At 43.4% G+C, this 136203-nt stretch overlaps 7 protein-coding genes across 10 annotated transcripts in view; 2 read left to right on the forward strand and 5 right to left on the reverse strand.

The window, feature by feature from the left end:
• Positions 1-4283: 4283 nt before the first annotated feature.
• On the reverse strand, positions 4284-33035 carry LOC139392696 (ubiquitin-conjugating enzyme E2H (UBC8 homolog, yeast)). Of its 2 annotated transcripts, none has more exons than XM_071140867.1 (7): positions 32771-33035; positions 16824-16900; positions 14881-14955; positions 14638-14677; positions 11322-11374; positions 7815-7943; positions 4284-7409 (listed from the first exon to the last, which is right to left on the reverse strand). In XM_071140867.1, the coding sequence occupies exons 1-7, from the start codon at positions 32821-32823 to the stop codon at positions 7285-7287; spliced, it is 552 nt and encodes a 183-aa protein (XP_070996968.1). In that variant the 5' UTR covers positions 32824-33035; the 3' UTR covers positions 4284-7284. The 2 variants fall into 2 exon arrangements, with proteins under 2 accessions (XP_070996968.1, XP_070996969.1); XM_071140868.1 differs by having other exon boundaries at positions 14881-14952; positions 32771-32999.
• A 273-nt stretch (positions 33036-33308) lies between these two features.
• LOC139393164 (zinc finger, C3HC-type containing 1) lies at positions 33309-45300 on the reverse strand. The gene is made up of 10 exons (XM_071141562.1): positions 45129-45300; positions 41079-41181; positions 40687-40837; positions 40467-40550; positions 40127-40254; positions 39760-39908; positions 39202-39469; positions 38796-39011; positions 38263-38478; positions 33309-37971 (listed from the first exon to the last, which is right to left on the reverse strand). The coding sequence occupies exons 1-10, from the start codon at positions 45263-45265 to the stop codon at positions 37900-37902; spliced, it is 1524 nt and encodes a 507-aa protein (XP_070997663.1). The 5' UTR covers positions 45266-45300; the 3' UTR covers positions 33309-37899.
• A 9668-nt stretch (positions 45301-54968) lies between these two features.
• Positions 54969-70710, forward strand: LOC139392582 (kelch domain containing 10). Its single transcript, XM_071140650.1, has 9 exons — positions 54969-55379; positions 61374-61595; positions 62905-63059; positions 66227-66375; positions 66573-66657; positions 67182-67248; positions 67349-67396; positions 67834-67973; positions 68511-70710. Exons 1-9 carry the CDS (start codon positions 55295-55297, stop codon positions 68718-68720), a joined length of 1161 nt encoding a protein of 386 aa, XP_070996751.1. The 5' UTR covers positions 54969-55294; the 3' UTR covers positions 68721-70710.
• A 694-nt stretch (positions 70711-71404) lies between these two features.
• On the reverse strand, positions 71405-86412 carry LOC139392581 (cation/H+ exchanger protein 1). The gene is made up of 20 exons (XM_071140649.1): positions 86181-86412; positions 84373-84519; positions 83948-84063; positions 83685-83790; positions 83209-83325; positions 83018-83079; positions 82265-82417; positions 81735-81920; positions 81428-81527; positions 80773-80914; positions 79061-79244; positions 77748-77847; positions 74443-74561; positions 74047-74084; positions 73793-73944; positions 73529-73665; positions 73043-73137; positions 72269-72347; positions 71989-72097; positions 71405-71907 (listed from the first exon to the last, which is right to left on the reverse strand). The coding sequence occupies exons 1-20, from the start codon at positions 86248-86250 to the stop codon at positions 71834-71836; spliced, it is 2286 nt and encodes a 761-aa protein (XP_070996750.1). The 5' UTR covers positions 86251-86412; the 3' UTR covers positions 71405-71833.
• Positions 86413-87127: 715 nt separating this feature from the next.
• Positions 87128-102142, reverse strand: LOC139393021 (smoothened, frizzled class receptor). Its single transcript, XM_071141339.1, has 12 exons — positions 101251-102142; positions 98763-98971; positions 97971-98180; positions 97448-97620; positions 96801-97020; positions 96338-96461; positions 96139-96231; positions 95630-95738; positions 94291-94476; positions 93603-93751; positions 91302-91439; positions 87128-90966 (listed from the first exon to the last, which is right to left on the reverse strand). The coding sequence occupies exons 1-12, from the start codon at positions 101513-101515 to the stop codon at positions 90350-90352; spliced, it is 2493 nt and encodes an 830-aa protein (XP_070997440.1). The 5' UTR covers positions 101516-102142; the 3' UTR covers positions 87128-90349.
• A 976-nt stretch (positions 102143-103118) lies between these two features.
• On the reverse strand, positions 103119-121200 carry LOC139392850 (tetraspanin 33a). Of its 3 annotated transcripts, none has more exons than XR_011629737.1 (9): positions 120783-121176; positions 111372-111429; positions 110657-110784; positions 109970-110044; positions 108799-108894; positions 108287-108415; positions 107930-108091; positions 106505-107547; positions 104625-106321 (listed from the first exon to the last, which is right to left on the reverse strand). XR_011629737.1 is itself a non-coding variant. In XM_071141157.1 (8 exons), the coding sequence occupies exons 1-8, from the start codon at positions 120879-120881 to the stop codon at positions 107446-107448; spliced, it is 849 nt and encodes a 282-aa protein (XP_070997258.1). In that variant the 5' UTR covers positions 120882-121200; the 3' UTR covers positions 103119-107445. The 3 variants fall into 3 exon arrangements, 1 of the variants encoding a protein (XP_070997258.1); XR_011629738.1 differs by having other exon boundaries at positions 104660-106357; positions 106438-107547; XM_071141157.1 differs by having other exon boundaries at positions 103119-107547; positions 120783-121200.
• Positions 121201-124284: 3084 nt separating this feature from the next.
• The window catches only part of LOC139392671 (solute carrier family 26 member 5), a 16677-nt gene continuing 4758 nt past the window's right edge, over positions 124285-136203 (forward strand). The window contains exons 1-14 of the mRNA XM_071140822.1: positions 124285-124446; positions 125681-125962; positions 126511-126650; positions 128784-128894; positions 131385-131572; positions 131923-132087; positions 132387-132622; positions 132945-133092; positions 133577-133690; positions 134197-134274; positions 134543-134638; positions 135466-135572; positions 135787-135856; positions 136115-136203. Coding sequence (XP_070996923.1) covers positions 125805-125962; positions 126511-126650; positions 128784-128894; positions 131385-131572; positions 131923-132087; positions 132387-132622; positions 132945-133092; positions 133577-133690; positions 134197-134274; positions 134543-134638; positions 135466-135572; positions 135787-135856; positions 136115-136203 — 1700 coding nt within the window. The 5' untranslated portion in view covers positions 124285-124446; positions 125681-125804. The remainder of the gene's footprint in view (positions 124447-125680; positions 125963-126510; positions 126651-128783; positions 128895-131384; positions 131573-131922; positions 132088-132386; positions 132623-132944; positions 133093-133576; positions 133691-134196; positions 134275-134542; positions 134639-135465; positions 135573-135786; positions 135857-136114) is intronic.

Below are 136203 nucleotides of genomic sequence, written 5' to 3' on the forward strand. Positions count from 1 at the left end.
GAGGCATGTCATGCTCATTGGTCTGTTTAAAAAGTTCCTCCTCAAGAATATTAGGTTCACGGCTCCCCTGTTTGCAACAATTAAATCAACCGGCAACTGATGTCAACAGTATAACAGTAGTGGTCCTGTATAACTCATGTCTGTGTTGGGGCCTATTGGCAGTAACACATGTCCATCACTGACGTTCCTCCCAGTGTCCATGTCCCTTTAGGGGAGAGCCCTGGACAGGCTGGGGCTTGTCCCTTTAGGGGAGAGCCCTGGACAGGCTGGGGCTTGTCCCTTTAGGGGAGAGCCCTGGACAGGCTGGGGCTTGTCCCTTTAGGGGAGAGCCCTAGACAGACTGGGGCTTGTCCCTTTAGGGGAGAGCCCTGGACAGGCTGGGGCTTGTCCCTTTAGGAGAGAGCCCTGGACAGGCTGGGGCTTGTCCCTTTAGGGGAGAGACCTGGACAGGCTGGGGCTTGTCCCTTTAGGGGAGAGCCCTGGACAGGCTGGGCCTTGTCCCTTTAGGGGAGAGACCTGGACAGGCTGGGGCTTGTCCCTTTAGGGGAGAGCCCTGGACAGGCTGGGGCTTGTCCCTTTAGGGGAGAGCCCTGGACAGACTGGGGCTTGTCCCTTTAGGGGAGAGCCCTGGACAGACTGGGGCTTGTCCCTTTAGGGGAGAGTCCTGGACAGGCTGGGGCTTGTCCCTTTAGGGGAGAGCCCTGGACAGACTGGGGCTTGTCCCTTTAGGGGAGAGCCCTGGACAGACTGGGGCTTGTCCCTTTAGGGGAGAGACCTGGACAGGCTGGGGCTTGTCCCTTTAGGGGAGAGCCCTGGACAGGCTGGGGCTTGTCCCTTTAGGGGAGAGCCCTGGACAGGCTGGGGCTTGTCCCTTTAGGGGAGAGCCCTGGACAGACTGGGGCTTGTCCCTTTAGGGGAGAGCCCTGGACAGGCTGGGGCTTGTCCCTTTAGGGGAGAGCCCTGGACAGGCTGGGGCTTGTCCCTTTAGGGGAGAGCCCTGGACAGACTGGGGCTTGTCCCTTTAGGGGAGAGCCCTGGACAGGCTGGGGCTTGTCCCTTTAGGGGAGAGCCCTGGACAGGCTGGGGCTTGTCCCTTTAGGGGAGAGCCCTGGACAGACTGGGGCTTGTCCCTTTAGGGGAGAGCCCTGGACAGGCTGGGGCTTGTCCCTTTAGAGGAGAGCCCTGGACAGGCTGGGGCTTGTCCCTTTAGAGGAGAGCCCTGGACAGGCTGGGGCTTGTCCCTTTAGGGGAGAGCCCTGGACAGGCTGGTGCTTGTCCCTTTAGGGGAGAGCACTGGACAGACTGGGGCTTGTCCCTTTAGGGGAGAGCCCTGGACAGACTGGGGCTTGTCCCTTTAGGGGAGAGCCCTGGACAGACTGGGGCTTGTCCCTTTAGGGGAGAGCCCTGGACAGGCTGGGGCTTGTCCCTTTAGGGGAGAGCCCTGGACAGGCTGGTGCTTGTGGGCTAGGACAGGCTGGGCCTTGTGGGCTAGGACAGGCTGGGGCTTGTGGGCTAGGACAGGCTGGTGCTTGTGTGGGCTAGGACAGGCTAGGGCTTGTGGGCTAGGACAGGCTAGGGCTTGTGGGCTAGGACAGGCTGGTGCTTATGGGCTAGGACAGGCTGGAGCTTGTGGGCTAGGACAGGCTGGGGATTGTGGGCTAGGACAGGCTGGTGCTTGTGGGCTAGGACAGGCTGGTGCTTGTGGGCTAGGACAGGCTGGAGATTGTGAGCTAGGACAGGCTGGTGCTTGTGGGCTAGGACAGGCTGGTGCTTGTGGGCTAGGACAGGCAGGGGCTTGTGGGCTAAGACAGGGGGCATGTTCACAGAGGGAGAACAATGGCGGGGGGTGAGAGAATTAGAGGTTTAGAGAGGGAGGCAACAAGAGAGAATAGAGAAAAATAGGGGGAAGAGAGTGAGGGAGTGAAACAGTGAGGTAGAGAGAGAGAGGGAGGGAGTGAAACAGTGAGGTAGAGAGAGAGAGGGAGGGAGTGAAACAGTGAGGTAGAGAGAGAGAGGGAGGGAGTGAAACAGTGAGGTAGAGAGAGAGAGGGAGGGAGTGAAACAGTGAGGTAGAGAGAGAGAGGGAGGGAGTGAAACAGTGAGGTATAGAGAGTCAGTGAAATGGAGGTAGCGAGAGAGTTTTGTTTCCCTGTTTTCCCTTTTGTACTTTAACTACTTGCACATCATTACAACACTGTATATAGACATATGAACCTTTGTAAGTGTAATGTTTACTGTTCATTTGTTATTGTTTATTTCACTTTTGTTTATGTTTCACTTGCTTTGGTAATGTAGACATACATTTCCCATGCCAATAAAGCCCTTCAATTGAATTGAGAGAGAGGGACGGAGTGAAGGAGGAAGTGAGGGAGGCACAGAGAGAAAGGTAGGGAGATCTACCTTCAGGTCCCTGTGAGTTCTAGGGGCTCCATCCTCCCTAAAACAACTTCACAGTGAGAAGGAAACGACATATGACACATTTTAATTCTGCTCCTCAGGATTCCAGTGTTCTCATGAAAGCAGACAGAGATAGAAATCTGTAATCTATGTGAGTTTATATTTTTGGGTGGAGGAGATTAATATTGCTTTATAACGTAGAGTTTAGGTACAGCAGTGATAAGGAAAGCAAATTAGTGGAGCAGCGCCATCAACTGGGCTAATGTGGAACTGCAGACGCTTTGGGGATCAAGTGGCATCATGGCAGCTACAAACTACCCATCCCTTCACAGTAACGTGTCAATCTGGTCATCTACACTCCAAGCTGGTACATATTCAATAATGATGTGTGGCTCAAGCTTTCTGCTCTTTTATTCAACTATCAACTTGTGAAATACAAAGATTTTTGGTTGCAGTCATTAACAGGTTTCAGCCACCTAGGCCTGGCATACTAGCCTGAATCTCAGGATTCGCTGCACCCTGGCTGTTCATGTGGAAGTTGGAACAGTTGTCCACATTGTTCGGAGAATTTGACACAAGTATGCTGTTGTGGGAGAGTGAACTGTAGTGAAAGGCTGCCATCTAGCGGTAATAAAAAGTAAGACAACCATTAAAGGTGTAAGGCCGGGCTCTAACTCTGGTTCATTAGTTATCTAAAAACTCTACTTTGAGTCGAGGCAGATCAACTCAATAACCGTTCATAAAAGGACTAATAATTCTCTAAATTGAACTTTAAGCTGAAACCAAATGTTGTAGATAGGGTTCATGTGCACAGTTCACTACACGATGAGGGGGAAAACTACTACTGTACACATCTACTCTGGGAGTGTTATAAATACTGGGCTAGATGGGGAAAATCCCCAAACTGAAACACACTGACAGTTTATATACAGTTAATGTTTTATTAAAAAAAAGAACTTACAGAGTATTTATACACAACTATTTATGAGGTTATAATCCTGTAGATAGAGAGCAGTGGAGGCTGCCGGGAGGAGATATAGGAGGATGGGCTCATTGTAATGGCTGGAATGGTATAAATGGAACACAGTTGTGGTTTCCATATGTTTGATACCGTTCCATTGATTCCCTTCCAGCCATTACAATGAGCCCATCCTCCTTAAGCTCCTCCCAGCAGCCTTCTCTGACAGAGAGCGTCTGTCTTGTGACAAGCATGCCCACTTCACAATGCAGAGTAAACGGAGAGGAGAAAATGTAGAAGAGATGGGATGAGGGAGGGGGGAGGAAGAGGACTGAAATTCACATAAGACCAAGGACAGATAAAAAAATAAAAAACACCCTCGACTTTCAAGTAGTAGACAGGTACCAAATACAGTTCCCAATGTTTTTTTTTAAAGACATTTTCCATGCCGTGTGTCCAATGTCCCCTGTAGTGAAAGCAATAGGACTGTGTCTGGGTGTGGTGCATTCCACTCTGGAGAAGCACAAAGACAGAACGTGAGGTGCACATGATGAATCGAGCCCCTCCACACCAGATGCATGCAAGACAAGTGCATGGGAGAGGTACAGTACAGTCAACACAGGGGTCAGGGGTGACGCCACGAAACAGGACTAGGGGGGGCGCCGATGGTTGATCAGATGGAAGCCAGGCCTCTACTTTCCCCTCTAATGTAATAGTCTGGACAGAAGCCACCAGCTGAGTCCCTCAGTACTGACTTCACTACGCACAAAGTGTGGTTGGGTGTGTGTGTGAGATTGGGTGTGTGTGTGTGGGGCTATGTACCACTATGTGGTTTGGCCCCCTCCCACCTCGATATTACTTGGAAAAGGTTGACTTGGACAGTGTTTATAGTGTGTTGGGGAGGGAATTAGATCTCACATTGGGTCAGTGCTGATAGTGTGTTGGGGGGGAATTAGATCTCACATTGGGTCAGTGCTGATAGTGTGTTGGGGGGGAATTAGATCTCACATTGGGTCAGTGTTGATAGTGTGTTGGGGGGGAATTAGATCTCACATTGGGTCAGTGTTGATATTGTTTTGGGGGAAATTAGATCTCACATTGGTACACCTATGGTCTAATGTATTTAAGAGAGCGAGGGGCTAAAAATCTAATCAAGCAGTAAAACTTTTTCACAATCTTTTCAAAAATAATGTTGAATCAAAGTTGTAACGGAAGCACACTCATGTTTATTGGAGATTTTTGGATTGTAAGTGTCATTGAGTCCTCGACTTGGGAATTAAAAACAAGCAGAAAAACAAAGGTTATAAATAGTCCTCATCACTGAATTAGTTTGGGGGGGAATTTAAAAAAAAGAGTGAAAGAAAACAAAAATGTTTCCCATAGCAACAGACCACAGCTGAGTACATGTGGTCTTTGGATCACCCTGTTTGTGGGAACATCAACACTTCTGCTTGAAAATAAAACAACAACATAGTTATAACAAGGACAACACTCTTTAAAAATACAGAAATATCACATTTTCTCCCCTATGCAAGTGTCCAAACACAAAATGGCCTCCATTGCCTTTCTCCACTTATTCTGATGGGATTTATTTCTCTGTCTTTTTCACTTTAGTACAATACTGCATAAATGTGAAAAAAACTAAATCATTAAATCCAAACTGAATACTTAAAATAGAAAGAAAATTCAAGTTCTAATTCTCTTCAGCATGACACAATTTGGCTGAAGCCTAAGTACATACACCTTTGTTTTAACAGCGGTGCCTGTAAATGATTTGATTAAAAACGAGAAAGGAAAGCGAAGGTTTCAATATAGAGTGAATAAATATAGGCAGCTCAGGAAACGGCAGAAGCCAAATTGCAAGGTACTCTGCTGCGTATCCTTGTGACATCATTCTGTTTTTGCAGGCTCCATTTGGCCTGTGAGGAAACATGGGAACCCCAAACCCACTTTCCTGTCTTACACCAGGCAATGGATTGGAACCCAATCCATATTTGACCATCTTTATCCAGGAGCCTTGAACAGTCAAGCTTTTAGGGAACACTGAAATTAAAAACAAGGAAAAACATGGTCTCCCATCCAAGCTCTATCCCAATGTGGCCTTGATCACACTGCACATTGTCTGATACTTTCATCGGGCCCAATGCTTTTGTTTTGCACAGACTATCATACATTCAGTCTAATTTCTCCACCAGTCAATTAATTGCCATTGTCTGGAATCACTCTCACGTTGATCTGTACATCTCTGAAGGGGACCAGCAGGTATAGATCCATGTTATATCTGATGTAAACCCTACAATGGACATTACCTTCAAACTTAAAATCAGCTATTGTTGTTTTAGTTATCAGACCCATACATGTCTTTAGTTGAAGACACCACCCAGTAAACTAACTATCGCTACATCAAGTCAAAAACACATATCATAGTTTAGGGCGAGCAATAGGCAAAGTTGGTCATTTCAACAATGTTAGCCCAAAAAAGACCTGCAGATACACCACCCCCACCCCCCCCCCTGTATTTTCCCCCATCGAACAGTGAAGGGTAACCCAGATAAATCACTAAGCCTTGTACACAACGCAACTCAATACTTCAGACAGTAGCCACACAAGCAGTACTACTTTAGTTGAGCCCTATACTAGCCTAGCGCAATACAGACCAACACAACATCACTTCTGGATCATGCCCAAACTGTACAGAATGATGCCCCCCCCACCACCCCCCCCCCCCCCTAAAAATCCTGTCTTTGCCACCAAAATAAACCAGGTCCAAATCATCTAGGAGGGAGGAGTTTGTAGGAAATAAAACCTTGTGCTTTTATTTTTTTATACAAAAATGCTTCTTGTGATTTTTTTCTACGTTCCATTAACCTTTTTTTTCTTTTACAAAAACAGATCAGAGGAGAATCTGTTGGGTGTCTGTGCTGTAGCCGGTGAGGTCGGCCACTTCTACCTCACTTTCCAACACACCAGCGTTCAATCCCTCCTTCTGGGCAGTATTCACCCCTAACAAACTTCAGTGGATACATAATACCTATGGCGTTCCAGGAAGTGATGTACTTTTATAAAGGGGTACAGGTATTCCGACAGCCACACCAGCTCGGACAGGCTCAGAGCGATGTCAGCGCTTTGACTGATGCGCTGGCTGGGTTCATAAGGCTCTAATGAGAAAGGTGAAGTATCACTGTACAAGCTAGGTACTGCACACACACACCATAGGCAGCTCCTAACCCCAGCCAAATGAAAAGCACAAATGACAAATGAACACCAGAAAAACAACATTGGTGAAAGAAAATAGATATTGAAGCTGCAATTCCCCTCTTTCATATTACTTTAAAATACCCAATCATCTGTCTAGCAGGACAAGTCGACAGCCAACGCCGGCAGGGTGATGTATCCAATTCAAATCAAATCCAGACGGGTACGAATTCGGCTGAAGACATGGACCATAATTGCCATGACCATGAACATGACCTAACTCTCTAGTTCCTCTTCTTCAACACATTCATGAGATAAAGAGAAGGGAAATCCCCCGGTGCCCACCTCCCACCTCCTATTCAGCCCAGCCCATAGAGCTAGCCTCCATTTTGTCCGGTCGTTGGTGCAGTGAGGGTAAGGCCGAAGGTCACCGGGTCAAAGGGGACATTCCAACTACCGGTGGAATGTGGGGACTGCTAAGTCCAACAGACCTTTACAGGGATTGAAGGAGGAGAACGCGACTGGGACATGGCAAAAACACAAAGCAGGTGGTGTGTGATATACGCCAAGGCTTGATATCCACAAAAATCCTTGTTTTAGCAATAATAATAATAATAATAATAATAATAATAATAATAAAATAAAAAAATCAACTTATATGAATATGATGTCTGCTTTCTCATGGTTAGGAAATCATACAGTCTGTGGTTTTAAAGGGGAGTTGTCTCCCATCACTACAACTCCATATCCTGGGCTTCGTCTTCAGAGAAATCCGACATGGAGCTTTCCGATGAGGAATCGCCCTGGCCCTCCTCCTGCTCCTTGAGAGCCTCCTCTGTTGCATATTTCTGGATGTACTCTGTGGAGAGCAAGGCAGCAGGGTCAGTAAGACTCAACCTCGTTGGCTAAGAGCTCCGAGCCAGGGAGCAGACAGGCACTTTAAAACAGGGAACAAAGCAACAGCCAGGAGTGATAGACAAGACACACACACACTTTACCATATCAAATCTGAACAAAGGGTAGACTATGGCTTAAGGCTGGGATATCTACTTCACATGATCAAATAGTAATAAAACTAAATGCACAAACAAAACAAAAATGTAGCTGCTGTATGTCAAAGTATATTATTGACCAGTATTCATTTCATTACTGAGCCTCCTGATTCTACATGGAGCCATTACAAAACGTTTGAAATGAACTACACTCCTGAATTCCCTTGAGACAGACAACACTGAGAAAGCAAGGCGTAGGGAGAGAAGCGTACCTTTGATTTTCTGTTTGTACTCCTCTGGTCGGTGGAGGTACATGGCGGCCGCGTCTCCGTTCAGCGGGTCGATGGGGTTGGGGTAAGCCAGCAGCTGAGGCAGGAACGACTCAAAGATATTGGTGAGATCTGTGGGAGTGGACGAGAGAGGCAGAGAGAGACAGAACAGAATGTTATCGATAAAACAGGGCACAATGAACATACATATGACTCTTTTACAATTAAAGCATTCTTAAAACAAACATCCTTTCTGACATAACTGGATAGGTGATAGTTATGTAATAGAACCCTTGCTTACACCTATCCAATCATTTTAGGATTGGGCCTCTATGTAAAAATAAAATACAAATCCTGCCGGAGGAAGGACTTTCCACTAGACATACGGTTGCAGGCCTTGCTTTGTCTCTGCAAGAAAATTAGCACTCAACGGAAAATGGGCAATGCTGCAGATATCTACTGGGTGCAATGTTTTATATGCACACTAGATGACCCCTAGGGGGTGCTGTTTTGAAGCCACCACACCTCCATCTTGGAACTCCCCCACCATTGGAAGCTATAGAAATGCATGTATTAATGTCTACATTTGTTTTTACCACGTTTACTCTATTACAGACTTTTAATTATATTATGTGAGCTAAACATAAAAAAAATATATTTTTTCCCTTAAAGTATATATTTTTGGATTATTAATATTATTGTCCCCACGACAACAACAAAATCCTTAAATACATGTCATCTTGTCCTTGAAACATTTAATTGAAATACTGTAGAATTCCAGTCATTCTTATGGAGGACTGCTCCTACTGGGGAGTGCCAATATGGCCGACCGGTGGCTTCAAAACCTCTCGATGGTCAATACACAGCATCAGCAATCCAGGGTTTATATACATTGACTAGGTGTCACTATTGGTTAAGTACAAATATGAGGAGAAAATACATTACTGGGTAAAACTGTAGACTGACTGTAACCCAGTGTATGTTCCCTACCCACAATCAGGACCTAGGCCTAGAGTAGACAATGCTTCACTGATTGGCTTGTTTTTGTCCCAAGCCCTCCACTACAGTTCTGGAAATGTAATTTGTTAGAGCTCTCAAAGTCCATTACACTGCTGGAAGCCCACAATAGCCAAATCAAACATATTAGCTAATCAACTTGAGTGATTCATCTCGAACAACAAAGCCGCAGTCCAAAACACACAGAGCGAACCCTGTGTGGAATGAACCAGGAGGCTTCAGAACTTCAATAATTCAGTAATCTTCTGATAAGAAATCCATATGAAGGGGGGAGACAGAGACAACCAGTGCGGTTTTGTTCTCTCAGCTGAAGAGTTGTTCATTATTAGTGTCAGGAGAAGCAGCTAGGCTGTCTGTTTTCTGACTTTGCTGGCTCAGGCTATTACCTTGTTAGCCTTCTAGCACCAGTAAGAGGATTACAGGAGAACTGACCGTGCTGCCTCCTACATGAAGCCACACCCACCAGTAAGAGGATTACAGGAGAACTGACCGTGCTGCGCTCCTACATGAAGCCACACCCACCAGTAAGAGGATTACAGGAGAACTGACCGTGCTGCGCTCCTACATGAAGCCACACCCACCAGTAAGAGGATTACAGGAGAACTGACCGTGCTGCCTCCTACATGAAGCCACACCCACCAGTAAGAGGATTACAGGAGAACTGACCGCGCTGCCTCCTACATGAAGCCACACCCACCAGTAAGAGGATTACAGGAGAACTGACCGTGCTGCCTCCTACATGGAGCCACACCCACCAGTAAGAGGATTACAGGAGAACTGACCGTGCTGCCTCCTACATGAAGCCACACTCACCAGTAAGAGGATTACAGGAGAACTGACCGTGCTGCCTCCTACATGAAGCCACACCCACCAGTAAGAGGATTACAGGAGAACTGACCGCGCTGCCTCCTACATGAAGCCACACCCACCAGTAAGAGGATTACAGGAGAACTGACCGCGCTGCCTCCTACATGAAGCCACACCCACCAGTAGGAGGATTACAGGAGAACTGACTGTGCTGCCTCCTACATGAAGCCACACCCACCAGTAAGAGGATTACAGGAGAACTGAACGCGCTGCCTCCTACATGAAGCCACACCCACCAGTAAGAGGATTACAGGAGAACTGACCGCGCTGCCTCCTACATGAAGCCACACCCACCAGTAAGAGGATTACACGAGAACTGACCACGCTGCCTCCTACATGAAGCCACACCCACCAGTAAGAGGATTACAGGAGAACTGACCGCGCTGCCTCCTACATGAAGCCACACCCACCAGTAAGAGGATTATATGAGAACTGACCGCGCTGCCTCCTACATGCAGCCACACCCACCAGTAAGAAGCTTACAGAAGAACTGACCACGCTGCCTCCTACATGAAGCCACACCCACCAGTAAGAGGATTACAGGAGAACTGACCGTGCTGCCTCCTACATGAAGCCACACCCACCAGTAAGAGGATTACAGGAGAACTGACCGTGCTGCCTCCTACATGAAGCCACACCCACCAGTAAGAGGGTTACAGGAGAACTGACCGCGATGCCTCCTACATGAAGCCACACCCACCAGTAGGAGGATTACAGGAGAACTGACCGTGCTGCCTCCTACATGAAGCCACACCCACCAGTAAGAGGATTACAGGAGAACTGAACGCGCTGCCTCCTACATGAAGCCACACCCACCAGTAAGAGGATTACAGGAGAACTGACCGCGCTGCCTCCTACATGAAGCCACACCCACCAGTAAGAGGATTACACGAGAACTGACCACGCTGCCTCCTACATGAAGCCACACCCACCAGTAAGAGGATTACAGGAGAACTGACCACGCTGCCTCCTACATGAAGCCACACCCACCAGTAAGAGGATTACAGGAGAACTGACCGCGCTGCCTCCTACATGAAGCCACACCCACCAGTAAGAGGATTACAGGAGAACTGACCGCGCTGCCTCCTACATGAAGCCACACCCACCAGTAAGAGGATTATAGGAGAACTGACCGCGCTGCCTCCTACATGAAGCCACACCCACCAGTAAGAGGATTACAGGAGAACTGCCCGCGCTGCCTCCTACATGAAGCCACACCCACCAGTAAGAGGATTACAGGAGAACTGACCGCGCTGCCTCCTACATGAAGCCACACCCACCAGTAAGAGGATTACAGGAGAACTGACCGCGCTGCCTCCTACATGAAGCCACACCCACCAGTAAGAGGATTACAGGAGAACTGACCGCGCTGCCTCCTACATGAAGCCACACCCACCAGTAAGAGGATTATAGGAGAACTGACCGCGCTGCCTCCTACATGAAGCCACACCCACCACTTTTTACACTTGTTTCTCCAGTGACGCCAGCGGTCGTGTTTGTGTTTTCTTTTACACTGGACAGTGGAGCCGTGGCCCATGTGTCCGTGTCTCACATACGCATAGACAAAAACACAAATTCACCTACACACACCTCCAAAACATCCAAGCTCTGAGCCACCTCACTCACCGTAAAGGGCTGTCCACGTCTGGTTGATGACATCTAAACACACTGTTCCTGACCTGGAGATGAGAGAAGGGGTTAAGGAGGAGGCTCTCAGACACTTCCTCTCTACACAACACGAGGAGCACCCCAAAGTGAGGTTGGTGGATGAGGGGAATTACATTCCTTAAAAATGACCCACTGAAATGCTTGAGGCAGTGTTTTCATCCTGAGTGTTTTGATGATTTGTATTCACACCAGATTATTATGGTCAGTTAATGTAAAGGACCAGCCTGTTGTTCTGTGCTTTAGATCCTCCAGTGCCCCCTCTCACCATTTGATCTGGGAGATGAGCCAAACAAACCATTGATGTCATTCAATGGAAATTCAATGAAATTTAATTAGATTACGTTACAAGACCTTAGAGATGGGTATGCAGGTGGGGTCATCACCAGATGCTTGCGCAAGCTCATTAGCTATTCATTCTTATTTACGGGTTAGGGTCAAAAGGTTAGGGCCAGGGTTAAGGTCAGGGCTGGTGGTTTAACTTCTTTGGGACAGAGGGCAGTATTTTCACATCCGGATGAAAAGCGTGTCCAAAGTAAACGGCCTGCTAATCAGACCCAGAAGCTAAGATATGCATATTATTAGTCGATTTGGATAGAAAACACTTAAGTTCCTAAAACTGTTTGAATCATGTCTGTGTGTATAACATAATTTATTTGGCAGGCAAAACCCAGAGGACAAACCCATTCAGATTTTTTTTTTTTTTTGGAGGTCACTCTTTTCAATGGTTTTCATTGGGAATACAGATTTCTAAATCGACTTTCCTGCAGTTCCTATCACTTCCACTGGATGTCAACAGTCGTTAGAAATTGGTTGAGGTTTTTTCTTTAAGAAATGAAGAAGTAACACTGTTCAGAATGAGGCTCGAGGGAAGTGTAGAGGTGTTAGAGGTGCGTGACCTGAAAGCACGCTCCACTTTGTTTTCCTCCAGTATTGAACACAGATCATCCAGTCTTCAATTTTATCGATTATTTACGTAAAAAAATACCTAAAGTTGTATTACAAAAGTAGTTTGAAATGTTTGGACAATGCTTACAGGTAACTTTTGAGATACAGTGCCTTGCGAAAGTATTCGGCCCCCTTGAACTTTGCGACCTTTTGCCACATTTCAGGCTTCAAACATAAAGATATAAAACTGTATTTTTTGTGAAGAATCAACAACAAGTGGGACACAATCATGAAGTGGAACAACATTTATTGGATATTTCAAACTTTTTTAACAAATCAAAAACTGAAAAATTGGGCGTGTAAAATTATTCAGCCCCTTTACTTTCAGTGCAGCAAACTCTATCCAGAAGTTCAGTGAGGATCTCTGAATGATCCAATGTTGACCTAAATGACTAATGATGATAAATACAATCCACCTGTGTGTAATCAAGTCTCCGTATAAATGCACCTGCACTGTGATAGTCTCAGAGGTCCGTTAAAAGCGCAGAGAGCATCATGAAGAACAAGGAACACACCAGGCAGGTCCGAGATACTGTTGTGAAGAAGTTTAAAGCCGGATTTGGATACAAAAATATTTCCCAAGCTTTAAACATCCCAAGGAGCACTGTGCAAGCGATAATATTGAAATGGAAGGAGTATCAGACCACTGCAAATCTACCAAGACCAGGCCGTCCCTCTAAACTTTCAGCTCATACAAGGAGAAGACTGATCAGAGATGCAGCCAAGAGGCCCATGATCACTCTGGATGAACTGCAGAGATGTACAGCTGAGGTGGGAGACTCTGTCCATAGGACAACAATCAGTCGTATATTGCACAAATCTGGCCTTTATGGAAGAGTGGCAAGAAGAAAGCCATTTCTTAAAGATATCCATAAAAAGTGTTGTTTAAAGTTTGCCACAAGCCACCTGGGAGACACACCAAACATGTGGAAGAAGGTGCTCTTGATGAAACCAAAATTGAACTTTTTGGCAACAATGCAAAACGTTATGTTTGGCGTAAAAGCAACACAGCTGAACACACCATCCCCACTGTCAAACATGGTGGTGGCAGCATCATGGTTTGGGCCTGCTTTACTTCAGCAGGGACAGGGAGATGGTTAAAATTGATGGGAAGATGGATGGAGCCAAATACAGGACCATTCTGGAAGAAAACCTGATGGAGTCTGCAAAAGACCTGAGACTGGGACAGAGATTTGTCTTCCAACAAGACAATGATCCAAAACATAAAGCAAAATCTACACTGGAATGGTTCAAAAATAAACATATCCAGTTGTTAGAATGGCCAAGTCAAAGTCCAGACCTGAATCCAATCGAGAATCTGTGGAAAGAACTGAAAACTGCTGTTCACAAATGCTCTCCATCCAACCTCACTGAGCTCGAGCTGTTTTGCAAGGAGGAATGGGAAAAAATGTCAGTCTCTCGATGTGCAAAACTGATAGAGACATACCCCAAGTGACTTACAGCTGTAATCGCTGCAAAAGGTGGCGCTACAAAGTATTAACTTAAGGGGGCTGAATAATTTTGCACGCCCAATTTTTCAGTTTTTGATTTGTTAAAAAAGTTTGAAATATCCAATAAATGTCGTTCCACTTCATGATTGTGTCCCACTTGTTGTTGATTCTTCACAAAAAAATACAGTTTTATATCTTTATGTTTGAAGCCTGAAATGTGGCAAAAGGTCGCAAAGTTCAAGGGGGCCGAATACTTTCGCAAGGCACTGTATTTTGTAGTCACGTTGCGCAAGTTGGAACCGGTATTTTTCTGGATCAAACGCGCCAAATAAATTAACATTTTGAATATATATCGAAGGAATTAATCAAATAAAAGGACCATTTGTGATGTTTATGGGACATATTGGAGTGCCAACAGAAGAATCTCGTCAAAGGTAAGGCATGAATTATATTTTTATTTCTGCGTTTTGTGTCGTGCCTGCAGGGTTGAAATATGCTTTTCTCTTTGTTTACTGGGGTGCTATCCTCAGATAATAGCATCGTTTGCTTTCGCCGTAAAGCATTTTTTAAATCTGACATGTCGGCTGGATTCACAACAAGTGTAGCTTTAATTTGGTATATTGAATGTGTGATTTCATCAGTTTAATTTTTATAGTAATTTATTTGAATTTGGCACTCTGCATTGTCACTGGATGTTGGCCAGGTGGGACGCTACCGTCCCACATATCCCAGAGAGGTTCAGATAGATGTGATTAGAAAAGCTCCCTGCTGCCATTGGTTCCAGCAACACAAGACAAGGTTAAGGTGATGAGTCTCATGAGAGGGCACCCGCTACTATTTCAGTGTTCCTTTCAAATCAGAAGTCGGGATCAACTTACGCTTCATCGATGTTGGGATGGAAGATTTTATTCATGAATCCTGCAAACGAAAGAGAAAAACAATACGCAAGTCAACTACAGATGTTACGGGTTACTTCTAGTAACAGGGAGCCGTACTACAACGACTGACCCTGTAAAACTGCACCTATCCCGTGTTTGTGACAATAACAATACATATCTATATATTTTTTGTGTGTGTCAACTGAGAAATGAACCCCCACTGGCTCTATGCCATCCCCCTACCTATTGATGGGGATTTGAAAGGGTATTTGTCCGGTAGATCTACTCGCACCTTCCATACGCCCCCCTCGTACGCTGCTGGATGGGAGGAGACAGAGAGAGAAGGGAGATAAGACATGCTACAAGAAAAGATCACATGCACATCCACTGTCATTGAGCAGCCGCTGGACATCAATACAGTAAATGGTAGAATTAGAGACTCTGCAGGTGGCAATCTAGACCTATGAGACTCTGCAGGTGGCAATCTAGACCTATGAGACTCTGCAGGTGGCAATCTAGACCTATGAGACTCTGCAGGTGGCAATCTAGACCTATGAGACTCTGCAGGTGGCAATCTAGACCTATGAGACTCTGCAGGTCGCAATCTAGACCCATGCTGCCATGTGGTTGATTGGTGACCAACATTTTCACCAATAAACCACATTAGGAACATAGAATGCAATCTGCGGTGCCTTTTTCCCACACATGTGCATAGACATCATGTAGGATTCATGGGTTCACAGTATCTGGTATTTAAAAATAAAATAAAAAAACTGTATGAGTATTTTAAAATGCATAGCCCAAAACAAGTACTTTTGAGTATTTCAATGGTTATTTGTCAAAAAAAACTTAAAAAAAATAGTTGACAGCATTTTCAAATAAACGGGAGTGTATTTGAGTATATCAACTACTTTCCAATTGTATTTCCAAATACATTAAAATATTCAACAACTTGTCTTTTCAAATGTAAGATATGAATACTTTGAATGCATGTGAAAGTAATTGAGATCTGAAATAGTAATTCAACCCAGGTCTGGTAGGCTTATGTACTAATGACATTGAGGGAGATACTTAATATGAGTACAGGGATTACAGCAGAGACTTAACCACAGAAACCCTATGGACTTGACACTGCAAGGCTGTAGCCCTTCACAATGGTTAGAGGAACAGTGGTTCTCCACACCACTGGCATCAACAGTCAGAGGAGCAGTCTTCTCCACACCACTGACATCAACAGTCAGATGAGCAGTCTACTCTATACCACTGACATTAACAGTCAGATGAACAGTCTTCTCCATACCACTGACATCAACAGTCAGATGAACAGTCTGCTCCATACCACTGATTTCCATACCACTGGCATTGATTTTCCTTTGATTCTACACAGTAATGTACTTTAGCCATAGGCAGCGAAGAGCTGTTTACTTCCAGATCAATCTCCAGAATATAAAGACATCCCATGACTGGGTCCCAATAGAGAGGGCTTGTGTGGGTCCAGAACTACCAGAATACCAGGTGCAGAACCAGAGGGTCGTGCCCAACTGGAACTGGACAGCACATGCGTGCACACACACACACACACAGAGAAAACAGACACTAGTGTACATACTCCAAAGAGAAATTTCCCAGAATGCGGTTGTATGCATCATAACAACACAAACTTCCTCTCCATTGCTGTGCAATCAGTGGAGGGCTTGGTGGTACAGACGTTGTGAAAAACATGGTGAGAAGAATCTCCACATACACCTTCTGTACAGGCCACGTTCCAATCCATTTCACACCCTGCCCTCGAACTTCACTCAGCATTCAGACCAGGAGGCGGACATTCCTGTGGCAGCTGACCTGAGGGCTTCAGTCCAACAGGACCATCATAACTGAATCTCTGTTGTGGTACTCTTATGAGTAAACTTCAGACATGATAGTGATTCATGACATATGAACAAACACTTGAAACCTGTGATAGTTAGTGTTTTTTTTCATTTCAAAGTCAACGTTTGTCAGACGCTTTCAGACCTCAAAGTGGTTTAGTCCGGGATTCATTTTGTAATGAACTAGGAGATCACTTTAACAATGGAGAATGTCTTTAGTTATTTGATTAGGGGCGAGACTTCAAAATGGCATCTTGAACAGAAGGCAGTTAATAGGTAAATAGGACAGAAACATTTCCATAACATAAATACACTTACTTCCTTGTTGTCCATAAAACTTCACTACAAATTCATTGAGTCCACTGAGGATTGTGACTTCGTGCTTGCTCTCAATGCTGTGTAGAAGGAGGTTAAAGGATAATGGATATTGGACACACTGGATTTGAATTACAAAACAACCTGAACCGCTCTCTGAATGGATATAACAATTAGCTGGATTATTATGTTTCCTTCATATCCACACACGTGCGCGCCATGCCACCCCACACACCTCTGCTGATCCAGACGTGTTGCCCATCCACTCAAACAGATAATAGTCCTCTCTTATTTCTGTTGTTATCTCTAGTTCTCCAGGAAAGGGAGCCCAACCACCAGATCAGACTCCAGTTTTCAAAAACACACACACCCCTCACTAGTCAACATGATACAGTACAGACAGGAAAAGACAGTAAGATCCAGAGATAACTGGTTTTACCACACTGCTACTGTTGTCAACCTGGCCTTTACCACACTGCTACTGTTCTCATCTGGGGGCTGGGAGCAGTTTACAGCACACATACTTTTTTTTTTTTAACCTAAATTTAACTAGGCAAGTCAGTTAAGAACAAATTCTCATTGACAATGACGGCCTAGGAACAGGGGGTCAACTGCCTTGTTCAGGGGCAGAACGACAGCTTTTTAGCTTATCAGCTCGGGGATTCGATCTAGCAACCTTTCGTTTACTGGCCCAACACTCTAACCACTAGGCTTCCTGCCGCCCCATAAGTCAAGCTCTGCAGATCTACAACACGTTTCAATAGAGAGTGAGAATCAAATGCTTCCAACAACTGGTGTTCTGTTGCTTTGTGTGGTGTTGTCTTTAACTGGTTATGTAAAGGGATTATGAGATTTGCCAATCTCTAGCCTGGTCCATAATCTGCATCTTTAGGCAACAGTCCTGGTGCTATCGTTGTCCTGCCATACATGACATGTTGAACAATAGTCAGAGCTGGCGGCTAAATCAAGAGTGGCACATACAGATCTGGGACTAGGCTTGTGTTTCTCATGTGTTTGACTCCCTCATCTGGAGTGTGACATACACATTTAAATTCTATTCCAAAGAGACGTTGGATAATCTGCCAGTCTTCAGGTGGATCTCTCCTCTTCTGGCCATTTAATGCCCACGACTCCAAATACATCACGTTAATTGCAGTAATCACTGTGGATTTCATCCCAAATGGCACCCTATTCCATATATAGTGCACTACTTGGTCAAAAGTAGTGTACTATGTAGGGAATAGGGTGCCCCCTACCCCTCAGTACAGTATGGGGTCATGTTATCCCATCATCCAGGGATTTTAGTCTACATCCCACTCTAGTACATTAAAGCTAGATTCATCACAGAGAGATTACCCACTGCTGGCTGAGGGGGGGGGGAGAGCTAGAGAAGAGAGCTAGAGAAGAGAGCGCGAGGGGGCTAGAGAAGAGAAAAGCAGCAAAAAAGAAAGGAAGAGGGAGAAGAAAAAAATGAGTGATTCAAACAGAGAGCCATCATGTTTTGACACACAGCAGCAGCTGGCTGTGGATCCTGACAGAGTAGGCTGGGATCCCATTAGTGGAGTAGTGGCCCACACCCAAAGGGTTAAATCAAACTGAAGGTTATTTTAAGATCTGCAGAACATGCAAGGGCAGATTGAGTGAGTCCCGAGCATGTCACAAGAGGTGTTGCTCTCAGAAAGGAAGTATTGTAGTGTGTTGGGTAGCAACCGATAGCCATTTTGGATCACACAATATCAAAACAAGGCTTTGACAGAGTCTAATACAACACAGGCATCATTTGATTTGATGAAGTTAAAGGAAACCGCAGACAGCCAGCAATACTGCTAACACGCTGACCACACCGCTCACGTCACAAAATACTTTTACACATACATGTTACTCAATCATTGCAGCCACACTGCTCATGCGCGTCTGCGCAGCCAGGCGCTAAATTAGAACTTGGTTTCGTTTGTGATGCTTGATGCACTGCAAGTCCCGCCTCTCCCATCTCCTCGTTGTTGTTTTTTAGGAGCATATACCCACGAGCCCTCGCATTGGTTTTTAGGAGCATATGGGTGATTGAAAGAATAAAAACATCTAAATATTTTTTTTTTTATCCCTTTATCTCCCCAATATTGTGGTATCCAATTGGTAGTTAGTCTTGTCTCATCGCTGCAACTCCCGTACGGACGACTCGGGAGAGTTGAAGGTGGAGAGCCGTCCGTCCTCCGAAACACAACCAAGCCGCACTGCACTGCTTCTTGACCCAATGCCCACTTAACCAGGAAGCCAGCCGCACCAGTGTGTAGGAGGAAACACCGTACACCTGGCGACCGTGTCAGCATGCACTACACCCAGCCCGCCACAGGAGTTGCTAGTGCGCGATGGGACAAGGACATACCTGCCGGCCAAACCTTCCCCTAAACCGGATGACGCTGTGCCAATTGTGCGCCGCACCATGGGTCTCCCGGTTGCAACAGTGCCTGGACTCGAACCCAGAATCTCTAACGGCACAGCTAGCACTGATGCAGTGCTTTAGACCACTGCACCACTCGAGAGGCTGGGTGATGGAAAGATGAACTGAAGTTCATACTCCAGTCGGTAGTGGTAATACACCTTAAAGTTGGTTGCCAACCGTCATATAAAGTCCAAAGAAGAAGCTTACTAGAAACGGGAAACGAGATGACTAGAAACGGACTCTGTTGACCCTTTTAACTGTGACCTAATTGTTGGAGTAGAGGACCTTGTGCATTTCAGGTAAAATAACAGCCCAATGTTTATATCCCAGGACAAATTAGCTAGCAACAGCAAGCTAGCTAAATTACCATAAATGTTTAATGCTTTTCGACCTGTCCCCAAATGAATATTGTTGATTCAGAGTTTTGATATTTCAACCTGCGTGTCCTGATCGCGTCTGGTGTGGGTGGACAAAATCAACATGCGAGTGATGGTGCGCGTGCAGTCTGATCAGCATGTCAGCCTAGTACTTATCCCTTAACGAGGATACAATGTACACACTTATGAGTAGAGGTCGACCGATTATGATTTTTAACGCCGATACAGATTATTGGAGGACCAAAAAAATCTGATACCGATTAATCATCAGATTTTTAAAATGTATTTGTAATAAATAACAATAACAACAATACTGAATGAACACTTATTTGAACTTAATATAATACATCAATAAAATCCATTTAGCCTCAAATAAATAAACATGTTAAATTTGGTTTAAATAATGCAAAAACAAAGTGTTGAAGAAAGTGAAATGTAATAAAGCTAACGTTTCAGTTCCTTGCTCAGAACATGAGAACATATGAAAGCTGGTGGTTCCTTTTAACAGGAGTCTTCAATATTCCCAGGTAAGAAGATTTAGGTTGTAGTTATTATAGGACTATTTCTCTCTATACGATTTGTATTTCACATACCTTTGGACGTTCTTATAGGCACTTTAGTATTGCCAGTGTAACAGTATAGCTTCCGTCCCTCTCCTCGCTCCTACCTGGGCTCGAACCAGGAACACATCGACAACAGCCACCCTCGAAGCAGCGTTACCCATCGCCCCACAAAAGCCGCGGCCCTTGCAGAGCAAGGGGAACAACTACCCCAAGTCTCAGAGCGAGTGACGTTTGAAACGCTATTAGCGCGCACCCCACTAACTAGCTAGCCATTTCACTAGCTAGCCATTTCACATCGGTTACACCAGCCTAATCTCGGGAGATGATAGGCTTGAAGTCATAAACAGCACAATGCTTGAAGCACAGCGAAGATCTGCTGGCAAAACGCACAAAAGTGCTGTTTGAATGAATGCTTACGAGCCTGCTGCTGCCTACCACCGCTCAGTCAGACTGCTCTATTAAATCATAGGCTTAATTATAACAGACAGAAATACGAGCCTTAGGTCATTAATATGGTCGAATCCGGAAACTATCTTGAAAACAAAATGTTTATTCTTTCAGTGAAATAGGGAACCGTTCCGTATTTTATCTAACGGGTGGCATCCATCAGTCTAAATATTCCTGTTACATCGCACAACCTTCAATGTTATGTCATAATTACATAACATTCTGGCAAATTAGTTCGCAACGAGCCAAGCGGCCCAAACTGTTGCATATACCCTGACTCTGCGTGCAATGAACGCAAGAGAAGTGGCACAATTTCCCCTGGTTAATATTGCCTGCTAACCTGGATTTCTTTTAGCTAAATATGCAGGTTTAAAGATAGGCATTGATGTTTATGGTTAGGTACACGTTGGAGCAACGACAGTCCTTTTTCGCGAATACGCACCGCATCGATTATATGCAACGCAGGACACACTAGATAAACTAGTAATATCATCAACCATGTGTAGTTATAACTAGTGATTATGATTGATTAAGTTTAATGCTAGCTAGCATCTTACCTTGGCTTCTTACTGCATTCGCGTAACAGGCAGGCTCCTCGTGAGGCAGGTGGTTAGAGCGTTGGACTTGTTAACTGTAAGGTTGCAAGATTGAATCCCTGAGCTGACAAGGTAAAAATCTGTCGTTCTGCCCCTGAACAAGGCAGTTAACCCCTGTTCCTAGGCCGTCATTGAAAATAAGAACGTGTTCTTAACCGACTTGCCTAGTTAAATAAAAGGTGTAAAAAATATTTAAAAAAATTAAAATAATAGGCCAAATCGGCATCCCAAAATACTGATTTCCCGTTGTTATGAAAACTTGAAATCGGCCATTCCGATTAACCGGTCGACCTCTACTTAGGAGTACCCACTATTGACAAAACAAACCCTTCATGTGCTGTACATGTCTATAGGAGTCTGTCTGAACACAATTCAAGACCAGGGATCAAAATGGTTGTTTTATCAAAAAGCTTGGGCCTACTCTTTGGCTTTATCTCTATGTTTATCCAGCCTTCATATCAGGGGAATCTACCAGTAGGGAATTACTAGTGTTTACTAGGAGACAAATGTTCCCCTTGAGGATGGGAAAGGGATGTGTTGGAGGGTAGGGGAGGAGGAGAAGGGGGGTTAGGGTTATTAATGGGGTTGAGTCAGCAGTAGTGACCAGCAGTCGCCTCACAGACTAACTGACACTGGGCATATTGAGCATGGCCACTAAACAGGTGATAGAACTACATCTCCTACAGAGCAGAGCCGGCCTGCCAACACTAGCCCTGCCTGGCCCAATGACACGTGGCAGAGGTCCTATTGTCTTGTCACACACACACACAACATGAACACAAAACACACACACGAATCCTGCATGCACAAAAACATACATTCACACAGCAAGAAACACACTCTCTCCCTCCACACCCAGTGGCCTGTGAACGAACCCGTCCACCGATGGATTCATGTCAAGGGTCTCACCCATCCGTCATGATTTAGTGACAGTTTTACGGTCAGATCCCACTGTTTTTTTTATTGAGACAGCCCAGGAAGCTGTGTAGCAGTTTATTCACTCATTCTTCCTGGCCAGAAAATAAAACCATGTCATTGTCAACTCCACACACACAGTGATGTGAGGGCAGCTCAGGTGTTAAGAGGGTGTTGGGCTACTAACCTTCCTAATCTCCAACTGTTACACTGACTGACGGACGATGTGAGAAGATGTAGCAGAAGACAGTTGGCTATCCAGCCTGACAGCTACTAAAACAGAGGGAGATGAGATAAGCAGGTTTACCTTGCCTCTCAAGCCCTACCGCAATTTGCTAACAATATCATACAAACTTACACTAACTCCAGTTTGACATATGTCATTATGATGACACAGTAGAAGCAGTCCCTAAATCACCCTTTCCTTCCTTTCATCCCCCCCACCTGGGATATGTATATATTTAGTCATAATCTGGAGAGGGCCATTAGGTCAATATCCCGTTACGCACACACATAATCTAATACCTCAGGGGCCCAATCAATCGGCTTCCCTGTGAGACAACACATGTTTTTTAATGTATTCTGTTTGGACACTCACCAACACTGGTTTGGTCTGGTCTAGACATCACATCTTGCCTAAGGACCTAGCCCCTCAGGCCATTCTGACCAATACTACCGTCCCTCTCTGACCCACCCGGACTAAAAATATCCCCAGAGCAAAAAGACTGAAAACAAACACGATAATTATCATAAATGGCTATGTGCTGTAATGTGGTGTAACCACTCAAACATTTTCCCACTTTAGAAAGCAAAGGAATGGGAAAGTTATTCAGAGACCTGACACGACATTGGCTGAACACTGAGGTGAAGTGAAGTCAGCTCTCTTCAAGAGGAATGCAGAACAGACAAAAACATCTCCTGATCGAACTCCCACCAACATAAACAGACAAAAGAAAGATGGCTGTCCCATTCTATCTGTGGAGCGTATCAGGCCCACTTCCAAATTCTTGCAGAGCCAAGATTTGAGAGAGAGAGAGCGAGAGCTCAGCCTGGTGAATGCTGACCTAGCCTCACAGCAGATCTGGTGATCATAACAAATCCAAATGACATCACAGCACACTGCAGGGCCGATGGCTACAGTGATGTCACTGTGTGAGTGAGTAGAGGATGAGGATAATGAACCATAAAGATGCTGAGAGAGCAGAGCAGAGGCCAAGGGCTGGCAGGCAGCATTACACCTCCCTCCATTAATGCCAGGGCTCCAGTAGGGCTCTGGTGAAGGGTAGTACACTATGTAGGGAATAGGGTGCCATTTGGAACACTGTACCCTTTTACACCGGCCTTGTATGGCGGGACAAATATTTACGAACTACCCATGCCATGGTCAGCTCATTAATTCCCCCCTGATTACCTGCCTACATGGATTACCTACATTATGTGTGCTTGATTAAGTTTGCCTGGCTTAAAGGACCAAGAGAATAGACCCAAAACAGAAAACCCTTCCCCATCTTGCACTCCGGGCAGGATAGAGCAAATGACTACTTGAAAGGGTGAACTCAGATGCCCTTCTCAGATGTGCACCGCCACCTTCCACCAACATTCAGTGGTGAATAGTGCTTCTGAACACAGGCACGTACACACACCCTCTCTCTCTGGGCCCCATGTGCTATCAAAGGCCTTGCAGATGAAAGGCAGGAAACAAAGTAGTCCTTAAGTGTGAGGAGGAAGACTGAGAAAGAACTAGAGAAAGACGCAAGTTCAAAAAAGCACCGCCAATATTTGGACACAGAGTGCTGAACTCCACAAAAATAAGCCAGCAACAATGCTGTCCTTTCTCACATGACGGGTCCACTCTCTGACATAGGGCATTATAGAGAGCGAAAGAAAGTGTTGCCATGTGCCAATGCCAAGCAGGATTACTGAGAGTGACCTCACTACACTGAGTCTAGGAACACAACACAGACTGCCAGTGTAGCATGGCAACAGTCCTCGACCGAGGCCACGGCAACACGAGGAAAAGTAGGGCCGCTCCGAGCGTGATTAAATCTGCTCGCCACCAAACTAAAACTCCCCATAGTACACCGCCAGGAAACTCCACTGACCTGCTACTCTCTCACCCCGCCCTGATCTATCACTTCATCCCCCCTTATTGCTCATTAACTCCTCATTGATGTGTTAGGTGTTGTCGTCCTCCCTCCTCCACTCCCTGGTCTGCCGTGATAAGTGAATGCAGGTGGGGTGGGACTGCTGCAGCCTTCCACCAGCTGTTCCCACTTCCCTTTCCTGCCCTCGCCTCAGGGAAGGGTTTTGTGTTGACTTTTACTCACTGTCCCAACACTCCTCCAACACTGCTCTGGGGCTTCTCAACTGGAGCCCTGTTGTACAGGACAACTCCAGTCTAAGAGACTAGGGCTGCATCCCATGGGGCTTGTGTTAAAGTAGTGCACTATGTAGGGAATAGAGTGAGATTTGGGACACAGTCTAGGGCTTCCCACCACCCATTCAGTAACCCCAAGCCTAAATTGTAACTTGGATGATCGTATAGCTTTTGGCCTAGAATAAACCAAGTTGCCACTTAGTTGTTCTACATTTCTTCCCAATTCAGTATTGAAAAGGAGCAGCAAAATCTGATCCAAAAGAAACCCGTCTAAAACCAACACCGGAGTCAAATAAAACTGGAACGACTGAGGAGAAACATGTCTATTCATCTGAAGGACAGGGTATGACGGCATCTCTCCACAGATACTATTTTCTACAGTACCGGGGGTTTTACATGACCAGATGGTCAGGCACACGTTGATTTTTCTTGTACAAATCCCAAATATACACTACTGTTCAAAAGTTTGGGGTCACTTAGAAATGTCCTTGATTTTGAAAAGCAAATGTTCTGTCCATTAAAATAACATCAAATTGATCAGAAATACAGTGTAGACATTGTTAATGGTGTAAATGACTATTGTAGCTGGAAACTGCTGACTTTTTATGAAATAGCTATATAGGCGTACAGAGGACCATTATCAGCAACCATCATGCCTGTGTTCCAATGGCAAGTTGTGTTAGCTAATCCAAGTTCATTTTGTAAAGGCTAATTGATCATCAGAAAACCCTTCTGCAATTATGTTAGCACAGCTGAAAACTGTTATTCTGATTAAAGAAGCAATAATACTGGCCATCTTAAGACTAGTTGAGTATCTGGAGCATCAGCATTTGTGGGTTCGATTACAGGCTCAAAATGTCCAGAAACAAAGAACTTTCTTCTGAAACTCGTCAGTCTATTATTCTTGCTCTGGGAAATTAAGTCTATTCCATGAGAGAAATTGCCAAGAAACTGAAGATCTGGTACAACGCTGTGTACTACTCCCTTCACAGAGCAGCGCAAACTGGCTCTAACCAGAATAGAAAGGAGTGGGAGGCCCCGGTGCACAACTGAGAAAGAGGACAAGTACATTTAGTGTCTAGTTTGAGAAAGAGATGCCTCAAGTCCTCAACTGGCAGCTTCATTAAATAGTACCCGCAAAACATCAGCCTCAACATCAACAGTGAAGAGGCGACTCTGGGATGCAATGTTCTGTGAAGGGAGTAGTACACAGCGTTGTACAAGATCTTCAGTTTTAACAACATTAACAATGTCTATACATTGTATTTAGAAATAATTTGATGTTATTTTAAATGGGCAACAAAAAAAATGCTTTTCTTTAAAAAACAAGTACTTTTCTAAGTGACCCAACTTTTGAACAGTAGTGTATACCTGGATACGTTTTCAACCAAGGCTGGCAGTGAACTTCCTTCCTCAGCTTTGATGTGAATTGAATATGGCGACCTACAGTAACATATAGGCCCATTCATCTTTCTCTAGCAATAGTAACCTACAGAGGTCAACAAGTTAAGCTCAACAACATTTAAGGGACTGATTTCCCTACTTCCACTGGTCCTTGCATCTCAAAAGAAGTGGATATCAAAGAGCTCATCTTCAAGACACTGGGACGGAGAAACATAATATGGTCTATTTAATTCTGTGCCCTGAGACTAACTGTACATTACACAGCAATCTTACTAACTTGTCATCTAGCCTCAGGCATTCCAATTCTATTTAAATCTCATCTATAACCAACTGCATTTCCCCACTGAGGCATGGGGAGTGAAGTGGAGTACAAGCAGTAGAACGCTGCCATGCTACGTGCTGAAAATGTACTGGTCACCGACTCTACTATGGTACGTGCTGGAGATGTACTGGTCACAGACTCTACTATGGCACGTGCTGAAAATGTAATGGTCACTGACTCTACTATGATACGTGCTGGAGATGTACTGGTCACAGACTCTACTATGGCACGTGCTGGAGATGTACTGATCACAGACTCTACTATGGTACGTGCTGGAGATGTACTGGTCACAGACTCTACTATGCTAAATGGTCACAGACTGTACTTTGGACAGGTCACACGTCTGGATATGGTTAAAAAAACAACATTGAGTAATTAAGGAGAAGTGGATCCCCCTACTTTTGCTCCAGAGGCCCAATTGGCAACATGTTTACAGCAATATACATATATTGGTAATGAAAAATCTCATGGTTCTCTCTTGAACCTCTGCAGCAGAGATAGCCTACTATGGTAAGCAATGTATTTGGAACATCAAATCACTAAATTGCAGTATTGAATCGTGATATATAATTGTGATACATCAGATTTTATTGGATGAAATTATAGCGTATATGATTTGAGACTGCTAGACCAATTGATCCAGCCTTTCCCAGGCGCTCTCTAGCAGCCAGGCCTAGAGAGACATGCCCAGCCTGGTGATAGAGGCCTTGATAGTACCTCCCTGTCCCTGGTGCTACCATCTACCCCTTGGGTTGGGGCTGCCTGTGACAGAGCTACATTACAAAACCACTAAAGGCTAAACCTGTGTGACCCAGAAACAACACTGACTAACAGAACAGTCCTGGGGCACGGACAGCGTTGTGGAACATTCAGATAGAAATATGTTACGATAGAACAAACATGCCACTTTGACATGTAGAATAAGGAATCATGTCAGCTCATGTCATTTCTATCTGCAACAATCTACTAGCCTTCTTTCTTTGGATTACCTGCCATTTAGGGACCTACCTTCTGCAACAACATAACATGTTTACCACAGCACAGGATCGTGTCTGGGAACAGAGAGAGCTAGCTAGATCAGTGAGCTACACTACGGTACAGACACTTTCCAGGGCCTAGCTCTCTCTCTTTGTCTCCTCTCTCGTGTGAAATCCCCACCACTGCAGGAATAATGACTCCCTCCCTGAGTGAGCACTCCACACCGCTCTCCCCCTCACTAGATCAACTATCTATTTACAGAGCATTGTGCCACGTACGATCAAACAACCAAACCAGGCATCCATCCATAAGCAGGCAGGCTTGTGATTGCATTACTTTGAATGGAGAGGGCTGAGAAAAACAAAACGCCAGGCGATTGCTTAAAGAGTGCTGCTCACTGTAGCTAAGAATAAAGGAGACGTGGACAGAGAGAAGACGTCTTTCGCAGCTTGTTGTGGGGTGGATACGGCTGTAGCTAGCAGCAGCCTACTGTCGGGGGGGCTGGAAAGGGAGTGAAATTAATCATTGCACAAAAACACACACGACAGGGGCTGCTTTTAGTAAGCTGATCCAGGGAGAGCCACAGAGAGAGATCCCCATCACCCGATACAGTCCAGGGAAGTGGAGTGTTGATAGGATTGATTACTGTTCACATTAACTTCACTCTCATTCAACTTCTATTTAACCAGCTGATGGGCTATGGAGCAGGCTGTAATAAGGTAACATTGCTATTCCAGAGAATGATTAACATGTAACCTAGTGTTTCAAACCGTTGGACAGGACAAGCCATGTACACGTAACAGCAACAGCAGCAACAACAGCAGCAGCAACAGCAGCAAATGTTGGGAGACAAAGACAGGAACTTGAGTCCATCTGTTCTTCTGAGACAACTCAGCCATGCGTGCAGGAAGCCTTTACAGTTAGCGCTGTGGGATTACAGAGGGCCTCAAATCTCCCACTGTCACACAGGCCCTGATCCAAGACCCTGGAAAACACAGCCCGTCACTCAAGTCTGGGCCCCTGCTATAGAACCCTGAAACAGATTTACGAATCGTAACGAAGACCGTTACAAACATTGACCAATGCGAAAACAAGACGGTAGGCTGCGTGGGTCTAATGTTTGAAAGTGTGAAACAGCATCACAAATGTAATAATACAGCAGAGTAAATATGACATACTATTATACCCATTAGGCCTTTCTCATTGTCCCCACTGATTCAACAGGAGCCTTTTCTCCTTGTCTGTCACCAAACAAAACCACTGGCTCCTTCCCTACAGTGTGCCAGCAATCTAGTTAGTGCAGGCCTGTAACAAAGGGGCAGTGCAGTGAAGGACCTGTTCAATGTGGCATCACATGGACTGACACAGCAGCAGAGGGAGGGGCGGGGGTCACACGGTTCCTGTAAGGGCAGACAAAGGCGTGCTGATGAGGGCCGGATGTCAGACAAGGGGGCACAACGGGGCCAAACCCGGGACAGCTAAAGCCCAGGATTGGTATTCCACTCAGTGACTGCCTGATTGACTCATTGCTTGGGATGTGTGTTCGGTGGAATGGGACACACACACAGTCTAACAAGAAGGGAAGCGTTCCTGCCAGGCCAACCCTTCTCTCCCTCACTTCTGGGGTGTCACTTCAGCAAAGACACAATGTAACACATGCACACAGACCACCTCACCCAATGGACCCCTTCCCCCACGCACAAAAAGATGCTGAGTTGAGTGACGGACCTTGAGGCAGGCGACTCCAGGAATGATGACGGATAACTCAGGCCAGCGAAGCATGTGAAAACACAGCCCCAGGCTCCCATAGCACAGCCTCCCTGAAGATTCACTGGCTGTCCGACATGCTTCAGAGAACCGCTATCCAATCACTTATTATGGGCTTTCAGTTGGGGATTCAGGCCCTATCCAGCCCAGCCTGAGAGAGGTTTAACATTAAACAACAATGTCTGGTTATGAATATCCATAATAATAAAAAAATCCATGTCCTGATTAACTCTCAAGTGAGGAAAATGTGTCACTGACTCAGTAAAACACAACATGCACAACATCAGAACAAATGACGTAAGGAAGAAGTTCCCTACATGTTTAAGGGCACCTTCAGAAAAGTTCTTCCCTTGTTGGGACTGCGAGTACAACTTCAAATCAAAGTTTATTTGTCACGTGTGCCGAATACAACAGGTGTAGACCTTACAGTGAAATGCTCTAACCAATAGTGCAAAAAAGGAGTTAGGTAAGTAAAGAAATAAAACAGTAAAAAGACAGGCTATATACAGTAGCGAGGCAATAAAAGTAGCGAGGCTACATACAGACACCGGTTAGTCAGGCTGATTGAGATAGTATGTACATGTAGATATGGTTAGTGACTATGCATATATAATGAACAAAGAGTAGCAGTAGCGTAAGAGAGGGGTTGGTGGGTGGCGGGACACAATGCAGATAGCCCGCTTAGCCAATGTAGTATGTACATGAATGTATAGTTAAAGTGACTATGCATAAATGATAAACAGAGTAGCAGCAGTGTAAAAAGTATTTTAAACCAGTTTGTAGTCATTCCGTATAGCGACAGTGATATAGATAATAGCCCATTGTACTCAGTTGGTTGTGAAGTCCTGGGGGCTTCCAGTTCAACAGCCAGGGTAAATTACAGAATAATGAGACTCTCTCAGGTCCTCACGAGCACCACTTCCTACACAAGTGCACCTTCACAGATCAATGCAAAGCCTACATGTTGAAAAGATGCCTATCCAGTGAAGTACTGACCAAGCGGGTGAAAGAGGAGTGAGGACACAGGGTTAGGCTTATTCCCACTACACGAGATGCTGAGAATGAAAAATACCGGTCAACCAGTACAGTATGTCACCAATTAACTGGAAATATTCAAGCAGTCAGTGTAACTTAGCTATAACAGTCCTATATAAAAGTAGATAGTAGTGGATTTATGTAGTAGATTACAGGTATTTCATGTTGCAGGGATTACTGATGCAAGATCCATTGCCACTCAGACAGCAAGCTTTGATGTGGTGTGAGTGATCAAGAGGGAGACTGAAAGAGGGAAAGAGAGAAACAGAAGAGATGGAGACAGAAGAGGGAGTGCACCTACAGCAGCAGGAAGTGTAACAAGACATTCCATAACTGTACTGGGACTATTTCATTCAATCTGAAGGACAGACCTGACCTATTGCATGTTATCGAGGTAGGTGCCAACGACACAGGCAGATCCCTATTTTGTTTTCTGACTTAGGAAGAGTTTCAAACCCTATGCTACACGGCCAGGTCATTCTGACATGAAGTCCCTATTGAGCTTGCTCCAGATTTTTACGCTCTCTTGTGCCACAGCAAATTAAGCGTGTGGTTCGTTCTCGGAGTCAGTCAGCCCCATGAGAAGTCCCTCTCCAAAGCCGGTGTTAGTTTCAGGTTTTGGTTACATGGGGGAGGCTGTGGTGATCTGGAGCACAGAGAGAAGACTGTGCTGTGCTGCCTACTGCAGGGACACACTCCACACAAAACAGCTGCGCAGTGTCCCTGACCCCAACCCTGCTAATACACAAACAAGGACAACTCAAGCGTAGATGGAGGTGCACACAAGCGTGCCATACATGCACACAAATAGCATTTTTTCTTGAACATATGCCCCACACACAAATGCAGTTGCTAGCAAGGAGCACTTATACAAATGCCTTAGGGAGGACGGCACAATAAATAAGCCAGTGAGTAGCAGGCAGGCAGAATTCAGCATGATGGAACTCTGAGGATTTGGTTTGAAAACAGCAAAGTAGGCCTAGCGATAGAAGTGACCACTCTCCACATTTAACTCCGGCAACTACACCCAATGATAAAATAAAAAGGCAAAAGTAGGCTAAAAGCTTAACTGGAGCTACAAAAGGTTCAGCAGCAAGTATTGACAAAGAAGCATTTTTACCCTACTCAAAACAAGAAAAAACTGCCTTTGTTCAACAACTTTTTCCCTGCAGCACTTGCTTTTGTGACTCTCAGCGGAGGAAGGGCTTAGTCTTGTTTGTGGTTTTCTCCAACCCCCTCCTCCTACCCCATATTTGAACAAGAACTGAGGTCACTCAATCAGCTGTTCCTAGTCCCACCCTCTACTGGTTTCCGGGTAGTAACAGACCGACCCAATCATTAAACTCCACTGCAGGGCACACTGGGGACAAAAACAAAACTTGTTCTCCCCCCTCCTGAATCTCGCAGGGAACTTCAATAGGCCTAGAATATTTTTCAATAACTTTGCACTGCATTTAAGCATATACAAAGAAAATTAACTTAAAAAACTGTTTTGTAAATGGGAGTCCTGTTGCCTTTGTTCATTTCTTTGTAGATGTATAGAGGCAGAAAAGGATCTATAACAAAATGGGAACTCTCGAGCTGAGCTATTGTTGAATGCAAAAGTAAAGAATTTGACAGCGCACAGCACAGGTCCATGAAGCCCCACAAACCTAGATGGTTAAGCTGTAGTTCTCTAGCCAATGGTTCTGTAGTGGTTATCGAAATAAGAGAATAACATTTTCTGCAAACTATTCTATTCCGCAATGCAGCCATGTTATGATAGATACAAATCCAATGTCTGCCTACCTAACAGCTAATCAAATAAACAGATTGGTATTTTCGTGATAGATAAAAGTAATTCATAGTTTAATGGAAAAGAACAAAATAGCTAGCTATACTTCGAAGACGACCAAATCTCTACGAGCGAGCCCTCGCGTTAAGTTTGTCGTCGAGAAATAAAGCAGTTTTCGTGTCGTAGCGTTATGTAAACAAACGTGATAAGTCAACCTGAAAATGGGATAAAAAGTACTTTTGCGAATAGCCTTCATGACCGCAGGCGTGGGCTTGAGTCTTAATGTTCGTCATTTCGGTTCATAATATATACAATATATAAAAATCGTGAAGTTGAAATTGCATCTTCCACTAGGTAAGTTAAGGTAGCTAGGTCAACTCGAGCAAAACAACAGGATGTCCTTTTGTGTAACGATAGCTAGCTAGCAGGACAACATTTTTTTAATATGGGTTTATTAGCTACTGTAACCACGTCAAAAATACTGAGCTTTGGCTGGTTTGAAAAACAAATTAACGTTTCAACATTTTAAATGGTTTTAAAACAAGATAGCTAAAGCTAACTAGCAGGTAATTAACAACAAACTTGGCAACACATTCTATCAGTCTCTGTGCCTAGTCTGGTTAATTAGCTAACGTTAGCTAGACATCATAGCTAACTGTGGCATGTAATTCATCAAGGTAACGTTAGCTAGCTACCTAAGCCAAGTTATCTACTGTAACGTTAGCTAGCATTAGAAATACACTTTTTTTTATATATACATAGTTAACGTTATTGCCATTAAACGTGAGCAATAATCAATGCTATTAATGTATTACACAAACTATGCATTTCAAGCAGCTGTCATTACTAGCCATCTGTAGAAAGATGGAAAACCACAGAAAAAATATCGCTAGCTAAATAGTGTAGAACGTTAGCAGCTAGCTTGAATTCTGTTGTTTATGTTCTGAAAGGATACAGTTTCACCACGTCAGTATCCATTCGCCTTTTACCCGGACTTGGAGACGACATTTTTATATTCCACTGTTGAACACCAAGTCGTAAAGTGATGGCAGCTCAAACGTCTAGCTGTATTATCCCAAAGTTTACATTTGCTTTCGTCGCAAATGCGTATAACGAAATATTTCCACGTCCTCTACTCTATCTGCAGCAACGTATACCCCTTCTCTCTCGCTGCTGAGCTCTCACTGTCCTGAAGCTTCTGCTATCCCTCCGCCGACTGCGTCATATACACGAGACAAAAAACGTCAACATAAATGGCAAAATTGTGTTAGTAGTCTTTACAGACTTACCAACGTAAAAATGTTTGATGGACAAGCTGCCACATAGCTAAGCTATTATTTTGACCATAGACTGAGATTTTAATATGAAAATAAAGTGTTTGCTTTAAAAAAAAAAGTGGTAATGGCACTCTTAATTCTCTCTCTCCCCCTGCTAGAACCCCCCCCCCTTCTAATTTCCTTAATTTGGTGGCTAGAGTAAAATACTTTCTGTGGTACAGAGTAAAATACTTTACTTTGAACAACCGAAATTAATAATGAATGTATGTGTGTTATATTAAACATAGAGGAGAGAGTAAAATGTTGGCAAGCAATAAACATTTCAGAACAACTATGGCTGAATTATTATCCTTACACTTTAAAAAATATTAGTCGAATAAGACATGGGAGAGATGAATTCATAGACCTAATGCAAATCAGTAGCGGATTTAGGTACGGGCGACATCTTGCCAGAGGCGGCACGGGGCGCCCCTAGTGCGGGCGCCCCAAGAGCGCTGATGGGGGTTCGCCCAGAGCGCCATACAAGCTAGAACCGCCACATACACTTGAAACAAATAGCCAAAACGAAAACTGCAGACAAAAAATGCTTTTTGCTACTAAGATCAGAGAAATGTAGGCTAGACTGACAACGGAGTGAAGAGCAGAAATCTTGACTAGCAAGCAAGTTGCAGCAATGAAGTACTCGAAGGAGGGGAGGGGTGGGGTGTGTGTGTGGGGGGGGTAGAATTCTGCAGGGAGAGATTTTCGGCACAACACCATTCTCACAAGGAGTATTCCATTACCTACCGTCTTTCCACACAGCCCAGTGCAAACTGCACATCACGTAGTCCACCCGCAACCCAAATCCAGCCACACACACACAGAGAGAGCCTACTCATCAATCGCAAGGTCAAAGGCGCTGCAGAGGCAAAAGAAAATACCAAAATAGAGCAGAGGGCCTCATTAATCACTGTGCTTCTCCAGTTCAGTGTAAGTGTGTGAGGGGGAGCAACCAGAGAGTTGGTATCAAAACCTATCCGTTGTGCCCTTGAGCAAGGCACTTAACCCCCCACAAGAACAGGCCCCTTCTCCAAAATCTGTATATGTACAGTACCAGTCAAAAGTTTGGCCACACCTACTCATTCAAGGGTTTTTCTTAATTTTAACTATTTTCTACATTGTAGAATAATAGTGAATACATCCAAACTAGGACACATATGAAATAATGTAGTAACCAAAAAAGTGTTAAACAAATACAAATATATTTTATATTTCAGATTCTAAAAAAGTAACATGGCAGCTTTGCACACACTTGGCATTCTTTCAACCAGCTTCATGAGGTAGTCACATGGAATGCATTTCAATTAAAAGGTGTGCCTTGATAAAAGTTAATTTGTGGAATTTTGTTTGAGCCAATCAGTTGTGTTGTGACATGGTAGGGGTGGTATACAGAAGGAAGCCCTATTTGGTAAAAGACCAAGTCCATATTATGGCAAGAGCAGCTCAAATAAGCAAAGAGAAATGACAGTCCAACATTACTTTAAGACATGAAGGTCAGTCAATCTGGAAAACGTTGAAACTTTGAAAGTTTCTTCAAGTGCAGTTGCAAAAACCATCAAGCGCTATGATGAAACTGGCTCTCATGAGGACCGCCACAGGAAGACCCAGTTACTTTCGCTGCAGAGGATGAGTTCATTAGAGTTACCAGCCTCAGAAATCAGCAATTAACTGCACCTCCGATTGCAGCCCAAATAAATGCTTCAGAGTTCAAGTAACAGACACATCAACTGTTCAGAGGAGACTGTCAGAATCTGTTCTTCAGGGTCAAATTACTGCAAAGAAACCACTAACAGGACACCATTAAGAAGAAAGACTTGCTTGGGCCAAGAAACATGAGCAATGGACATTAGACCAGTGGAAATTTGAGTCCAAATTTGAGATTTTTGTTTCCAACCACCGTGTCTTTGTGAGACACAGAGTAGGTGAATGGATGATCTCCACGTGTGTGGTTCCCACTATGAAGCATGTAGGTGGTGTGATGGTGCTCTGCTGCTGACACTGTCAGTGATTTATTTAGAATTCAAGGCACACTTAACCAGCATTGATACCATAGAATTCTGCAGCAATACACCATCCCATCTGGTTTGCGCTTAGTGGGACGATCATTTGTTTTTCAACAGGACAATGACCCAAAACACACCCCCAGGCTGTGTAAGGGCTATTTGACCAATAAGGAGAGTAATGGAGTGCTGCATGAGATTACCTGGCCTCCACAATCCCCCAACCTCAACCCAGTTGAGATGGTTTGGGATGAGTTGGACCACAGAGTGAAGGAAAAGCAGCCAACAAGTGCTCAGCATGTGGAAACTGCTTCAAGACCGTTGGAAAAGCATTCCAGATGACTACTTCATGAAGCTGGTTGAGAGAATGCCAAGAGTGTGCAAAGCTGTCAAGGTAAAGGGTGGCTACTTTGAAGAATCTCAAATATAAAATATATTTTGATTTGTTTAACACTTTTTTAGTTACTACATTATTCCATATGTGTTATTTCATAGTTTGATGTCTTCACTATTATTCTACAATGTAGGAATGGTATAAATAAAGAAAAACCCTTGAATGAGTAGGCGTGTCCAAACTTTTGCCTGGTACTGTATGTCTTTCGGAGGGGTTGGGTTAAAAGTGGAAATCCAATTTCAGTAAGTCCTTGTGTGTAATTGAGCAATGAAGTGATCTTAATTAAATGGGTGTTTGAATATAAAAGATTGCATTGATCCGCTTGTCAGATTCCTCATCCATCAAATCGTGAATATCTTAAGTTGCTTCGTGCTTCTACATCTGCATTGCTTGCTGTTTGGGGTTTTAGGCTGTGTTTCTGTACAGCACTTTGAGATTCCAACTGATGTAAGAAGGGCTTTATAAATACATTTGATTTGATTTACATATTTTGGAGTTCAGGAATATATTAGTTTCAGGGACACGTCCTTCTCTGTGGGATTGCTTCCAGTTCAGACAGATTCTCCCCCATCATGTGGTATATTTGTTTGACTCCCCTTCCCTCCCCCAGCGGTGAATGCACAGATGTTGGGTGGCAACTGGCAACAACATAGGATACAGATGGGACCTAACCAAGAGAGTTCTTTCTGAGCAAGACCAAGGCTATAAATGCAATGATGTATCAAGGACAAACTCAGTTAGCTGCTGCTCTCATAACAGCCATGTTTTTCTTCTCTAACTGCTTTCTTTTTCTAATATATTACCATTGGTTGTGTAAGTCAGACTAATAGGCTAGATATTACGCCTCAACCTGAGTAGCATTACTAGTACTAAGCTTGACTGATTCTAAGATGTGAAGGAAAAAACTGCACATGTTGTCTGGTTTTAAATGAGAGCAGACAAAATGGCCACCAGGGAGGACCCTGAAATGAAACTCTTCACTGCCACTGTAATGGATAATGGGCTGACCTTGAGTACCTCAGTGTGGAACCACAGGACAGCCCGGGAAGAGTTAGGGCTATTGTGTAGGTCATAGACGCTGCTGTGAGAAGACTAAGGGCCACTCAAAACCATGGCCTGTATCCTCAAAGCATATCAGAGTAGGAGTGCTGGTCTAGAATCAGTTGTGCTTTTTAGATCATAACTGACAAGATTATACAGGCAGATCCTAGATCAGCACTCAGATGCTATGTGGATACAGGCCCAGATCCAAGCTCCGTTCTCCAAACTACTTATTAAGACCACATTTACTGGAACAGTGCCGGCGACATGTTCTCTTCTGAAGTCACATTTGAATTTGTCATTAGTTTATCCTTCCACAACAAATTGGATATGCTGTGGGAACACATGAAGATAAAAATGCAGAGTAAAAATAAACATGCAGAAAGAGGAACATTTTATTAAATCCTCTTAGGAGAGTAAAAGCACATGCACAGTAGAAGGGACTGCATTGGCTAAGAAAACCACAAAGGCAAATGGAATGAAAGACTAAATCAATGTTCTCCCCAAACATCCTCTGACTTCTACGGCAAATGATTTGTTCTACCTGGGTTAACATCTACAATTAAAACATTTCCCCCTCCCTCCCTTTAGCACTTTAGACTTGCAAACTAACACAACCAAAAAGCTTTTTCAAAGTTTCTAAAAATATTTGTGTAACAAAATTGCAAAAAAATGTAGTACGCCTAAAGTTTAGAAATCCTATATCTACGTCTTTATATTCTCTGGAAAAAAAACAGCACTGAAAAAAAACGACTTCCTCACAGCTTTTAGGGTAAAAAACTTCTACATGACTGAGTATACTCTTTGAAGATAATACATTTGACTTTTTTTCCAGTGTAAGCCAGATGGCTCTTTCTCACGGGGTAGATTTCAGAGTCCTTGTCCCTCATATATGCCATAGACACACGACAGGACAAGAGCACATGTGGTCTTCATAGGAGGTAAAACAAACGAGGCAAGGCGCAGGTCTGAGACCAGGCAGTGTCCGTGTGCCATTGCATTCTGTGGGTTCTAAGTTTAGTGTAAAGTCAACCCACTTTTAAAAAACTGCATTCAGAACAGAATTTCCTTGGTGGGCAATGTCTGTGAAGAACTCATCACTTTCGAACCATGCAGCCGGGCAACATTCCAAAGTTCATTGGCAAAACCATCCTCATCTGTACTTCAATTCATATCACCCCCCCCCATGATTGTAAACCTGACTTAACGGATGGGAGAAACACACGGATATGAAACCACTGTCAGTGCAACTAGTACAGTACAGCATACCACAGGGAAGAATATCAATGGAGAATGTCACGATGATCCTGTCTCTGGGGTGGAGAGGAAGACCTTACTGAGATGGGGAAGATACCTGCCACTGACGGAAGATAGCAAACACTCTTTTAGACTTGTCATGTGGACCCTGGAGGAAAGAGGGAACAGAAGTGTTAGAAATGGAAGCTTGCTCATATAGCAGAGGTATGACCAAATGCTGAAACTGTAACAATGCAATATACATTTCTCCATTGTCATAATAGTACGCCATTTTTGCAGACGCTTTTATCCAGAGTGACTTACATCCTTTTAAGCTTACATTTTCGTAGGGGTGCTCCCAGCAGGAATCAAACCCACAATGCTGGAATTGTTAGAGCCTTGCTCAACCAAGTGAGACACAGGACCACCATTTTACCACATCCAGGTTTTTGATTCTCACCTGTAGGGGACTGGCTGCCTTGTTTGGGCTGAAGTGCTTCTTCATGGGGAGGAGGAGAGTGAGTGCAGCCTTCCAGCCCTGCTGGTGCTCTCCGTCTTGGCCCAGCAGGGGTACACCACCAGTGGGCTGGGTGTTCTCCTTGCCTACATTCACCCAGGGGCACCAGTCTCTGTGCTGGGCTAGTGGGTCAAACACACTCCTATGCAGGGGGCCATCCTGAAAACAAGAGCATGGAGAAAGTCAACAGGCGACTGTTGCATAGCTTGTGGCATGCACCGGAGTAGGGTGAAGTTAGATGCTGCTCATGGGTCAGTTTAGTAGTTTAACTTCACCTTGAAGTGCATTCCCCTCCCCCATGCACCCAGTGGCCAAGATCAGTTAGAACAAGGCAGACATTTTTAGGTAAGGGTGGTGTTAAAATAGATGATAGATTTGTCTGTATTATATCTGCTACAGAGTACACACACACACACACATCCCAGGTCTGGACAATCCAGACACACCTGGTGCAAACACAGAGAGTAAAGACTTACAGGGCTACTGGCTGAGGAGAGGCAAATGCGTTTGGGGTTGCGTTGGGGGCTGGAGCCCCCCGAAGCAGTCCCCTCGCTCCCTGTCCCCTCCCCCTGGCCTCGGCCCCCGGTCATGGGCCTCTTCCCCCTGGGCAGAGGGCCAAGCTGCTCCTCGCTGGGGCTGGGAGAGTCCCTGCTGCGGGTGCGGACCACCATGGGGGACGGATTGCCCACAGGCTGCCAAGACACAATCAACAGAGAACAACTTTAACAAACAGATCCATGACTAGAGGTATGAGAGTCCATGTTACAACATTATGAAAGCTACAAAGAACCGAGAAACTGGAGAAACAGGTTTGCTAGAACTTCCAACTCCCACCTTCACCTATTTGTCCAGTTCAAGTGGCCTGCCTTGCCTGAGACCTACCTGTTCTGAGCCTCTGGTCTTGTCCTGGCTCCGCAGCCCCCTGCGGTAGGGAGTAGGAGAAGGTGAGGGCGAGGTGGGAGTCTTCCTGTCCCCCTGGGCCTCGGGTGCAGGCAGGGGTGTAGATGACGTCGGGGTGGTGGGGGACTTTGGGACGTCTCCCTCTACCTCTTTTCCCGTTCCCTCCATCTGGTGGAAGTTCCACAGACCCACTTTGCGCATGCAGAAGGAGCAGGTGAGGAGGGGTAGGCTCGTGGCGTGCAGAGCTGGGCTGCAAAAACAGCAAGAGGAGAAGGTGGAAACAAACCTATTAATATAACATGAATACAGAGGGGAAGAAAAAAAAGAGTTGAGTTAATATGCTAAGCTGCTTTTTGCTTTCCAAAATGAAAAGTTAAGACAAGAAAATGTTTTTAACTTTCCTACATGGAGATGCCAATTCAATAAAGGCTTTTAAGTGCCACAATCTGGTAAGAGTGATATGTGGTATTTTTCTAATGTTACAATGTTTTGTCTCAACATTTTTTGTCAATAAAAAGGAGATTGTGAGCCTTGTCTAACCTTCCAGTCCAGCCACAGAGGGCCACGATGCAGGCAGCCACCTGGACAGACAGGGCATCAGAGGTGGACTTCAGAGGGGACCTGCCCTGCTTCTTCTGTTCATCCTCAATCAACTGCAGTAGAGTGCTAATCACATCCTCCGTCAAAGACTGCAGGGAAACAAAGTGGTGAGATGGGAGGGATTGTCTTTGTGCAAAGGATAATGGATCTTAATGCAAGAAGCCATGTGGGGAAAAAGCTGAACTGCATTCCCAAACCAAGGGTTCATAGATAGACCTCCACAAGGGGAAGGGGCTAGTATCTGGACAGAGCCCATCTTTCTATAGGTGATTCATTGCTGTGTAGGAACATGGCTCCCCTCCCTCACCATGGTTTTAAGCTGTTCTGGCTTCATGGCAGGTAGCTGCTGCTCCAGGAGACAGGTGGTGTGAAAGCGCACCAGGAAAGCACTGAGCAGCACTGATGGCTCGTTCGCCGGGACAAGCCAGAACCGGTCTAAAATGGCAATACAACATCACGGTCAGGTTCAGTAAGGTACACAACAGAAATTTTAAAAATGACTGTTTCTTATTGGACGTCCATGTAGTCCCTCCCTGTTTCAGTACATCCATACAATTTATTTATTTTGTTGCCTAATGAACACAGACAATGGTACCCACCTCCAATCAACAAGAAGATTAATTAATTAATTAAAAGTTTTGCATTACCTGGGCATGGAAAGTCTGGCCATGGACAAAACTTCTCATGCTGTGTCTGTAGTTGTCTAGTTATCTCTGCTATCCGGGAATCATCTATGGTGAGGAAAGAAGTAGTATTTAGCTACAACTTAATGACAACATTCTGTGTTTTAAACAATAACAAAGGCTTTTGCAATAATGGTTGAATGTTCAGCAGAGGGTGTGAAACCAGTTGCTCTGCTCTGCTCACATTTCTGGAAGTCCAGGGTTGGTTGTAGTGATGCACAGAGGAAAGCCTGGCAACTTGAACATTTCAACATGTCACATCCCACGTTGATCCAGCCATAGCTGGCACACTTCAGGGGGGAGAGAGTCCGGGGCTTTCCTGCCCATCTCAGACAGTGCTCCCGCTAAGGAAACCTTTTTACACAGGAAGTTTACACAGCACACTAGATATTATCATAATGAGCATTATGATTAAATAAATGTGAAAAGTTATTTTCTTGATGAAAAATGTGAAAAGGGGAATGTAGGCAATGTTATTAGTGTGTAAAAGACAACACAGTACTACTCAAAAGGTTATTCACACAACTCTTTGGCAGTATAACATGTAATGTCACAGCGTGGATGCAGAAAGGATATAGAGTAGGACTCCACTCTTGTGAAAAAGGCTTCTTTGTTAGACGCTTCACAAGGAACTTGACTGTTGCCGTTTGGTGCCACCTTATCCAGCTCCCCCTGAACACTGAAATTCACAAGAAGAAAAAAACATGTCACAGAAGGAATTTGCATTAGCTATAGTTATAGGGCTAAACAAACATTAATCAAATACAACAATTCGTATAGGGTACTTAAAAAATGTTATGTATGATATTCTGTGTCGCACACAAGTCAGCAACATCTTATGTACACAGTGTACCAACCATAGAATTAGGAATTAGAATACTAGAATGGTCATGGACCTTCTTATGATGGATAAAGGTCAGCCATTTTGGTCAGGGAGTTGGTCAACCATGGTATGCCAGTGCTGTCATAACATAGTGTAAATTATAAACTGTGGGTGGTTCGAGCCCTGAATGCTGATTGTCACAGATCATCATTGTAAAAGGTTTAAACACTGTTTCCCAGGCTTGTTCAATGAACCATAAACAATTAATGAACATGCACCTGTGGAACGGTCGTTAAGACACAAACAGCTTACAGACGGTAGGCAATTAAGGTGACATCTATGAAAATTTAGGACACTAAAGAGTCCTTTCTATTGACTCTGAAAAACACCAAAAGAAAGATGCCCAGGGTCCCTGCTCATCTGCGTGAACGTGCCTTAGGCATGCTGCAAGGAGGCATGAGGACTGCAGATGTGGCCAGGGCAATAAATTGCAATGTCCGTACTGTGAGACGCCTAAGACAGCGCTACAGAGAGACAGGACGGACAGTAGATCGTCCTCGCAGTGGCAGACCACGTGTAACAACACCTGCACAGGATCGGTACATCCGAACATCACACCTGCGGGACTGGTACAGGATGGCAACAACAACTGCCCGAGTTACACCAGGAATGCAGAATCCCTCCATCAGTGCTCAGACTGTTCCCAATAGGCTGAGAGAGGCTGGACTGAGTGCTTGTAGGGCTGTTGTAAGGCAGGTCCTCACCTGACATCACCGGCAACAACGTTGCTTATGGGCACAAACCCACCATCGCAGGACCGGAAAAAAGTGCTCTTCACTGACGAGTCGCGTTTTGTCTCATCAGGGGTGATGGTCGGATTCGCGTTTATCATCAAAGGAATGAGCGTTTCCAGAGTACAGGCCTCAGTGTGAGGGATCGATTTGAAGGTGGAGGGTCCGTCATGGCCTGGGGCAGTGTGTCACAGCATCATTGGACTGAGCTTGTTGTCATTGCAGGCAGTCTCAATGCTGTGCGTTACAGGGAAGACATCCTCCTCCATCATGTGGTACCCTTCCTACAGACTCATCCTGACATGACCCTCCCGCATGACAATGCCACCAGCCATACTGCTTGTTCTGTGCGTGATTTCCTGCAAGACAGGAATGTCAGTGTTCTGCCATGGCCAGTGAAGAGCCCGGATCTTAATCCCATTGAGCACGTCTGTGACCTGTTGGATCGGAGGGTGAGGGCTAGGGCCATTCCCCCCCAGAAATGTCCGGGCACTTGCAGGTGCCTTGGTGGAAGAGTGGGGTAACATCTCACAGCAAGAACTGGCAAATCTGGTACAGTCCATGAGGAGATGCACTGCAGTACTTAATTCAGCTGGTGGCCAGACCAGATACGGACTATTTATTTTGATTTGGACCCCCCCTTTGTTCAGGGACACATTCCATTTCTGTTAGTCACATGTCTGTGGAACTTGTCTAGTTTGTCTGTTGTTGAATCTTGTTATGTCTATACAAATATTTACACATGTTAAGTTTGCTGAAAATAAACTCAGTTGACAGTGAGAGGACGCTCCTTTTTTTTTGCTGAGTTTACCATACCACCTCAGGACTTATTGCTTAATTATACCATGGCATCATTGAAAACTTGTTTCTAATTGGCTTGAAGGGCATTATTTCCTTATAATGTACAGTATATTTGTATGGTAGAATTCAATGGCCATAGGTCATGTTTACATGTTTTGTTTGAGCTGCTTTTGAACGCAAAAGTCAACTTGAAAACAGTATTGGTATTGTTGAATTTGATTTTCATAATAGCAAGCTAGGACTGATGGTTTGGTTAGCTAAACTAGAAAGTCTGTCTGTTTCGTGTCGTGGAAATTCTAACCAATAAGGAGAGACTGTTATTTCTTCAAACAATTATACCTTAATATCGATTCATTTTTGCAATAATGGAGCTGGTCAACGACCACCAAGAAGTGATCGTTGAGAGTCCGAATAATACATAAATGCAAGGGGTTTATATAAAAACCCCAAAACTGCTTAGTCATGGTTGGTTCCACCCATCCCCAGCAGCCCGGGGGATCATAAGCTACCTTATTATCTTCTTGTGCCTATGTGTATTGGTAGTGTGAGATCATAGAGCACAAACAAGTGATAACAGCAGTTCCGTTTCTCCTTTCAGTTCAAGCTAGCCTCTGTTCTCTTCATATCTCCACACAGCTGTGCCCTTGGAAGATAGTAAAAGAAAAAGGATAGACTCAAGAACTGTGGTCACTCTTGTCTTACGCTGTGTGACCAAGTTACTCAGAAGCAAAGCTAACAGGTTATTCCGTCCCTCAAGTTCTCTCTGTCCCGTAGTCTCCAAGAAAGTCCTTGACTACACACCTAAACCAGCTGAGGGGAATGAATGTGTAAGAGAGGAGCCAACCCTCTACAGAAGCACAGCATTAGTCATGAATATCTCTCACTATTTGTTAAGCATATAGTTGTTAACTGTTAATATTCAACAAATCAGGTAAATAAGTAATTTCTCTCACATTGGTTACCACGGCAACTAGTGTAGCTATCTAGTAACCTTGCTAGCTACTTCAGTGGATGTTTAACACATTTCTAGTGGCAAATGTGTTAATTATAGCCATGGTATATAAGGGATAATCAATTCGGGGCTGTATGCGTTCTCTGGAAAATAATGCCACTCCGCTAGAACATCGTTAAACACACCTTCCACATCCTTTATTATTTTCAATAGAAAATATAGCCCCTTGTTGATCATCCCTATCATAATGCGTTTATCTGCACTGTACGTTTGTTAGCTAGCTAGCCAGATAGTTTTAGAGGTATGATACCATAAATTGTTTTAATTAACTGCCAATATGCCAACATTCCATTCAAACAATGCAGTCAATCCACAGCCAGACACTGGCTGACATTAGTTGATGATAGGACTTAGACAAGTTGTAAATGCAACACGCACTGATATTGTATCATAAAATAGCACTCACATCTTTCCAAGAAAACAAACAATTAGATATTTATGATGGTCTGTTTACATATATTTTAGAGGACATTTATACAGAACATTGGTATAAAACCTGTATAAACTATTAAATGATGTGACAATATTTTACGTTACACAATTTCTGATATAACACATACCTTACTTTTATTTTCCTGCATAAGTAAAATTAGGACTATGCCTCTACTGCAGTTCATTCCAATTACACTGGTTTGGATTTCTCCCTGACCAATATGGATGCCATTTTCACCTCATGCTGGTACTTCGAGGGTTATGACATAGCCACTCCAGTAATTTGATAGTTACAAACCCTAATTTATAAACACACATGTGGACCCATGTGAGCAATCAAATATGGTATAAAAACAACAACATATAACCAAGTTCATACTCGAAGACATTGCATGTTACTACAGTGGCGCATGCAGCAGCTACTATGAAAACAATACTGCAATTAAATGTCTTGATCATTTGTGATTATTATTTACATTGCATATATGATTGACCGTTTACGTAACATAGCCAGCTATAATGGCTAGACAGTATTGTAAAATAACAAAACAAACACAAATTAGCTGTCGAGTAAAAAAAGGCATAAAAAAAACCTGTCTCGATAAAGTGTGCATCTTGCTTGCTAATGTAATGCAACATGTGGAAACTAGATCCGTAACTGGGTATCTAGTTAGCTAGCCAGCCACAGTAAGCTAGCTAGCAAACTAGCTAACTAGTTAACGTTAGGTCCCTAAAAAATAGCATTCGTTAATTCTCCAAAAACTTACCCAGTTGATCTGTTTTCATCCGACAACACACCTGCGTTGAGAAGTTCACGAACTTTCTCTGGAGATGCTAAAACAGATTTTAATTGTCTGTTAGGAGAATTGTCAAGACGATTTCCACGACTGCCAAGGGCCGCCATGATCGGTCGGTGCTAGATGCTAAATCTTCCCCCCTGAAAGAGGAACGCTATCTGTTCCGCTTGGGATAATGCCCTGCTTAGATTTCAACTCACGTGGCCAATGTTTACAAGTCCATATAAAATCTATTATATTCTTCTAAATGTACCTTTGCTGTAGGCTACTGTCAAAGTCCATACACTGTAATCATTATACTGTTACAGTGCTATTTATCAAATACATGTTTTAACTATTTCCTTGTGAAGTCCTTTGCCTTGGTGGTTAAATTATGAAATTCTTAAAGGGAGAATCCGCTCAAAAATGTATCTTTCAGTATTTTTTTTCACTAGTCCACTGTTGATACAGTTCCAAAATGTTTTGCATGTCAGCAGTCAAGTTTTCAAGATATTGGATTTGAGGGAAAATGTTGTTGTCTGAAGAGATAGCAATGAATTGTACACATCCCTCCAGGTGACTGTGATACAGTCCTCTTCAGACCAATTGGCAGTACGCCCAGAACATTGTTTTGGGAACCAAAATCAGTATCTCAGTTTCAAGGTCCCAGCTTTGAGAGAAGAAGCCTCATGAGGTGTCAGTCAGTCACGTGCAGCAAACAACATTAATGATAAATAATGAATAATTTAAATCATGCTTATATGACTTGTTTGTGTAGCAGTATAACAGGACTGAAATGGAACACCCTCTTCAGAGTTTTCATCAAGCCTGAATGGATTTTGTGAACCTCTCTGGCCATTATAATAAAGATTGATTTGTTTACATTGAGTTTGTGTCCTTAGTGGTGAATTTCCATGACAATCCTGGCGTCATGAACAGGATGTTTGATCTCCTCGACGTGATCCTTCGATGAAGGTCTGAGAGGGAACACCGGTGGCACATTCTTGGGAAGACATAAAGGGAAATTCCCGTCTCACTAAAAGAGGGTGAGGACCCACCCGTAACAGAGCTCCATTGTGGGACGCGTCTGGGAGGAAACACAACATCTACGAAACCTAGAAGGACAACTCAACTGATTTCAGTAAGTCAATTTAAATGAATGTGTAGAAGAAAAAAAATACAACAATAAAACCAATAAAACTAAACATAAAAATGAAGAAAGGTAACATCATCTTTTTAGTTTTTAATATTTAACTAGGCAAGTCAGTTAAGAACAAATTCTTATTTACAATGACAGCCTACCCCAGTCAAACCTTAACCCGGACGACACTGTCTTGGAGTAGGAGAAGGCCAAGGAGAGTGGCCGTCACCACCTGTTGTCGTGCAGGTGGACAAACCATTTGGAAGAGGAGGTGGATGAGGGGCTACCAACCGTGGGAAGAGGCGGAAACAGAATGAAGAAAACAATGATGAAGAACCAGAAGAGACCTGTCAACTGCTAAAATTGACCAATTTTGTCCACCCAAAACCCCTTTATTGACATTTGAGCTAATCAAACATATAATTCTGCCCTGTCTGTCCCCCTCAAATAAAGAATGCCTGTACTGAAGAAGGATTGTCATTGGGATTGAGAGAAAATGGAATCCTCCCATGCCTGATGAACTGTTACTATGTTGGGCACTTGAATGATCAACATGTTGAGGGACAGCTGAGATAGCAATCCCTTGCTTCCCGGTTGCATGCTAACCGGGAAGTGTCTGAACACCGACATTCTACTGCTGCTGTTCCCTTATGTGAAGAGGACCCTGAATACCAACAGAGATTGTCAAAACAAAAAGAGAAAGATGAGATAACCATGAATGGGATATACAGAGGAGAAGACTTCGTAGCAGCTGGAGTGTTGCTGACGGATACTATGATGAGTCTGTATGAACTCCCTGGCTCTGTTCCCCACTGTAGCTTATCAAAAGCTCCTGGAACACAATGGAAAGATGTAGCTGTCCAGATGAAGAAAGTGATGGAAACAACTGATTGGGTGGCTTGGGAAGAAGAGAGAAAGTGATCAGCTCCAACAGCAACTTTCTCTTCCCCATACTGTGCTACTGCAACGACAACACCAAGAAAATAACCAATTCCTGTTGATCAATGATTGGCTAAAATATATACCTGAAGATCTGTGGGCTAAATCAAAGACCGACATTGCACGCATGAAAGGAACTGTGCAAGTTGTGCTTGTTCCAAAAAGCACCCACAGACCTTACAAAGCTCAGTACCCTCTCAGCAAAGAAGCCAAAAAGGGTATCAAATCAAATCTAATTTTATTTGTCACATGCACCGAATACAACAGTGAAATGCTTACTTACAAGCACTTAACCAACAATGCAGTTTTAAGAAAAGACCCCCCAAAAAGTTACAAATAACAGTAGCAAATAATTAAAGAGCAGCAGTAAAATAACAATAGCGAGGCTATATACAGGGGGTATCGGTACATAGTCAATGTGCGGGGGCACCGGTTAGTTGAGGTAATTGAGGTAATATGTAGAGTTATCAAAGTGACTATGCATCAATAATAACAGAGAGTAGCAACAGCGCAGAAGGGGTGGGGCTATGCAAATAGTCTGGGTAGTCATTCCCATTCATAGTGCGATTGTTGAAAGAGGCGCTCTGGTTCTCTGCCCGAATTCGCCATGTAACAGAACAATTTTCCCTGTTAGGAAACAATCTGGTGATTATCGTGTTGTGCAAGACCTTAGAATAGTAAATGATGCTGTAGATGCTAGAGCACCCCTGATGCCTAACACTGTTTATCCCAGGTGCCTCCATGTAGTTGTTGTTTTTCAGTAATTGATTTAGCTAATGCTTTCTTTCTTTTCTCTTCTCTTCTTTTGTTGCTCCTGGAGGGAGTATTTTGGTTCAGTATGTTGACCGTTTTTTGGTTTGCTCACAATCAGAAGAATTATGTCACAAGGTCGCTCTGTCATTGTTGATTTTTTTAGCAGAAAATTGTCATACATTTTCCCCCAGTAAGATGCAATTATGTCGAAGCGCCGTTAAATATTTGGGTCATGAGTCATTACATAACCTCTCAAGGTCGCGCCCTCTCCAAAGATAGATATTTGGTCATGAGTCATGACATTACTTTTCAAGGTCGCGCCCTCTCCAAAGATAGATATTTGGTCATGAGGCATGACATTATTTCTGAGGGTCGCGCCCTCTCCAAAGATAGATATTTGGTCATGAGTCATGACATTATTTCTGAGGGTCGCGCCCTCTCCAGAGCCTTAACCTGTTATGCCCTCTCCAAAGATACAGTACCAGGCAAGAGTTTGGACACACCTACTCATTCCAGGTTTTTTTATGTTGATGGATACTGGTGCTACTACCTCCACTTTTGGTAAAGGTACAAGACCCTAACCAATAAAGCTATAATGTCACAACTCCTACCGAAGGTGGCTCCCCTTCCTGTTCGGGTGGCGCTCGGCGCTCGTCATCACCGGCCTACTAGCTGCCACTGATCCCTTTTTTCCCCTTTTCTGTTTATTGGTTTCACCTGTGTTTAGTTTAGACTGATTGGTTGGGCTTTATTTACCAGCCGTCCCACCTGCTGGTTGTGCGGGATTATTTTGATGTACACGGCTGTATGTCACGGTTGTCAGTGTGTTGGGGTTTTTGCTGGACTGTTTAAGTCACCCGTGTTTGGGGCATTTGTTTTGGTTGGCATCTGTTCACCGTTGTGGTGCATTAAAAGTAAGTGCTGCCCTGAACTCTCTGCTTCCTGTGCCTGACTTCTTCCTCACTACACCCCGGTTGTAACGATCTTCTTCCTCCTCTGACGAGGAGCCCTGACCATACTAAAACAAAGGAACTAAGGTCAGAACGTGACACCGGGCGTTACATATAAACGCTTTTGGGATTTCCTCCACCCCAATAATACAGTGCCTTGCGAAAGTATTCGGCCCCCTTGAACTTTGCGACCTTTTGCCACATTTCAGGCTTCAAACATAAAGATATAAAACTGTATTTTTTTGTGAAGAATCAACAACAAGTGGGACACAATCATGAAGTGGAACGACATTTATTGGATATTTCAAACTTTTTTAACAAACAAAAACTGAAAAATTGGGCGTGCAAAATTATTCAGCCCCCTTAAGTTAATACTTTGTAGCGCCACCTTTTGCTGCGATTACAGCTGTAAGTCGCTTGGGGTATGTCTCTATCAGTTTTGCACATCGAGAGACTGACATTTTTTCCCATTCCTCCTTGCAAAACAGCTCGAGCTCAGTGAGGTTGGATGGAGAGCATTTGTGAACAGCAGTTTTCAGTTCTTTCCACAGAGTCTCGATTGGATTCAGGTCTGGACTTTGACTTGGCCATTCTAACACCTGGATATGTTTATTTTTGAACCATTCCATTGTAGATTTTGCTTTATGCTTTGGATCATTGTCTTGTTGGAAGACAAATCTCCGTCCCAGTCTCAGGTCTTTTGCAGACTCCATCAGGTTTTCTTCCAGAATGGTCCTGTATTTGGCTCCATCCATCTTCCCATCAATTTTAACCATCTTCCCTGTCCCTGCTGAAGAAAAGCAGGCCCAAACCATGATGCTGCCACCACCATGTTTGACAGTGGGGATGGTGTGTTCAGGGTGATGAGCTGTGTTGCTTTTACGCGAAACATAACGTTTTGCATTGTTGCCAAAAAGTTCCATTTTGGTTTCATCTGACCAGAGCACCTTCTTCCACATGTTTGGTGTGTCTCCCAGGTGGCTTGTGGCAAACTTTAAATTACACTTTTTATGGATATCTTTAAGAAATGGCTTTCTTCTTGCCACTCTTCCATAAAGGCCAGATTTGTGCAATATACGACTGATTGTTGTCCTATGGACAGAGTCTCCTACCTCAGCTGTAGATCTCTGCAGTTCATCCAGTCAGTCTTCTCCTTGTATGAGCTGAAAGTTTAGAGGGACGGCCTGGTCTTGGTAGATTTGCAGTGGTCTGATACTCCTTCCATTTCAATATTATCGCTTGCACAGTGCTCATTGGGATGTTTAAAGCTTGGGAAATCTTTTTGTATCCAAATCCGGCTTTAAACTTCTTCACAACAGTATCTCGGACCTGCCTGGTGTGTTCCTTGTTCTTCATGATGCTCTCTGCGCTTTTAACGGACCTCTGAGACTATCACAGTGCAGGTGCATTTATACGGAGACTTGATTACACACAGGTGGATTGTATTTATCATCATTAGTCATTTAGGTCAACATTGGATCATTCAGAGATCCTCACTGAACTTCTGGAGAGAGTTTGCTGCACTGAAAGTAAAGGGGCTGAATAATTTTGCACGCCCAATTTTTCAGTTTTTGATTTGTTAAAAAGGTTTGAAATATCCAATAAATGTCGTTCCACTTCATGATTGTGTCCCACTTGTTGTTGATTCTTCACAAAAAAATACAGTTTTATATCTTTATGTTTGAAGCCTGAAATGTGGCAAAAGGTCGCAAAGTTCAAGGGGGCTGAATACTTTCGAAGGCACTGTACATTGTGAAACAACCTATGCCCCATTCCATAGGATCAATGAATGTTGAAAATTATTTTCTGTATTCACCCACCCAACCGTAACTTGTTAGAGACATGTTAACTAAACTTAATGCTACCGTTTATTGTACCCCATATAGAGTTTTCGTTGATGTCCCAAAAGATCAGATATTAAACCAATGAGTAAACAGGCAAATTGAGGAGAGGGCACTCCCAGGAGGAGTGGGGGTCTGACACTGCCTCCCAGTCTATTTAGTCTCTCTCCGAAGTTTATTGCTCCCCTTCTGAATTGGCCAATGTATTTTATAATTTCGGCGCATTACATATGAATCTCAAAATAATAGACATTTAATGAGTGTGAAGCAGAAAGTGAATATCCAACAGAAATTGTTAATAAATATTAAGAGTAGACTTAAATCCAATAAGGAGAAAGTTATCATGTTTGTTTTGTTTGTTTTCAAACCTTACAGTGGCAGTGAAAGCAGAACACAGTTTGATAGTGATCCGTGTGCATTAGCAGTAGTGATTGAGAGGGTCTTTCCTATTGGGAAGAAAGGGAGGCTCCTAGTTGAAGGAAACAGATGTGGAGACTAGTGAAAGTAACAAAGTGAATGGTAATATTAGTGGCTTTCAGATAGCCCTCTGATAAGGCAATATCTTAGTAATTTGAAGGAGTAAATGTTTCAATACAAGGTCACATGATGAACAGAGGGATTGAGCCTTGGGACTAATATAATATTACAGGCTGCCATCTGGTGTTTTGTTTAAAGATAAGCTTCCTGTGGACCAATAGATAAGCCACCAGTGAAAGTGAACGGTACTCACTGAAAACAGGCTGTATTGACACAGTGGGAAAATTTGGGACAGAGGTATGAATAATTGAATAAGATACGTATTTGACAATATTCTATTATTATTACCCAATTCCATAGTTTGAATATACCAGTGATTTAAGTAAGAAGATAATGTCATCTAAAACAATCATCTGTTTCCATGACGTGGAACACTGTCCAGAATTGGAGTAAATCCAAGTAAATATTTTAGTACCGAATACTGAGCTGATAAGTCAGCACCAACTTTTTGAAGGCCCTAGCAAATTTGCTAAAAAACAGGTTTTATATTTTGACTAGTTGATGTCACAGGAAGTAAATACAGAACAGGTCAATGCAAACCAATTGTGGTAAGAGCTTGGAAACTATCTGAGTCTACAGAGCCCTTGTGTATGTGTGTGTTTTTTAGATTGTACAACCCAGAGTGAAGGGTTTGAAAGTATGAAGTGTTTGGTATAATGTGTTGATTTCGCTTGAGTAGCAGTATTAGAGTACTGAAAGGGAATGCCCTCCTCAGAGATTTCATCAAGCTTGGAATGAGTTTGTGAACCTCTCTGGCTGTTATAATGAAGATTGATTAATTTACATTGAGTTTGAGTCCTTAGTGGTGAATATCCATGACAGACTTTCGGGAAGCAAATTGTCATCGGCCACAACAACATGATGCAAAATGCATCATTAGAACGATCAGGTAGGCCCCCGGGCACACTCCCTGAGGAGGGCTTTGCACTCATAGACTAATATTGCTGGCAATGAAATCGTTTCCTGGTTGTTAAAACTCGAATAGTTCGCATAAGTTCAGTGTATGTGAGAAAATAAGCTAGTATAGTGTAGAGAATCATTGTACCATCTAAACCACTGTGACATATATTTTCCATAACCAAAAATAATGTATTTTCAGCTGTTTGAAGCTGGTGTACAAAACCAAAAGTAAAATTATGCAAAAACAAAACTTAAAAACAGGAAGTATAAAAGTATAAAAGCGCACATAGAACAGATCTACAGCTTCTTATACTTGCTTTCAAGTAGAATGATAGATCAATAACTCATATTTATATGTGAACTTTGTCAGGTTACATATTTAAGCAGTAAGGCACGAGGGGGTGTGGTATATGGCCAATATACGACGGTTAAGGTATGTTCTTATGCACGACGCAACGCGGAGTGCCTGGATACAGCCCAAAGCCGTGGTATATTACTGTCACGCCCTGACCGTAGAGATCTTTTTATTCTCTATGTTTGGTTGGTCAGTGTGTGACTCGGGTGGGAAACTCTATGTTCTGTGTTTCTATGTTTTGGTATGGTTCTCAATCAGGGACAGCAGGTCTATCGTTGTCTCTGATTGGGAATCATACTTAGGCAGCCTTTTTTCCTTTTGTATTTTGTGGGTAGTTGTCTTTGTTAGTGGCCTGTATAGCCCTAGTAAGCGTCGTGGTTATTGCTTTGTTGGTGACATTTATAATAAAGTAAAATGTACACTCACCACCACGCTGCACCTTGGTCTGGTCATTTCCACGATTTCGACGACAGCATTCGTGACAATTTAAGCTTATTTCAGGGTCAGCTAGCCAAACCAAGGCTAGTGGAATCAACTGGTTGTGCACAGCACACAGCGTTATGGCACCATCACCACACATCAGATGTTACAACCTGTGACTTGGCTGCACAACTGGCCATTCTCCTTGCAGATTTGATTGTTTATTGACAGAAACAGTGTGAAATGAAGGGGACACCGAGAGAAAGGAGATCAAAGTACAGGCCAGTAGGTGACGGGATTCTTAGCCACACATGGGTACCAGAGGCCAGTGGTTGACATGATCAAGGATATCTCTGGCATCATCCATCCATAGATTTGTGGAGAAACTTTAGCAGAGAATGAACCCATCAATTTCCCTTGCACTAAAGAATTTGAGATCACAGTTTTTTTTTACCATTATTTTACCTGTTAAGCTGACTGAAAACACATTATCATCTATAGCAACAACCTGGGGAATAGTTACAGGGGAGAGGAAGGGGAACGAATGAGCCAATTGGAAGCAGTTCAGTTGTGTAAAGAAAAACAAACTATTTTGGCAAGAGCTGGAGTTCAATTCAAAGTTTGTCTGGTACCATCTGATGGCCATAAGCAGGTTATCTACAACAGTGGCCTCATCGGGGTCCATCTTCCACCTCACCTTCCGAAGACACACACTTTCATCTGACATCATGACAGAGAGAAAGGAGACAGAGAAAATAAGACATAACACCAGCCCCAAGGACCATTGGGATATGTTGCAGAATGCTGGCTGGCGAGTTATATGTACAATATGAGATTTAGGTACAGGCGACATGGGCAGCCGCCCTTGGCGGCATCTTGTTGGGGGCGGCACGGGGTGGCCGCAAAAATTTGGATTGGTGACATTTACGCGATCGGTTTTCTATTGCTGATATCATGTCACCGTGTCACCGTGTGGGACTGTGGGTCAATTAACCTTGTCGGAGTGGGCGCCCTGATTCAAGTTTGTGAGCTAGGCAGGCTACTGCCTGGGAAGGTCTACCACTCAGAAGTACGAGATGGGGAGGGGGCGGGGGTAGGTTGACCTCAGGTCTCCCCACTGGAAGCACAAGTTAGTGCACCTCTAACTTTGTACAGTACTAATTCCATTAGTAAAATCAGTCACACTACAAAATGTTACCAAATAAACCACAATTCATTCATAGTTTCACAGACATATTGTTGAAGGGGGGGTTCTCCTCAAGGAGCCACATAAGCTAGAACCACAACTGGTTGTGGCTGAAACTCTGGCAATAAGCACAGCCATCCAGGACAGGGAGGGTAAGGAAGTCATTGCCATCCAATCAGTTAAATTACCCTGAGAAAGTGAACTGACAGATAGACATTGTCTTCATATAATTTCATATTGTGGAATTTAAATGATCAACAGGCAATTGTTTAAAACATAAATGCTTCTTTCAATAAATAAAATGTATTTCCCTCTTGGTTATTTTCAGCTCAATCTTGTCCGGAAATCCAAGAGGGAATGTCCAACACTTCTTCTAGGATTTTATAACTATTGTCAGTGATGTGCTTTTGCTTCATGAATTGATAGTGTCAATAAAGTGTTTTCGTCCCTGATAAATACCTTCAACCTCCTCAACAATTTCATGTGGCCTAGGTATGAATAAATACATTTTAATTTGACTTTAAGCCTTTTTCTATTAACCAAGTCACTGACACAGTATTAGTAATTGGTAATTCATGCTTAATCCATCATTATGCAACATATGCCACACTTTTTGCATTAAATCCAAGTCATTTATGGACAATTAGAAAAATAGGACGATCTATGAACTATGCAAAGCGCTCAATTATGCACCCTGGCTTAAAAAAAATATATTTTCAACATAGTATGTACCTTGCCCCGCCCATAATTTTGTCGTCATCACAGCCACAAAGTCAAAAACCCCGCCCATTACTTAAATGTATCTTCTCAAAATAGGATTTTAAACCTAACTCTAACCACACTGCCAACCTTATGTCTAACCTTGGCCTTAAATTAAGACCAAAAAGCAAATGTTTGTTTTCATGAATATTTACGATGGCTGTGGTAACTAGTGGAAACCCAATAACTTTCCTACGCGATGCACATCAATAACAGGCTCTCTGATTGGTCAGGGACACCTGAACGGTGCATTTGTAAATGGCTTTCCTTTGGAATAATGTAACGTTTTATTTGTTGTAATGTATTATCAGCACCTTAAAGCATTTTGTCGCAATTTTGAGTAACGTTTTGTTGATCGTCTTGGATCTGGGAAACGATGTCGGCCGCAGAAGGCGATCGCAGTTCGGAACAACTGAATAAATTCGAGAAACTGACAGTGAGGCCTCCAGTCAGAGTAGCAGGTCAGTCAAAAACAACATACTACTGTAGCATATCCAGCTAGCTAACGTTAGCCATATTACTAGAGACCTGTCCGCTGGTAACGTTACTGTTATGAAACCAATTCAATGAATATGATTGACAAAATCCGCTAATCTTGATTGCAGCGGTTAACTTGGTTTTTGTGCTATTGACATTGAAAGGCAAGCTGTTTAACCAAATGTAACAATAGCGGCGACCTAGGTAGCTAACTAGTTAGCCTCTGTCTGAACCACTAACTGGCTAACGTTACCTAGGTAGGTAATTAGCTATCTATGTTTATTTTTGTTTGCTCAGAGAGCACCGTTTAAGAATAAAATATGAAAGTAAACAATCTCATATTAGCCTAATCTACTAACGTTATTAGCTGGATTGCAAATGTTTTAGCTGACTAACGTTAATTCTAGCTAACGTTATTTCACAGATGTCAGTTATTTGCGCTTCATGTTGTTGGCTGAACCAGAATCTGGCTTTACAGGAGACGTTCATTAATAAGGCCAGATTCTGGTTCAGTTGTTGGCTATACAAATGTTTGATGCATAACGTTCGCTAGACTGACATCATTATGATTATGGAAAGATGGTTGGTGGTCGACTCATCTGCAGAAATGTTCAACTCCAGGTGATCCTCCATCCTTGCAAAAAAATCTGTTTAGTAGAACTTGATTCATACATGTAACTTAAGCTATTGACCACGGTATTGATTGATTTACCGTATGCGAATGACCTCGACACTGACTCCAAACCACCAAGATGAGATAGAATTATGGATGAGAAATTGATCATATTTCATTATACACATTATCACATTATTTTGGTCCTCAGGCATTAGGCCTTCTATTGTTGGGAATACACAGGAATATAATCTAATGCTGTTTAATAATCACATATATACTGATGCCGGATGGATTTGTGTTTGTTACATCAAGGACTGCATCCGGAGCCCCAGGTACTGCAACCCTTGTTCATAGTAACATAGAGCTCGCCAGCTTGTAGTCCCAAATACCGGAAATCGGTTGCATCTGGTTCGTTCAGCAATTCCTATGGTGGGAAAGAATGGGGTTTTGGAATAAACACTGAAAATAAGGTCTGAGGTTAACACAGGCTTAGGATATCTTATGTTTTTTCCCCCTGTGAGATAATATCAGTCAATTCACAGGACCTTTACGAATTATGAAGACTGTGCTTGTTTTGATTAAATAAATGCTTAAAGTGACATTAGCTAATGAAGATTATCACAAAACCTATAAGATCTCATATGCCTGTGTTTACCACAGACCTTATTTTCTCTGTTTATCAATATAAATTCCCCATAGGCTTTGGCTAATGAGCCATGGCGGAGTTAGTTCCTACAAAAAGACGCCATTACTATTGTAGGTATAGTTGTCTGTGACCTACTACTTAGCTGCTGTGCAAAATCTAGGCAATGCCTTGCTTCTTCTAAAATTATGTTGTGTGTGGGCACGAAGGACATGTGCTAATGAGAATGCATGCTGTGGAAAGAGGATAGGCTACATGCTGTAGAAAGAGGATAGGCTACATGCTGTAGAAAGAGGATAGGCTACATGCTGTAGAAAGAGGATAGGCTACATGCTGTAGAAAGAGGATAGGCTACATGCTGTAGAAAGAGGATAGGCTACATGCTGTAGAAAGAGGATAGGCTACATGCTGTAGAAAGAGGATAGGCTACATGCTGTAGAAAGAGACTAGGCTACATGCTGTAGAAAGAGACTAGGCTACATGCTGTAAAAAGAGGCTAGGCTACATGCTGTAAAAAGAGGCTAGGCTACATGCTGTAAAAAGAGGCTAGGCTACATGCTGTAAAAAGAGGCTAGGCTACATGCTGTAAAAAGAGGCTAGGCTACATGCTGTAAAAAGAGGCTAGGCTACATGCTGTAAAAAGAGGCTAGGCTACATGCTGTAAAAAGAGGCTAGGCTACATGCTGTAAAAAGAGGCTAGGCTACATGCTGTAAAAAGAGGCTAGGCTACATGCTGTAAAAAGAGGATAGGTTACATGCTGTAGAATGAGGCTAGGCTACACGCTGTAGAATGAGGCTAGGCTACACGCTGTGGAAAGAGGCTAGGCTACACGCTGTGGAAAGAGGCTAGGCTACACGCTGTGGAAAGAGGCTAGGCTACACGCTGTGGAAAGAGGCTAGGCTACACGCTGTGGAAAGAGGCTAGGCTACACGCTGTGGAAAGAGGCTAGGCTACACGCTGTGGAAAGAGGCTAGGCTACATGCTGTGGAAAGAGGCTAGGCTACATGCTGTAGAAAGAGGCTAGACTACATGCAATGCCATTGTACATGCACTCTTCTCTGTAACTCATGATCACTGAGCAGATGTAATCCTAGGCTGGTTTTCAGTGGCTGGTGAAATGTGCTACTGTACAGACACAGGAACACTTATAAATCGTATGTCCAGATAAGCTTATGTATGTTTCTTTCAATGCGTGGACATTGAGTGACATTGTAAAATGCCACCTAGCAACATAGAGAGGACATGAGTGCCTGGGCAATATAAAGCCAGGCTGTCAGACCAGCTCAAAAAGTTAAATGCATCGGGATGTTTAGGTCCTGGTAGAACAGAATGCATGGGAATGTTTAGGGCCTGGGAGAACAGAATGCGTGGGGATGTTTAGGGCCTGGGAGAACAGAATGCGTGGGGATGTTTAGGGCCTGGGAGAACAGAATGCGTGGGGATGTTTAGGGCCTGGGAGAACAGAATGCGTGGGGATGTTTAGGGCCTGGGAGAACAGAATGCGTGGGGATGTTTAGGGCCTGGGAGAACAGAATGCGTGGGGATGTTTAGGGCCTGGGAGAACAGAATGCGTGGGGATGTTTAGGGCCTGGGAGAACAGAATGCGTGGGGATGTTTAGGGTCTGGGAGAACAGAATGCGTGGTGATGTTTAGGGCCTGGGAGAACAGAATGCGTGGGGATGTTTAGGGCCTGGGAGAACAGAATGCGTGGGGATGTTTAGGGCCTGGGAGAACAGAATGCGTGGGGATGTTTAGGGCCTGGGAGAACAGAATGCGTGGGGATGTTTAGGGCCTGGGAGAACAGAATGCGTGGGGATGTTTAGGGCCTGGGAGAACAGAATGCATGGGGATGTTTAGGGCCTGGGAGAACAGAATGCGTGGGGATGTTTAGGGCCTGGGAGAACAGAATGCGTGGGGATGTTTAGGGCCTGGGAGAACAGAATGCGTGGGGATGTTTAGGGCCTGGGAGAACAGAATGCGTGGGGATGTTTAGGGCCTGGGAGAACAACAGTGTGACAGGAACTGGGCCAATGGACAGTGACAGTGTGATTTGGTAGCAGAGCTTGGGTGTGAGCCAGCCTCTTGAGCTTGGCACTGTCTGTCTGCTGATGGACAAAACACATGCCTGGTCCATTATACTGCATTATACAACGGCATCACCATCCCCACTTGGTTCGTGCTATGTGAAAGTGGCATTGAAGGGTGGAATTTTCTCAAACCTAGAATAGATGTTTTGGTTTAAATGCGGAAAGACACATTTCGGTTGAATGCATTCAGTTGTGCAACTGACTAGGTATCCTCTTTCCCCTGACCTAAGGTAGCCTAGGTCCTGTACTTCATTAAAGTATAGCATTTTTGGCTTCTAGTGGATTTGATTATGCCTGCCCTACATTGAGACTGAAGATGAAGAATGACCTGTGCTCAACCCATTTCTTATCTCGTCTTTTAGCTTGTTAGTTGAGTGTCGTGTTGCCGTGGTAAAGCTTTATCTCGGTCTCAAGCCTGGCGCTGAGAGTATCAGCGTTTCACATATGGTGTGAATGAACAGGTGCCTGACAAAATAAACCAAACACTTGAGTCAATGAGGGATATAAAGTATATTGAAAGCAGGTGAATCCACACAGGTGGGGTTCCAGAGTTAATTAAGGAATTAATATCCCATCATGCATAGGGTCATGTATAGAAATTCCCATTATTTTGTCTACCATGCATGGCTAGAAGAAGAGATCTCAGTAACTTTGAAAGAGGGGTCTCAAAGAAGCATAGGGGGTTTAAAGGGTGTGGTGTGTCTGTCAGATCTCAACCCAATTGAACACTTATGGGAGACTCTAGAGCGGTGCTTAAGATGGCATGTTCCACCACCATCAACAAAACACAAAACTATGGAATTTCTTGTGGAAGAATGGTGTCGCATCCCTCCAATAGAGTTCCAGACACTTGTAGGATCTATGCTAAAGCACATTGAAGCTGTTGTGGTGGCCCAACACCCTTTGATAAACAAACCAGTAACATTCTAGGTCTCTGGAATGAGCGTTTCTTTCTCTTGTACACAGTGTGCTGCAGAAACGGGTTCTTCTGTTTAGCACAGACTCTTGTTATGCTGTTGGACATGGGCAACATGTTTTGGATAGCTTGCCCTCTGTTGTTCACACTGCAACCAACGGTCTCTGAAAAATGACTACCCTGTAAACAATGCCCTGGGTTCTGTTAGCCTAACCTAGGATCTGCATCTAATCACAACATCATCATGGTGCTATGTTAGAACAATGCCCTGGGTTCTGTTAGCCTAACCTAGGATCTGCATCTAATCACAACATCATCATGGTGCTATGTTAGAACAATGTCCTGGGTTCTGTTAGCCTAACCTAGGATCTGCATCTAATCACAACATCATCATGGTGCTATGTTAGAACAATGCCCTGGGTTCTGTTAGCCTAACCTAGGATCTGCATCTAATCACAACATCATCATGGTGCTATGTTAGAACAATGTCCTGGGTTCTGTTAGCCTAACCTAGGATCTGCATCTAATCACAACATCATCATGGTGCTATGTTAGAGGCCTTTTTGACCCCCTTCTTGAGTCATTAGGGACCCCTTGCTCTGCTGCTGATGTTTAAGAAACAAGTGGTTGATGTGTGTGTTACTGACCAACTGACAACAACTGATTGTGGTGACAGGCCCTAAGAAAATGAGTATGGCCAATAGGTTGGGTGTGAGTGTGTCTGGGCGAGTTCGTTTTGCATGGTCCGGTGCCCCGGATGGGCAGACCATTCCATTGGTCCTTCCATTTTAGACAATTTAGACCATTTCATTGATCATTAAGTGAACTCTCCACCCACTCGGGTCACCGGGCCATGAAACTCGCCTTATGTTAGTGTCTTTTTGTCACCTTCCAGCACCCACCCATTTAGTTGCTTCTCTCTGACTGTCAGCTCAGTCAGTAGAGCATGGCGCTTGCAACGCCAGGGTTGTGGGTTCAATTCCCACGGGGGACCAGTACTTACAAATATACTATAAATGTCTCTGGATAAGAGCGTCTGATAACTGATTAGAATGTAAGAATCAGCGTGTTCTCTACGTGCCAGCTGCCAGTCTAATAGCTGACTACTCAACCTAATCCTTATGTGGCTGGCTACTTAATTGATGCATCCAAATGAGAATTACATTTTTTCATTATGTTGGCTACTTTAGATTTTTGGGAACACACTGGTATCAGCTGCAGTGTTGCAGGTTATGGACCAAATGCCCAGCCTAGGAATTAGGCTATGGGTGGTGAGCTCTGTGTTTTTACTGCGGAGAGGACAGTCATGCAGCTGAAAGGTGAAGGTGGCAGGGCTCTTGTGATCTCTCTTGGTGGACTGTCACTGTGGAAAAGAGCGCCCCATCGGTGGGACCTTTTGAAAGTTGTGTTCCTAAGTCTGAGACGTTTTGTTTTCAGTGAATCTACACACACACACACAGTTTGTTTTTCTATCCCTGTGGGGACCAAACATTTATTCTCATCAAAAATACGATTTTCCCTAACTCTAATTCTAACCCTTAAGCTAAGCCTAAAATAACCTTTGCCTTATTGGGGACCTGGGAAATGTCCCCACAAGGGAACATTTTCCTTGTTTTTCTATGGTTGTGGGGACATCCGCTACCAGGAGGATAGTAATACACACTCTATTATATTACTCAGTCTGCTCTGCTGTGTGCACCACCCTCACCCCACAGGTCTCCATATGCCCCCAGCTCGGAGCGGGCATCGCTGCGTGGCAGACAACACCAACCTGTACGTGTTCGGGGGGTACAACCCGGACTATGATGAGTCGGGCGGCCAGGAGAACGAGGACTACCCGCTGTTCAGGGAGCTGTGGAGGTATCACTTTGCCACGGGCACCTGGCAGCAGATCCGTACAGAGGGCTACATGCCCACCGAGCTGGCCTCCATGTCAGGTAAGGGAACCAGTAGGATTGTTTATTTCAGGTATGGAATTTAAAGGGACACTACAGTGAAAAGGATATTTTAGCCTATCGTGTCCCTTGATGTATTATCTTCAGGTACCGAAGGGTTTTATGTTCAGGGGTACTGAAGGGTATTGTGTTCAGGGGTACTGAAGGGTATTGTGTTCAGGGGTACCGAAGGGTATTGTGTTCAGGGGTACCGAAGGGTATTGTGTTCAGGGGTACCGAAGGGTATTGTGTTCAGGGGTACCGAAGGGTATTGTGTTCAGGGGTACCGAAGGGTATTGTGTTCAGGGGTACCGAAGGGTATTGTGTTCAGGGGTACCGAAGGGTATTGTGTTCAGGGGTACTGAAGGGGTTTACGTTCATGGGTACCGAAGGGTATTATGTTCAGGAGTCCCGTGTGGCTCAGTTGGTGTTGTGTAGTGGCTTTGCTGGCATGCATCTAAAAAAAAATATCTAGATATTTTTTTTAACATTTGCCCCACCAAGATTTACATGCTAAAATCGCCACTGATCTTCAGTATAAATGTAGCTCATTGAGCAGTCTAAGCACAGATTTGACAGTCATTCAGTACAACTGAAATACCAGGGCCCATCTACTGTAGTAATTTACCCTGGACATTTATGAATGGAAAACTCAGGTTGCAGTAGTTGCTTATTTACTTTTTCATTTCCAATGCATGTAATCCATCAATAACAACTTAATACAGTATGGTCACTTCTTATCAAGAGGGTAAAATAAAATATCTTACAATTTTCCACATCTAAATTTTTTTTATTAAATCAAACCAAGCGTGATTGTATGAAAGAATGCTTGAATGAACAAGCATTGCTGGTGGGGGTCAAACTGATTTAGAACCCAGTCACTTGTGACGAGTTTTGGTTAGTAAAATATGATTTAGCTAACTCATTGATGTATTAAATCACGAAAGAGCATTTCTACACCTCAGTAACATCAAATGGACTGTTTGATATATAATTGGTCTGTGGATGATTGTTCGGTTTTACCTCGTCATCCCATGACATTATGACCTCAGAAGACAATGGATTATCAAGTTTAGTGATTTGGTGAAAAGCCTCCACATGGACAATCCCACCTGCTGTCACACAGCAGGGACTTAAAATCTTATTGGTTGAAAACACATATTTAGCAAATGTAATTTTGGGGGTAGTGAAATGCTTTTAAATAAGTGCAATAAGAAACACTTTGTTTCCGTTGCAAAATGTCTTAAGGCTTTGCTACTGTGTGCCCTAATGAACACGACCCAGCTTAAACCCTCAGTATTGTGTCCCTCAGCTGTTTTACATGGAAACAATCTGCTGGTGTTCGGTGGCACTGGGATTCCCTTTGGGGAAAACAACGGGAATGACGTCCACGTCTGCAACGTCAAGTACAAGCGGTGGTCGCTGCTCAACTGCCGAGGGAAGAAGCCCAACCGAATCTACGGACAGGTAGACAATCAAATCCGGCATTACTGGCTCATCTCTGATTATCTTCTCTACTGGTTCTGTCTGCCACTACCCCCTTGGCTTGCTCTGGACTCTTCTGGGGTTTAGGCCTACACTCCGTTTCCTGTTAAAGGGCACTTCCACCACTTTTCAACATCATTCATTATCTCCAGTACCATATCAGTGTATGCATACAGTGCCTTCAGAAAGTATTCAGACACCTTGACTTTTTCCACATTTTGTTAGGTTACAGCCTTATTCTAAAATGTATTAAACATTTGTTTACCCTCATCAATCTACACACAATACCCCATGATGACATCACAATACCCCATAATGACATCACAATACCCCATGATGACAAAGCAGAAACTTAAAAAAAATGTTTGCTAAAAAAATAAATAATAAATGATGTCACATTTACATAAGTATTCAGACCCTTTACTCAGTACTTTGTTGAAGCACCTTTGGTAGCGATTTCAGCCTCGAGTCTTCTTGGTTATGACGCTACAAGCTTGGCAAACCTGTATTTGGGGAGTTTCTCCTATTCTTCTCTGTAGATCCTCTCAAGCTCTGTCAGGTTAGATGGGGAGTGTCGCTGCCGAGCTCTGGCTGGGCCACGCAAGGATATTCAGAGACTTGTCCCGAAGCCACTCCTGCATTGTGTTGGCTATGTGCTTTGGGTTGTTGTCCTGTTGGAAGGTGAACCTTCGCCCAAGTCTGAGGTCCTGAGCGCTCTGGGGCAGGTTTACATCAAGGATCTCTTTCTACTTTGCTCTGTTAATCTTTGCCTCCATCCTGACTAGTCTCCCAGTCCCTGCCCCTGAAAAACATCTTCACAGCATGATTCTGCCACCACCATGCTTCACAGTAAGGATGGTGCCAGGTTTCCTCTAGACGTGACGCTTGGCATTCAGGCCAAACAGTTCAATCTTGGTTTCATCAGACCAGAGAATCTTGTTTCTCATGGTCTGAGAGTGTTTGGGTGCCTTTTGGCAAACTCCAAGCGGCTGTCATGTGCCTTTTTACTGAGGAGTGGCTTACTTCTGGCCACTCCACCATAAAGGCCTAATTGGTGGAGTGCTGCAGAGATGGTTGTCCTTCTGGAAGTTTCTCCCATCTCCACAGAGGAACTCTAGAGCTCTGTCAGAGTGACCATCAGGTTCTTGGTCACCTCCCTGACCAAGACCCTTCTCCCCAGATTGCTCAGTTTGGCTGGGCAGCCAGCTCTAGGAAGAGTCTTGGTGGTTCCAAACTTCTTCCATTTAAGAATGATGGAGGCCACTGTGTTCTTTGGGACCTTGAATGCTGGAGAAATGTATTGGTACCCTTTCCCAGATCTGTGCCTTAACACAATCCTGTCTCGGAGCTCTACGGACAATTCCTTTGACCTCATGGCTTGGTGTTTGCTCTGACATGCACGGTCAACTGTGGGGCCTTATGTAGACAGGTGCGTGCCTTTCCAAATCATGTCCAATCAATTGAATTGACCCCAGGTGGACTCCAATCAAGTTGTAGAATCTCAAGGATGATCTCAAGGATGATCAATGATGATCAATGGAAACAGGATGCACCTGAGCTCAATTTGGAGTCTCAGAGCAAAGGATCTGAATACTTAATACATTGTATAATAAGGCTGTAACATAACAAAATGTGGACAAGTTCAAGTCACTGTAAGTGAAAACCGCACCTTTCTGTGATCTGTAGTTAAAAACACAAGAAGGGTCCTGAAAAAAATGCTTCTCTGTGACATCACAGGGTAGGATTAAAAGTGGAAAAAGGGATTTTTAAAGTCTACAACGTGTTTCTAGCCAGTAGGAGGGTTTTTAAAGTCTGCAACGCGTTTCTAGCCAGAAGGAGGGGTTTTAAAGTCTACAACGTGTTTCTAGCCAGAAGGAGGGTTTTTAAAGTCTGCAACGTGTTTCTAGCCAGAAGGAGGGTTTTTAAAGTCTGCAACGTGTTTCTAGCCAGAAGGAGGGTTTTTAAAGTCTGCAACGTGTTTCTAGCCAGAAGGAGGGTTTTTAAAGTCTGCAACGTGTTTCTAGCCAGAAGGAGGGGTTTTAAAGTCTGCAACGTGTTTCTAGCCAGAAGGAGGGGTTTTAAAGTCTGCAACGTGTTTCTAGCCAGAAGGAGGGTTTTTAAAGTCTGCAACGCGTTTCTAGCCAGAAGGAGAGTTTTTAAAGTCTGCAACGTGTTTCTAGCCAGAAGGAGGGTTTTTAAAGTCTGCAACGCGTTTCTAGCCAGAAGGAGGGTTTTTAAAGTCTGCAACGTGTTTCTAGCCAGAAGGAGGGTTTTTAAAGTCTGCAACGCGTTTCTAGCCAGAAGGAGGGTTTTTAAAGTCTACAACGTGTTTCTAGCCAGAAGGAGGGTTTTTAAAGTCTGCAACGCGTTTCTAGCCAGAAGGAGGGTTTTTAAAGTCTGCAACGCGTTTCTAGCCAGAAGGAGGGTTTTTAAAGTCTGCAACGCGTTTCTAGCCAGAAGGAGGGTTTTTAAAGTCTGCAACGCGTTTCTAGCCAGAAGGAGGGTTTTTAAAGTCTACAACGTGTTTCTAGCCAGAAGGAGGGTTTTTAAAGTCTGCAATGTGTTTCTAGCCAGAAGGAGGGTTTTTAAAGTCTACAACGTGTTTCTAGCCAGAAGGAGGGTTTTTAAAGTCTACAACGTGTTTCTAGCCAGAAGGAGGGTTTTTAAAGTCTGCAATGTGTTTCTAGCCAGAAGGAGGGTTTTTAAAGTCTGCAACGCGTTTCTAGCCAGAAGGAGGGGTTTTTCTTGCTGCCCACGTCACTGTGAATCTCATAATGTTTGAAAATCAGTTTTTCAAAATGTTTAAACTTTTGATGATGTCATTGGATAGAACTTTTTAACGTCATATTTAGTTCTACAAAATGTATAAATACACTGTTTTCACTTGTAGACACAAGTATTGAGTTGGAGGTAATGACCATTAGATTAGAACGCTCTTAAGCGTTTTGACATGCATTTGTAAAATTTGAATAAAATCTGATTGACTTAACTAGAATTCCCGAGGGATAGGTAGAGGCATTAAAGGATCCCAGGGGAGCATATTATATAGCAAATGTAGATATAGGCAATCCTTGCAAATAAAAATATTTATTGTTGTTGATTTCCATTGAAGTTTGATTTGGTAGCCATTTTGTTTCTCTCTCCCCAAGGCGATGGCCATCATTAACAGCTTCCTGTATGTGTTTGGGGGTACGACGGGTTACATCTACAGCACAGACCTGCACAGACTGGACCTGAACACCAGAGAGTGGATCCACCTCAAACCCAACAACCCACCAGACGACCTGCCTGAGGAACGGTGAGCATTACGCCTTAATCGGTCCCACCGGATCATGTCATTGTCCCTCCCTGTTTCAGTCCAATTTCTTCTGTTTGGTGTCTAGTGAATATACCCCAGTCACTGGGCAGCATGAGTGATGACCTGACATTTTCCTTTCAGCTCCTAGAGGAGCAGAGGACCTCATAAGTAATGAGTCATGTCTGTTTGTGTCACAGGTACAGACATGAAATAGCACACGACCGTCAGAGGATATACATCTTGGGAGGAGGGACTTCCTGGACCTCCTATCCTCTGGACAAGGTAGTACACCAACCTGTCATCAACATAAACCCTGTTCCAATCACTTTCACCTATCCATCCAATTCAGATCTGTGATAAGTTCAAGGAAGGTCAGAAGAATGATCGTATACCTGTGATGGTAGTGAGTCTGACTAGGCAAACAGACAGCTAATCTAGGTAGTTTGGTCACTTGGTGGTTTTCAGGCTATTTTTAGTGCTGTAAAGCCATAAAGATCGAGGAAGCAGCCACTTCTGCCACTGAGTGAGGCTGGGTTATGAGGCTGGGTTATGAGGCTGGGTTATGAGGCTGGGTTATGAGGCTGGGTTATGAGGCTGGGTTATGAGGCTGGGTTATGTGGCTGGGTTACGAGGCTGGGTTACGAGGCTGGGTTACGAGGCTGGGTTACGAGGCTGGGTTACGAGGCTGGGTTACGAGGCTGGGTTACGAGGCTGGGTTACGAGGCTGGGTTACGATGCTGGGTTACGTGGCCAGGTTATGGTTGTGTGTGTTGGAGGTGAACTAATTTCCTTTTTGTTTGTACCAGATACATGCATACAATCTGGAGACAAATTCCTGGGAGGAGATATCAACCAAGCCTCATGATAAAATAGGTTTGTGTTTGATGTTTTAATAGAAAATGAATGTGCTGTCTATGGGTCTTTTCATTCACATATGCACATTCACTCATCCAATTGCTTTGGGTTTTGACAGGGTACCCTGCTCCCAGGAGATGTCACAGCTGTGTGCAGATACGGAACGGTGAGATTCTTATCATTTATTCTATAGCAGTAGTATTACAATGTTTGTACAGGAGGTGTAGTGGTATCGTTGCCCGGACCACTTATCCTTCTAACGGTGGTGGTTTTATCAGAGCCACTTTCAGAAGTCTTCATTAGTCTGCTTCTGTCTGCCTCCGCTTCTCATTCAACAGTTCCAATCAATGTCCCAAATAGGGTTTGAAAAATAAAAAGTTAATTTTCGTCATCCCATCAATATATTCTAACTGGTCTCAGTCTAACCCATGATGTTGTGTCTCAGTCTAACCCATGATGTTGTGTCTCAGTCTGGTCTCAGTCTAACCCATGATGTTGTGTCTCAGTCTGGTCTCAGTCTAACCCATGATGTTGTGTCTCAGTCTAACCCATGATGTTGTGTCTCAGTCTGGTCTCAGTCTAACCCATGATGTTGTGTCTCAGATGTGTTTCTATGCGGAGGTTACAACGGTGAAGTCATTGTGGCTGATCTGTGGAAGATCAACCTGCAGACGTTCCAGTGGACCAAGCTCCCAGCAGTGATGCCTGAGCCAGCCTATTTCCACTGTGCTGCTGTGACCCCGGTCAGTAGGGCTCTACACTAGAGGAAACCTCAGCTGTTTATTATGTAGTAGTTGATGTAGAACTGTTATAGTGTCCCATTCAGGTTATACGCATTTCGCTGGTTTCAAGATCTAGCATAGTAGACTTATTAAAAGGAAACGCCACTCAAAAACTACCAATGTTGATACAGTCCCAAAATGTTTTGCATGTCAGCAGTCAAACTTCAAAGATATTGGACTTTCAAGAAGCAAAGTGTGACTTGATGATGTTCCTTTAATAAGGTGCAATGTCTCCTTCCCCCTCTCTACTACCTCATTTCAGAACTCATTTGTAAGTCCCTTCATCTCTCTGGCCGAAGCCCATTTCTGTTTCCAATCCAACTAGCTTTATTGGCACGATTAGTCAGTATATTCTTACACTGCCAAAACAAGAGCACAGGATCATCCTAAATCAATAACCACAATTCAATATCCTGCTCATATTTCACTCACTCTCTCTGTGCGACTGACTGTTGCATGACGATAAAGGTTTCTGATTGTGATCTTCTCTCCGGTCAGGCTGGCTGCATGTACATCCACGGTGGTGTGGTGAACATCCACGAGAACAAGCGGACTGGCTCCCTGTTTAAGATCTGGCTGGTAGTGCCCAGCCTGCTGGAGCTGTGCTGGGAGCGTCTGCTCAAGGCCCACCCCCAGCTGGCTCAGTTACCCACCATGCAGCTCCTCCACCTGGGCCTCACACAGGAACTCATCGAGCGCTTGAAATAAAGGAGGAAGGATGGAGAACACAGGATTTATTTTTAAGGGGGTCGCCTTGAAGGAGTTGATGGTCCCTCTGCCTACGTAGCCCCGCCTTAAAACCAAAAACAATGGGATGCCTTTTTTCTTTTTGCGTTTGGACGTCAGATTTTAAAGGGAATCCAAGTGGAATGTTTCTTGACCCCGCCCCCATTCCCCGTCTCGCCCCCATTCCCCCGTCTTGTCTTTGTGTTAAGCAAGGTCGCCACGGCTTCTAGCCTCTCAATCCGCCTGCCTACAGACCCAGAAATCATTTGCTCCACGGCTTTCAGATTCACGTCGACCCTCACTACTTTCTCATTTTATATTGGCCTTCATGACTTTAATAAGAATGCCATTTCAGAGGAATGATTATTTATTTGTATGTATTTTCATGAGACATTCTGTTCGCCATTTCTCTCACATTTCTCTTCTCTCTACGTACAATTAGGAAAGTTAGACTTGGAGTCAGATGAAAAGTTACACCAGACAGTTGGCATGTTTTTGTGTTACAAGGGGAAGGTAGTATTGGTACCACCCTCATGCCAGACTTAGACGCAGGTTGTCGTCACCACTTTTCCCTATTCAAGGCTTATTAACAGTCTGATTTGAATAGTTTATTTGTGTGAAGAACAGACTGATGCTACTGTAGTTGGGTCTCTAATAGACCACTTCTCTTTCACCTAATATCCCACCACACTCCTCATACCCATTTAACACTGATTCACTTATCCGATATGCATTCAGGTATCTTGGATATACATACAGGTATTTGAAACAATTATCTCTGGTAGTTATCTCTGATATACAGTTCTCTGTGATGGTTATCTGTATCAGTCTCCCAAATTGCACCCTATTCTCTCTATAGTGCACTACTTTTGACCAAGGGACTTAGCCCTTATACCCACCATAGTAGAAACGTAATATCAATGGAAGATGGGTAAAGAGTCAAAACACCTGGTCTCCATTCATTCTGAACTGTATCAGTCACTTTAGTATGCTTGTGGAAAGTCCATTTGTAAACTAAATCATCCCATCACTGTGAATATGGTGCTCCTTAAATGTTTTTATTTAAATAAAATTTTCAATTTCTGTTCCAACTTTTACTCCATCTTTGCTAATAGAACACAAATTAACAGATTTTTGTGGATCTGTTTAAGTAGAATACTGACATTGATCTGATTCATTCAGTGCCTTTCCCAAAGTTTCAATGATATTGAAGTACCACAACCTAGACAGAAGGAAACATGAGTAATGGTTTAGCTCGATCCAAACATACTGACCATTTAAACATGACTCCCATTTGGGATCGCTTCTCCTTCTCTATAATTTCCCCTCCCATCAAAGATAACATATGCACCACTTGTCAGATCAGTCAACAATGCATTGATAAATCTGTTAATTCTGTGCCCTTTCCAAACACATTGAACTGCTCCATTGTCAAGCAATCATTGGACAAATAGTTGAAGCAGCAATAATGTGGGAATATGTATTTATGGATGATTTAGAGTTCATGCATGTTGTACTTGGGAGCTGAATCTGAACAGTATTCTGCTGTTAAGGCTCAATGTGCAGACAGAGTGCCAGGGTCAGATAATCAACACAGATCAGATCATATGCGGAGCTGGGAACGTGGTTTAACGCCAAATATTACGGCACCTTGAATTCAATGCCATTAAATCTGCCTTGTGGAACAAAATAGTATTTATTGATCGTTGCCAAGGGGGTAGTTTAAAATGTCAATGAATACCCATGATTCCCTACTCCCCATCAAGGAAATGCCTAAATCTGTGCCTGTCCTCATTCTTTTACAACTCTTCTCCGCATGTCATTAGTCACCTTTTAAGTTGGAAAAGTCATCTCCCCTGGACTTAACCATTTGCTACACAGCAAGGATTCAAGGCGATCGCTGAATTGATAATTGTATTGGTGAATGTTTAATTTTTCGATTGTTGACGAGTCAATAAACATGTACTGTAAATAGTTTTGTATCACCTTCGTTTGCTTAGCCTGGTCACAGATCTGTTTGTGTGGTCTTGCCAACGCCGGTGGTCATTGAAGCAAGACAGCACAAACTGATCTGGGAATGGTTTGTCTGCTTCAACAGTGTAATGATAACTGGCATGGAATGAGCTGCCATCCTTGTAGTGCACACTTTACCAAGTACTTTCCTAATAGTCCAGATTTATTTAACCACCATAGCATCCTCTGTGCATGGCATGCCCTTGCTTATGACTAGATACCATTCCTTTACAAAGAGAGCTGTGTGGAAGGTTGTTTACCTGCCTGCTCAGGTACAAGACCTTGTTGAAATAGACCTGGCTGCACCTTATCCAATGCAATACTTTGCAACAAATAAAATCACAAGAATAGAAAACAGAACAGGAAGGTCAAGAAAGTGGCAGTAAATGTGTACTTTTCCCCATACAAATCCTAGCATTACACCATGTGTAGATGTTTTGGTCCATACAAATTCTAGCATTACACCATGTGTAGATGTTTTTGGTCCATACAAATCCTAGCATTACACCATGTGTAGTTCTTTTTGGTCCATACAAATCCTAGCATTACACCATGTGTAGATGTTTTTGGTCCATACAAATCCTAGCATTACACCATGTGTAGATGTTTTGGTCCATACAAATCCTAGCATTACACCATGTGTAGATGTTTTTGGTCCATATGAATCCAGCTTAATAACCAAAGGCCAATGAATGTGAAGCACAATTGTGACCACTTTATAAATTCAATATTAACATACCCTGCTTTAACATATGCATTTTAATCTACCAAACTCCTACTGAAAACACATCTCCTACATATAGTTCACATACACCCCGGATGTGCAGTATAGGAATGTTAATTTAGAAGTCATAATGCAAATCATTCCAAAGGTAAAGGGCCATTGATGCCCAGAACTGGGTCATGTTCATTAGGCACAAAAGGAAGAAAACAGATTGCAACAGAGAGGGACTAACTGGACTTCCCGCTGCGAGCCCTTATGACTCGACATGGCATCGAAATAGTTAACACAAACAAAGCAGCTCCTGTAAATAGTGACTGAAAGGACTCTAGGAGTTGAAGTTTGTTCTTTGCGGAGCAGCTCAACAGGCGTGGGGTGATGGGGCGAAAAAGTACAACGCCAGTAGAATGAGGTAAACCACCACCAAAGCAGTCCCTGGAAAGGAAACAGAGGTTCGTAATTCATTCTAATCCGTGATATACGGCATAGCAATTCGAACCAAGCACAACAACTTACCCTGAAAGTAGTCAGACTTGCCATCCATGAAAATGTAGTTGACCACAATCACACTAAAGATGCTGGCCCAAAGATGCAAGTCACTGAACAGGAGCACGAATCCCACATCCTGGAAAATAGATGGAATCCTGTTTGATGGGATCAACTCTGACCACTACAGTCTACGATCAAAACCTGATGCTTTATGTACAGAAACAAGTGAGATACTGACAATTATATTGATAAAGTGCACATCTGATGCAATTAATCACCATGCAGATAAAGATTTAAAATGACTTACATAAAAAGTGTTGAACAAGATGAGTAAGGGAATCTGAATCATGCAGACTTGCACTGCTATGCAGTTTCCCACCTCCAAGCTGCAGACAAATCAATGTCAGGTTACAGTTCTCAGAAACCCCAGGCCTAGGGGGGCAACAGCACTTGCTCTGGGAATCATGTCAGATGTTCATGGCCAATTCGATAAGGGTGATCTTCAGACAGACAACTCTCTCAACAAATGACGAGTTTGGATAGGTGTGGCTTGGAAACAGGACAGAGGCGGACAGCCAGTCAGTGGTCGTTGTCAGCTTGTAATGCTACTAGTCACTGGAGAAATACACTCATCGGGAGTGTAAAATATCTTTCACAAGCTCCATCAAGCTAGCTACCAGAAATGTTTACGGCAGGGTTCTGGACGGATTTCCCGGTGCTCAACTCCACCCTTTCCGCTCTGCCAAACTGACGGTGGTTTAGGTTTTATTTAACTTGGCAAGTCAGTTAAGAACAAATTCTTATTTATAATGACGTCCTCGGAACAGTGGGTTAACTGCTTTGTTCAGGAGCAGAACGGATTTTTACCTTGTCAGCTCGGGGATTCGATCTAGCAACCTTTCGATTACTGACCCAATGCTCTAACCACTAGGCTACCTGCTGCCCCTATGTACAGTGTATGCTTGAACATTGGTACATTGTGGGAGGCAACCGGTCTGTCTAGAGATACTAGGTTATGCATGACGAGACAAGATCCATCAGGAGAGTGAAAACGCAGTATCAGAGCTTGATAGTGGTTTACCTGAGGCTGATGTTATTCTGCAGGGCAAACTGGATTCCGTTGAAGATCTCGGGAATTTCCGGCACCATCGCCAACACGGTCACGCCGATGAAATACTGCAGAAATGAATGACAGACAGTGACATATTGCACTAGCCTTTACATAGTCAGGACATAACACATTTTAAAAGTTGTTTGGCTATCCTTATGCTTATCCTAAACAGCAGGTTGCATCATGCGTGTAAAATTCAGTTTTATAAAATGACAGGGGCTTTCAATAATAAGCTTTCCAGAGACATTTTCTACCCAATTAAAACACATTTTATATTATATTCCCCTGGGTCTCAGTTGGTCAATGGGCATGAAAAGGAAGGAAGGGGTTTAGAATGGAGTGAAACGGGGACGTACCATCTTTACCTATCCAATAAGAAAAGCAAATGTTTATTTTCTGTTGCACAACATTTTCCTACGCTGTGGCCTAATGAACATGGCTCAGGTGTGGGCGTACCTGGGAGATGGCGGAGTGGTCGAGGATGGGTTTGATGTGCTCCGTGGTGAGGTCGGCACAGGCAGCCATTAGCAGCGTGGCCATGATCAGCACAGACAGAGCCCTCAACCTGGACCAGTGGACAGTACCGTGACCACCTACACACACACAAACATACATTAGAAACCAATACAATGAAGTATCACACATTCCAGTTCCTGTCTACTATATAACCACAACACTTTAGAACTTATGGGGAAAAGCTTTTGTGGTTGGTGGGCTCACCGCTGGCGCCCCCCGGTGGGCACTGACCCTGGTGGTGGTCGTGCACGTCACTGACTTGGATGTCGTAGATGTGGGAGTGGGTCTTCAGGGTGAAGATGAGGCCGATCAGGTAGGCGGAGGGCAGCAACACGGAGATGGTGTATACCAGTGGCCTGGAAAACAAGCCATACAGCAAGTAACTACAGCGCAGCAGACCTACTGACTGGTAACACCAACAAACCATGGGACAGAATGGGTGTTTTATTGGAACTTACTCAATATGTCTGAGATATAAGGGTTCGTTACTTCCACTCTGTTGAGAAACATAGTATGGCTTTAGTTTAATACATGCTTAAGCATTTGGGGCTACCCACAAACACCCCTCACAACATCATCATAACACACTTCCGCAGTAGTCACGACACTACAGACGTGGCTTCAAATCATACTGGTTTTCAATCAAATACTTGAATGAAGCCTGTCTGGAATACCAGATGGATGGGTTAGGGTTACCCCTTCTGGCCACTGGGTCATTGGTTCCATTGCGCCAGATAAGCTCAATCAAGTGCAGTTCAAGTATTATTTGACCCAGAGACACGTCACAGCAGCACAGTCAATGTAATAGTTCATAATGATGATGCAGCAGGCGAACAGGAGATGTAGGTACTAACCATGTCATAGTGGCAGTCCATACAGGTAAAGGGCCCGCTGGTGTTGGCTTGAGAGCTGGAGCAGCCCGCACACACCAGGCTACCGTAGGCCTTGGAGAACAGGGTTGGGGCAAATACGCCTGCGGGACAGAACCAAGTGTGTGAACTTGTTCGTAGATGTGCGTGTGTGTTCAGACTTCAAATCACATTTTATCGGTCACATACACGTGTTTAGCAGATGTTATTGCGGGTGTAGCGAAATGCTTGTGCTTCTAGCTCCGATAGTGCAGTAATATTAACAGTTTCACAACATATACCCAAAATACACATAAATCTAAGTATGGAATGGATTATATATATATGTCAGAGCAGCATTGGACTAAGATACAGTGGCACAGTATAGAATACAGTATATTCATATGAGATGGGTGATGCAATATTTACACACAATTAAAGTGACTAAGATACCGTAGAATAGTACGGAGTACAGTTTACACATATGAGATGAGTAATGCAAGATACGGAGACATTATTAAAGTGCCTAGAGTTTCATTTCCTTAAAGTGGCCAGTGATTCCTAATGTGTCTATAGGCAGCAGCCTCTGATGTGCTGGAGATGGCTGTTGAACAGTCAGTTGTGTAGTATAGAATACAATACAGTATATACATGATGGGTGATGCAATATTTAAACAGAATTTAAAAGTGACTAAGATACAGTAGAATATTGTGGAGTGCAGTTTATACATATGAGATGAGTAATGCTAGTTACAGGACATTATTAAAGTGGCTAGTGATCAATTTCTAAAAGTGTCCAGTGATTCCTAATCTATGTCTATAGGCAGCCGCCTCTGATGTGCTAGTGATGGCTGTTTAGCAGTCCGATGGCCTTGAGATTGAAGATTGAAGTTGGTCTCCCAGTCCCAGCTTTGATGCACCTGTACTGACCTCCCCTTCTGGATGATAGCGGGGTGAACAGACAGTGGCTCGGGTGGTTGATGTCCTTGATGATCGTTTTTGCATCCCTACGGCATTGGGTGCTGTAGGTGTCCAGGAGGGCAGGAAGTTTGCCCCCGGTAATGCGTTGGGCAGACCGCACTACCCTCTGGAGAGCTTTGCGGTTGTAGGCGGTGCAGTTGCCGTACCAGGCGGTGATACAGCCCGACAGGATGCTCTTGAATGTGCATTTGTAAAAGTTTGAGAGGGTTTTAGGTGTTACGCCAAATTTCTTTAGCCTCCTGAGGTTGAAGAGGCACTGTTGCGTTGCCTTCACCACACACTGTCTGTGTGGGTGGACCATTTCAGTTTGTCAGTGATGTGTACGCAGAGGAACTTGAAGCTTTCCACCTTCTTCACTGCGGTCCCATCGATGTGGATAGCGGGGTGCTACTCAATCTCATTTTTGTTGACATTGAGTGAGAGGTTATTTTCCTGGCACCACCCTCCCAGAGCCCTCACCTCCTCCCTGTAGGCTGTCTCATCGTTGTTGGTAATCAAGCCTACCACTGTAGTGTCGTCTGCAAACTTGATGATTGAGTTGGAGGCATGCATGGCCACGCAGTCGTGGGTGAACAGGGAGTACAGGAGGGGGCTGAGCACGCACCCTTGTGGGGCCCCAGGGGGGCGACCCGTCAGGAAGTCCAGGACCCAGTTGCACAGGGCGGGGCTCAAACCCAGGGCCTCGAGCTTGAAGGGTACTATGGGGTTGAATGCTGAGCTATAGTCAATGAACAGCATTCTTACATAGGTATGCATAGGTCCAGATTGGACAGGACAGGGTGCAGGCGATTGCGTCATCTGTGGACCTATTGGGGCAGTAAGCAAGTTGTAGTGGGTCTAGGGTGGCAGGTAAGGTAGAGGTGACATGATCCTTGACTAGTCTCTCAAAGCACTTCATGATGACAGAGGTGAGTGCCATAGGGCGATAGTCATTTAGTTCAATTTCCTTTGCTTTCTTAGGTACAGAGACAATGGTGGCAATCTTGAAGCATGTGGGGACAATAGACTGGGATAGGAAAAGATTGAATACATCTGTAAATGGGACATTATTAACATGCTCTGAGGATGCAGCTAGAGCACATGCTCTGAGGACGCAGCTAGAGATACCATCTGGGCCGGCAGCCTTGCGAGGGTTAACACGCTTAAATGTCTTACACACGTTAGCCACAGAAAAGGAGAGCCCACAGTCCTTGATAGCGGGCCGCGTCGGTGGTACTGTATTATCCTCAAAGCGAGCAAAGGTGTTCAGCCTGTCCGGAAGCAAGACAATGGTGTCCGTGGCGTGGCTAATTTTCCTTTTATAATCCGTGATGGTCTATAGACCCTGTCACATATGTCGTCGGGGCCGTTGAACTGGGACTTAACTTTGTCGCTATACCGACGTTTAGCCTGCTTGATTGCTTGGCGGAGGGAATAACTACACTGTTTGTATTCCTCCATATTCCCAGTCTTCTTGCCCTGGTTAAATGCAGTGGTTCGCACTTTCAATTTTGAGCGAATGCTCCTCTCTATCCACGGTTTCTGGTTGGGGTAGGTTTTAATAGTCACAGTGTGTACAACATCTCCTATGCACTTCCTGATAAACTCATTCACCGTATCGGTATATGTGTCGATATTCTTTTCTGAAGCTACTCTGAACATATCCCAGTCCTCGTGATCAAAACAATCTTGAAGCGTGGATTTCGATTGGTCAGACCAGCATTGAATAGTCATTACCACAGGTGCTCCCTGTTTGAGTTTCTGCCTATAGGAGGAGAGGAGCAAGATGGAATCGTTGTCTGATTTGCTGAATGGAGGGCCTTATATGCATTCTGGAAGGTAGTATAACAATGGTTGAGGGTTTTAGCAGCGTGAGTACAACAATCAATATGTTGATTGAATTTCGGGAGCCTTTTCCTCAAATTTGCTTTGTTAAAATCCCCAGCTACAATAAATACAGCCTCAGGATGTGGTTTCCAGTTTGCTTAAAGTCCAGTGAAGTTCTTTGAGGGCCATCGTGGTATCGGGCTTGAGGGGAGATGTAGACCGCTGTGGCTATTATTGACGAAAACTATTTTGGGAGATAGCATTTGATTGTGAGATATTCTAGGTTGGGTGAACAGAAGGACTTGAGTTCCTGTACGTTACACCATAAGTCGTTAATCATAAAACATATACCTCCACCCTTCTGCTTCCCGGAGAGTACATCTCGGCGCGATGTACTGAGAACCCAACTGGCTTTACAGAGTCAGACTGTATATCTCGAGGGACTTGCCTGTGTGCACACGTGTTTCTTTGTGTGTGCTTACATATGTGCGTGTGTACCTGTGCATGTGTGTTCATGCTCTTACCTCCTACTGATATGAAGAGCAGGGCTGAGCTGACCCCTGCAGAGCGGCTATTGAACCTCTGCTCCCTGTGTTTAAAGCCCCCGATGATCATGCTGATACCCTGGGTAGACAGGAGACATGATGTAGTCCAGTCACTAAACCTCCAGTCACAAGTCCCCTGTGCACAAGGCCAAGTGAAAGTCAGAGTCTCTTATGGCTGAAATCCCAGTCCCCGTGTTCGAGTTCTGGTCCAAGTGCTGGGTCCACATTAAGTCAAAATAACTTTATTTAACCCGTCAGATATAGTGTAGCTGCAAGAGGGATTTACTCAAATGGTTTGCTTTCCATTTTCCTTTCTGTGCCACCAAATGTTTGCATACTGGTAATGTTACCAGGGCCACATTCAGTTGAAAACATTGCAGATTAAATTTTTTTTACCATGAATAGAGCCAACATTATTATCCCTTATGTCAGAGAGGCATGTTTGTTCTACATAGCATATTTCTATCTGAACGTTTCAAAACGTTGCATCCTGCTGAACGTGCCCCAGGTGGTTGGCTATAGCTAACTAATGAGGTAACATGACTGAACAAGATGCAGCCTAAACAAATGGTTAAGTCCGGTCTGCAAGTAGCCTCGTTTTAGAACGGTCCGCGATATGATTTATACATGTAAAATGTGTAGCGACGGTATTATGGGTCATGTCTTTTTAACGGTAAGGGCTGGAATCAAACCATTTTCTCTGAAGAAAATAAGGAGAAGTGGCTAGTATGTTGGCTACATAACCGGGCTATGAAATGCAGTGGGGAAAGTGCGAGGGGTTGAACGAGTCTACAAATTCAAAAACAATTCTATACTTAAGGGAGAGAAAAACATAGCTAGACTGTTGTTCTACTATTCAACTTAAAGCTGCTACTGTTTTTACATTTCATGAAGCATCTTGTGTTTTTTAACCAGGCAAGGGGTATCTATCTAATTAAGAGGCTGGTGGTGACTGGTTAGCTACAGGGAAGAAAGTCGCCTGCGTGATGTGTATAATCGGAGGCGGAGCTGAGCCTGTCTGGCCACACACATCGCTTGCTCCCCTGCAGCTCACCAGCTGGATGTAGGCTAGGCTGTGTGTGGCGCATCCGATCCACTGCAGAATATAATCTTTTCCTTAGTTCTAGTTTTCTGGGTCTATTTAGTCAGTTATAGTCTCATCAATTGCCACTGAAAAGTAGGTGTTTGAGTAATATTGAGGAAATAAACACTGGTGTTTGTGTGTCAGTCTTCGAGGGTAATGTTTTCGTGTATATCAGTGAGATGCCTGTGTGTGTCTAGGTGCCACTCACTGGGATAAAGAGAATACAGCCCAGCAGGGTTCCAGTGAGAGCAGCCTTGACGATCTCCTCATAGCACTTGGTGCCGGCCTTGTGACCCCTCAACAGGGCAGTGATGTAGAAGGTCATCTCTGTGATGGAGCCAAACGTGGCGTTAACCACTGCTCCCACCGCAAAGTTACTCTGGGCTGAGATACTGCAGAGAGAGACAGCGTGTTACTCTGGGCTGAGATACTGCAGAGACAGACAGCGTGTTACTCTGGGCTGAGATACTGCAGAGACAGACAGCGTGTTACTCTGGGCTGAGATACTGCAGAGACAGACAGCGTGTTACTCTGGGCTGAGATACTGCAGAGACAGACAGCGTGTTACTCTGGGCTGAGATACTGCAGAGACAGACAGCGTGTTACTCTGGGCTGAGATACTGCAGAGACAGACAGCGTGTTACTCTGGGCTGAGATACTGCAGAGACAGACAGCGTGTTACTCTGGGCTGAGATACTGCAGAGACAGACAGCGTGTTACTCTGGGCTGAGATACTGCAGAGACAGACAGCGTGTTACTCTGGGCTGAGATACTGCAGAGACAGACAGCGTGTTACTCTGGGCTGAGATACTGCAGAGACAGACAGCGTGTTACTCTGGGCTGAGATACTGCAGAGACAGACAGCGTGTTACTCTGGGCTGAGATACTGCAGAGACAGACAGCGTGTTACTCTGGGCTGAGATACTGCAGAGACAGACAGCGTGTTACTCTGGGCTGAGATACTGCAGAGACAGACAGCGTGTTACTCTGGGCTGAGATACTGCAGAGACAGACAGCGTGTTACTCTGGGCTGAGATACTGCAGAGACAGACAGCGTGTTACTCTGGGCTGAGATACTGCAGAGAGAGACAGCGTGTTACTCTGGGCTGAGATACTGCAGAGAGACAGCGTGTTACTCTGGGCTGAGATACTGCAGAGAGACAGCGTGTTACTCTGGGCTGAGATACTGCAGAGAGACAGCGTGTTACTCTGGGCTGAGATACTGCAGAGAGACAGCGTGTTACTCTGGGCTGAGATACTGCAGAGAGACAGCGTGTTACTCTGGGCTGAGATATTGCAGCGAGAGACAGCGTGTTACTCTGGGCTGAGATACGCTGTCTCTCTCTGCAGTGTTACTCTGGGCTGAGAAACTGCAGAGAGACAGACAGCGTGTTACTCTGGGCTGAGAAACTGCAGAGAGACAGACAGCGTGTTACTCTGGGCTGAGAAACTGCAGAGAGACAGACAGCGTGTTACTCTGGGCTGAGATACTGCAGAGAGCGACAGCGTGTTACTCTGGGCGGAGATACTGCAGAGAGAGAGACAGCGTGTTACTCTGGGCTGAGATACTGCAGAGAGATGCACCATTTGAACTACTAACACCGAATTTTACCACCACCAAATTTAACTATCAACCAGCCTCAGGGGTGATTCTATTCAGAGGGCCTCGGCGTAGCACAAGCACGTCATTACATCCAAACATTCCGACTCATCAACCACTGTAACTTTTGGTTCACTATCATTACACAACCGGACAAAAAAGTGAATCATGTAAACTCTACATGTGGACTTAACTGCCATATGTGGACTTAACATCTGTTCAAAACAATGAGAACAATTTGACTCTAAGCTAGCCTCTTACTGTGGTTCTGGTACTTTGTTCATGTTGGCAGAGCAGACTGGGGGGGTGGGGGGTTTTACCTGGCGATGCCCATGCCAATGTAATAAGACAGTGGGATGATGGAGCTGACGGCAGCGGCGAACTTGGCCTCTGAGCTGACAAACTGGTTCTCTGTGTCCACGTAGCCGACCACCAGGGTTGTGATGACCAGGGGCAGCAGGTCTGGGTGGACACACTGCTTTAAGGAGCGCCAGTGGAAAGTCTACAGTGCTGTGTTGGATATCAACTACATTGCAGAATCACAGATCTATAAATAACCTTGCATCCTAAAAAACTACTCATTGTGCGAACCAAATTAATGATTTTATACCTCTTTTTGCTTAATCCGATTCCCTCAAACCTGCTGATTGTCTGCTTTCAACAAAGTGGTGATGCACTGTAAAGAACCACTAAGCAGAAATGCTGACCACTGCTGGACAGGGTAAAAGGTGCAACTTGCAGGTCATTCCATTAGGTCCTTGGTGGTGTTCCAGGTCATCTTTTTTGTAGTCACGCTGCCCAACTCATAATATCTCTATAGCAAATGAATGTGGTTCCTAGGACACAAAACACTTCTCCAGGTCTGATCATCTAAGCCGTGTGACTGCATAAAGACGACCTGGAACGCCACCACCAGTTCCCTGGCATGAATCAGGTGATAGATAATCACAACCATAATGGTCTGTTAAAGGATACTGACAGCGAACACATTGATTCCGTCCAAGGTGTATTTGTAGTAGTACCAGTTGAAGGCGTGGTAGCAACAGAGAAGCACTTGGCTATCACACCCTTGCGGCTGCAAAAGAGACAGAAAAACATAGCAAAGCAATCGTCAAATTATACATTTCCAAATCTAGGAAAAGGATTCCTCTAAAAAACACTGTGCCATTATTTGAAATCCACAGGGCCAAGATAATGGGTTGGATTAAAGTGGTAACTAGTTCAGAGGCTGTGATAATGTCAACACCACATGGAAGGGGAAGATCTTGATGAGCTCGTCCACCTTTTTCAGCCGGTGGATGTGGACATCCTCAGGGGGCATGAGGAGGATGATGGCCAGGGTGCGGGCATTCATCTTGGCCACAGGGATGGTGAAGACCAGGATCCAGGAGAGGAAGCAGGCCAGGCTGTGGATCAGCCCCAGGAGAGGGTAGCCTAGCAACAACCACACATAGGTACTGACACGACACTACACCCAACAGGGCACAGCACAGGAGACCAGGCAGGCAAGCAAGCAGGCACAGACACGCATGCAAACACAAACAAAAGCACGTGCACAGACATAGTGGGGAGAGATGGGAAAAAGTACTGGTTATGAAATGGTCTTGGCAAAAGCTTGAAAACAGAGCAGCCAATCAGGCACTCCGATTGAGTTTAGAGATTGATGTCTTGTTAGTCTGAACAAACTAAACACATTCCATCGCAATCCACATAAGGAAAACAACATACGATATAACTTTTGACATAAATATTATTTGAGAAAATATTAGCCCACACAGGGGTTGAGGCGATAGGCGAGGGGACAAGACTCACCCAGTAACGCGTCCGTTGTGGGGGGACCTCAATGGGGACAGAAGGGGGCATGAGCAGGGGTGTAGACTCCTTCACCTCCTTTGAGTCAGATTCCTCTGGGATGGCCTCGCAGTGAGGGAACTTCACACAGCATCGCCTGACCAGGCTTCTGGGCTAAACATCCAGGTGAAAGGAGGAGGGAGCGTGATGGATGGAGGGAGCGAAGGAGAAAGCGTGATGGATAGAGGGAGCAAAGGAGAAAGCGTGATGGATGGAGGGAGCGAAGGAGAAAGCGCGATGGATGGAGAGAGCGTAATGGATGGAGGGAGCGAAGGAGAGAGCGTGATGGATGGAGAGAGCGTGATGGATGGAGGGAGCGAAGGAGAGAGCGTGATGGATGGAGGGAGCGAAGGAGAGAGCGGGATGGATACATTATTAAACCTTGTTAATAAATTCCAACAAACACTAAGCAATAGTATCAGGAGCATCAGTTTGACTATAACAATATTAAAATGGGCCCCAGAGAGTGAGAGTATTGAGGTGACAATTGCACACACTTCTAACAAGACCATGAATATAGCTGGGTGTTCAAGTCTTTAGTTATTTATTGTTGAGTTGTTGGACCTAGTTGTTGTAACGGTGTGTGAGGAGCAAGGAGAATGATGAACACAGGGATCAAGCTGGTTCCTCGAGGCTAAACGTCCCCCTGACCAGGCAATAATCAATGGAGAACAAGCCAAGACAAGAGCATAGTCAGCCAGTCATAACTGTTACCTTTAGTATGGACTTCCCAAAGGGCCACAGAAAGTAGCATGATAACTTCCAACACAGCTTCCCTGAAATAACATTCCAGACCCCAAAATATTAGAATTTAAATTCAGATTTATGTCATCCCGACATAAATAAATACAGATTTGATTTAAAAGAACATTAAAATGTGTGTGTTAGATGAAAGGGGTTCCTACCATAAGGAACTCCAATGATGGTCAGAAACATTAGGACACAGACCAAGAGGTAGGCTAAAGAGATCCACCATCCAAATAAAATCAAGTATGCTATGTTTCCACAAGTGATCAATGAACCTGAAATCAAAGAGATAAATAAAATGTGTATTCTATTCAACAACATATAGTCTCTACTCTATATCTATAGAACACTGCAATCTTGAGTATTTTTCCCTCAAACATTTAAAAAATGATTCACATCAAGCCATGGTCGTGTTCATTGGGGCACATGGTAGCTAAATGTTTTCAAAAACGTTGCCACGGAAAACAAAAAACAACATTTCTTATTGGACATGTTCAGATAGTATCTCCCCGTTTCGGGGGCAGTTATCTCCGTTTGGTGACTACTGAACACGACCCGCACCTTTTCTAATGATCGTCATATTAGAGGTTCCACAGGGGGCAAGTGAATTAGGAGCAGGAGGACAGACACTAACCTTGGGGTCTGACAAAGTTCAGCTCTGAGTACAGCTCCCTCACAATGTCCGACCTGTCCTCGATGGGCCTCTCAGTCACGTGACTCTTCCACTTTCTGAAGCCAAACTGAACATGTGCACACACACACAACCAGACACAGACACACCATCACTTCCAAATTGAAGAGATATTTTGTAAATCATTCAAATTAAAAAACTGTTTTACATGGAAGACAAAAACTTCCAGGCTTTTTTTACTCCGTTGTGTCCAACACTCCACCCACCCTGTAGTTGTTGGCCAGTTTGTTTGCCTCGACTTCATTCTCTGCTCGGATGGTGGTCCTCAAGCTCGAGCCATCCTGCCAAACCTCTTCCCCATAGTGACAAGGAGTGGTGCCTCCTGAGGGAACAGACACCAAGTTGCCAAACAAATGGATGAAATGGTCCGGCCAAGACGAGGAAAAAATAAGACAAGAAAAATGGATGAGGTCTTCCATGAAGTATCACACACTAACATATGGACATTTAAATATGATTTGATATAGCAGAATTTCATGAATATTGTTTCTCCCAAGGGTGTAGAGCTTAGCCAGCCCAAAAAACTAAATTACACCAATGCTATCGGTTGTACTGAGCATCATGGGTACTTTAACAAACAGTCAGTGTTGGTTGTGACTGTATGTGCTGCCAGGACAGGCTGTAGCCTCACCTTTGTGTGCAGACAAACATTTGGGGGTGTATTGGTGGGAGACGTCTGGGGAGGGGGTCTCGGCCACATGACTGCCAATGTCCACACACAGTCGGTCACACTGGGATGTACGGCGGTAGACCCTGGGGTCATGGTCCCATTGGGTATCTGAGGGAACAAACGAGAGAGAGGAACAAACATTGATATGAAACAACCTACCCTTCAATGTCTCCATTATTATAAGTGTTTATTCATCAACATAACTTGTGTAGGGTAACAAATTACATCTGAGAAGATGCAGGTAAACTTGCATAAAACGTTCAGAATAAAATGATACATTTATTAGTAGAGGTAGGTATCCCCCAGAGAACTAAACTCAACATTGATAGACAAACAGAATCCATATGGCATAACTACAGCCAGGAGTTTCTCCTCATCAGGAATAACTCTGGATCCCAGTTGGTCAGGTCATGTGAGACCTGTGAGGACCAATGCACTAAACCCATCAAGTCAGTGCATGACTAACGGAAAGCTCCTGACAGTCACATGCAGCGACACCCAATTCTTCAGTGCAGTGATACCGGTGAGACTGATGACATTATCTATGGATTTCAAATGTTAGTGGATTTAACGAGCACTATGATGATGCACACACATGTTGCCTCTTTAATGCCTCTGTGGAGGTTTACCACTTTGACAGGGGAGCAAGATATCTTTACAACTTGTCTTTAAAAAAGGACAAGCAGCGTTTTCTAAGTTGAATTCATAGAATTTGAAATGGTCATACATGGAAAATCCAGAGAGCAACAATTACTTGTAAATCCAACATGCGCTCTCTCCTGACCTGACATTCCCCAAGCTTACACATCTCCACAGGACTTAAGATGAGCATCACTGTCCCAAGACTCCTAACTGAACAGGGAAGGGATTCTTTTCAACATGTGACATCGTCTTCATGCAACTTCAATTATGAGACGGGCCAGTCAATCAATAGACTCACAGTTCTCATAATCTGAGGGAAAGCAGATTGATATTATTTTCAATTAAATACAAATTTAGTGAAAGCATTCCTCCTCATGTTGACATGTCTTAAATTGAGCTTTCCTCCTCATGTTGTTGTAATCTTACCACTACTGTAGCATAAGTCAGGGTTTCTCAAACTCCCCCTGGGTGCACGTTTTGGTTTTTGCCCTAGCACTATACAGCTAATTCAAATGATCAAAGCTTGATGATGAGTTGGTTATTTGAAACAGCTGTGTAGTGTAGGGCAAACACCAAAACGTGCACCCAGGGGGCCCCAGGACCGGGTTTGGGAAACCCTGCTTTAAGTAATAGTGCAGTGTAGCCTACAATCTCCCTGGTAATAAGAGTCCATAAACTATTTTCAGAATCTGGTTCCAATATCTGTGAACAGAAAGACATACTGGGGGTCTGAGCAAATTATCAAGCAGTTTTCAGATGTACGTCACAGGAACGGTGAATAAACAAGTCTGTGAGGCCTGGTTATCTTAGATACATTAAGTGTAAAAAAAAAATATTTAGGGGCTCCTCCGCACAAATTAAATATTGTGGAAATCTAAGGAAAACAGCCTACCCATACACAACACAGGTGCTTTTAATCAAAGTTAACTATTGAACACTAACTGACAAGGTACAACTATAGGCGTTTCGAAATGTCGAACCTTCTATGAAAGGTACAAAACAAATGCCAAAGTGTACCTTGAGAGCTGTGTCTATGTACGACACAACATTTGTTGCAAACGCACGAATATCGCGTGCTAAAGAAACCGCGGAGATGGATAGAAGGAACGTTTACGATTTGTTCTTACCTGAACTTTCAGCCGTGGACCTCCGCCTACGCCTCTCCGTATCAACAATAGGAGCTTTAATGTGGGACATTATTATTGATTATAATTCCCATAGAGATAACACCACGCCGGTTTTATCAACTCAATCCCGTTCTTCAGCGTTTCTCTGTGCGCTTCCTAACCATTGATGACATACATGCATGTATCCAAACAACTCGTGGGAATTGTAGATCATCATATCTTGTCCTTCTCCATCGACTGCATTCTGGGATGTGTAGTGACTCTGTGTCATGTCCTGTGCCCATTCTAAATATAAAACAACTTTGTTTGAAAATCCAATTCATAACTTATGCTGTTTATGATGAAATATGTTCTATTGAATAATATGTATTTTCTGTCATGCTGTGTAGACCTATTTCAGGGATGGCCAACATTGATGCGGGTGGGGGCAGTTGTTTGAAGTTTTTAATATAATGTCTGAGTGAGACAAACTAACACGATCAATGGGGCCTCTGTTGGTAATTCGACCATAAACCAAGTTGGGTCAGCTGGACGCTAAACTAATTTAGCAATCTAAAAAATGTTAGCTGACATGGTGGGCTAATTGACGGTCTATCCGTGACTGTACTAACAAGAGAAAAACTGTTGATGCCCAACCAAATTTCGAAATTGCACCTTTTGTATTCTACTATTCTAACTGGCAGCAGTAAATTGAGACCTGAGTGAGTTTTTTTAAATGGTATTTTTTGGGGGAAATTGATCCGAGGACTTTCAAAAGTGGCCAGTTGCTTATCCCTGGCCTATTTACTTTACCAAGGAAAATAACATTTCATACTGAGTGGAGACCTAAAAACTATATGTGAAAGGAAACATTATTCCAACAAGTGTAGGACAACAGAACTATGGACCATCAACACTAGAAATGTTTTATTCACAAATCTCAATAAATCAATCAAAAAACAACACCAGAATTCTAGGTTTCCTTTTATTTACATAATTATACAAAAATACAGCTTCATGATCAAAGTAATACAATTCTGTGTTCAAGATATGAGTGTGGAGAGAAACAGCAGTAAGCTACATAGACAATTGGAAATGGATTTTGCCAATATAAAGAACCCATAAAGAGATGGACTGTATTTAGTTCTCTTTGACAGCAAAATAAAACTCTGAGAATGTTCACAATACCTCAAAAAGTATATCAAGGTTAATTTCCCATGGAATAAACTGGCTGGTCAGTATCCAACATGAGAAATATTACAGTTGATAGATCCCTTATGTCTTTTCACAAAACAAATTTTTTAATGGAAATTTACATTCGTTTGCACTGATGGTGCAAGAAATGTCCAAATGTATTAAGCAAATGTTACAGTGTTATTTTCATTGCAGTGCTTTACAGCTTTCTTAATTTATCTTCCAGACATGGACATTTTATAAATAATCTCTGATACACATAGCACATTAGCTAATAGGACTATCATAACATTGACACTACACATGTAGGATCTTAATTTGAGCCAGTTTACTACAGCAGAAACATAATCCTGCAGCAACAGGAAATGTGAGTTATTATGTGGATTATAATTAATGACCATTTTTGTAGCGGTTGATCCATTTTTCGTAACTTCAGAAGCCGTTTTAAACCTCAAATGCAGTACAAGTTTTACATTTCTCCTGCAACAGGTTGATCAAATTAAGATTCTACATCTGTAGTTTGGCACCGTCTTTATTCTGTTGTGAGTGAGACGCAAAGACAATAATACTAAATTACTTTGGTTACAGCATCGGTACAACTACATCACGAGCTTCAGTGAATTTTCCCTTTTGCTGAGCAAATCTGTAATGTACCTCAGCATGGAAAACCAACCAAACATACAGTCTAACAACTTAGAATTGTACAAGTATGCTGCATCCTTGCACAGGAGGTTGGTGGCACCTTAATTGGGGAGGACAGGCTTGTGGTAATGGCTGGAGTGGAATTAGTGGAATGGTATTAAATACATCAAACACATCCATCCATGTGTTTGATGCCATTTCATTTGCTCCGTTCCAGCCACTATTATGAGCCATCCTCCCCTCAGCAGCCTCCACTGCGTCCTAGGTCCCAATAAATGAATAGGTGCACTACACATAGAGAGAGAAGCACAAGACACGTGCCTTTAGAAATTGTAGCAGATAATTACAAGCAGAGAATAAAGGTGTTTTGCTCAACTCTAAGACAACATGACGAAATATATAGCACTGTCCTATACAATAAAAACACAGAAAACTCAACAAAGTATAGCCAAGGTTGTCTATACGTATGCTTAACTTGGGCAGGAGCTCACCGGAGCTGAGTACCGGAGCTGAGTACCGGCACCTTACATTTTTCTACTGCCTGTTCTTCTTCTAGAATATTAGCTGAAAAGTATTGTGGAGCTCCTGCACCTAAATAAAAACAGTACCAGCATGTAAAATGAGTACCGGGCACCTACTGTATTTCAGTCCAAGTCAAGCACTGCTGCCAATAGAGTAAAACACAATGTGGAAATACTACATACTACAGTAAAAAAATAACCCTTTTTAATACAATTGTACAGAAAAAAAACGTAACAATTTAACTGATGTAGCTAACATGTGCAAGAACACTTTCAAGAAATGAAGTGATTGATTCCCACTCAGTTGTGTATTTCATTTCCACTGGTATAAAAACCTAATCAATTCTCTTTCTCCTCAGGTGAAAAAAGCTCACTTTTGTGTGATTGCACCAGGCAATATAAAAACAGTTCTATATTTTTGCGACAAAAGTACAGACTACTAGTTGACGATGATATACAAAGACATGGAACTTCCAGAGCCTGATAGTTTCTGCATCATATGAGGCTGCATGTCAATCATCTAAAGTGGCTTCCTCTCCATCGTTACAGATCTAGTCACATTTAGTTTATTAACACAGGCTAGTTGAAAGCGATATGGAGAACGCCTACATGGAATTCGTTTTCACCGGCCCAGTTTTCTAAAGTCAGCAATGACGTGGAAAAGAGACAAGGAAAGGAAGCCACTTTACACTACTTACATGAACCCTAAGATGCATGAAATGACTCAGGGAACGACAAGATCCCTGGAAGAGTCTTGGAAGTCATATAATGAATGAATGGCTATGAGACTGAAATCAACAAGAGTGATATCTGATCCAAGAGATAGTGACCCGGGATCATGTCAGTGATGGTGATCCTCATCCAATTCGTTCAGAGTTGAGCTGCCTCTTCTGCTGCCATCATTCAATGAAATGTTTCTGACAACACAAGTTAGTTGTTGCAACATGGGTGATCATGTCCGTTTTCTGACCAATGCCACAAGTGGAATTATTTTCGGTAAGTCACACAGCATTGACGAGTCTGGGAGGCGTTTCCGAAAAGCTTTGTAGCTAACGAGGTACTTTATTTCTCTCCACAACTATAGACCCAGACCACTTGTAGAACAGAAAAGTGCTATATTCAAATAATTTAGCTCATTTAGACAGGCAGACTAATTCTGATCTTTTTTTCACCAATCAGATCAGCTCTGAAAAGGATGTCAAAAGACCAATTAGTGGTAAAAATATCAGAATTAGGCTGCCTGTCTAAACGCAGCTATAGATTTTAACGATTTTAAACACATTTTTATGAAACTGTAGCTACTGTGATTTGTTAAGAGAAATTCAGAGCCACCCCACTGGGTACAGAAGTCAGTTCAACGTCTAGTTTTGATTTACATTTGGTTGAGTTGTTAACTAACGTGAATTCAATGTGAAATCAACAACAAATGTCACCATGTCATAGGATTTAGCTTAAAGGTTGGGTGAAAAAAATATGAAATGCCCTCACGTTCAAATCCAATCAGTTTTCCACATTGATTCAACGTCATCGCATAGATTTTGGGGGGTTGAAATGATGTGGAAACAACGTTGATTCAACCAGTTTGTGCCCAGTGGGACATAAGCCAAGAAGCTTTCATGAAGCTCACCCTGATGACCCAAACTGGCCTGATCAGTTCTCCTTTAGCCCTTCCCTTTAAATGAAATAGATCTGACCAATTAACTTGACTTGAGTCCTGTTTCATCTTGACTGTTGGGCAGTGACAAGGGAGCACCATAAGTGTAAGTATCCAGCACTTTTCTCTCACAGTCTGTAAAAACCCCCAGAAAACCCCACAACCACACATGGTTGCTCTCAGAAGTCAGAGTCAGCATCCATAAGCTCCGCCTCCATCAGGTTGGTTCTAGAGTGGATCTGCCCCCACTCCGCCCTCCTTTGACCCCCCTGCGACCTCCCCACGTGGTCTGTCCTCCCAGACAGCCCTGCCATAGGCGCCACCTCCCCGGAGTAGTGGAACGCTCCATTGGGCTGCCAGAAGGAGAGGGGTGGTTGTTGGGGGCGGCAGCGAGGCCCCAGGCCGAGGTCCTCTGGCAGGTCGCTGAGGGAGAGGGGGTTGAGGTCAGGGTACCTGCTCCTCTGGCTAGAGGAGGCCCCCAGGGCTCCTCCGTACCTCTCCTGGTAGGGCAGGGGATGAGAGGGCCTAAACTCTGGGTAAGAGCCTGGAAGGACGTCCTCAGCCTCCTGGTGCTGCCTCAGATTGGCCACCAGGCTCCTGTGGCCGGGCAGCTTGGGTAGCCGTGGCACCGAGCTGGTGCCAAACTCTCGCTGACGGTAGCCCTGGTGTTCGGCCAGCTCCTCCAGAGGACGCGCCTCCTTCTTCCTCTTCTTCCTCTTCTTCTTCTTCTTCATCATCTCAGGGGAGATCTCCGCCTCCACCATCCACAGCTTGTTCCTCTCCTCTGGCGGTGGAACTGGGTGAAAGAGCAGGGTGAGATTCAGACTCATAGTGGTAACATGGTAGCAGGATTAAATCAGACTGGTGGCTGAACTGACAATTCTGCAGCCTGGTTATATAATACTGAATACTGCCATTGTGAGCGCAGCATTCGGTCTGGCTTAACCAGGCTAGTAACATAGGCCCTGTTTGAATCTGTACATGACTGGATAAGCGAAAGTAAAGGCCTTATCCCATTGCTTTAACCAATCCAACTGTCTACGATCTGTTATCGTTTCAAGAAAGAATGCAATGAACTCAAGGAAGAGTGCAGATGTCAGACAATGTCACTAAGCAGGTGGCAGCTCTCACCAGGTGTCCCTGTAGGGGTGACAGAGATGTCCTGCGGTAGAATGGCGCCCCTCCTGGCCACCATCTTGGTCACATGCTGGGCCCAGGCTGAAGACATCTCGTTGGATGGCTCCCCGTTCAGGTCAAAGTTGATGCCAGCTACCAATGAGAAAGAAGACAAGACAGCTCAACCATTACTATCCATTATACAGTAGAAGAGCTCAACCATTACTATCCATTATACAGTAGAAGAGCTCAACCATTACTATCCATTATACAGTAGAAGAGCTCAACCATTACTATCCATTATACAGTAGAAGAGCTCAACCATTACTATCCATTATACAGTAGAAGAGCTCAACCATTACTATCCATTATACAGTAGAAGGGCTCAACCATTACTATCCATTATACAGTAGAAGAGCTCAACCATTACTATCCATTATACAGTAGAAGGGCTCAACCATTACTATCCATTATACAGTAGAAGAGCTCAACCATTACTATCCATTATACAGTAGAAGAGCTCAACCATTACTATCCATTATACAGTAGAGCTCAACCATTACTATCCATTATACAGTAGAAGAGCTCAACCATTACTATCCATTATACAGTAGAAGAGCTCAAAGATTACTATCAATTATATAGTAGAAGAGCTCAACCATTACTATCCATTATACAGTAGAGCTCAACCATTACTATCCATTATACAGTAGAGCTCAATCATTACTATCCATAATACAGTAGAAGAGCTCAACCATTACTATCCATTATACAGTAGAAGAGTTCAACCATTACTATCCATTATACAGTAGAAGAGCTCAACCATTACTATCCATTATACAGTAGAGCTCAACCATTACTATCCATTATACAGTAGAAGAGCTCAACCATTACTATCCATTATACAGTAGAAGAGCTCAACCATTACTATCCATTATACAGTAGAAGAGTTCAACCATTACTATCCATTATACAGTAGAAGAGTTCAACCATTACTATCCATTATACAGTAGAAGAGCTCAACCATTACTATCCATTATACAGTAGAAGAGCTCAACCATTACTATCCATTATACAGTAGAGCTCAACCATTACTATCCATTATACAGTAGAAGAGCTCAACCATTACTATCCATTATACAGTAGAAGAGCTCAACCATTACTATCCATTATACAGTAGAAGAGTTCAACCATTACTATCCATTATACAGTAGAAGAGCTCAACCATTACTATCCATTATACAGTAGAAGGGCTCAACCATTACTATCCATTATACAGTAGAAGAGCTCAACCATTACTATCCATTATACAGTAGAAGAGCTCAACCATTACTATCCATTATACAGTAGAAGAGCTCAACCATTACTATCCATTATACAGTAGAAGAGTTCAACCATTACTATCCATTATACAGTAGAAGAGCTCAACCATTACTATCCATTATACAGTAGAAGAGCTCAACCATTACTATGCATTCAGCAAAAACCCCAAAGAGGTTATTTATATAGTAGAAGGCTCCCCCTGGAGTCCCCTGCAGTGTTCCAATAACTAACAGTTCATACAGTCCCTCCAACATAAGCAAGCATGCTGGCCACAACCGCCTCAGTGCTTACATTATCTGATGACTCAGTCATTCACTTCTAGTGTCAGACAGACTTCTCAATGACATTCACTACTAGTGTCAGACAGACTTCTCAATGACATTCACTACTAGTGTCAGACAGACTTCTCAATGACATTCACTACTAGTGTCAGACAGACTTCTCAATGACATTCACTACTAGTGTCAGACAGACTTCTCAATGACATTCACTACTAGTGTCAGACAGACTTCTCAATGACATTCACTACTAGTGTCAGACAGACTTCTCAATGACATTCACTACTAGTGTCAGACAGACTTCTCAATGACATTCACTACTAGTGTCAGACAGACTTCTCAATGACATTCACTACTAGTGTCAGACAGACTTCTCAATGACATTCACTACTAGTGTCAGACAGACTTCTCAATGACATTCACTACTAGTGTCAGACAGACTTGTCAATGACATTCACTACTAGTGTCAGACAGACTTGTCAAAGACATTCACTTTTAGTTGTAATATTGAAGCGTAGTGGAATCTCCATTAATATCAGCCAGGAGTTCCTCAATGATGAAAATAATATGGCATTTCATCTGCATAAAGAGGCATCCAATTCAGCCTTTTGGACAGCTCCTTTTCCGGGTCTTTGTGGACTTACCTACTGGCCCGTCATGAGAGACAGTCTGCATGCTGAAGGACAGCTCCTTCTCTGGGTCTTTGTGGACTTACCTACTGGCCCGTCATGAGAGACAGTGTGCATGCTAAAGGACAGCTCCTTCTCCGGGTCTTTGTGGAGCTCCTTGCGCTTGGAGAAGGCCTTGGCTATCATCTTGCTCTTCTTTATCCTCTTGGGCTCATCGTCGCTACGGCCGATAACCCTATGACAGGAACAACAGGTAGATAAATCACAAGGTGACAGACAATGTTGACGTATCCCTTGACGTGGCAATCGCGGTAAATTGTGCAGACATTAAAGATGAAATCTGTACTTGGTGAAACTACCACGTCCGTTTGAGATACTACAACAAACAAGTAGTTGCATCAAACAACGAACACTGTATTTTTCCGCTCAGACATCATTGCAGGTGCGATAGAACAGCGTAGTATGTACTGAAGAAAACAAAATGTCTGATGCTGGTACTCCTCTCCTCCGTTTCATCAACAAAACAAAAATAATAACAAATGCGCTGGGGGCAAACAGTGGCGCTGTTTCACCGTATGCAGATTTAAGCTTTAATACACAGATAATGCTGTGTGAATGCCTCAGAGAGATAATACAATGTGTAACTCCATACTTAAAGTTAAAGTTCATGTACTATTTTCTCACCTTTTATCTACAAGAAAACCCTTTTTGCTACGAAGGGACTGCCGCCCAGTCTAATTGTCTGTGTGTGTTCTAAAGGAAATGGCTGCTTACTTGCACCAGGTGCGTTTCCAGATGAGGATCGTGGCCTTGGTCCACACCCAGGTGCTCATGGCGATGCCCGTGCCGAACATAGAGAACAGATTAATCTTTTCCACCAGTAGACTGGGACGGTTCTTGATAGTACATTCTGGGATCGGCTTGTTGGTCTGATGAGCGATCGTCACATTGGCCTCGCACCTGTTCAAAGCCAGTGCAGTGTTCATCAATCAATCCTCAGAGCTCTTTTTTACACTGGCAGTTGCATTTGCTGTGGTAAAATACTCTACATACCCACACCCACTGTAAAGCCATATAAATGAAGCATATTCACACACTGAACTGTTGACATTAACCAGTTGTTTACTTGTTCAGGCAGGAAAGAGAAATGGACATTTCTGAGGTGAAATTCATACCAGTCCACTCAAAGTCAACAAGAGTGGAGAAATAAGGCTGCATTCAGAGCACAACAAACCGGTAGGGCTGTGGTTACCACCAGTCTCAACAGCATCATCTGCTGGGAATCTCCCACTACACCATACAAATGAGGGCTTGTTCTAATACTCTTAAATGTCCCACTACACCATACAACTGAGGGCTTGTTCTAATACTCTTAAATCTCCCACTATCCCATACAACTGAGGGCTTGTTCTAATACTCTTAAATCTCCCACTATCCCATACAACTGAGGGCTTGTTTCAATACTCTTAAATCTCCCACTACACCATACAACTTGGGCCATGTTCCAATACTCTTAAATATCCCACTACACCTTACAACTGGGGCCATGTACCAATACTCTTAAATCTCATATTACATCATACAATTGGGGCCATGTTCCAATACTCTTAAATCTCCTACTACATCATACAACTGGGGCCATGTACCAATACTCTTAAATCTCCAACTACATCATACAACTGGGGCCATGTTCCAATACTCTTAAATCTCCTACTACATCATACAACTGGGGCCATGTTCCAATACTCTTAAATCTCCAACTACATCATACAACTGGGGCCATGTTCCAATACTCTTAAATCTCCAACTACATCATACAACTGGGGCCATGTTCCAATACTCTTAAATGTATATTTCCTTCCTCCCTTCCTTGAAGTAATCCCTCGTCTGTCACATTGGATTGATGTAGGGAAACTTTCCAATACAAAGCTTTTACCAATTATGTAATGTCAAATATTGGTGATTATTCCCATGTTCTGAGAAAATATATATATATTTTTTGAGTATTCCAAAGGGCCCAGAAGTCCTTAGGTCCTCAACACCTGTTTTGAAGTTGCAGTGTTGAATGTAGTTTGGGGTTACTGTAGGCTACATGAGGAGAAAAGGAACTCACAACACATATTCTCTGAAGCTCTTCTCCCACTCAGCCTGGTTGAAGAAGTCATAGAAGTGGCAGCCAAACGTGATTAAGACAAAGCCAAACGCCAGGAACCCAAATATACCTGATGAAGAGGAATTACACAAATGATTAGGGATATTTGAAATTCCAGAAACCTCAGGAGTCAGGACACAATATACTTTATATGAAGATAAAACCAAGGTGTTATATAACATATATCGTGCAACAGAATCTACAGTCAATCTATGATGAGGCAATTTAAGTGGCTTTATCAAAGGTTTATTCTAGCATGCTATTGTAGCATTTCCGGGGGGGGGGGGGGCAGTGCTAGGTCTAACTAGGATCGCCTGACCCAAAGGCAGTGGATCTGACCACTGCTCCAAGAAAGATAGCTCCCTGGTGGAAGCGGTTATCTGTCTTTTCAACACTAGCTGGGTTTGTTACACTGTTATGCCAGTGGTTTGACTCTGGATATCTGGTGATTTACAGCGAAGGGGTCATACCAAGTCTTAGCATTGTTTCGTTGATTTTGCTCGCTGCCTTCTCACTCAGAAGACCCGGGTGGTTACTCTTGATGGAGAACAACGTCATGACTCCTGCAGAAACAAACAGAGGAAATCACTTTGGGAACGTCTATTTATTTGGTAGCGTTTAAATCCTGAAATATGAAAATGTCTGGTTTTTGGGTTTGAGAGAACTCACCTCGTATGAGGAAATAGCCACCAATGACAAGCACAACTCCAATGGGAGCCAACACAAAGCCAGCACGGTAGCGATAGTTCTTATAGCCCACGAAACAGATCCCACTGACAGAGTCTCCGTCCACCTGTGTCAAACAACAGAGACCAGAAACACATACATGTGTTTGAATGACATAACGGCATAAAAGATCAATCATTTGGAAAACAAGCAATTCTGAGTCATTGTCTTTCCATCATGAAAAGGGAATAAATGAAGTTGTCTCTAAACTGTAGACACTGTTTGGGATTACCCTATTGCAAAGTAACACTCAACTTAAAGCCTGCTGGTATAAAGCATTAAGATTCAGTTACAATGCATTGTGAGACTAAGCATGTATAATGTGTTATTATCATAAGTATTATACATCTCAAATCACAGTAATTACTATTTTCAACAGCTAAAAGAAATGGTAGGTGTTCCATACCTCAGCGATGGCTAGAATAGCCACAGTGAGGATGAAGGGGACGGACCAGGTGACCATGTGGAAGTATGAGGTCTTGCCCGACAGGGGCTGGTGGGTGGTGCCCAGGGCCTTGAAGGACGTGTGCCAGGCGTAGGTCAGCATGACAAACCAGATCACCCCAGACATCAGGGAGTAGTAGACGAGGCTGAAGATGATGACACACGACAGAGTCTCGGTAGACCTGGATGGAGAGAGAGAGAGAGAGAGAGAGAGAGAGCGAAGGAAGTTAATGACTCAATCATTTTTAAGAGTACACTGCCATTGCATTGGCTGTATGTGTGTTATTAATTATTTGAAAATGTAAATCAATCAGCCAACCAATAAACCAATCAAGTTTGAGAAACAAAGCGAACTTGTGAAAACGAACCTCCTGACTCCTGTACTAGCTAAATACAAGACCTACGAACCTCACCGGAAGATTCAAGAAATACTCCTTCAAATTGTATTTTCACATCTTATCTCATAATACTCCCACTTTCTTTCAACCCCTTCAATGTGTGTGTGTGTGTGTGAACAGTGTATGTGTGTGTGTCTCAGGGGGTTGGGTCGTAAGCAAAAACCACAATTGATTGACAATAAAATGTTAAGTGTTCTCCTTCTTCACTTACGAGGGCTCCCCTAAACGCATGGTGTTGTCACTCTTACACACGATCTCTTTGCGAGCTCCATCCATGAACTGAGCCAGCCAGCCGATACTGCCCATGAAGAAACAGGTATTGATGTAGAAGAGGATGACGGCGGGGTAACGGTTTGAATTCTTCCAGTCCGCCAGAAAGGTGGCCTGTGAAAGGAGAGAGGGAAAGAGAGAGGGAGAGAAAATATGAATATAAATGGAAAACATTTTTTTCTGTCCTTAGAAAGGCCAACTCACCGAAACACATAGTTCTCCGCAAATTACTAACAATATCAGATAATAAAAAGCATTTGTTTTGACAACTTCTGTGAAAAGCAGTATGAACCCATTATCTGAACAAGAATGGTATGTGTGTTACAATACCAGTATCTTCATTCCATTTGTAATCTCAAATATAAAAGTTAAAAGTCAAGTCAAAAAAAGTTGTCGCTAACAGCTGCAAGTTACACTTGGAATTATGGGTAATGTTGTCCACAACACTGCTGTGTGAAGCTCACCAGAGTGAAAAAGGTGCAGAGCAGGGTGACGGTGCCGAACACAGCGATGTAGGCGTGCATGTCCGAGTGCTCCTCGTCGGTGAACAGGGGGTTGTTGCACTGGATGCCGCAGCCCTCTACATCTTTGTACCAGCTGGCCTGAACGTCTGTCTTCACCAGGGGGGCTTCGCAGTGTCCAGACGTGTTGAACTTCAACTTCTGCACCTCGTTCTGTCTCACCGTGGACGGAAGGTCATATTGTCACTCTGTTTGGTCTATTTTTCATATGAGGCGTACGCCTCAATATTATATAGTATTTTATAAACTGGGTGGTTTGAGCTCTGAATGCTGATTGGCTGACAGCTGTTGTATATCAGACCGTATACCACGGGTACGACAAAACATTTATTTGAACTGCTCTAATTATGTTGGGTAATCAGTTTATAATAACAATAAGGCACCTCAGGGGTAACAAAATGTGGAAAACGTCAAGAGGTCAGAATACTTTCTGAATGCACTGTATATAATATATTATAGTATTATAGAGTATAATATCGACAGCCATTTCAGACTGAAAAACAATGACACTAGCCTGTTGACTAGATGGGTGGCTCCATAGAGGGGCCACCCACTGGGCACAGACTACAATTCAACGTCTACTCCACGTTGGTTCAATGTAATTTCATTGAAATGACGAGGAAACAACGTTGATTTGACCAGTGTGTGCCCAGTGGGTTGACAGTGCTGAAGCCCCCTCAATAATTGGCCTAGCACCCCATCTGCACACATGCATAGTGAGAGCATCTACCATACCGTGCAGCCCATGGGGTACTTGTCCGTCTCCTCACACTTGAGGAAGTTGGGCCAGCCCCTCTCCTGGTCCACGATGCTGCAGGGGCGACGCGTAGCCTGGCACAGGTGCTGGCTGGGAAGCTCCACCTGCCCGTTGTCACACTTGGGCATGTAGACGGCACACAGCAGGGGCTGGATGACCGCCCAGCAGCGAGGGGCATTCCTCAGACCTGCATGGGTGAGAAGGGGGGGTGAGGGACAATAATGTAGCTAGCTTGGGTTGACTTCAGTAGACACCAAACGGATGAGAATGCTCCTAAACTGAGAGAAATTGGCAGGTAGGTACCATAAGAAACGCTCATTTGAGTTTTTCTGCAGTGAAACATTTTGCTACGGTGTGCCCTAATGAACACAAACCTGGTCCTCCAGTCTGTTTGTGCCTTATCAAACTCCTCTCTGGGTTTGTTCATTCATTGTCATGCCAACTATCTAAGTACGGTATGACATGACAACTATAATAGTGTTGGCTACAGCATATACAGAATGAGACCAGTCTGGATATAAATAATACATATTCATCACTTCAGTGTGGTGAGGATGATGATGGTGGTCACTGGGGTCAGGAGATAAATAGGACCTGGATGATGATGATGGTGGTCACTGGGGTCAGGAGATAAATAGGACCTGGATGATGATGATGGTGGTCACTGGGGTCAGGAGATAAATAGGACCTGGATGATGATGATGGTGGTCACTGGGGTCAGGAGATAAATAGGACCTGGATGTTGATGATGGTGGTCACTAGGGTCAGGAGATAAATAGGACCTGGATGTTGATGATGGTGGTCACTAGGGTCAGGACATAAATAGGACCTGGATGTTGATGATGGTGGTCACTAGGGTCAGGAAATAAATATGATCTGGATGTTGATGATGGTGGTCACTAGGGTCAGGACATAAATAGGACCTGGATGTTGATGATGGTGGTCACTAAGGTCAGGACATAAATAGGACCTGGATGTTGATGATGGTGGTCACTAGGGTCAGGAAATAAATATGATCTGGATGTTGATGATGGTGGTCACTAGGGTCAGGACATAAATAGGACCTGGATGTTGATGATGGTGGCCACTAGGGTCAGGACATAAATAGGACCTGGATGTTGATGATGGTGGTCACTAGGGTCAGGAGATAAATAGGACCTGGATGTTGAAGATGGTGGTCACTAGGGTCAGGAGATAAATAGGACCTGGATGTTGATGATGGTGGTCACTAGGGTCAGGAGATAAATAGGATCTAGATGTTGATGATGGTGGTCACTAGGGTCAGGAGATAAATAGGACCTGGATGTTGATGATGGTGGTCACTAGGGTCAGGAGATAAATAGGACCTGGATGTTGATGATGGTGGTCACTAGGGTCAGGAGATAAATAGGACCTGGATGATGATGATGGTGGTCACTGGGGTCAGGAGATAAATAGGACCTGGATGTTGATGATGGTGGTCACTAGGGTCAGGACATAAATAGGACCTGGATGTTGATGATGGTGGTCACTAGGGTCAGGACATAAATAGGACCTGGATGTTGATGATGGTGGTCACTAGGGTCAGGAGATAAATAGGACCTGGATGTTGATGATGGTGGTCACTAGGGTCAGGAGATAAATAGGACCTGGACGTTGACCCTGACTGGGATTGGTAGCTGGGGCCAGTGTCTATCAACTCAACACCTCAGCTGTTATGCCAAGAGCTCCAAACCTCTTGATGAGGCAGCTAGCGTTACAATATCATGCACTTGGAAGGTCACTAGTTGTGTGGTCTGTTGTTTTTCCCATGGTGGGGGTGGGGAGTGGGGATGGGAACCACTCTACAGATCAGCTGAGGATTAGTGGAAGGAAATGCAGGTTGATGGATCACTAATGAGTGTTTATTAATGTGCAGGAATATCTAACACGTCAGAGAGAATCTTTTATTTCTTTATTTGCTCGTAACCCCCATTTCCTGCAAAAGTCCTATTCCCATGTATTTGGTCATTACAAAAACTATCCATTTGGAGGGGCCCCCAATATTTCATTGCCTAGTTAACAGGCTATACTATAACAATTAACCTACTGACCTCGCATGTGACTATAAACAAATCTACCTTAATGTTTAATAGCACAGTGTAATACATCTTATTACACAAATATTATATAGTGCTACTTATAATAGAACATTCTGTTTATGTCAAATGGCAAGGTTAAGACTAAATAATCACAAGCAAAAGTTCAATGAATAATCACTAGTGAAAGTTCAACGAATAAAATACATAGATTTTATTTTACGTTTCCTTTTGCAAATGACAATATGAGCATCTAGATTGCATCTGATGCTAATAGAGGGAGTGGGGTCTGCACTTAATAACGCAACACAAATGTATAATACGTTTGTCAATTTATTTAATTTCAATTACAGTAAATGAAAAACATGACCCCTTTGTACCTATGCTTATTAACCAAATACAGGCTTACCAGACCACATGGCCAACTTCTCAAATGCTTCGTCTTGGGTACTTGAGTCTTCAGCCAAGGCAAGAGACGTGTGCGTGTACGGTAGTGGGGACCCAAGACATGTATTATATTTAAGCACTTCACATGTTGTAGTTTTCTTGCAGAAATCATTGAAAATTGTTTCGTTTCTCTGTACCGTTACCGCATGAGTAACCAGAAAGGAGGCAGCCCAAACGCAAAGCATCCCCAACCCACCAACAATGGAACTCCATCCACGGGAAGACATCTTGGAGATTCAACGGTGCAACTTTGTTTCCAGGAAGAAAAAAAGTATACTTTGTATTCCAGTAATCTAAAAAGTAACCGTTAATAAAAATAGCACGAAGTGCTCTTGTTCATTTGATGCCGAATGTAACATTATGATACAATGAAACGAAACGTTTTCCCAGTTTTCACACAGTCCCGAACTTTTCCATTTAGCATTTTGTCATATAATCCTTGATTTGTCACTGGAATTCCCTACACACAATCCGATCGCCACCAAAAAACGAAAAGATGCATGCATGATATTCAATTAAAATCAAGTGGAACTATTCCTTCCGCTGCTTTTGTTGGATATGCCTATTAAAAAGAAATCAAAGTTCCAGATTCACCCTCCCCCACAACTTGCCGTGAAAAGTCTGAAACTGTAACATGATCTCTAGTCTACGCGCTCCAACCCCCTCGCGCTCCCACTTTCCCCTCTTTTGCTGAAAAAAAAACTATTTTCATTTCATCTATGTAGACCTATCCCAAAAAAGGGCCGTTTTGGGGGATTTCTATAGAATTCTGCGATGTGTCTGATGGAGTTTGGTCTTTGTTTTTCTCGCTAGCAGTCGTGTCTGCTATTTTGTTCTGCCTCTGGTATGCACATGGTGGGGGAGAGCCAAAGTAACAAAACCCTGTCATCCCATCCCCCTCTCCATGGGTAAAACTATGCCTTATAGGAATATCAAAACAATCTCTCTCCTGCCAGGACAGACTGCAGTAAGAAAGCCATCTGTGTACCTTTATATCGTATGCTTGTTTGTTTAATCGTCCGTTCATTTAGAGCCAATATTTCTGACACAACACATTCGTCAAATCAATCACAATCAAATGTTATTGTCACCTGCTTAGTAAACAACAGGTGTAGACAGTGAAACGCGTACTCATGGGCTCTTACCAACACTGCAGAATACAATACATAAATGAAACAAATAATAATATTTTTTTTAAATTGTAACACAAGGAATACATACATAATGAGAAATGATAGCTTGGCTATATAACTGGAGTACCGTAAGACACTCACTTTGTTCATTTCCAAAAACAAGTCTTTGAAAGATCTCCAAAGACCCATATTGTCCTCCACGACTTACATCTGACCGTACCTCCTACATTTGCACTTGTTGCTATTAAGAATGAATAGATTTGCAATCACAGACTGATCAGTTATGTTGGTGTGAACAAGCATTTCAGTAGTCTCTTCGATAGTACTTCAAATCTGTGATTAAACTAGAGTCTCACTTTGCCATACAATTGAAATCTTAGTGATTATGCGAGCACAGTAGGCTATATTTCTTTGTCAGCCCACTCCAAAGACTGTTCATTTACCACCACAAAAATGGTAACTGCAAGTTTATCCGCCAGTGGCATGCCAGTAGCCAGTAGAAAGTTTGTTGTCGTGGACATAAACAAGTCAATTATCCACTCCTTAGGCTACTTTGATTCTAAAAGATCAGACAAGATTGTCATTTTCTCTGCTTAAATTGCACAGTTTCTAAACGAGTGTGCAGCCTACTGTATGGGTGTTGGTTGGGGAATGGGATGGCCTGGTGGAATTATAAATAATGAATAACTTCATGGCATTTTGGATGTGTAAAAAAAGTTTGTCTTGTTTATTTCCTCCCAGTCCATATTAAATCAGTTTCCTAGGAGACCCTCATAATGGAAATGTGGATTCTCTCTCCCAGTTAAGGTAGCACTGCTCTTCACCCGAATGAGACCTCAAACTGACCAAGAAAACTTTCAGAGGTTGATTATACATTAACTGTAAATGAAGCCATAAGTGACTGACATTGGTCAGATTTAAGGTTCTGTCTATATCAACCAATGGGACAGCCACACTGTAGATTTAATGAATGTTTCATCATTCACATAGACAGATCAGCATACAGTCTCAAACAATCCTCTTCGTGCTTGTGATGTGATCAAAGTCTCTCTCTAACCTGACCGTTATAGGGCAGTGCATTAGATGTAATGCTCCAACAGCCTACCTCCTGCTGGTTGAAATGACAATGGATATTTTGTTTTTGGCCTGTGCTGTATGAATGAGGGGAGCCCCATGTTTCCCCATCATTCTCTCTGAGTGAAGCATTGGGCCTCCTTAAAACACACAGCAACATGGCTGTCTGAGAATGAGTCAGGGAGAGACCAGGACCACACACAGAGCACGCGGGCCCCTCACTGGAGCGCCCGGCCAAATCTCTCTTGCTTTCTCTGCGCACGCACGCACGCACGCATACATATTAGTAGTAGGGACTGTGCCTAAGTCCTGTGTGTTAATGAACCTGCGACTTCCTACAGAACACACTGTCGCTGATGTCTCAATGCCTGCCTCTGAATAACTTCCCCCATCACACTGACATTATGAACACCTGGCCTGTAGGCCTATAATGTTATAGTTCATGCAATTAGTTAAAACAACTGCAGGGCCATGTGCACAAAGCAGAAAGGTGTTTGGAGAAGAAGGGCTTCACATGCAGGAGTGTGTGTGCTCCCAAGCCCAGGCACATCAGATTTCAGGCCAGGAATGCATCTAAGCTCAGGTTTTCATTTGCCAAACGGGGTGGAGAGGAACCATTTTAATGTTTGACGTCTGACTGTTCACAGCTATATTAGACTTTCAGCCCCAACTAGCCTGGAATGAACATGAGTGTTTGCAATCAAATCATGGAACATTTTAAAATAAAAATACACTCAACTCACTTATAATTTCCCCTGCATTTCTATTTCAACATGTTGTGTTGTGGGCAGTAGCAAGACCATACTACACTTGTGTTAAGTATTGCAACACTGGCTGGTACAATCTGTGAAACTGCAGATTAGACAATAAAACAAAATACATTTGTGACACAAATGCTTTCACTTGATACTACTGCAGTAATAGAACATAGAGTTGTGTAACCTGTTGTCACAATGGTGATTATAGACACATTTGGAGAGGTTGGAGGTCAGTAGCCATTTATGCCTATATCCATTTGTGTCATTTTCTCTCACGCTACCTCAACCCCTATGTCCTCATCGCCCACCCACTGACAGGTCACAACAAGCCATCTGGGAGTACAATACAGGGAAAGAATGTCACGAGACTCTTAAATATACAGTAACACTTCATTTTAGACCACCGTTTCCACTGGTATTTACCTGGCGTTTATTAGGACAATTAGAAATGGTGTCATTGGGTAGTTTCTGGCACTAATTACATGAATTCAACACAATTGGTAACCAACTAGCTGATACATGGATTGGAGTGCTTGTTGTGATGATTCCCAAAGAAACAAATAAAGAATTCACAAGATATTGTCTTTACATAAGAGAGTAATTACCATTTTACCACGTAGAGTCAAAGTAAATACTCTCTGTACCTAAGGGGAATTGTGAAACTAATTTTGATATGTAAAAGTGTTTTTTTATGTTAATTCTTAGGATTATACATGGGTCAGTTCCTAGAATGAATTCCACACCCACCTGTACCGTTTAAATACAGTGCTAACCAGTAGTCTTGACCAGTAACAAACAGTATGTTGACCCACATTTTGAGAAAAAAAAACTGCTATTCCCAGTGGACCTAACTGGGTCATGTTCATTAGGAACAAAACGGACTAAAACAGTCCTATAAGAAGCGCTCAATTTCATTTTCCGTCGCGCGCTCTAATGAACACAACCCCTGTGAGGGGAAATGCCAACAGGGCTAGCCGACGGCCCAACATGGTTATGTTATGGAGAGTCACAGCATTAGTGTAAACTCCAGTGTTCCAGCGCTTGCCAATCTAAACACCAGTGCTTGTGTAAAAGGCGTTACGGAAAATAAGACTGTTTATTATAAAATCAGGCCTTTCTGTTGCGCTTTCAAATGGGGAAATCCCCTAGTAGCTCAGTGAGTAATAAACTACAATTACATTATTGGTCTGTATGGATACCCACAATGCTTCATATCCAAAATGTATGCTTTATTGAAAGGAATGTATTTACAGTCAATTTAGCTTGAAATATACACTTAGTGGCCAGATTATTAGGTAAACCACCCCGTTCACGAAAATGGGTCGCTCCTACAGACAGTGAGTCCCTTGTCAATGGCTTGCTCTATAAAGCATGCAGATAGGCATTCAGTTATTGTCGATTGAATGTTAGAATGGGCAAAACGAGTCACCTAAGTGACTTTGAGCGTGGTATGATCGTCGATGCCAGGTGTGCCGGTTCCAGGATCTCAGAAACAGGGCTTGTCTAGGGTTTACCGAGAATGGTGAGACAAACAAAACTCGTGCAAGCTAACAGGCGGCATCTCGAAACGCACAACTCGTCGGTCCTTGTCATGGATGGGCTATTGCAGCAGATGACCACACCAGGTTCCACTCCTATCAGCTAAAAACAAGAAGAAGCGGCTCCAGTGGGCACGCGATCACCAACACTGGACAACTGAGGAGTGGAAAAACATTGACTGGTCCAACGAGTCAGGATTTGGCGTAAGCAGCATGAGTCCATGGCTCCATCCTGCCTGGTGTCAACGATACATGCTGGTGGCGGTGGTGTAATGGTGTGGGGAATGTTTTCCTGGCAAACATTAAGTCCCTTGATACCAATAGAGCAACGTTTGAACGCCACACCTTGTAGAATCTATGCCCTGAAGAATTCAGGCTGTTCTGGAGGTAAAGGGGGGACAACGATTTACTCTGTGTGAATGGATTTGATGTAAAACTCAATTGTAATATCCCTTAAAATGTGTAGAAATCAATTGGGTAACACTTTACTGTAAAGGCTGTAGGTGCAATGATTTATTTAAGCAATAAGGCTCGAGGGGGTGTGGTATATCGCCAATATACCACGGCTAAGGGCTGTTCTTATGCAAGACGCAACGCTGAGTGCCTGGATACAGCCCTTAGCCGTGGTATATTGGCCATATACCACACCCCCTCGAGCCTTATTGCTATTTCAAACTGGTTACCAACATAATTGGCGCAGTAAAAATAAAGGCTTCAGGGATCAAACAACCCAGTTTATAAAACTTGTTATAGCATGCATGGCAAACTATAGTTGGGAGATTTAACATACACACAAGCTAAATTGACTGTAAAGCTAATGAGCTTTATTACATTACTTGTGTTTGCTCTTCCATATTTGAGAAGGGCCGACAGAATTGTCTTGTTCTCAACTCTATGAGAGTATTAGCGGATAACTGGATGGATATAAATAACAGATCAATGTTGTAAACGGCATTGACAAAAAAGTAACTGGACAGAGTCTACATTATTTCAGCAGGGTTTGGACTCCGGTTGCTGGGTTTTTTCCCTTTTCAATAAATTACAGATCGTGACATATTTGAGATGAGTCAAATGACGAATAGCTGTGAATGGAGGAGTTCTCCATTGGCTGTCTGGCTGGAGTACTTCCTGATTAGATGTGTTCCTTTTAGCTCCCCTGGGGCACAGGGTGGGCAGAGTTTCAACATTGACCATTCCATTGGTCATAAAGTGAAAACTCCACCCATCCAGGATACTGGGTGAGCTAAAACGAAACAAGCACACATTGACACTGTCCAGGCATCTGGACCTTTTCGTAACCTTGGTTTCTCAGCCATTTCACTGGTAGCTCAGTTGGTTCTGGTAGCTCAGTTGGTTAGAATATATACTGAACAAAAATAGACATGCAAGAGAGTCAAGAACGCAGAAAGAGAGCAGACTACCTCGACTGTTGTCAAATGGTGGATCATCCAACCAGAATCTTTGGCCTCAAAGCCAGTCCTTGCACCATTGAAATGATCAAGCAGCCTTGAAAATGAACACCATGTACATGAAAGCTTGAGCCCCATCCAGCAGAAGGGGGTAGAATTCCAGACTCCCACAACCCCTGGGTGACCCTGGGGTTGATGACCTAGTCCTGGTCCAGTTTGATCGGGTAGGACCTGATCATGCCAGGTTACTGCCAAGGGTCAGTACGGTGCTGCAGGTTGTAGTTCTGAAGCTCAATCTGGTCCTTTATCTGGTTGATCAGAATTTGAGACAAGAGGATCCCCACGAGCTAATGACAGAAAGAGAGAGAGAGAGAAAGAGGACACAGGAAAACAATAGAGGCTGGATGAGCAGAGGAGTGACTTTAGAGAAGTGACTTCATGTGGTTCTTGACCCTCTCTACACTTCTAGATGATGTGCCCATAGAGTTACAATGTGAACCTAAATAGACCAGGACTGGGGTCAAATTAAATTGAAGTCAGTCATTTCAAGAAGTACACTGAAATTCCAATTTAACAATTAAAATAACAAAATGTACTTTCAATTACTTCTTAATAACCTGAAAAGGAGAAGCTGTGTATTTCTAATGTTTGATTTGATGGAATTGAGTGACATCAATTCATATGGACCCCAACCCTGGAATAGACTCTACAAGTGTGTGTGATGTCTACCTGTGGGATGGCCAGACCCAGGGCGATGCCCCCTAGCATGAACAGGTTGCTGTGGATCCAGTTGACCAGCTTGTCGATGCAGCCATTGGTGTGGATGAAGGCACCAGCCTGCAGGAATGGCAGCTCCTGCATCCCCTGACCACACATTGTGTTAATGACCGCCTGCAGAGAGAGAGATACATTTTAATTACAATGCACAAGCACGTACATGACATTGCACATTGTGCTCTGTTGAAACTAAATCACACTTGACAATAAAGTGGAACATAAAAATAGCACACTTAACTGTAGCCTGTCATGATTTATTTACTGGCAAGATGATTGTAATACCCCAAGGCCCGACCTCTAACCCCTGACCTCATCTTTAGACAGCAGGCAGCAGGAGAAGGGAACAGAGCAGCGCTCTCGGCTGCGGTTGTCTGTGGTGCAGTTGAAGTACATGTTCTGAGACCAGTCGGTGTAGGTGACACCTCCACAACAGCTGAACTGAGGAGACGAGGACAAACAAGTCATTGGTTAATGGATTGTATAGCCTGTGTAGGTAACAGCTGTCAGTCTGTATTTGTGTGAAACTTGTTGTCAGTGTGGTGTGTAGATGTTGTCTTTTAACTCGGGAGCCTGTGAGACACATTTCTGATTAAGATCTATACAATGAACTGAACTGTTGTTTTCAGTTGAGGACGATAGAGGAACCAAAAAGGATAATCTCAAAACCTCGACCAAATCTGACAGAGACCCCTCAGTACTGAAAAAACAGTAGTGGAACTACCGTCGCTGTACAGTACTTGAGTTCAATATGTATTATTTGGGAACAACAAGTATTACAGTGAGAAAGTGTTGTTTCCAGTAATATGTGGTCCCCTCCTCACCTCTTTCTGACCAAAGTCGATGAGGTTCTGTAGGTCAATGTCATCCCTATAATGAACGATGGCATTGTTGATCATCTCACTCACTTTATTCCGTGCCTTTAGAAAATACAGAAAAGAAAGATGACATTTGCTTTAAATAATTTGTTTAGTCAATCAACTAATACACTCAATTGTACCCTGAGCAAGACAAGATTAATTCATTCATGTGGGAACACACACATTTATTTATCCTGAGTAAATCCTGGTAATATAATACCCCCATAGTTAGAAAATTGACCTGACTTTTTTAAAGCTGCATTCTGTCTTTACAAACATGCACACACACGCAAGCAAGCACGCACAGTGGCACGCGCACACTCAACGTTTACACGTAGTACGTTCCTCTGAAAACCAACAGCCTGGATGTTTTAAATCGACCGGTGAAGTGCAGTTGAAGGCAACTAGCAGCAGAGGGCGCTCTCTGGCCACAAGTCACAGACTGACAAACAGCCTAAAAAAAAATAACTTCCTCTTCTAAATTCACATTAGCATTTTTGTCGTCATTATCATATTTCTGACCCTTATCTTACGATAATTACTTAAATGAACTGATATGAGCACTAACTGAGCCATTTGAACATTAGAAAGCCAACCATATTCAACAGTCACAGTGTATGAAAGTCTAATCCAAAAGCATGGCTTTCGTTGGCTGCTCTTGTAAATATTGTGAATTCACGTCAAATCTTTCTCTTTTAATGATTTCTATTTTCCTATTGTTGTATATGCTGTGTGCACGTTTCAATTACGCAGATTTGATTCTGCACAAGAACTGCCCTTTGGGGACAGTAACAATCTATTGAATTGACCTCAAAGAGAGATGCTGCACTTCTTTAACAAGAACTGGAGAAGGACAGAATATTGGGCCAGGTCCAGGTATAATGACCTAGCTAGAGGCAGGGGTGGAGGAGACGGAACGTGAGGGAATGAGTTCCCAGAGTAAACTTCTTAGGGGGAACCGACATGTACAGTTTATTATGGGTAATAAAATGCTGCATGATACAACCAATAGAAATAATTCCCAGTGATACCCCCATAATTCCCAGTGATAACCCCCATAATTCCCAGTGATACCCCCATAATTCTATGAGAATTATGGGGGTATCACGATCCTTTCCTAGTGGAGATACAGTACCTTATCTGAGAAGACGAAGCCCAGGACACCTGCAGCTAGCTGCAGCAGAAAGATGATAGTCAGGAAGATGCAGAACTGGAGGAAATAAGGAAGGAAGGAAGGCAGGAAGGAAAAAAAGAAAGAAGGAAAAATAGAGAGCGAGAAAGAAAGAGAGAGAGAGAGGAAGAGTTCATCATTTGTTCAGTCTGAGGGCATGTCACACAAGTCTTATGGATAAGAATGTATTAGCCTGGTAATCTTTCAGGAGTCAACCCCCCCACATCAGCAGATAACCTGAGGAGGACTAAAGTATCTCATACTAGGCTATTCAAATGATAGAGCACAACACAGCTGATAATTGGCAGTGGTCCAATTCCAATATTTTTAGAATGCATCCTTCCTTCCTTCCAGCCTGCCTTCCTTGAGGAAGAACTGATTCATACGTATGGCTATGTGAAAGCACCATTTCTATCTTACTGCTTTCACCCACCAATCCTTAACAGATCACTGATTTCTTCAAGGAAGGTAGGCATGAATGTTTTATTTATCAAATACAAGTCTGCATTGTGGGGAATACGTTCGTAAGTAAGCATTTCATGGTGAAGTCTACACCTGTTGTATTCTGTGAATGTGACCAATAACATTTGATTTGATTTTGATTTGAGGGTGCTCTTTTAAAAAGAGTTAGAAGTGGGCTAGACCACTGACTGTCTGTAGGAGGCAGATGTTCTCTCTGAGGGAGCCCACACAGCCACAGAAGGTGATGAAGAAAATGAGCACCCCCACGATCAGCAGCAGGATGGCAGGGTCCACCGCTAGACAGGCCATGGCTGCCTCTGGGAGAGGGAGAAAAGGGACAGAGAGCAAGTGAAAGAATCATGTACCGGAGAGAGTGGAGAGAGAGAGTATACGTGAAGCGAAAGAGTGAGTGAGTGAGTGAGTGAGAATACGTGGCGCCAGAGAGAGAGCGAGCTTGATTTGTTTACAATGACTGAAGTTGGTTCTTATCTTAGAAGGAATTACAAACACAGTGGGGATATTCATCAAACCTTAGAAGAAGTTGTGAGCCGTTTGCATTTTTGACATTGTTCCTAACAGAGGGACCTTTGGAACCACATAAACAAAATGACATACTCTATAAACGTCCTGTACTGCCTTGGCATTTCTGCCTTGGTGTTGCGACCAGGGTCGTGTTCATAAAGGCACAAAACAGGAGAAATAGAGTGAAACAGAATGGGATGAGACTACCTGGTCCAATAAGAAACTCATTTTCGTTTTCCGTTTAAAAACGTTTAGCTACAGTATGGTGCAGGACCTAGGCCTATTGAACTCAGTATGAAAGCACCACTAGAATGCCATACAAACAGCTCTGGAAATTCACACTGAATGTAGGCATCCATTAAGTCAATGGAGGATCACTTACCGGCATGTTTCATCATCCTCGCGTAAATGCCAATAGACATCAACACCAATGAGATCATCTGATAAAATGAAAAGAAAAAAAGTCAATGTTATTTTTCTTGTTGTAACTAGGCATATGGAGTAGAACGATGAGACTAAATATGAACCTGGACATAGTGTCTTTGTGACAGTATAACACAGGAGAAAGACACGCAGTCTCAAATGGGGGAGAACAGGAGGGATTTAAACTGTCCAAGGCAGATGTTTTTATCTCAATATCAAATCATTCATTACCTTACTGTGATTGTTTGTTTTTGACCATTTTAATTGCAAACAAAAATACCCTCTTGGCAAAGAGCAATTTCTCAATCAAAAATGTTTCTAGGGTTGAAAACTAGCTGTTATTGGCAGAGGGGTTTGGAATTCTTTTTTTATTGGTCAATTACCAAATGTACTACCTGGTGATGTCACCAGGCAGGCCAAAAGTACATTTTCAAACAGCTCTTACAGTAAAGGGCATTATCATATTCACAATAGTATAGAAAACAGTAAGGAGGTATGTGAGAAACAGCTCTTACAGTAAAGGGCATTATCATATTCACAATAGTATAGAAAACAGTAAGGAGGTATGTGAGAAACAGCTCTTACAGTAAAGGGCATTATCATATTCACAATAGTATAGAAAACAGTAAGGAGGTATGTGAGAAACAGCTCTTACAGTAAAGGGCATTATCATATTCACAATAGTATAGAAAACAGTAAGGAGGTGTGTGAGAAACAGCTCTTACAGTAAAGAGCATTATCATATTCACAATAGTATAGAAAACAGTAAGGAGGTATGTGAGAAACAGCTCTTACAGTAAAGAGCATTATCATATTCACAATAGTATATAAAACAGTAAGGAGGTATGTGAGAAACAGCTCTTACAGTAAAGGGCATTATCATATTCACAATAGTATAGAAAACAGTAAGGAGGTATGTGAGAAACAGCTCTTACAGTAAAGAGCATTATCATATTCACAATAGTATAGAAAACAGTAAGGAGGTATGTGAGAAACAGCTCTTACAGTAAAGAGCATTATCATATTCACAATAGTATAGAAAACAGTAAGGAGGTATGTGAGAAACAGCTCTTACAGTCGAGCATTATCATATTCACAATAGTATAGAAAACAGTAAGGAGGTATGTGAGAAACAGCTCGTACAGTAAAGAGCATTATCATATTCACAATAGTATAGAAAACAGTAAGGAGGTATGTGAGAAACAGCTCTTACAGTTGAGCATTATCATATTCACAATAGTATAGAAAACAGTAAGGAGGTATGTGAGAAACAGCTCTTACAGTAAAGAGCATTATCATATTCACAATAGTATAGAAAACAGTAAGGAGGTATGTGAGAAACAGCTCTTACAGTAAAGAGCATTATCATATTCACAATAGTATAGAAAACAGTAAGGAGGTATGTGAGAAACAGCTCTTACAGTAAAGAGCATTATCATATTCACAATAGTATAGAAAACAGTTAAGGAGGTATGTGAGAAACAGCTCTTACAGTAAAGGGCATTATCATATTCACAATAGTATAGAAAACAGTAAGGAGGTATGTGAGAAACAGCTCTTACAGTAAAGAGCATTATCATATTCACAATAGTATAGAAAACAGTAAGGAGGTGTGTGAGAAACAGCTTACTCTGGGAATGGAACTCTTCTTCTATAAGAGCAGACCATAGTTATAACTCTATGGAGCAGATACACACACAGCCAGGCAGGAGCTAGGGGATGTCACTACGCTCAAGTGAAACTTAACATTCAACTACAGAAACTTTAAGCTGCTTTTCAGAACCAGAATCTTCCCCCTGGAGACCTCTGAATTGTATAAAACATTACATTTTTGTTTCTGTCTGATTGAGGAGAAAGAAAAAACCCATCCACACAGCAGAGAGTGGAGAGAGAGAGGTTACTGTAGCAGGTGAGGAGAAGTCATCTTCCTGCTACACACATCCTGCTATTAATCCTTTCTGGTTAAAGTCGGATTTTACCTTTCAACTACAGTCGTGGCCAAAAGTTTTGAGAATGACACAAATATACATTTTCACAAAGTTTGCTGCTTCAGTGTCTTTAGATATTTTTGTCAGATGTTACTATGGAATACTGAAGTATAATTACAAGCATTTCATAAGTGTCAAAGGCTTTTATTGACAATTACATGAAGTTGATGCAAAGAGTCAATATTTGCAGTGTTGACCCTTCTTTTTCAAGACCTCTAAAATCTGCCCTGGCATGCTGTCAATTAACTTCTGGGCCACATCCTGATGGCAGCCCATTCTTGCATAATCAGTGCTTGGAGTTTGTGTTTGTCCACACGCCTCTTGAGGATTGACCACAAGATCTCAATGGGATTAAGGTCTGGGGAGTTTCCTGGCCATTGACCCTAAATATTGATGTTTTGTTCCCGGAGCCACTTAGTTATCACTTTTGTCTGACTTCATACTGTGAGACTCACCTGCAGCCTCATCAGATAGCCCCAGCACTGAAGAGACACAAACTAATCAACCCTGTAGAGAACCTGGAAGACATGATGTGTAAGAAGCACAACACACTCATGGAGCTGTTCTGTAGGACTGACCAGACGTGTGTGTGTGTCAGTTCTGCACTGAGACTGACCACAAGACTCACCACACCGTCCCTCTCGAGGAAGAGTTTGGGGAGAGGAAGGCTCAGCTGGGGAAGACAGAGTCACAAGTGCAGCAAATGATCCGGGAGCGACTGCAGAAGATCAGTGATATCAAAACGCTCTGTGGAGGCCAGCAAGAAAGACGCAAATCGAGAAATAGCAGATGTGCAGTTCTTCACTGCTCTGGTGGAGTTCATTGAAAGAAGCCAGGCTGAGCTCATTGGGGTGATTGAGAAGAAGCAGAAATCAGCAGAGAGGCGGCCTAAAGGGCTCATTAAAGAGCTGGAGGAAATCACTGAGTTAAAGAGGAGAAGCACTGAACTAGAGCAGATTTCACACACTGAGGACCACCTTCACCTAGTCCAGAGCTTCCCATCCCTGTGCAACCCATGAACACCAGGGACTGGACTAAGATCAGTGTTTACTGTTATTTGTGTGTGGGGAACTTAAGGAGAGCTGTGTCTCAGCTGGAGGATACCGTTACCAAGGAGATGGAGAAGTTGTGTGATGCTGAGATGAAGAGAGTCCAGCAATGAGCAGTGGATGTGACTCTGGACCCTGATACAAAACATCGCTATCTTGTTCTGTCTGAGGACGGGAAAAAAGTGAGAGATGGATACAGGCAACACTCTCTCTAATAAGACCTAGAAAGGCATTGGAATATTCCCAGTGTCATGGGAAAGGAGGGCTTCTCCTGAGGAAGATTCTACAACGAGGTGCAGGTTGAGGGAAAAACTACTAGGTTTTGGGAGTAATTAAAGAGTCCACAAACAGAGCCCTCCTGTTACGGCACCCTGAAAATGGATTCTGGAATGCACGACTCCTAGGTGATTGGGTCTGTCCTATTGGTCGCACCCCAGTCTGCCTTAAGAAGAAGCTCAGGAGAGTGGGGGTGTTTGTGGATTTTGAGGAGGGTCAGGTCTCCTTTTATGAGACTTGTTCTCCACATCATATCTTCTCTTTCATTGGCAACGCCTTCACTGAGAAACTATATCCATACATCAACCCTGGTTGTTATGGTGGTGACAACTCAGCCCCATTGGTCATCTCTCCTGTCAATCACAAAGATTGACAATGAAATGAGAAAACATTGATTATCAGTTAACACCCTGCAGAGGTGCTGTAGCCCTACAAGTCCTGAACTTTTCATGATTCTTAACTCAACCATTGTGGTGACTTGAACTCAGTCTTGATCACTAGTAACTTAAGCCTTCTTCACATTGCAGGCCTTAAATGCTCAAATCAGTTTTATTTTCCAAATCCATTTAGGAATAGTGACTGTTCAAACAGAAAGTTACAAGTGACCAAATCAGATGTGTGTTAAGACTGCAGTGTTAAGACTGCAGTCATTTGGGGTGGCAGGGTAGCCTAGTCGTTAGAGCGTTGGACTAATAACCGGAAGGTTGCAAGTTCAAACCCCCGAGCTGACAAGGTACCAATCTGTCGTTCTACTCACTGTTCCTAGGCCGTCATTGAAAATAAGAATTTGTTCTTAACTGACTTACCTAGTTACATAAAGGTAAAAAATTGCTGACAAGGCTGTGTGTGCACAGGCTGATTGGTGGTGTGGTGCTCGTGCTTCCTAGCACTCAGAAGTTATGTAGCAGGCTAAGGTGACGACTCCTGCCATGGAAGTTTCCCAGTTGCTTTGAATGTTCAAAATCATAGTGCTGCTCGCCCACACCACGCCATACATGTGGTCTAAGGTTGTGAGTCTGGATTGGATGTACTGCCAACCAAAGCCTCAAAAGGATAAGATGATCCAACTTCAAAAGGAGTCCTTTTTGGCCACAGTAGTTAACTAGCTAGCTGGGTAGCTAGCTAGTTAACTAATATGTTTGTAAACTATTAACTAGCTAGCTGGGTAGCTTTCTAGCACATTCACTAATAGGTTTGTAAACTATTAACTAGCTAGTTGGCTACCACATGATCTTGTCAAACTGTCAACAGAGTAGCTAGCAAGCAACAAGATATGCCAAATAACAGTCTAAAAACCACTTGAAAATTCAGATTTGACCGCTCAGACACAAATCTGATTCCTGGCCATGTGACGTATCAGACTTCAAACCACCTATGAAGGTAGTGTGAAATGTGGTTTGAAATATCCTATTCCATGTGCTTTTTGGCTGTTCGGACTGCAAGAAAAATAACAGGTGACAATGGGATATGCAAAAAAAGGATTTGAGTCACTTCAAACTGCCAATGTGAACCAGGCTTTAGTTGTTCATTAAAGTTTCTCTCCTTTGCATAATTCAATGTGCTACCTACAACTCTTGTAATACCTAACAAACCTTACTAATATACATTGAACAAAAATATAAAACCCAACATGCAAAGTGTTGGTCCCATGTTTCATGAGCTGAAATAAAGGATGCCAGAAATGTTCCATATGCACAAAAAGCTTTTCTTTCAAATACTATGCACACATTTGTTTACATCCCTGTTAGTGAGTATTTCTCCATTGCCAAGAGAATCCATCCACCTGCCAGGTGTAGCATATCAATAATATGATCATAGAGCATGATCCTTACACAGGTGCACCTTGTGTTGGGGACAATCATGTGCAGTTTTGTCACACAACACAATGCCACAGATGTCTCAAGTTGAGGGCGCGTGCAATCGGTATGCCGATTACAGGAAAGTCCACCAGAGCTGTGGCCAGATAAATGAATGTTAATTTCTCTACCATAAGCCACCTCCGTTGTTTTAGAGAATTTGGCAGTACATCCATCCAGACTCACAACCTTAGACCACATGTATGGCGTGGTGTGGGCGAGCAGTTTGCTGATGTCAATGTTATGAACAAAGTGCCCCATGGTGGCGGTGGGGTTATGGTATCGGCAGGCATAAGCTACGGACAATAAGAAGAATTTCATTGCATCACTGGCAATTTGAATGCACAGAGTTACCGTGACGAGATCCTAAGGCCCAGTTTATATTTTTGTTCAGTATACTAAGCTAGCTATTTTTCTTTACGCTGTGAACTGTAGCTTGAAAGATTGTTGGAGCACAAGCTTTAGCATAAGCAAGGAACTTGTGACTCAACTACAACGCTAGTGACTTGGGACTCTAGTGGGACTTGAGGTTTAGTCACTTGACTACAATACTAGCAATGTGTACGTAACTTAAAACAAAAACAATTCAGTGCATGTCAGAACAGAACCATTGCAAAGTGGGTGTGCTGTAGTATTTACACTAGTTTTAGTCAGAGTGAGTAAAAGTGGCATACAATGTAAAACTAAATTGGATTCTCAAATATACAGTTTAGCACACCGAGAATCATATAACAGAACCGACGAACAACGTTCAACTAGTGACGTTATCCATAATAGGCTGATGGGTCACAGTTCAGAACTAGTGAGTTGGGATGTGTTCTGTTCTATAGAGTTGGTTCTCGTTTGACTAAATAAGCAACTTGGCAGCGATCAGAGGGCTTTTATTATAATGGCACTTTCACTTTGAACTCCAACCTGTAGCTTCACCAACATAACAGGGAGCACACAGCAACCCCTCTCCCACTCCAGTATCCAGTTTCCACACCTTGCACTTTGGAGGGAAAAGCCTAGTCTGTCCTCCGAGTAAGGACCAGTCTTCCTCTGCACAAAGGAAGCTAAATGGATAGTTTACAAAACCATTGTTATCTATGCAAAGATAGAGAATAAACTCGAGCCATCTACCCAGTCATTAGTTTGAGTTGAGCGATTCATTGGTTGTGGTGTAAATTCTGCCCTCTAAGTTATTTCGGGAAAATGGAAACAGAAAATGGGCGACCTTCCTACAGCTCTGTACCTCAAATGGAATTGCCATGTGGTCACTAGAGATAGATATCTTTCTTGGTGGTTTGTTCAGATAACCTCTCACACCATAGTTCACACCATAGTTCACATTTGTAGCAATCCTGATGACTCCCTCGCTTTTAACAGTCTACGCAGGGTGTTAGATGTGTCCTTCCAGACACATTCTCCAGCTAGCCAGAGGGGGTGAAAAACTACGTCAAAAATGCATTCCTCACAGCCAGAGATGCAAGTTTTTACAAGATCTTATCCTGTTTGCACAAGGCCGAAGAGTAGGTCTTTGACTTGTGGTACGTTGTGAGGGACTGGGCTGTAACAATCAGGAGTTTGTTTTTAGGACGTCCATGTTCAAACTTGTAAATCAATGTAGAAGTGGCCAGGGATGGGGGGGGGGGGGGGGCTGGTTCCGTCTGTGAAATCTTTTTGACGTAAAAAATTGTTTATGGTGAATGAAATTATTTTACATTAGTGTGTTCTTGAGTTACTCTTTTCCCATGCCACTTCTGCAGGTGACCCATGTGGTAAATTTAGCAGATGTAATGCTACCATTACTGTACATAATGAAGAATCAAACCTGAAAGGGAAGTATTTTGAGGGAACATCCAGGTGTGGATACACTGACACTGTAGCCTACATGTTGTTTTGCACACAGCTAACCTCAAGCCCTGTCATTTCCTGTCTATGAATCTGCCTTTATCTGCTATGCATAGGAAGGATTAGCTCTGGTCTCTTCACACAACCAGAAAGAGTTGCCTCTGCTAGTTAATTAACTCCTCTCTGTTAGTAGAGGAATGCCTACTAAACACCCTGGACCAGAGCTAAGGTGTTAGTAGAGGAACGTGTACTAACACCCTGGACCAGAGCTAAGGTGTTAGTGGAGGAATGCCTACTAAACACCCTGGACCAGAGCTAAGGTGTTAGTAGAGGAAGAACCTACTAAACACCCTGGACCAGAGCTAAGATGTTAGTAAAGGAATACGTACTAACACCCTGGACCAGAGCTAAGGTAGGCCAACGTTTATGCTAGGTTTCCGCTAGTTATGGAATGTAAACACAGCAGAACTGGACATAAATCCACGTCAAAACCTATTAACACTGCAAAGCAGTACGGACTAAAACCCAACACTGGAAATCGCAGTCTGCAATAACAAGGCTGCTTGTTCTTGCGTCTTAGTCAGAAATCCCCTTAGTGTTGAACAGTGAGTGAAAGTTACGGTTCCCCCAAGCACCTGACAGTAGGCTGACATCTGTACTATCAATTTGCGTAGTTCGCAAACTTCTGCTTCCAGAGTTGTTAATGTTTAACAGCTGGCTGCCTTTTCATAGTCGTTATAGATATTCTGTACTCAAGGACAACGTTTGGGGAAGTAGCTAAATCAGTCGGCATGCTGACAATCATAAACAAAGCAGATGTCATGAGATCAGGAGCATTCAGAGTGGCACATTTTCCCCCCAGATGTTTTTCTATTGAACAGATCGTGAGAGATGATGGCAGTGGGGAAAGAGAGAGCGAGGGGTTGTGTCAAAGGGCACTAGGCCAGATTCTAGCCTTTGCCGACACTATAGACAAGTGTGCCTACACTGACAGCCAAGGCATGGGATGATTGCCTATGCTGTGTGATGTTAAAGCAGGGCCCATATCAAAGTTATGAACTCAATACAGAACACCAAGCCTGGATATTTCAAAGAGCTCCTAATGTGTCATAGGTCGCTCAGAACAGCACCGACTCTAGTGTCATCACCATCAAAGGCACATCAGTGCTTGGTGACACAGTGATTTGGGGGGGGGGGGGGGGGGGGCAAGATTAGTTTCTGATAGACAAACATGCAAAATACAACTGTAACAAGCATTTGATGAGGTCTAGCAACAACAAAAAAGAAGAGAGCAAATAGCCCTCTCACAGATAGCTGTTTCAACAGCTTTCTAGGACGTGATTGAAGTATCTAAGAGGCATATTTGATACACTCATTTGACTGCTAAACAGATTTGGAGAGGAGAGTGCATGGGCCCCCTTTTCACAGAACCCCATGTTACACCATCAGCATATGAATAAATGAAACTTTGCGTTGCTTGGCAACAGCTTGGTTAAAAAAAGAAGTTGTGACAGTGGACTGGCGTATACAGAGCAGTGTATATTGGAGTTTTGTTTGCTGCTCCTAGTGGTTTTCACATTATTATTAAATGAGAGTCTGGATCCCCTCTATATAAAGCCTATTAATTTAGGTCTAAACGTATTCTAGCAGCCAACGTCTATCAAGACCAGGTCCATTATTAATGGAGTAAAATTGGTTATTTAAACACAAATGAGTTCCAAAACAAGGTGACACTTTGACCAATGAGAGAGCTGCAAGGGATGTGCAGGCATTTCTTAGCATACCTGTAGCTCCATTCCTCACCACTATCACAGCTGTGATGTTGTAGCTGCTGTTTAAACATGTTCATCAGCAAATAAGCACTCCTTTAGTATGACACCAGTAGGAGTCATTGGTGTCAAACATGAAGCAGAATACAACCTTTATTTCATGTACTCCTTTGAATAGGCAATATTGGTTATTTTCCACGGTTAAGGATTGATTATGATTGTTTTGTAGCATAGACGCAAAGGCATAAAAACATAGCTAAATGTTTCATCCTATTGAAGACATGATTGTAACACATGTTGTGGGGCTATGTGGGATTTAGAAAGAACGTGTCTTGTTAGTGAGGCTGGTTTTCTCATGCATTCACACAATAACAAATTAACAGCCTAAATCAATGGTTAACCAGTCTTCACAGCAAAGTAGACTAAATTACTGGAAGTTGCTCACGTCCAATGAAAGCTATAGCCTAACAGCAAATGGATATTTACAATTTGTACAATTAAAATGTGTGCGTAAACTTAAATTAGGCAGAGTGAGGTGCACAGATTACACAAAATCATCAGACAAAACCAGCAGAAGTCTAAACATATTAAATACTTACCCAAAATATTAAATTAAAAAGGAAAAGTAGATATTTGACAACTGGGCTGACAAAGCTGAACTCTTTGTCGTAAGTCGCCAGCGCGGCTCTTTTCCCCATGGTTAAAAATCAGAATACCCAATCCGTGCGTAAATGTTGGCTATCACCTTCCTTGGTCTTTCCGCAATAGTCCAGGTAAATCAAAGCATTCATACGTGCGTTTATAGCTACTTTTTTTTATTTATTTACGGAGTAAATTACAGTAGTCTACGTTGTAGAGCGAGTCACTTCTCACCCTCGGTGGTGCTGGATTCCTATTACATTTCCTTATTCAGACAAGTCTAGAGAAAATAGGCTACAAACACAACAGAGACACGATCAAAAGCCTACAGCAGCAGCGCAACCTTGGGTTTGTAAAGAGGGCGTCTTTCTCAGTATTGTGCGACGTGAGTCACCTGTTTCAAAATTGCTAGTGCTACTGTGATTAAGGATTAACGGATGTAGCCGAATATGTAACTTTAAATTTGTTTGGTATCTGCAATGTAATCAATTACAAAACAATACAAAATAAAAAACTATTAATTTGCTTTAATGAATTAAAACATGATTAACAAACCAATTTTATGTTTGAGGCTATTGTTTGAGGTGCATTTGACTACATAAGATAAAACTGGTACACAAATTACACAATAAATACACACTTGCTCAATTTTACATGATTTATAGTAAGTAACACGGTGTCAAATATCTTCAACGTAAAGGGTTTGCCATTAAAGGCCCAATTAGCCGTTTTTATATCAATATCAAATCATTTATGGGTAACAATTAGCTAAGTACGTTAATGTAATAGATTTCCATAAAAAATGGGAAAAAAAACAATTTCTCAAGCAAGAATTTTGCTTGGACTTTTTGGGAGTGGTCTGAGTTGGGAGGGGAAACTGAAAACTAGCTGTTATTGGCAGAATTAGGAATTAGAATACTAGACTTGACACTTCTTATGATGGTCTAAAGGTCAGTCATTTTGATCAGATATTGTGTAAAATAATACATTTTAAGAATTTAAAATATAGCACTCACAGCTTTCCAAGAAATCAAAAATGTAGACATTTAGGATCTGTTTACATGTATTTTAGAGGCTGTTTATACAGAAAATGTGTATAAAACCTGTAAAAAAACTGTATTTATAATTATCTGACAATATTTTAATACACACTTTCAGATATATCACATGCATTACATGTTTTTTTCTGCATAAGTCAAATTTGGATTATATCTCAACAGCCATTCATAGACTAGTTTGGATTTGTCCCTGACCAATATGGCTGCCATTTTCACTCCATTCTGGAACTTGGAGGGTTTATAACATAGAGATCCCCTCTAGTAATTTAATAGGATCTCTATGTTTGGAACTCTCTTTGTTATTGGTATATTAACCAAATTACCGCCTGGTGACGTCACCTGGCAAGCCGAAACTCCCGTCCATGCAAACCTGCTGATTAGAAGGTCCTATGTAGATTGGACTTTCAAGCAGCAACTATCAGAATTTTTTTAAACACTTTTACAGTGTTAGTTAATCAGCTGTTGTACAATTGATACAAAACATAGGAAAACTGAACATTGACTGCAATGGGCCTTTAAATAATCAGTTCCTTTGACATTGATGTTCTCATATGATTACAAAGTTAAACAGATGCACAAAGAGAGAACAGTGAATAGTATTTATGCCTTGAATTGTGAGGAAATTCAGATTACCATGTGCCTTCATCTGAGATCACCATTCTTTAAAAAAAAATTGATACAAAATGAAATAAAAAGGACCAAATAATTTACCCTCACGGCCTGTAATGAATGCTGTTATGCCAGGGTATTACACTACACAGACCCTGTCCAGGAGGCTTTTGAGGCCTGGGACTCTCTTAGTCACTGGCAGCCTTCCAGGTAGCCCTCCTCTGGGGTTGCCCTTTAGTGCCAGCTGGCTGCCTGCTAGCACCAGACAAGTTGGATCTGGTCATCTTATTTCTGCAAAGAGGCTATGGATTAAAGGGTCCTCTGTTCAGTACTCCATGCTCCTAGGCCTTTAGAGTAGAGTGGAGAAAATACATGAATGTAGCCAACCTAAGTTGTTATGTTTTGCCTGATAAGTAGTAGTAGTAATGAAATTAGTGGTGGATATAGTAGTGGTGGTGAAAGTGGTACACCCAATTGGCCATTTAAGATTGACTATGAAGGGTTGAAGTTGTAAAGTTCACACAGCCAACATTTAGATCCATGACCATTTCTTAACCATTTGTTTGAATGCAGGACCCACCTTCCCCTTTATAAAGTACAGTACTTAGGCAGTATAGGTGACCTAAGCCTTTGACCAAGTATCTATAATTTAATGCCAGCAATATAATGTCAAAAAGCAGAACGGAGACTATCTAGTGATTAGTGACGTACCATACTAAAAAAAAAAGCAGAACCGAGACACGAGCTTGTAAAAAGCATACAATGGCGCCATCTGTCGGAATATTATTTGAGCACATTAATAATATTTCATGAATACATTTATTTTACACAAGAAGGCCACTCGAGAGCGCCTCTGTATCCTTATGGGGTCTGTAGCCCATTGAAGTTGACATTTAAAATGGTTAAGGTTCAACACACCGTCACAGCTTATTGTGAAATATACATAAATGACTTATTCGAAATTCGTGACAGGCACGATTTTCATCACAACGCATTTCCTGTGTATTACACAATTCTCTTGACGCATTCGTGTACATTTCAAGAACTTCAATTTGCCGAGGCTAACGTTAGCACGGTTATGGGTTAAGATTGTAGTTAATATGATAGCTAAGTAGTTAAAGGGTTAGGTTTTGGAGTTGGGTTAAGGTTAGGGGAAGGGTTAGCTAACATGCAAAGTAGTTGCAAAGTAGCGAAAATGCAAAAGTTATCCATGAAGAGATTCGAACACACAACCTTTGGTTTGCTAGATTTTCGCCCCTCCCCTCCCTTTCGTTTCTGTATTAACCTACTGTCTTTATCAGTGATTGAAATGCACTGTATACAAAATCGTGTACTGCACACGAAAACATATATTTTTTCGTGTCTGTCACACATTTCCAATAGGCCTCACAATCTGTGAGGCAATGAGCATCAATAGGGCCAGGCCGACCGGACTGGGAGAATGATTCTCCCATGAATTCTCATGAATTCTCCATGGGAGAATGAGTGATCTTCTGTCTTTTTTCAAATTTATCTGCAAGGCAATTGTCAGTGTTGACAAAATTCACGGAATTATGTAGTATGATAAACTGAAACAAAATCAATGTATAATTTATTTCTAATTTAGGTGAGTATTTTGGAAATGTATTTGCATATACTTTGGAAAAACACCAACCAAAGAACTATAATACGTATATAGATAGCACCAATAACGATAATAAGAAAAGGGGAATCCAACAACTGTAGGAAAGAAAATACAAGTCCCATGATCACTGGTTTTGTGACGTCAGAGTTTACGTGCGCCCGGCTCCATCAAGTGATCTTCCTCTGGTGGAGTATGCGGCTGTCGAGTGTCGACGGTTGTTAAACTGCGTTCCCGGTGTTAAACTGTAACCGGAGCCTAGATGCGCGGTCAGTTTCTAAAATTGAATTCGGTCAATCGCGTCAGAGTGTGACATCCTAGGCTGAGGTCGGGAAGGTAAGAAATGGTCCTTCATTCGCATCTGTCATGTGCGCTTTTCATTCTGTAGATAGCCATCACTTTCCCGCTACACATTCCTCTGTAACCTGCAATTCAGGTTAAAACATGTGGCTGACGTTAGTTAGCTACCTTTTTATTTTGATGTGGATGTGGATGTGCTTTGTCAGTGATGACACAAGTCGCTAGGCAGCTAACAAAATCAGGAACAGCCAGTTACTATACACATGGTGTGATAACTTCACGTCTTTGTTGTCAAGTTTCCAGAAGTTAAGTTTAATATATTTAATCTCATGTTTAATTCTTGTTTAAATATTCTGATTTTACAATAAGTAGTCAGTCATAGCCTATATCTTTACGTCAATGCCTATACAGGAGGGTAGCTCTCCAGGAACAACGGTTGGAGAGCCCTGCTTTAGACACTGTTTTAAGGGTATTGTGATCATGTTTACCATTGCCGCAGAAGTCTATAAAGTATATGATAAGAAATGGATGTCTATTTTTAGTGAGGCTGCTGGAGACCTTTCCTCTAAGTAGCTTCCAACCTGAAAGGTCAATATCCTCTGGTTTGCCATGTTGTGTAGGCCAGGCTACCACAGTCAGCCTGAAGTGTAGTTTGGACTGTTCTTTAGCCCAAAGAATAGGCTCCTATCTCTGCATTGATTTTGGAGTGTAAACTTTCTTATGTAGAACACACATGGGGTGTATTCATTAGTTCCATCTGTAGTACAACTATTTGTTACAGAAAGTTTTGCCATGAAAACAAGTTTCTTATTGGGCATGTTCGGGAGTTCACTTCCTGTTTCTTCCCCTTTGGTTCCTAGTGAATAAACCCCTGTTTTTCTTTTTCCACATGGAGCAGAAAGTTCATATTTGGTCACAATTTTGCAATATCAGTTCAAAAATATTTGCTTGAAAAGATAGCCCATATGCCTGAAAACACTACCAGAAACTCATTGAAAAGATAGCCCATATGCCTGAAAACACTACAGGAACTCATTGAAAAGATAGCCCATATGCCTGAAAACACTACCAGAAACTCATTGAAAAGATAGCCCATATGCCTGAAAACACTACCAGAAACTCATTGTAATCTCCATAAATAGGGCTACTCTATTAATGAAAACTACCAGCCGCATGGTGCTCAACCCTGCTGGAGTTTGGTCAAAACAACGCTTTGCTTCAAAAACATTTGGTCTAAACAGTTACTGACTGTTTTGTCTTCCTCTCTCAGCAGAGCAGCGGGAGGAAGCAGGACGTGTGGAAAAGGAGTCAGCGAACCACACAGAGAGAGAAAAAGCCTACTTAAGCTAGGAGCCGCCCCCTTTCTCTGACATGCCCAGTGTCCTGTCTGTGTTATGGAACAACATGTAACGCCCTGCGAGGATGCGCCCCCACCGCTGATGTACCGTGTGGAACGGCCTGTGTTCGATGAGGCCTACCTCCACACCCAGCTCCTGCACCCGAGAGAGAGGAGCCCCAAGACCATCAGACAGAGACTGGCACAGCAGCTCCAGTAAGCATCTACATCGAGTTAGTGTCCACAGACCTGGGTTGTGTTTAATAGTACACACTGTAGCAAAACGTTTTGCAACAGGAAATGGAAAACATTTGTGGTTCTTATTGGACAGGTCCAGGTAGTCCCACTCTGTTCCAGTCTGTTTTCTGCCGTTAGGCGCCTAAAGAACACGACCCTGTTACAGATCTGATCAGATGTAGTGTTGTATTCTTCAATCCTGGTCATTGGGACCCACAGTGTGTTCAAGTGTTGTTCCAGCCCAGTAGACATACCTATCGGTGTTTTGATGACCGGGATTGAAGAACATTGCTGGGTGTGTGACTGGGATGTGGAATTATGCAATACCTTTTTTCAGGAAATTTGTTACGACTGTAAAAGCTTATGTGAAGTTATGATTATTATTTTTTTAATCTGACAATGTTTGTCTAGTATTACACTAGTAGAAGTACACACCCATTTACTTGCTGCTTGGAAGCTTCCCTAATAGATAAGCTGATTAAGCACACACACACACACACCTACTCACTCACTCTCTCTCTTCCCAGCTGCTCATCAGAGAGGGCCAAAGCCATTGCTCTGAGCTTCCTGCCCATTTTAACATGGCTGCCGTCCTACCCTGTCAAAGAGTACCTGTTTGGGGACCTGGTCTCAGGCCTCAGCACAGGGGTCATGCAGCTACCTCAAGGTCAGTGGGGTTGGAGTCAGGGGTATACTGCTGCACTTCTCAGAATGGGTTTAGAGTCAGGGGCGGCACTTCTCAGAATGGTGCTCGTTTTAATAAAGTTATATCGAAGCCTAATCATTGTTGATTGTGCTGAATGTTTGTGATTTTTCCCTTTAAAGCGACTAAAAGTCAACAACACGTGCCAATAAATAGCCTGCCAGTTTGTGCTTTGATTGAAATCAAGTACAGGTATGGCTTGTTGTTAACATGTGCTTTAAAATTCACTCACGAAACAGTAGTTACACATCATTCAAGAAGACTCCATATTCTCATGAAATGGATTAACAACGCAGAGATCGAAAGTCTGGTTTGGCAGATGCAGCTTGGAATTTCACCTGTAAAACATGACAAATTGTCATTCACGATAGGCAATCACCATCATTGACAATTTTGCCGTTAGGAGGGGCTAATTTAGTGCAGGAGGGTAATAAGGAAACTACATGTATTTGAGTCAACGTGTAGGTAGGTATATGCAGATGTTGCATTTGGAGGATGTATTTTTTTCATATTCTAAAAGGATTTTATTCAATGATACATCAGTCGGTACAAACCTATAAAGAATAGTGCCACACCACTGGTGAGACCGGCCATGAGCTGAGCCAACAACAAGGCTGCTAGGCCACCAGCTTCTGCTTGGAGATAAGGGTGTTGAAGTGGTAATGCCAGATGCTGCCTTTCTGACCAGATTGTTTTATACTAAACAAAAATATAAACACAACATGTCAAATGTTGGTTCCATGAGCTGAAATAAAAGATCCCAACAATTTGACATACACACAAAAAGCTTATTTCTCTCAAATGTTGTGCACAAATTTGTTTACATCCCAGTTAGTGAGCATTTTTCCTTTGGCTAGATAATCCATCCAGCTGACAGGTGAGGCATATTAAGAAGCTGATTAAACTGCATGATCATTACACAGATGCACCTTGTGCTGGGGACAAAAGGCCACTCTAAAATGCTCAGATTTGTCACACAACACAATGCCACAGATATCTCATGTTTTAAAGGAGTGTGCAATTGGCATGCTGACTGCAGGAATGTCCACCAGAGCTGTTGTCAGATCATTTAATGTTTTAATTTTTTTTTTTTTTTTTTAACCATAAGCCACTTTCATCGTCATTTTGTAGCATTTGGCAATACGTCCAAACCGGCCTCACAACCGCAGACCAGCCCAGGACCTCCACACCCGGCTTCTTCTGAGGAGTATTTCTGTCTGTAACAAAGCCCTTTTGTGGGGAAAAACTCATTCTGATTGACTGGGCCTGGCTCCCCAGTGGGTGGACCTATGCCCACTGCGCCCTTGCCCAGTCATATGAAATCCATAGATTAGGGCCTAATATATTTATTTCAATTGACTGATTTCTTTATATATGAACTGTAACTCAGCAACATCTTTAAAATTGTTGCATGTTGCGTTTGTATTTTCGTTCAGCATATACAGTACCAGTCAAGTTTGGACACACCTACTCATTCTAGGGTTTTTCTTTATTTTTACTATTGTAGAATAATAGTGAAGACATCAAAACTATGAAATAACACATGGAATCATGTCATAACCAAAAAAGTGTTAAACAAATCCAAATATATTTTATATTTGAGATCCTTCAAACTAGCCACCCTTTGCCTTGATGACAGCTTTTCACACTCTTGGCATTCTCTCAACCAGCTTCACCTGGATGCCAAGAGTGTGTCTTCACTGTTCTACAATGTAGAAAATAGTAAAAATAAAGAAAATTCCTGGAATGAATAAGTGTGTCCTAACTTTGGTACTGTATTTATTATGGATCCCCATTCGTTCCTGCCAAGGCAGCAGCTACTCTTCCTGGGGTCCATCAAAATTAAGGAAGTTGTACAATTTTAAAAACATTTCACAACAAGTCCCTCTTTGTGGCACCTGACCACACGACTGTACAGTAGTCCAGGTGCGACAAAACTAGAACCTATAGGACCTGTGTTGCTGTTAAGAAGGTAGAGCAGCTCTTTATTATGGACAGACTTCTCCCCATCTTAGCTACTGATGTATCAATGTGTGTATGCACTGGGAAGTAGAACATCATTCCATCTCTCCCCCCCCCCCCATCCTCTCTCCCCAGGTCTTGCCTATGCCATGCTGGCTGCCGTGCCTCCTGTGTATGGCCTGTACTCCTCCTTCTACCCCGTCCTGCTCTACACCTTCTTTGGGACTTCTAGACACATATCTATAGGTGAGCCATCCCGACGACGGAGCTCCAACTAGTGCAGAGAAAGTCACTTTACACTATTGAGATGTATAATGTGGCTAACCAGGAGCGGAGTCGGGTTCAGTGTTATAAACTGGGTGGTTCGAGCCCTGAATGCTGATTGGTTGACAGTCGTGGTATATCAGACCGTATACCACGGGTATGACGAAACATTTATTTTTACTGCTCTAATTACGTTGGTAACCAGTTTATAATAGCAATGAGCCACCTCTGGGGTTTGATATATGGCCAATATACCATGGCTACGGGCTGTATACAGGCTGTATACTCCGCGTTGCGTCGTGCCTAAGAACAGCCCTTTACCCGTGGTATATTGACCATATACCACACTCCCTCGGGCCTTATTGCTTAAGTAAATGTTTTGAAACGTGGAGGTACAGATACTACCCGACCGTCTCTAATAAGAACATTTGTTTTTGTTTTCCCTTGCAAACCGGTTTGTTACTTTGTGCCCTACTGAACACTACCCCTGCAGCCTACCTGTGGTGATAATGGATGTTACTCCTACTGGGTGTTCCAATGAAGTAGTCCTGGTTGTATTCACATAGTTTTCCCGTAGGTCTCTACCCCTGGACAGCCGTGGCCTTTTCACTTCTTGGCCAGAGGGTTTTGTATTCTGGTGGCTGTGCCAAGTACAGACTGACCATTCCAAACCACGCCAACAACAGGTGAATTCCAAATAGCACTCTATTCCCTATTTAGTGCTCTACTGTTGGTCAGAGCCCTATGGGGCCCGGGTCAACAGTAGAGCACTATGAAGGTAATATGGTGCTATATGGGACTCGGCCTTCTCATCCACCCAGGGAGCCCAGTCAATCAAGAGTCTGGGTGTTACCTCTGAGAGATTCATCTGTTCAAAAGTAACAGATTAAGTGACCAGAATAATAGCTAAACTTTTTTTTTCATGACACTTCAGGAAATGAGCCAAGTTTTGAAATGGTTTACTTTGGGAATTGATCGGTGTCCTTGTGAAGCTTGGGTGAGGTCAGGTCTCTTGGCATATAGTGACCCCATCTGTTGCACATAGACAGGCCAGATTTATGGGAACATTCAAGGCAGACATAGCCTTGCCTCCAATTTCAGCCGTCACGTTTGTCTCCTTTTGACAACTCGGTGAGTCAGTGAATCACTTTAAACACTTCAACAAGAGAAGAAGAACTAAAACCGTCTTGGAAATAGTTAGCGGAAGCAGTTGTAACAAAATGGCCTCCGCCCAAATTGTGGCCTTAAGGAGGGCAGTTGCTGTAGTAACTTGCGACTGCCTTCTCTCCCTCTGAGGCAGGGATGAAGGAATATTTTGGCACCCGTTCAAGTCTTGGGCAAAAGCCCGTGTCAACATCTCTAGTTGCAAACGTAACGAGCTAACACAAGCAAACCTGATCTGGAAATGAGAACACATTTTTAACATTAGTTTTTACATTGCTTCATACCTCGTTTACCAGACACAGAGACTTGCCCTGGCAGAGGCGCCTGGACTGGGTTCACAGCTGTTTGCACTGGTGTGGCACTGATGTCTCCCCTCTCTATTAAACCATTACTGATAAAGAACCTGGCACCTTGGCGACTGACTGATAACCTCGAGGGGAATGGGGAGTGCTATGATAATTATTTGACCTAGGGGGAGTGCCAAAGCTACCAAGTCAAACTTGTATGATTCAATGTCATGAAATAATAATATGCCATTTAACAGACACTTTCATACAAAGTGACTTACAGTCATGTGTGCATATGTTTTCCATGTGTGCGGTCCCGGGAAGCAAACCCACAGTTTTGGTGGCGCATGCTCTACCAATTGAGCCACACAGGATGAGAGGCAATGGTCAGTCAGACTCAACCCACTGAAGAGAGAGTGAGCCTCACAGTTCAGTTCATTGAATTCATTTATACTTCTATTGTTCTGTTTTCAGAGTGAGGATGTCATCATATTCAGTATCAATGATAAGCTGCCAGGTGTTAAGCCCTTTGTCTGTGTCCCTGAAGCCTAGAACTCCTAAACCCTGTCCCTTAAAAGCCCCTACCCCTAAACCATTAACCCCCAGGGGTGTCGGAAGTCAATTCCTGGAGGGCCGAGTGTCGGTTGGTTTTCTCTCCTCTCCTGTTCTTCATTGATCAGTTAAGGTCACTAATTAGTAAGGAACTTCCTGATTGTCTAGGTCTTAATTGGACACATTTTGCATTTACATTTGAGTCATTTAGCAGACGCTCTTATCCAGGGACACTTACAGGAACAATTAGGGTTAAGTGCCTTGCTCAAGGGCCCATTGACAGACTTTTCACCTAGTCGGATCTGTGATTTTGTACCAGCGACATTTCGGTTAGTGTTATAACGTTCTAAACCATTAGGCAGCCTGCTTCCACAAATGGAAAGGAAATAGCAAAAACAGCTAACATTCAATCCTCTAGGAGTTGAGTTTGACACCCCTAATTTTAAGGCTGTGGCTGTGCTCTCTGCAGGCACGTTTGCGGTGATCAGCCTGATGATTGGAGGAGTGGTGGTGAGGGAGGCCCCTGACTCCATGTTCACGGTCCAGGCCCTGAATGGTACCGCCACCAACACCACCGTCTTCATCGACACAGAGGCCCGCGATGCCAGGAGGGTCCACGTAGCCGTAGTCCTCACCACCCTGGTGGGAGTCATACAGGTGGGTCACACTCCCCTCTTCCACCTTCAGAAAAATGTCCCCTCAAATAACCCAGCATCCTCTCTGTTGCCACTAGCTTTCCCACCACTAGTCAGTCTCTCTATAATAGGTCAAAGTTTTCATGCCGAAGATAAGGATCATCCCATAACCTTGGGGGTTTGTGGTTTCAACCGGTTTCTCAGCGCTCACTGTTTACTCAACCATAGTGGGATCCACAGGACCGCAACTTAGTTGACCTAATGTCAACCTACTTTATCTATGTTGACATTTATTATGCAAGTAAATCGTCATCATCTACTCTCCCCTTGTTTGTCTTTGTCTTTCTGTCTCCTTCTTTCCTTTCCCCCCAGCTGGTCCTGGGGTTGTTGCGGTTTGGCTTTGTGGCCATCTACCTCACGGAGCCCCTGGTACGTGGATTCACCACGGCCGCAGCTGTTCACGTCTTCATCTCTCAGCTGAAATACCTGCTGGGCATCCAGACCCCGCGCTTCAGTGGGCCCCTGTCCGCTCTTCACGTGAGTCACTGACGGGGCCTCTGAGGCCTCTGCCGCTGGATAGTGGCCCCTGCATGAGGAATGGAGTGGTTAACTTTTAAACAGTAGCAGACAGGAAAGTCATCCACGTTATAGGAGTCCGTGGATGTACTCTGCTGTAATTCATGGGTATTAGACCTAGTTTACAAGTCTGCATGATTTAGTTATAAATCGACAAATGATTAATTCCTGATAAATAAATATAGATTGTGAGTTTTATGCAATGCTCTCGGGGACACGGACACACTCCCAGGTCTCTCACACCCCCTCTCTCCTCCCAGAGTGTCACAGCCGTGTTCAGTGACATCACCAGCACCAACGTGACCACGTTGATTGTGGGCGGGGTCTGCATGGTGGTCCTCTACTGCGTGAAGGACCTCAACGAGCGCTTCAAGAAGAAGCTGCCTGTGCCCATCCCAGGAGAGATCATTGTGGTCATGGTCTCAACGGGGATCTCCTATGGCCTCAGTCTGTCAGAGAACTACCAAGTGGACGTGGTCAGGACAATTCCATCTGGGTAAGAGAAGGACTTTTCACGCTACTGGGCCGATCCAAACCAAGCTGTACTGAACTGGCCTTCGGCCCAGCCAAACCTAACGGGTTGCTGTATGCATCCTACATGGTTACTAGAACCTGAAAGCACATTGTGAGAACCCAATATCCAAGCCAGTACGGTTCAGGTCAGCTCTATAGTGGGAAAAGGTATCGTGGCATATTATGGTCCAAAAAGTGTTTAGTGAGTCAAAATGCACAAGTAACAGCATCAGAAGACATGTACTGTACAAACAGTTGTTACTATTCAGTCAACTTTTCAGACAATATTTGTTATTTGTTTCCAGGCTGCTCCCACCTGTAATCCCAGACTTCTCTCTGTTGCCCAACTTGGTAACGGATTCTATCGCCATAGCGGTGGTGGGCTTCTCCATGGGAATCTCTCTGGCCAAGATCTTTGCTCTGAAACACGGCTACAGTGTGGATGGTAACCAGGTCAGTTTATCCACAGTACTGTAGCCATTATAGCCTTGGAGAGTGGCGATGTCAAAGAACGTCATAGCATTTCCCCCACTAATGGGTAAGGTTAGGCATGGGGTGAGGGAAGCTGATCCTAGATCTGTACCTATGGGATACTTTACCCCAGAGTCTAACCCGTTGGCTCTGTGTTGCCCTGTAGGAGCTGATCCTAGATCTGTATCTGTGGGATACTTTACCCCAGAGTCTAACCCGTTGGCTCTGTGTTGCCCTGTAGGAGCTGATCCTAGATCTGTACCTGTGGGATACTTTACCCCAGAGTCTAACCCGTTGGCTCTGTGTTGCCCTGTAGGAGCTGATCCTAGATCTGTACCTGTGGGATACTTTACCCCAGAGTCTAACCCGTTGGCTCTGTGTTGCCCTGTAGGAGCTGATCCTAGATCTGTACCTGTGGGATACTTTACCCCAGAGTCTAACCCGTTGGCTCTGTGTTGCCCTGTAGGAGCTGATTGCCCTGGGCCTGTGTAACTTTGTCAGCTCTTTCTTCCACACCTTCGCCATCACCTGTTCCATGTCCCGCAGTCTGGTGCAGGAGAGCACTGGGGGCAATACGCAGGTAACACACACATGCGCAGACTCAGACACACACACACATACATAGATGCATAGTGACTTTAATATCTACCTACATGTAATATTACCTAGACTAACTGGTGCCCCCGCACATTGACTCTGTTCCGTTACCCCTGTATATAGCCTCGCTATTGTTAATTTACTACTGCTCTTTAATTGTTACTTTTAAGGGCTTGTAAGTAAACATTTCTCTGTAAGGTCTACTACACCTGTTGTATTCGGTGCATGTGACAAATACAATTTGATTTGATACAGTGACACACACACACACACACACACACACCCATCCTGTTTGCTGGGCCCACACTGAGTGTATGGCCATTAACATGACACAGTTGTCCTTTCATTACATGTGTCACCTAATAACGGGAGCTAAATTGGCGCCGTGAAGCCATAAAGATTAGATCAACCACAGACGCTTCTGTGCAGACTCCAGGAAGGCTAAATGATAGGTGTGTTAACGTACCTTATCTGTGTGTGTCTTTGCAGATTGCAGGTCTGTTGGCGTCCATGGTGGTGTTGCTGGTGGTGGTGGCCATTGGTTTTGTCTTCCAGCCTCTGCCACAGGTGGGTGTAACAGTTACCGACCAACACCACCTACAGCGGGTGTTCTATGAGACGGCTAAGGAAGAATGAGGAAGGGAAACAGTCCTGTCAGAGGCACCAGCTTTATTTAATATATCCCTTGCAAAATGTCAACCAATTAAAAAGTTGCATTAATGTTGGAATTTGAGTCGTTATTACAGTAGCCTAAATAAATATCTGCATTGAAATGTCCAATCCTATTGGAATGTTAATGCACCCCGACTCACCCCTGACCCCCCTGTCATTTCAGACCGCGCTGGCTGCCATCATCATGGTTAACCTGCTGGGGATGTTTAAACAATTCAGGGACATCCCTGCCCTGTGGAGGACCAGCAAGATCGAGTTGGTGAGTCTGGACCGCAACACAACTCCTTCTGATCACATCTAACCCAGGGTTATTTCAGGAAGTACACTGAAATTCCAATTATCTTAAATGCTTTTCAATGTAAACTTAGAATTTGGTTTACTTTCTGAATTGACTAAAATGTAAGCAATTTAAATGATCTGACCGCATCATGACCACATCGCACCAGAAAACCCAATCGGACAGATTCCTTCAGTACATGTCATGCTATGGTAGCCTTGTCCCAGATCAGTTTGCTATGGAAGCCTTGTCCCAGATCAGTTTGCTATGGAAGCCTTGTCCCAGATCAGTTTGCTATGGAAGCCTGGTCCCAGATCAGTTTGCTATGGAAGCCTGGTCCCAGATCAGTTTGCTATGGAAGCCTGGTCCCAGATCAGTTTGCTATGGAAGCCTGGTCCCAGATCAGTTTGCTATGGAAGCCTGGTCCCAGATCAGTTTGCTATGGAAGCCTGGTCCCAGATCAGTTTGCTATGGAAGCCTGGTCCCAGATCAGTTTGCTATGGAAGCCTGGTCCCAGATCAGTTTGCTATGGAAGCCTGGTCCCAGATCAGTTTGCTATGGAAGCCTGGTCCCAGATCAGTTTGCTATGGAAGCCTGGTCCCAGATCAGTTCGCTATGGAAGCCTGGTCCCAGATCAGTTCGCGCTGGAAGCCTGGTCCCAGATCAGTTTGCGCTATCTTACCGAATGATCATACGGTCATTGCATGACAGTGACTGTAAGAGTTGGATACACAGCACAAAGAGACCTGGGACGAGGCCTATACTATGCATCTGTAACCATTGTTGCTTTGGTCTGTATTGTCTTCCAGGCTATCTGGCTGGTAGCCTTTGTGGCCTCTGTGCTGTTGGGCCTTGATCTTGGACTTCTGGTGGCCTTAGGATTTGCCATCCTGAGTGTCATCTACAGAACACAGAGGTACTAAACCATCCTACTACTTCTGAAATATATTCAAGTGTAGTATTTAATATCCCCTTCACGATCACTGGTAACCATTTCATATCACCAGCTTGATTTGGAAAAAAGCTAGATTTTTGGGTTGAGTCATTTCAGTTTTAATCTGTTCAATGGAAATGTCTGAAATAACTGTGCTAAAACGTTTGAATATCTCTCGACCCCTTCTTCTCCACAGCCCAAAGAGTGTGATCCTGGGACAGGTCCTGGACACAGGCCTGTACTGTGACGTGGATGAATATGAAAAAGTAATAATGCTCATTATCACAAAATGACACAACTCTATATGGTCTTACAGTTGCAGGCACTAAAAAGCTAGGTCTCATTAAAGTATTGAACAATTGCCTAACGATAGTTTGTCACAAAGAAATTGTAATGGTGGACAAGGTTTTTCTAAATGAACTTGTTAGTGCCCGTAACTGGCCTGTAACTACCCTGGGATAGAATGAGAATGTACATGGTGTTGGATGAGCAGTGAGACCTGTGATTCTGCCTCTCTGTTCCAGGCAGCTGAATGCACAGGGATTAAGATTTTCCACTCAAACTCTTCAATCTACTTTGCAAACAGTGACCTTTATTTGAACGCCCTCAAAGA

Source organism: Oncorhynchus clarkii, chromosome 33 (genome assembly GCF_045791955.1).
Source record: "Oncorhynchus clarkii lewisi isolate Uvic-CL-2024 chromosome 33, UVic_Ocla_1.0, whole genome shotgun sequence".
Taxonomy (NCBI): domain Eukaryota; kingdom Metazoa; phylum Chordata; class Actinopteri; order Salmoniformes; family Salmonidae; genus Oncorhynchus; species Oncorhynchus clarkii.

Excerpts from the sequence above, each read along its gene's own strand:
- LOC139392696 (XM_071140867.1), bottom strand. The coding sequence starts at position 32,823 with ATGTCGTCTCCAAGTCCGGGTAAAAGGCGAATGGATACTGACGTGGTG. Across the intron at positions 14,678-14,880 it reads TTTCAAATCCCCATCAATAG|GATTCATGAATAAAATCTTC; the intron begins GTAGGGGGATGG and ends TTTCGTTTGCAG. Across the intron at positions 7,410-7,814 it reads GTACAAACAGAAAATCAAAG|AGTACATCCAGAAATATGCA; the intron begins GTACGCTTCTCT and ends TGCTCTCCACAG.
- LOC139393164 (XM_071141562.1), bottom strand. The coding sequence starts at position 45,265 with ATGGCGGCCCTTGGCAGTCGTGGAAATCGTCTTGACAATTCTCCTAAC. Across the intron at positions 41,182-45,128 it reads GATGAAAACAGATCAACTGG|TGTTCAGGGGGAGCTGGATA; the intron begins GTAAGTTTTTGG and ends TGTGAATTTCAG. Across the intron at positions 39,470-39,759 it reads CTCTGTGGCTGGACTGGAAG|CCCAGCTCTGCACGCCACGA; the intron begins GTTAGACAAGGC and ends CTGTTTTTGCAG.
- LOC139392582 (XM_071140650.1), top strand. The coding sequence starts at position 55,295 with ATGTCGGCCGCAGAAGGCGATCGCAGTTCGGAACAACTGAATAAATTC. Across the intron at positions 55,380-61,373 it reads GCCTCCAGTCAGAGTAGCAG|GTCTCCATATGCCCCCAGCT; the intron begins GTCAGTCAAAAA and ends CTCACCCCACAG. Across the intron at positions 63,060-66,226 it reads CCAACCGAATCTACGGACAG|GCGATGGCCATCATTAACAG; the intron begins GTAGACAATCAA and ends TCTCTCCCCAAG.
- LOC139392581 (XM_071140649.1), bottom strand. The coding sequence starts at position 86,250 with ATGTCCCACATTAAAGCTCCTATTGTTGATACGGAGAGGCGTAGGCGG. Across the intron at positions 82,418-83,017 it reads TTGGGAAGTCCATACTAAAG|CCCAGAAGCCTGGTCAGGCG; the intron begins GTAACAGTTATG and ends CTGGATGTTTAG. Across the intron at positions 72,348-73,042 it reads CAGAATAACATCAGCCTCAG|CTTGGAGGTGGGAAACTGCA; the intron begins GTAAACCACTAT and ends ATTTGTCTGCAG.
- LOC139393021 (XM_071141339.1), bottom strand. The coding sequence starts at position 101,515 with ATGTCTTCCCGTGGATGGAGTTCCATTGTTGGTGGGTTGGGGATGCTT. Across the intron at positions 98,181-98,762 it reads AGTACCCCATGGGCTGCACG|AACGAGGTGCAGAAGTTGAA; the intron begins GTATGGTAGATG and ends ACGGTGAGACAG. Across the intron at positions 96,232-96,337 it reads TGGCTATTTCCTCATACGAG|GAGTCATGACGTTGTTCTCC; the intron begins GTGAGTTCTCTC and ends TTGTTTCTGCAG.
- LOC139392850 (XM_071141157.1), bottom strand. The coding sequence starts at position 120,881 with ATGGGGAAAAGAGCCGCGCTGGCGACTTACGACAAAGAGTTCAGCTTT. Across the intron at positions 108,895-109,969 it reads GCTTCGTCTTCTCAGATAAG|GCACGGAATAAAGTGAGTGA; the intron begins GTACTGTATCTC and ends TATTTTCTAAAG. Across the intron at positions 108,092-108,286 it reads GCCTGCTGTCTAAAGATGAG|GCGGTCATTAACACAATGTG; the intron begins GTCAGGGGTTAG and ends CTCTCTCTGCAG.